At 50.3% G+C, this 139,580-nt stretch overlaps 6 protein-coding genes across 20 annotated transcripts in view; all 6 read right to left on the reverse strand.

The window, feature by feature from the left end:
- CBLC (Cbl proto-oncogene C) overlaps positions 1-9,927 on the reverse strand; it is a 15,222-nt gene extending 5,295 nt beyond the window's left edge. Inside the window, exons 1-8 of one of the 6 annotated variants that reach the window (XM_032485856.1) lie at positions 9,252-9,917; positions 6,978-7,124; positions 6,622-6,778; positions 6,243-6,364; positions 5,166-5,303; positions 2,430-2,517; positions 1,606-1,737; positions 179-340 (exon numbers count right to left, since the gene is read on the reverse strand). In XM_032485856.1, the coding sequence (XP_032341747.1) occupies positions 179-340; positions 1,606-1,737; positions 2,430-2,517; positions 5,166-5,303; positions 6,243-6,364; positions 6,622-6,778; positions 6,978-7,124; positions 9,252-9,601 (1,296 nt within the window). In that variant the 5' untranslated portion in view covers positions 9,602-9,917. Of the gene's footprint in view, positions 1-178; positions 341-1,605; positions 1,738-2,429; positions 2,518-5,165; positions 5,304-6,242; positions 6,365-6,621; positions 6,779-6,977; positions 7,125-9,251 lie in introns of all 6 variants that reach the window. The other 5 variants (XM_032485859.1, XM_032485857.1, XM_032485855.1 and 2 more) reach the window with 5 other exon arrangements.
- A 9,509-nt stretch (positions 9,928-19,436) lies between these two features.
- On the reverse strand, positions 19,437-29,028 carry BCL3 (BCL3 transcription coactivator). Its single transcript, XM_032485861.1, has 9 exons — positions 28,528-29,028; positions 26,709-26,862; positions 22,392-22,500; positions 21,957-22,161; positions 21,761-21,849; positions 21,472-21,549; positions 20,638-20,805; positions 20,166-20,283; positions 19,437-20,052 (listed from the first exon to the last, which is right to left on the reverse strand). The coding sequence occupies exons 1-9, from the start codon at positions 28,781-28,783 to the stop codon at positions 19,865-19,867; spliced, it is 1,365 nt and encodes a 454-aa protein (XP_032341752.1). The 5' UTR covers positions 28,784-29,028; the 3' UTR covers positions 19,437-19,864.
- Positions 29,029-52,473: 23,445 nt separating this feature from the next.
- On the reverse strand, positions 52,474-60,272 carry CEACAM16 (CEA cell adhesion molecule 16, tectorial membrane component). Its single transcript, XM_032488173.1, has 6 exons — positions 60,164-60,272; positions 58,585-58,929; positions 57,998-58,273; positions 56,765-57,046; positions 54,320-54,646; positions 52,474-52,696 (listed from the first exon to the last, which is right to left on the reverse strand). Exons 1-6 carry the CDS (start codon positions 60,198-60,200, stop codon positions 52,686-52,688), a joined length of 1,278 nt encoding a protein of 425 aa, XP_032344064.1. The 5' UTR covers positions 60,201-60,272; the 3' UTR covers positions 52,474-52,685.
- An 11,246-nt stretch (positions 60,273-71,518) lies between these two features.
- CEACAM19 (CEA cell adhesion molecule 19) lies at positions 71,519-89,789 on the reverse strand. 6 transcript variants are annotated; one of them, XR_004322312.1, is made up of 7 exons: positions 89,364-89,785; positions 88,393-88,761; positions 77,176-77,326; positions 76,375-76,421; positions 75,303-75,689; positions 74,607-74,896; positions 71,519-73,889 (listed from the first exon to the last, which is right to left on the reverse strand). XR_004322312.1 is itself a non-coding variant. In XM_032485868.1 (7 exons), the coding sequence occupies exons 1-7, from the start codon at positions 89,416-89,418 to the stop codon at positions 73,821-73,823; spliced, it is 831 nt and encodes a 276-aa protein (XP_032341759.1). In that variant the 5' UTR covers positions 89,419-89,789; the 3' UTR covers positions 71,524-73,820. The 6 variants fall into 6 exon arrangements, 3 of the variants coding, with proteins under 3 accessions (XP_032341759.1, XP_032341758.1, XP_032341757.1); XR_004322311.1 differs by having other exon boundaries at positions 71,523-73,889; positions 74,607-74,660; XM_032485868.1 differs by having other exon boundaries at positions 71,524-73,889; positions 74,607-74,660; positions 75,303-75,391; positions 76,378-76,421; positions 89,364-89,789.
- Positions 89,790-95,978: 6,189 nt separating this feature from the next.
- On the reverse strand, positions 95,979-112,324 carry PVR (PVR cell adhesion molecule). 5 transcript variants are annotated; one of them, XR_004322310.1, is made up of 9 exons: positions 112,014-112,323; positions 109,190-109,549; positions 107,047-107,352; positions 105,631-105,748; positions 102,827-102,975; positions 101,644-101,766; positions 99,849-99,880; positions 97,819-97,947; positions 95,979-97,421 (listed from the first exon to the last, which is right to left on the reverse strand). XR_004322310.1 is itself a non-coding variant. In XM_032485864.1 (8 exons), the coding sequence occupies exons 1-8, from the start codon at positions 112,090-112,092 to the stop codon at positions 97,353-97,355; spliced, it is 1,236 nt and encodes a 411-aa protein (XP_032341755.1). In that variant the 5' UTR covers positions 112,093-112,324; the 3' UTR covers positions 95,979-97,352. The 5 variants fall into 5 exon arrangements, 3 of the variants coding, with proteins under 3 accessions (XP_032341755.1, XP_032341754.1, XP_032341756.1); XR_004322309.1 differs by having other exon boundaries at positions 95,979-97,424; XM_032485864.1 differs by lacking the exon at positions 97,819-97,947 and having other exon boundaries at positions 112,014-112,324.
- A 12,925-nt stretch (positions 112,325-125,249) lies between these two features.
- Positions 125,250-137,974, reverse strand: IGSF23 (immunoglobulin superfamily member 23). The gene is made up of 4 exons (XM_006175065.3): positions 137,622-137,974; positions 130,967-131,290; positions 127,979-128,248; positions 125,250-125,749 (listed from the first exon to the last, which is right to left on the reverse strand). The coding sequence occupies exons 1-4, from the start codon at positions 137,683-137,685 to the stop codon at positions 125,598-125,600; spliced, it is 810 nt and encodes a 269-aa protein (XP_006175127.1). The 5' UTR covers positions 137,686-137,974; the 3' UTR covers positions 125,250-125,597.
- Between the last annotated feature and the right edge of the window lie 1,606 nt (positions 137,975-139,580).

Raw genomic sequence — 139,580 nt, forward strand, 5'->3', positions numbered from 1 at the left:
GCCGCGACCCCAAGGGAAGCAAAGGTCTAGGCCCCTAAGACCCTGGAATCCTGTCACCAGCCCCCTCCTCTCCTAGGCCCCAGGATCCAGGCCCCCAGCCTCTCCTCCCTCAGGCCCCAGGCCCCTCTTCCCTCAGACCCAGGAATTCCAGTTCCAGCTCCTGCCTGGCCGTGCTTACCTGCTCCAGCTCCTCCTCCCCATCTTCCCCATCACTGCTGTCCCCTGAGTCCTCAGCAGCGGCACTGGTGTCCTCTGGCCTCCCTTGGGATTGATGGATACTCACAGCCTCTTGGCCCTTAATCTCGCAGCGGCAGAAGGGGCAGGTCTGGCTGTCTGATTGCTGGGGGAGATGGGCAGGGAAAGTGTCAGGGTCTCTCTGTTTCCCACCACGTGCCCTGGGACTACATCCCCAACAGAATGATGGGGGGAGAACAGCTAGAGGGAGGGAAATTGAAAGAGAGAGGAGGAGCTATGAAGAGAGGGCGATGGAGAGAGAGATGTAGGATGGGAAGGAGGAACTGGACCAGAGCCCGAGGTCAGGAGGAGCTGAGGGAGGCAGGGTGCATTGTGGTCTCAGCCCCTCAGTAGTGATGCTGTGGGCTAGGAATGTCTGAGGCCAGTGTCTGGCTGGACCAGCCCTTTGGTTCTTATTATGACTGCAGAGCTCCCCTCAGCATCAACCATTAGGGAACTTTAAAGAGCGAGATGAATTACTCACAGGTCCTGGAGGCTGCAGGAGGTCTCTACCTCAGAGAGTGGGTGGAGAGAGAGGGAGGGAGGGGGGCAGACCTGAGGCTCTGCCTTTATTAGGGGCTGAGCGGGGTGCCTAGGTTTTCTGAGGTTTACTCTTTATTGGCCAATTTAAAGCAGAAGAGCCAGAATCAGGATACGGGAGGTGAGAAACGGGGCCACTCAAATGGTCAGTTATCCAAAGTTTTCTAAAGGGACACTGCAGGGGAGAGGGTGTAGCTCAGGGATAGAGCACATGCTTAGCCTGCACGAGGTCCTGGGTTCAATCCCCGGTACTTCTATTAAAGGGAAACTTCAGGGGTGAGTGCGGCCTGGTCCCTTATCTAGTTGTTCTGCTAGTCGCTGTGTCATTGAGATGGGTATCTTTGATGTGGATGCTCCACAACCAACAACTTAATGTCAAACACTTACATTACAATTGAAAAGCTTAGTACCCGGCACCTGTACTCCACAGGGGCTCCCTTTACCCTGAGGCTTCTCCAGCCCAAGCCTTAGCTTTGTAGGCCTGGATCCTCCCTTGGGAGGTTACTCCCATCAGCTCATCTCCTGAGAAGGCAGCTAAGGCTCAGAGAGGTGAAGCCACTGGCCCCAGATCACCCAGCAAGGAAATGCAATTGACTAGGAATGCCTGAGGCTGTATTAATTGGAACCAGCCGCACAGACACCCCCTCCCACACCGGGGCCAACGTCATGGCATTTTCAACTAACAGTGTTAGTGCAGGAGAAGCTGAGGTGACAGATGCAGAGCGAGCCTCTGCTTTCCCTGGGCCTCAGTTTCCCCATGTAATGAGTGAGGCATCCGGGCGAGCGTCTGGGGGCTTTTACTGCAGGGCGCGGGGACCGGGTCAGACCTACCTGCCAGGCAGCCAGACAGCGGCCACAGAGCAGGTGCCCGCACGGCTCAATCTTCACGTCCTTGTTGCTCTCGGCACAGATCTTGCAGAGCTCAAACGTGGAGTCCATGGCCCAGTACAGCTGCAGCTGCTCCTGGCGGGTGAGACGGGGATGCCGGGAAGGAGTGCTGATGTCAACCACTGGGATACAAGTCGGGTCACAAAGTCCCAAACCTCTGCACCAGCCCTGGACGCTCTCCCAAGTTCAAGGCCAGGTGCCCAACTGCCTCCTACTTGGGCTCTTCTTATGGACTCGTTCTTGGGGGTGGTCTACACTCAGGGATGCCAGATTCAGCCAATAAACATACTGGATGCCCTGTTCCATTTGATTTTCAGATTAAATGATGAATACATTTTTAGTATAAGTGTATCCCAAATATTGCACGGGATATAATTGTACTAAAAAAAAAAACCCGTATTTGTCATTGCTCTCACTGCGGGATGGCTGGAAGGCCAGGAACTGGCCCAGGGGCTGCCCCCAGTGAATGCGCAAAGTGCATTAGCTGCTCCGGTGAGCTCAGCAGTATCATTTCCTGGTTTAATCCCCACAAAAACCCCTGGGTAGGAGGCAGGAGGAGCTGTGTTTTCCAGAGGAGGAACAGAGAGGCTCTGAGAGGCCAAGTGATATACTTCAGGTCACGTGGCCATCAAGCCAGCACAAAACTCCCAGCCTCCAGGAGTCCAGGGCTGAACTTCCGATGGAGAGGATTCCTGAGCCACGGTGAGGTGAGGCGGCGGGTGGGGGGTGGCGTGGGCAGGGGTTAGGGGCCCAGGCCTGGGCCTCACCTCTGACACGTGGATGCGCTGATAGGTTTCCATCTGGTAGAGTTCAGTCAGGTCTGGGTTGTGGTTCTTCCCATCTGGGTAGAGGTAGCTGGGTGGGGGAGGCAAGAGAGGGTTGCCGAGGGGCCATCCCGCATTCACTGCCCGGCCACAGAGCATCTGCCCCAAACACACTGCTGGCCTGGGGCTATTTTCCCTCCCTTCTCCTCACAGTGGGACTTTCTAGGGCAAGCTGTGTCCCCTCAGACCCCAGGTCAAGCCACGTCCCCTCAGAACCCTCCAGGGTAGGCCACATCCTCTCAGATCCCCATAGAAAGGCACACTAAGCGACTCCAGCCTGGAAACTCAGACCAGGTGAATGAGAACCCAGAACCTCAGAACCTCAGGCCCAGCACTCCCCACCCTGGAACTTCACCAGTTCCAGAGTCTTCAGGCCCCAACGTAAAAAAGCATCTTAGTCACAGATTGCTGGAGTGACCAAGTCCTAGAGTCTGAGGCCCATAGGGCTGGAAGGACCTCCTAGTCCATCTACACTACTTCATGCTTTACAGAGGGTGACGGGGCTCAGTGTGCCAGAAAGGCGATGCCCAAGGCCACACTAGAGAGGCCGGGAGGGGCACGGAACCAGGGCTGTGGGCCAGGTCTGAGCGCCAGGCTCCAAGCAGCCCAGAGAAAGGCTCTGCGCACTCAGGGCCTCCCATCCAGGTTGTAACTACACCCCGAGATCAACTCAGGGTCACAAGTCCCCCAAGGCCAGTGGCTCTACCTGGGCCCTGGTGCAGCTCTCCCACAAACACACTGTGTGACCAGGGCCGGGCAACTCTACCTCTCTGGCCTCAAGTTTCCTATTCTGTAAAATGGACATAATAGTGCCTTGGGCAAAGATGGGTGGTGAGGATTTAACAAGACAGCGCTCAGAAGACAAGCAGTACTCGTCCCCACACAGAAATACCCAGGAAGAGGGGAGCTGCTGTGATCAGCGTTAGACCCAGAAAGATGTCTTGCTGTGTGGTAGAAAGAACTTAGTGTCCCCTCCCCTCCTCTGGATTTTTCCACTGATAAAATATTGGGGGAGGTTGTAACACACAGGGCAGGGGGGCTAAACCAGTTTGTTGGTGTTTGCACTTATTTTAACTCTGGAATCCTCCGATGAAATCTGACCTGGAACTCAGCACATAATAATGCGTTAGAAGGGGGAAGGCATAGCTCAGTGGTAGAGGACGTGCTTAGCAATGCTCAAGGTCCTGGGTTCAATCTCCAGTACCTCCATGAAAAAAAAAAATGAAATTAAAATAAATAAATAAACCTAATTATCTTGCCCCCAAACAAACAAACAAAAAAATGCTTTAGAGCCTGAATTCTGGGCCTGGCTGCCTGGCTTCAAATCCCAGTTTATTAGCTAAGGAGCTGTGTGACCTGGACCCGTATCTCTGTCTCTCTGTGCCTCAATTTCCTTGTGTGTGTGTATGTATACGTATATATTTACATACACACACACAATAGATATTCATTACTCGTGGATTCCGTGGTTGCAAATGTGCCTACTTGCTAAAATGTATTTGTAACCTCCGAATCAATCCTTGGGCACCTTCCGCGATGTATTTGTAACCGCAGAATCAATTCTTGGGCACCTTCCGCACTCATTCACCACCAGGCATGCTCCCAGCTGAGGGTGAACAAGGCAACATTTGGCTTTCTCCTTTGAGCTCTCACACTGTAAACGTGTCCTTTTCACAGTCTATTCAGTGTCCCGTTTTCCACATTTTAATGCTTTTTCTTGGTGATTTCACTAATTTAAATGCCCCCCACCCCAAGCGAAGTGCTGAAGTTCAGTCTCATGTCCTAAGCTCAAGAAGGCTGGGATGTGACTGATGGAGAAAATTCGGGGGTGAGACAGACGAGCTTCATTCAGGCATGAGTTACAGTGCTGTTGGCCGTGAGTTCCATGTGAATGAATCAACGTTATGTGTTAAATTAGGTGTCTTTAAACAGAAACACACAGAAATCTTTTTTGGAACGACTGATTGACCAAAACGTGACCAGAATCTTGCAGGAAACTGCACCTGTATTTCCCCTAGGAGCCATGGCTTAGGATTTCCTAACTCGGTGTTTGTTGCACGTTTGTACAATAGAACTACCATGAATAATGAGAAATAATGAGAATCAACTGCTTATCTATCTCTGTCTATCTATCCAGCATCTGTTTCATAGCACATCATATAGATATGTCTGCTAGCTAAGAAGGCTCTGGTTAAAGGTCCAGTGTGAGATTCAGGAACCTCATCTGCCTTTTTTCCCCCTCCCCTCCTACCCAAGGCAGCTTCCGAAAGAGGGGCCCCGGGGCAGCCCAGATTACAGATTGAAAACCCCAGTCTAGCTTTTTGCCCAGTTCTTCTCCTGCTCTAACTGGTCTAGATTCTAGAACAGGATATGGCTATCTAGAAGCAAAGGCCCTTGAGTGCAAATCCAAGGAAGGTGGCCACTGGGGTTGTGCCCAACTTCCACACACAGCTCCGAGCTGCCGCTAGCCCAATATGGCAGCTTTGTGGGAACTAGGAAAGGTTCCCCTTCCTCTGGATCCTTGTCTGCCACCTGCTGGAACACTGGAGTATTGCAAATTTATGTTTGCTCTGTGAACCCTTTGCCCTCTGTCGTCGTGATCTAGGGCAGTGCTCAATAGGCATGAGCTTTTGCAGTGTGTTCTGCTGACACCCTCCCCCTGCTAGGATGATGACTCACAAGCCTTCCTTTTGTCCTTCCAGGAGTGCCTGGAACAGGGGTTTGTTGAGAGGGATGGTCTGCAGGATACTGCCATCTGAGCTCACATATCCGATGGCCCACTGTCCCAGGCGAGTGCAACTAGGCCGGAAGATATAGCTGGAGGAAGAGGTAGGAAGGGATGGGGTTAGGGAGTGGTCACTGCTGTCCCTTCTGGAACCTCCCGGCCCCTTACCCTAGTGCGGATCCAGGCGTTTAAGTCCTCAATCCCTTGTAACCCAGCTTCCTCCTTTTTAGGCTAGATCCCCATCCGCCACCATAGGGAACACCTGCTGTTTTTACCTGCTTGGCTCCTCCTCCACCTTCTCTGGGGTTTAGACAACACTGATTCTGTCTTGGCCAACCAGTGCATTTCAGGACCCTGATCATAGTGGTGGGAGTCAACTCTGGAAATTTTGCTGAAAGTATCAGGAGCAAGGCACCCACATTCTATAGGGGTTGCTAAACTGGCAGAGTGTAGGGCTGGGGCTTCTAGAAACCATTTACCACCATGAGGAAAGACTATATTTGAAAATGAGGCTAACACGGAGGAAGCCAGGGAAAAACAGGAACCAATTTCTGATAATAGCACTTGGGCACCTGGATCCAGCTGTGCCTGAAACTTGCACCTGGTCTTTTCAATTGTGGGGATTAATTAATTCCTCTTTCCCTTTACACCAGTTTGAAGTGCAACTTCCAGCAGGTGAAGTCCAGCAGGTCGGGAGGTCACATACAAAATATTTAACAGCTGGTACAGCATGGGCTCTGAGCTGTCAGAAACACATCTTGTCCTGGGGCAGGGTCTTCAGGGCCCCCCTACCAGACCAGGTATTGTCCCTTTAGCTGCTGGACTGTGGGAAGGTCTAGGTGGTCCTGGGAGAACCCAGACTGCAGAGGTAAGAGGCATTAGCATCTTACCTCTGAGCTCTCGACTCTTTGGGGTCCTATGTACTGTGGCCCTTACTTTCTGAAGGATGTCTGGGCTTCCATCGCCCCAGCCCAAGACCCAGACCCCTGCACCTCCTGCAGCCTCCTTCTCCTGAGGCCGGGTCCTTTTACCTGCCTGGCTTGTCTCTGCAGGCCTGTAGACGTGCTCGGACTTCGTCATATGTGAGGAAGGCCATGTAGCCCGGGTGGTTGACTGCCAGCAGCTGCCAGTTCTTGAGGAGTGTTGGCCATGGCTAGGGTGGGGCAGCACTTGGGTGAGGGAGGGGCTGAGGAAGCAGCCCTCACCCCTAGTGCCTCCCACTACCTCACTCACACCCATGATAGGCCTCAGGAATATCTCTGACACAGAAGATTCTAGACTCTTCCTTCTCCAGGACCCAGGAGTCCAGGTCCCTAGCCCCTCCTCCCTCGGATCTAGGAGTCTGGGCTCCCAGCCTCTCCTTCCCCCAGGACCCAAGAGTCTAAGCTTCCAGCTTTGGCCTCCCCTGACCTGAAAGAGTCTGGTGAAGACGTCAAACTCGAAGATGGACACATGACCGCTGCAGGTGAGGTCGATGGTGGAGCGCAAGGCCAGAGCGGTGGAGCCTGGCTCCACGGGGTGGCAGATACACAGGAGTGCCTCAAACTCAGCCCAGGGCAGCACACACCTAGATGGAGGGGGTGGGGGAACGAAGCTGAAGCTTCTGGGAGCCTAGGATGGGAGCACCTTCTAGGAAGGAAACAACTGGGAGCCTGGACTCCTGGGTCTGAGGGAAGAGGGGCTCAGGGCCTGGACTCCTGGGTCCCTGGGCAGGGGCAGGATGAGGCTCCAGCTGCTGAGGGGCCCTAGGGGTAGTGCTCACTCACCGGGCTCCGCAGTGCTTCCTCCAGAAAGTGTGGGCTGGGATCTTGGTGAGCTGGTACGTGTTTCCACAGTACTTTCCTCCGGGGAAGAGCGCGCTCAGCTCCTCATGCATATGGCTGAAGATGAGGGCCAGCTTGGCCAGCTGTCGCCTGTGGGGATGGGCTCTGAGGATCTGGGCTGGACCTTGGGGCTCCCACTGACTCCTGCACCCTCGGTGGGGAACACCCACAGGGACGAGGCCCCCAGAATCTCCCTAAGGCGTCAGTGCAGGGTAAAAGTCAATTCCCAAACTGCTTGTTGCAGTCCTAATGTCTCCCCTCTCGGAACCTTGGTTTCCCCATCTGTGAAGGAAAGGGAGGTACTGCCCTTCTTCCAATGCCTAAGGCATCCTCCAGCAGACAAATCCCAGTCTCTGCCTGAAGCCTGGGGTTGGGGCTGGAGGAGAAGCCTTGCCTAGTCAGACATGGGGACCACTAGGGCTGGGGCCATTTAGGGTGGTCTGAGTGTAGGTCACGCTTGGAGACTCCCTCTTGGTTTTAGCAGCTCTGGATGGTGGGCTCCTGAGCTTTTTCCTGCTGGCTGCCTCCCAGAGGGACTGCTCAGAATTTGGCGAGCAGCAGAGGGTAGCTCGGACACTGAGCTGTGTGGTTTTTGGCAAGTTCCTTTTTTTCCCCCCAAGCCTCAGTTTCCTCAACTAGTGAAATGGGCATACATACAGGGTAAGTACAGCCCCTGCGTCACTGGGGGAGTGATGAGGATTCTTACACATCTTCTAAGCACATAAAATGCCTAGCACAGTGTGGCATACAGGAGCACTCAGGGCATGTTAACTACTATTACTGTTTTATTTTGTGTTAATAGTCTCCTTGGGCTAGGTCTGTAGGATTCCTGAGACCTTTTATAGGGCCACCCTTGACAGTTTCTAAGCACCCTCCCTTCCCAGAGTCTATAATGGAATCACTATTCACATGTGACTGGTCCAAACTGAGATGCGCTCTAAGTATGAAATAGACACCAGATTTCCAAAACAGAGCAAAAGGGAAAACAAAATGTGAACTATCTCGTTAATCATCGCCTTATATTGATTATATTGAGGTGATAATATTTTGGATATAGTGAGTTAAAGAAAATGTTACTAAAATTCATTTCACCTGTTTAAAAAAACTCTTTGTAATATGTCTACTGGAAAATGGAAAGCTACTTGTTTGGCTTGCATTAGATTTTAGTGGAGTTTTCTGGTCTAGAATTTCCTTCAAAGAGTTGCTAGCATCCTGAAACTCTGTAACCTCCACTAAGACACTCATTGAGCCCCTAAGCTTCCTAGTTTCTAGAACCCACTGAATCTAGAACAGTGATTCTCAGCAGAATTATACCACCCTCCTAAGGAGCTTCTGGAAATTTCCTTGACATAGCAGTTAGGGTGTGAAGGCTGGATTATAGGGACAATCCCCTCCAGCAAGATTTGCCCACATCTCACTCAATTTTCCAGTGTCCCACCAGACATTCGTGAAGGTGGAAAACCCATTTGTAATGATCTGAGCCTAGAACCCAATTCTGCTTTACACAAGTATTTTTTTGCACACTTAAAATTGATTCTGAATTTTACAGAAATCCAACTATCCTATGTATCAAGGGAAGTCAGTTTGTTTCAGCAACATAGTGATTTCTCTCTACAGGTCCAAGTGTCTGACTAGTCCGTTCTGCCTTCCAGAGCAATGGTAATTGTGCCTTGGCATTTTCATTCAAAATATAGATAAATTTATTATGAAGAACGTTCCTTTGATCACTCCCTTATAATACAGTTTGGGTCTTATAATTTTTTTAAGGAATTATGAGGAGGTAGGTTATTGACTCTGTGAATTTCATCTCAGGATGGATTTAAGGAAACCCTACAAAATATTTGCTGTAAAGAAGGGGTGTGGGGGCATGACACGGTTGACAGCTGCTGTTCCAGACAGGCCTTGGGAGGTTCCCGGCAGGGGCGCTGACTTTCTCCAGTGATTAGGATGCAGGAAGCACCCTGAGGTCCCCATGTTTCAGGATATGTGTCTAAATTCTCTGGGTGGGCCAGCCGGCTTCTTAGCCAAGAAGAGGGGGGAATGGGGGGCTGAGAGCCTAGGTGCCCAAGGAAGGAAAAATTTGGTGGCCTAGTTTTCCAGGTTCCTTTAGGAAGAAGGGACTGGGACTGGGACTCCTGGGTCCGAGGGCGGAGGGAGCTGCGAGCAGGACCTGGGCCTCGCTGGCGATCTCACCTTTGTCCCGGGGCAAAGGCTCACCTGAGTCTGGAGCCCTCCCGGAAGAGCTCGTCGGCGGCAGTCTTTCGGCCCCGGGGTGGCAGCAGTGCCACCACCTGCCGGCTCTTGGCCTCCAGGTTAGCAAGATAGACCGCGAGAAAGTCCACCGCACCACCGGGGCCCTCGGGGCCGCCCCCGCCGGCCGCCCTCTGTGCCTGCGCCACCTCGCGCAGCAGCTCCGCGGTGCGGGGCAGCAGGTCCCGCAGCGACGGGGGGCTGGAGGAGAGCCGGAGGTCCCGGCATTGCTCTTCCAGGCGCTGCAGGAGCTTCACCGCCCGGCCGAACGCGCGGGATTCTCCCCTTTGCCATCCCCGAAGGGCCGCCACAGCCATGGGTCCCTCGGCTGCCCGGGGAGGAACGGGTGCGGCCGGGAAAGGCGCGGCGCCGCCCAGCCCGGGGTGAGGGCGGGACGGGGCCGGAGAGGTGAGGGCGGGCCCTGGAGAATCGGGGAGGGGACTGCAAGCTACCTGTGTCTCCCAAGGGGGGCGGGGGCTGGGGGCTCTGACAACTGGGTTCCCTAGAGATGAGGTTCTAAAGTCTGATCCCCAAAGGAGAGCCGGGTAGTGTGGCTTCGGTGGGTGGAGACAGGACTTCCTGAGTGGGTGGAAATTGCAGGTAGGATGCCTGGGCCCCTTTTGGGAAGGGCTGAGGGCTGGGTCCCAAGCTTGCAGTGGATGAGGGATTGGGGGAAACCTGGGATTTTTGTTGGGGGCGCGGGTGGGGCTGGGAGTTTAGCGATCCTGGGTCGCGGCTGAAGATTAAAGGTCAGAGAGCTGAAAGGTCAGAGAGCTGAATTTTCTAGGAGAAATGTTAGGGGGATAGCGGGATCCCTTTGTCCCCGAGAAGGAACACAGCGTGCCCAGACCTCTGGGTCCCCTAAGAGCTGGAGTTGGGTGGAGAGTATCTGAGGGAGCAAGAATTTGGTGACGTAATTCCTGGGTCCTCAGGGCAGGGGCCTACGAGAAATCTGGCTGAAGCTGAGATAGATTTCCAAAGGGGACGGGGGTTTCTTGGTCCCCAGGGGATGAAGCGGGAAGATGGGGGTTCATGAATCCCAAGGCCCAAACACGGCTGGTCCTCGCAGGGCTGGAGGGGCGTGATTTTCTCCGCAAGCTTGGGCTACTTGTAGCATCAACACAGCCCCGGCTGTGCGCTGCGCGGCCACTCGGGGGCGTTTGTGGACCGGAGCTTCCCTCCATCCCCAAGGCATCCAGGCCACGTCCCGGCCAGGAGACCTAGCCAAGTTCTGATTACAAATGTGCGCCTACTTAGAGAATGCTCTAATGTTCTAATCAGAGAATAATCGTAATAGCGAACATTTATTAAACACTCCCTGTGGGGCCCTGTGTGTCAGGCTTTACGTTTTCTCTCTGAATTCTGGGAAATAGGGTGAAAATTCATTGACCTGGCAGAAATTCAAGATTTTGACTATGTAAAGCGTTGATGAGGAGCTGATGCAAGCGTAAGTGGACAGATTTAGTTGGAGAGTAATTTAACAGCATCCATTAAAGCCTTGGCAGGGCGAGTCCACTGCCAGCTACATCCTTCAGAGCTGTGATTTGTACACACTTTTGCTCACATTGGGACATTATACACCTGAAATAATTTCACAGAGTAATCCTTACCCCGAGCATGTGCTCTAATATTTTCTGTTCCATTTAACGTCATTTCATTAAAGGGAAAATTGTGTTTGTAACCCACTAAATTGATTTCCCAACCCACTAATGGATCTTTTGGGGCAGGTTGAAAAATACTGCCCTAAGAACTCCAAGAGGCATGTTCAGGGATGTTAATTGCAACCTTGTCAGAAGTGGAGAAAACTGGAAACAAGGCAATCGTCCATCAGCAGGAGGAGGGATGAATAATACATTGTGGTCTACTCTCACAAAGGACTCCCACACAGCAGTTCCAATGAATGAACTGGACACACATACCAACAGCGTGAATCGTAAACACGTAATGATGAGTGTATTGTGTTGAATAGTGGCCCTCCCCCATTCATGTCCACTGGAACCTGTGAAGGTGGCCTTATTTAGAAATAGAGTTTTTGGAGTTAGCCAAGTTAAGGTGAGGTTGTACTGAATTAGGATGAGCCCTAAATCCAATATGACTGGAAATTTGGACACAGAAACAGGTATGCCCACAGGGAGAAAGCTATGTGATGATGGAAGCAGAGATGAGTGATGCATCTGTAAGCCAAGGAATGCCACAGATTGCTGGCAAACGCTGGAAGCTAGGAAGAGGCAAGGAAGGACCCTCCCCTAGAGCCTTCAAAGAGAGAAAGCCCTGCCAACATGTTGACTTGAGGCTCCCAGTCCCCAGAATTGTGAGAGAATAAATTTATTGGCTTAAGCCATTCAGTTTGTGGTCCTCTGTTAATGGCAGCAACAGGAAACTAATACAATGAGTTTTTTTTTTTTTGAAACGCTACTGCAGAAGGATTAGTACAACACAATGTTATTTATACAGAGTTAGAAAATCTGCAAAACAGGTGCTCTATATTATTTATTATATCACATTGTATGTCATAGTCATATGAAACCATGAGTGGTAATGCAGGAATGCAGCATTGAATGCAGTACATGAAGAAGGAGAAAGATGGACTTTGAGGATACAGTGGAACTACAACGATATTGTTAATGCTTTAATTTTAAAAATCTGGATCACACTGGAATTTGACACAACATTCTAAAATGACTATAACTCAATAAAAATGTTTTAAAAAATAAAAAACCTGGATCAAATATTGCAAACTGGTTAAGAATTCGTATAATTGCGTAGTGGATACAAAAGAAGTGGATGGTAAGAAAAGATACAGAAAAATCACTATCAGTTAGGGAAATGAAAATCAAAACCACAAGAAGATCTCACTTCATGCCTGCCAGGAAGGCTACAAAGAAAAAAAACAGACAATAATGAGTATTGGGGAGGCTGTGGAGAAGTTGGAACCCTCAGACACTGCTGTTGGGGGTGTAAAATGGTGCAGCTGCCTTGGAAAACAGTTTGGCACCTTCTCAAAATGTTGAAAATGTTAAACATAGAGTCACTGTATGACCCAGGAATTCCATGCCTATGTGTATATTTCACAGAGAATTCAAAACATATATCCCACACAAAGATTTGTGGAAACAATTTAAATGTCCCTCAAATGAAAATAGATAAATGGGTAAATTAAATGCAGTATGCCCATACAGTGGAATATTATTTGGCCATTAAAAGGAACACAGTACTAATACAGGTTACAGCGTGGATGAAACTCATAAACATTACGCTAAGTCAAATAAACCAATCACAAAGGACCACATATTATATGATTCAGTATCTATAAAACGTCCAGAATAGGCAAATCTATAGAGACAGAAAATATATTAGTTGTTGCCTAGGGCTGAAGGAAGGGGGAAATAGGAAGTGACTACTAATAGGTGTGGGGTTTCTTTTGTGGGGGGTGAAGAAATGTTTTTAAATTGATTATGGTAATACCTAAATAGACATTTCTCCAAAGAAGACATCCAGATGGCCAACAAGCACGTGAAAAGATCCTCAACATCACTAATTGTCAGAGAAATGCAAATCAAAGCTACCATGAGATATCACCTCACAGCAGTCAGAATGGCCATCATTAAAAAGTCCACAAGCCATAAATGCTGGAGAGGGTGTGGAGAAAAAGGAACCCTTCTACATTGTTGATGGGAATGTAAATTGGGGCAGCCACTATAGAAAACAGTATGGAGATTCCTCAGAAAGCTAAAAATAGACTTACCATACGATCCAGCAATCCTACTCCTGGGCATATATCTGGAGGAAAATATAATTTGAAAGGACACATGTACCTCAATGTTCATAGTAGCACTACTTACAATAGCCAAGACATGGAAGCAACCTAAATGTCCATTGACAGATGACTGGATAAAGAAGATGTGGTATATTTATACAATGGAATACTACTCAGCCATAAAAAAGAATAAAATAATGCCATTTGCAGCAACATGGATGGACCTGGAGATTGTCATTCCAAGTGAAGCAAGTCAGAAATCACAACATTGATTGTGGTGATGATTGCACAACTCTTTGAATTTACTGAAACCATTGATTTGTACTCTTCAGTTGAATTGTAGGCTATATATATTTCAATAAAACTGTTTAAAAAAGTGGAGGCCAGACCCCACAAGAGGGTGCTCTAAGCACAGACTTATCTCCTCCCTTAGGAACGGCTTCTCAGTCTCCGCCTGCCGACTCTGGCCACACCTCCGAGAATCTGGCCATGCCCCTAGGTTCTGACCACACCCCCAGGATATGGCTTGCCCCTCATCCAGGCCATGCCTCTGAAACTTTGGCCACACCCCCAACACTCTGGTCACACCCCTAGATCTTAACCACACCCTAAAACCCAGGTCACACCCCAAGGCAGAGTCTGAAGCCGCAAATTCACCCTCCTGATTCCCCAAACTCAGCACAGAGACACCCACAGACTTAGATACTCTTAGAAACACAGAGCCTGAAAACCATAGACCTTTAAACCATGACTTTTAATTTGCAAGCATTCTTTTCTTTCTTGAAATAATTTTAAACTTACGAAAAAGTTGCGAGAATAGGGCAAAGGCTTCTTGTATACCCTTCACTCAGGTTCCCCAATTGCTAACACTTTGTCAGTTTGCTTTACCATTTGCTCTCCTCCGTTCCCCGAACCATTTGGGAGTAAGTTTCAGACATTATACCTCTTCGGCCCTAAACACTCAGGTGTGTATTTCCACATTTAAGGACATTCTCTTACACAGTCACAGTAAGGTTATCGAAAACAGGACGTTTAACAGTTATACAATACAAGCATCTAACGGTGCAGTCTATATTCAAGTTGCCATTTGTCCCCAAACTATCTTTTTTAGCAAACCACGTTTCCCAGTCCAGGATCCAAGCCGAGATCACATGTTGCATTTAGTTTTGTTGTCTTTTTAGTCTCCTTCAGTCTGGGACAACTGCTCAGCCTTTTATGACATTGACATTTTTGAACACAGCAAGCCAGTTTTTAGTTCTTTTGTAAGATGTCTAGATTAGGGTTTGCCTAATGTTTCCTTGTTGTTCAGATTCTGGTGGCCGGAATATTATAAAAGTGATGCTGGATTCTTCTTGGTGCATTGTATCAGAAGGTACATGATGTTAGTCATCCCATTATTGGTGCCGAATTCCATCGCTTGGTTAAGGTGAATCATGGAATCCCGGACTCATTGACCCTTCAGTGTCAGTGTCTTCCCTTTCTGGCCCTCAGTTTCCCTTTTTGTAAAATGGAGGTGTCTCTTACATGAGGGTCTGCTAACAGCTAACCAGAAGATATATTCTGTTTAGTTCTTGTGCTCTTAAAATCATTTTAGGGGAGCAGCACCATTTAAGATTTGGCAGATTTCACACATACACTTGGAAGAGAGATTCTCTGACTGAGCTTCTGGGTTTACCCAGGGTGGTGATAACAAGTGAAACTTTGCAGCAGGGGCTGGGGCCCTGGAGAAATGCATGGAAAGTATGACCTCTGGCCCTAGAACACTAGGACTTTCACAGATGAGGAGAACAGTCTTGGTGGCAGTGGCTGAGAGAGGGCTGGGGGACTGGAGTCCCTATATATGGCCCTCCCCACCTCTCTCCTTGGAGTCTGCCTTTCTTCGGGGGGAGGGGGAGGGGTGTGGAAGGACACGTGCCCAGTCCCAAGGTCAGGAGGCTGAGAGGGGATTTCCATGTGTGGAGAAGCCAGATCCTTTGTTTTAGAGAAGTAACTTACCAAGGTCAGTGCCGGGTTCAGTTTTTGAACCCGAGGATAGTTTCTCACACACATGGAGGCACATCACCCACAGCCTGGACCCACAGGTATGAGGAAACTCCCAGGACACACTCCAGTGGGGCTGGCATCTCCACTCTCATCAAATCCCCATCAACCCACCAACCCTGAGAGCGGGCTATTATTCCCATTTTACAGATGAGGAAACGGAGGCTCAGGGCTGTGAAGTCTCATGATCAAGGTCACAGAGCTAGGACTTGAGCCCAGTTCTGAGTCCAGGGCCTGTGCCCTCAGTGACCCACCCACCTGTTCACCTACCCCCATTCCAGTAGCCCATACACATGCACACACACACACACACTTAAAATAAGAGACACAACCACACACAGCCTTCCTTTCAGGCAAGGGCCCAGCAAATATGAGCATGGATTTTGGAGGCAGCAGACCCGGTCTTGGATAGGCAGCTTGTTCTGTCTGAGTCTCAGTATTCTTGTCTGGAATATGGGCATCATCATGGTCAATACACGGCTGCTCAGATTTGTTTCTGTTCACACTCCACAAATCTGCACTGTGTGACAGGGGACCAGACAGCCACAAAGGATCACAGATGCCATAATGCAGCAGGGGGTGGGCAGGGCTCACCCATTCTACTGTCACTTCTCGGAGTCTGCTCTGTGCTGGCTGCTGTGAGTGCTTGGTACCCAGAGCTCACCATCTGCCCGCGACCTTACTGGTGTGGTGGTACTGTCACATGGGAAGTTTGCACACACAGCTGCTTACAGGGCCCAACAGTCACCTTCTGTAGTGGGCTGAGTGGTGGCCTCCCACGAAGATATGAAACCATTCCAACCCCCTAGGACCTGTGCATGTGATCTTATTTGGAAAAAGGGTCTTTGCAGATGCAGATAAGGTGAGGATCTCGAAGTGAGATGATTCTGGATTATCTGGGTGGGCCCTAAACCTTAAGACAATTGTCATTATAAGAGAGATGACAAGACACAGACACACAGAGATGGAGATGGAGGCAGAGATGGAAGGGATGCAGCCACAAGTCAAGGAGTGCCAGAGCCACCAGAAGCTGGAAGAGGCAAGGAAGGGTCTGCCCTGAGAGCCTTTGGAGAGAGTGCAGCCCTGCTGACACCTTGATTTTGGACTTCTGGCCTCCAGAGCTGTCAGAGAATAAATTTCTGTTTTAAGCCACCTAGTTCATGGTCATCTGTCACAGCCCTAAGAAACGAATACAGCTTCCAAATGAGGCAGCAGTAGGGCCACCGTAGCCCAGAGGCAGGGGCAGGAACACTGGCACATGGTCACAAAAACACACAAAGACACATGGCCACCTGGGTCAGGACGGTCAAATGATTATGGGCCACCCAGTCAGAGCTGACCCAGAAGTGCATGTGTGGATGTGTGTGCATGCATGTATGTGTCCACACATATACACACAGCTATTGCTGGAGCCCAACAGTGTCTCTCAGTGTAACTGAGCAGGACTCTATTGTCATCGGTGGCCATCTGATATCTGTAACAGTGTTTGTAACTGCCTAACTGTATAATGGTTTAAAGGGTTTTTCTCATCCTCTTGCTGACCAAGTTGGGCTGGAGAGGAGGGAGGTTTGGGTGATCCACCCCACTCCCTTGTGGTTCTGGGTACAGGGGTAATGCTCAGTGCTCTGCTTTTGCCCCCAGTGCCCTCCTCCTGACTCCAGTGCCCTCCTCTTGACCCCTTGTGGTTTCCTGGTATCCTGTTGTTTGAGCTGCAGGCTGAGGCCTGCAGCAGGAGATCCCAGGCCTCAGTCTGCTTAAAAGGAGAAAAGTACTTATCAACCTGACTTTAAACTGCACAAGTTTTTCTCTAGAGCTCTTTTCCACAGAGCCCCTTCCTACGCATCCTTTGTTCTAGGCATAAGAATATTAAGAAAGTCCCAAACCTGGACGTGAACTTCATACCCAGCAGAGGGAAGGGGACCACAGCATCTACAAAAATAAGAACAACTTTGCAACAGTTTATCACCTTGTATGCAATCTCTATGAAAGATAGTTCTGCCTCTCAATTTCTTGAACTTTTACTATAAACCCTCTGCCTTCTCTCCCCAGCAGGCTCACAGTCATAGAAGTGTGATCCCACTGTGACCTCCTTTGACTGGCAAAGAAATAGAGCTGCCTTTTCTACTTCATGCAAAGCTCTGTCCTCGAGTCTCAATTCGGTAAGTGGGGTATGGAGACCATGTTTTGGCAACACAATGAAGACGTTGAGACAGTTGGCCCCACAGATAGAACATGTTATGAAGTCGTGGCAGCAGAAATGTTCACAATAGCCAAGACATACAAAGACCCAGAGGCCCATGGAGGACCCCCTAGATTGAAAAAAACAGCAATTACCATCACTCAGAAACATACAAACACATGGTCACTCAAGACCAATAGATAGGAATGTAGTTTGGTGCAGCCGCTATGGAAAACAGTATGGAGATTCCTTAAGAAGGAAGAAAAAACTAAAAATAGAGTTACCCTATGATCCAGCAATTCCCTTCCTGGGAATCTATCCAGAGGAAATTCAAATTCGAAAAGATACATGCACGCCAATGTTCACAGCAGCACTATTTACAAGACATGGAAACAACCTAAATGTCCATCAACAGTTGACTGGATAAAGAAGTTGTGGTATATTTATATAACGGAATATTACTCAGCCATAAAAAGAATAAAATACTGCCATTTATAGCAACATGGATGGACCTGAAGATCGTAATACTAAGTGAAGTAAGTCAGAAAGAAAAGTACCATATGATATCACTTATATGGGGAATCTAAAAAAAAAAAATGACGCAAATTAAATTATTTACAAAACAGAAACAAACTCACAGACATAGAAAACAAACTTATGGTTACCAGGGTGGAAAGGGAGTGGTGCAGAAGGTTAAAATGAGTTCGGGATTTGCAGATGCTAACTACTATATATAAAACAGATGAACAACAAGGTCCTACTATTTAGCACAGGGAACTCTTTTCAATACTTTCTAATAACCTATAATGAAAAAGAATATGAAAAGGAATATATATGTGTATAATGAATCACTATGCTGTACACCAGAAATTAACACAACATTGCAAACCAAAAATACTTCAATAGAAAGAAAAGACCAATAGAACGGGGCTAAGGTTGCCAGCTTCTCTGGAAGGACACCCTTTTCACCAAGGCTGGAGGCAGTGGGGGCTGACATCGGGTCCAGTCCTTCCTCAGGGGTCCCTGTTAGTCCTTGCTCCCCACCCCCACTGTACATCCATCTGCCCTTCTTGATGGGAAAATCCTTGTCACAAATCTCTCATCCACATACCTACCTCCTAGTAATGTTGCTTCTCTCATTGAAGTCCAGGGTCAGCTGCATTAAGGCTTCCAACAAATATCTACATCGTAATCTCTGGAATCTGTGAATGTGTGAAGTATCATATGGCAAAAGGGATTTGGCAGATAAGGATCCTGAGATGGGCAGATTATCCTGGATTATCTGGGTGGACCCAGGGGGATTATCACAAGGTCCTTCTAAGAGGGAGGCAGATCAGAATAGGAGATGTGCAGATGGAAGCAAGAAGTTGGAGAAATACCAGGAAGGGGCTACAAGCCAAGGAATGCAGGTAGCCTCTAGAAGCTGGATAAAGAAAGGGAACAGATTCTCCCCTGGAACTTCCAGAAGGAACCAGCTCTGCTGACACCTTAACTTTGGCCCAGTGAAGCTGATTTTGGAATTCTGACCTCCAGAACTATAAGAGGATGTATTTGTGTTGTTTTAAGCCACTCACTTTGTGGTGCTTTGTTACTGTGGCAACAAGAAATGAATGTAAACCCTGACTGATACATAAGAGACATGTCTAGAGAGTTAAAAATAAACCTGTATGTTGTGGGGGCCCTCGAGCCAGAGTAAAATGTTACACATCAAGTAAGGTAGTCACACAAAAACAATCACACTAGATGACCACAGGTCTCCCTCCGTGTTAGAAACACCCACGGATGCTACACACAAGGCAACCCAGAGACCCCGGAATCAACAGTTTACAGCAGGCACACAACAGTCAGCTGTGGTACCACAGGGACCCACAAACTGCTGCATCACTCAAAAGCACACCACTCACAGCCCACACCCAGAGCTCCCATGGAATCCAAGAGTCCCCAGAAAGATGTCACACATCACGTCATTCACAGAAAACAGTGGCACAGTGACACAGTGACAGACCACTTACAACCAAACACACCAGGAGCCCCAGAGGCACCCATACACGTCACTGTCAGTCTAAGACTCACAAGGTCATTCCTGGAGTCAGCTGGATACGGTGTCCAGGTGTGCACACACACAAATACGCTTCCTCCAGACCTCTGTATGAGAGAGGCCCAGCCAAGCCAGGGATATGGTACAAAAATAGTTTATTACAAAAGAAATTCAACCAAAATGCCTAATAATTTACATTGTTATCAGTGCCTGGCTACAGTCCATCTCTCCTCATCCAACTGGAGAGAGCACAAAGAAGAGTGGCTTTTCCTCGGTTCCACCATCTCTGGAAGAGGAGAAGGAAATGAACATTTGGGTGGAGTTCCAGACAGGAGACTGGTGCCTGAGAATAATGGGGGTCAGAGTCCTGGGCGCCAGAGATGAGTTGGGGGAATATCTGTGCTGAGAAGAGGGGGCTTATGGGTAAATACATGTGCCTTTGTGCAAATCCTGGTCCAGAAGATTGGGGGGGGGCAGAGTGAGATCTTCACAGTTTTCAGGAGGGCTGACCCCATTGGGCAGCAAGGTCCCTCCTCATGAGTCCGAGATCTGCCCCCCCATCCCTCTCAGCTGCCTCCTGGAGCTGGGGAAGGGGGCACCGGCTGGCCAGGGGCTCGGAGGACCCCAGAAAAGGGCAAGAAGGTAGGTGGAGATGAGGGAGGAAGGAAGAAACTGGGGGGAGCCATGGGGAATCCAGGGAGGTCTTTAGGGGGAGACTGGGAGGGCGAGGAGGGAGGTGATGCTGACAGAAGACCTGTGGGAAGAAAAGAGAGAGGAGGCGTGAGGGCAGTGAGACTGGATCCAGAGAGAAGGGGGCTGGGGGCCCCCACTCCTGGGTGCTGAGGGAGGAGGGGGCTGATTTCTCACCATTGGAGCTGACTCGGCTGCTGCTCTCCGGGGAGGTGGTGGTGCTCCGGTCAGAGGAAGGCTCAGGCTGGGATGCAGGAGCTGGCCGGGTGGCCTTCCCCCGCAGGATGTCGATGACCTGTAGGAGGATGGGGAGTCGTTACCAAGCCACCCTTGCCCACCCAGCACCGCCTTTCTCCACCTCCCCTAGCTCATGGGGTCTCCATGTTCAAATGGGCACTGCCTCTATCTCAGTATGTGAAGGCGGGCAGGTCCCTTCCCGTCTTTGTGCCTCAGTCTCTCCTCTGTCCAGAACTCACACCCACGCACTCAGGCTCACCCGCCCGCCTCCACGCCCTGCACGGACACGCACACGCAAACCGCCGCACCCCTGCATACAGTGCCCAGTCACATCCACGCTGACCGGCGCTCGGGCACAGACCCTTCCTCCGTGGCCCCCGCAACTCCCACCGCCACCAGCGCGCACGCTCACCCGGCGGCTGCGCGCCACCATCAGTGGCGTGTCGTTGTGGCAGTTCTTGAGGCCGCTGTCGGCGCCGCTGCGGACCAGCGTGCGCACGAGCGGGAGGAGCCCGCGGCCCGACGCCGAGTGCAGCGCCGAGCTGCCCGAGTACATCTGAGCGTTCACGTTGGCGCCGTGCTGCGGGCCGGGAGGGGCGGGTCAGGACCACCGCGGCAGCCTGACCGGGGCCAGGTCCGAGTGGAGGGGGCGGGGCCAGAGGGAGGGGCAGGGGCCGGGTGGGATCAGAGCCTGGGGCGGGGCCACATCAGGGTGGGGCGAGAGAAGGCTGGAAGCTGGACAGAGCGGGATGGGGGGCGGCGCTGAATCAACCCGTGCTGGACTCGGCAGCCTGGCCAAGGTAGGGTGAAGTCAGAGAAGGGAAGACTCCAGAGTATGGGCCTGATGGTGGTCACAGTCGAGGCAGAAGGACAGCGTGGAGACAGGGCCAAAGCCGGAAGGCAGGGTCAGTAAGACTCTCGCTGGGTGGGGGAGCTTGAGCCATTTGGACGGCGGAGGAGTAATGGGAGAAGGGCCTGGATAAGTTCGTAGCCGGTGTGTGTGTGTGTGTGTGTGTGTGTGTGTGTGTGTGTGTGTGTGTGTGTGTGTGTGTGTGTGTGTGAAAGAGAGAGAGAGAGATAAGTCATAGGGTTGACAAAGAGTCCTGGAAGGAAGGGTCGGGGCCGGAAGTATAGCAAGGGAGAAGACAGAATTGGAAGGGGTCAGTGAGTGGCAGGGATGGGGCGACAGCCTGTTGGTAACAGAGGAAAGAGTGGGCGAGAGGCCACGGGCATGGGCTGTACCCACCTGCAGCAGCAGCTGCACCATGCTAAGGCTGTTGTTTTCGACGGCGTGTATCAGTGGGGAGCGACCGCTTTTAATGTCCTGAGGCAGGGAAGGAAGGTTTTGAGCATCTCCTACTTGTGTCCAAACAGTGGGCGGGTTCGCATCGCAATCACTTAGTCTAGCATCTCAACCGGATGCATACTTCAAGCCCCACCCCACTCATCAGGGCGTTCTCCCACTGTAGCCCCTCCCCGTTGGCTCCGCCCCTCCCCGCTCCTATTGGCCCCACCCCCGACCCAAGCACGCTCACCACAGCGTCGATGTCCGCGCCATGCTCCAGCAGCAGCAGTACGGCTTCGTGGCACTCGGTATTCACGGCCACGTGCAAGGCAGTGAGCCCTGAAGGAGAGGGAGACTCAATTAAACCTGGGCGTGGGGCTCTGCGGCCTCAGAAGAACTCCACGGCTTGCCAGACAGCCCCACCTTGCACCCGGGTAGGTGCTCACCGTCGTAATTGCGGGCCTCCAGGTCCACGGTGCCTCCGGCCGCGCTGTCCAGCAGGGCCCGCAGGCAGGCCGGGCTGCGGTGCTCGCACGCCAGGTGGGCTGCCGTCTGGCCATGGCGGTCCAGTGCCATGGGACTGGCACCGGCCATCACCAGGAGCCGGACCACAGACGGCAGGGTGGTGATCACAGCCAGGTGTAGCGGTGTCTGGGGACGAGAGACTGTAAGGGACCCGTGCACTGCCCTGCCTCCCAGTCCTGCCTCCCCCAGAATTTCCGAGTCCTGACACCTAGCTATAGTCTTATTCCAGAACCAGAAATCTGGAGCGCCTCCTCCCTCAGATTCAACAGTCAGGGCCCCCAGCTCTTCTTCCCCTAGGACCCAGGAGTCCAGGTCTCCAGCCCCCTGTTCCATCAGATCCAGGTCCCCAGGCTCACCTGCCGTAGGTTATTGTAGATATCCAGGTCCCGGCCGCCATGCTGGAAGAGGTTGACTAGCCGATGCACAGCTGGCAAATTGCCCTGCACTACGGCAATGTGGAGTGGCCTGGGGGTGGAGGATCACGGGCATGAGGGGCTGGTCACCTCTCACACCCACAATCTTAGCAGTGCTCATTCCATTATGTGCAGGCTACTCTAGAAAAATCTCCAGAATCCAGCCTCTGCTCCCCACCCCTACTCCCTCTGTCTTGGTTCAGCCACCATCATCTCCCTCCTAGACTGTCCCCTCCTCCCTGGCCTCCCTGCTTCCACCCTGCCCTATGGCCTGTCCCTCACATAGCAGCTAGAGAGACCCTTGTGGAATCTAAGTCAGGTCATGCCCCTTTCTGCTCAGAACCCTCAGAGTAAAGGCCAAAGTCCTCGCTATGGCCCACAGGCCTTATGTGATCTTGTCTCTCATTCTTCAATTCCTTTATCTCTGTCCACTCTCCTCACTCAGCTGGGACCATTGACCTCCTTGCTGTTCCTCAAACATACCAAGCATGCTTGCCTCCCAGGGCTTTCACACTGGCTCTTCCCTTTGCCTGGAATAATCTTACCCCTCCCCCAGATCTGCAGGGTCAGCTCCCCTCATCTGGGCCTCAGTTAAAATGGTACAGTGACAGTGGCTTGCCCCTCTCCCTGTTTCATTTTCCCCCACATCATCACCTGACATTGTACACTTTACTTGTTTCCTGTCTAACTCTTCCCTGATAGAATGTCAACTCCACCAGGGTAGAGCATTTTGTCTGCTTCTGTCACTGCCCAGTGCTTAGGACAGTGGCTGGGGCTGAATAGGTGCTCCTCAAACACTCATGGAATAAATGAGTCCCTCTCAACGATCCTTGGCCATCCTTGAAGCTGGTGACCACATCCCCACCCCATTCCAGGCCATGAGTTTCTCATCTGTGACAGGAGTGGGGATGAACTCAAGGCCATCAAGGGCTCCCATCAGATGTGACTGCAGATCACGTTCAGCCTTCAACCCAAGAGTAGAGGAAGTTTTGCCCAGAAGGGAGGTGGGACAAATGGGGATGGGGGTCATTGTTTGGGAGGCTGGGCTGCACAACCTAGATACCCCCCCCCCCTTTTCCGGACTGAAGGACTCATTCCCTCACCTTCTGGGAAGGTTGTCAGCACTCTTTGTTAATTACTCTCTGCAGAAAAGAGCTGCTTGCCCAGGTCGTGGGGGTCAGGTGGGTGGGGGTAGATGTCATACAATGGCATCCAGTGACTGGTCAGTGTGGGCATAGAAGGTCTGGCCTTCTGGCCCCAACTCTGAAGGCCACTCCAGCTGCAAAACACTCCCTCTGGGATGGCTGAGGCCCTGGTGAAACTACACAGAAGCCTGACTGCTGCCCCTGCCAAGTCCAGCTTCCTCCACCCCTGCAGGCATTGATGTGGAGAACACTTTCCAATAAACTTCCTGCCACTTCCCAGGGCCCCCCACCTGGAAGAGTCATTTCAAAATGACGGCAATCTGGGATGACTGTACCGGGTCGGCAAGGGGATATTAGCACTAAGGGCACAAGGCTGAAGGTACATAGGCCCCACACCTTTCTTTAAAGTCCATTTACTGGAGCCACTACTTTCTCACCCACCACTGCTGGGGACCAACCAGAGCATGGCTCTGGCAGGTGAATAGCGGTTCTCCCATGCTGAGAAATCCTGCAGCCCAGGGGGCTCTGGGGAAACTAAGCAGGCCAGGGTTACCAACTGGGTGGCAAATCTCTCTAGCTGTGAGGCTAGGGCAAAGTCACATGGCCCTTCTGAGCCAGCCTCGGGTTTCTTCTCTGTAAAGCATAACCCATAATAACGCTTATCTCCCAGGAGGGGATTATGCAGATGAAACTCTGATTCTGGACCCAGATCCGTGAAAGACACATTTAAAAAGAAATCTTGGGGGAGGGGTCGCATCTGGGCGAGGGGCCCCTGGGATGGGCTCCCGCCCCTCCCAGCATCTCCCAGGACGCCCGGCCCGGGTCTCTCTCGGGGCGGGCGGGGTTAAGTGAGGGCAGAGGGAGAGAATGATTTCAGAGAAACCGTCCAGGCCTGAGTTCCCATAAACGCGCGGGCCGCAGGGGGTGGGGCGGGGCTGGAGGAAGTGGGGACGGGAGGGGCGGCCCAGCCCTCGGACTTCCAGTAACAGGTCTGCTGGGCGGGGCTCCGCTTCCTGCTCCCGGGGGAGGGAAGCCTGTCCTGCCGGGGATCTACCCCGGCCACCCTGGCACCCCAACTTCCATCCTCGAAAGGGGCGGAGAGGGAACCCAACTTAGAGACCTAGTTACCGTTGGGGGAAGGACTCCAAGTCCTCCAGCCAGGGGACGCCTCCTAGAATTCCACCCTTCGGGGCTTAGACTCCAGCTGGCTGCCTATCCCCCCAATCCGGGCATCCACTCCCAAGATCTCTTGGGACCCCAGGAATATAGTTCCCTAACTCTTTGCAGATACGAACTTCCCCATTCCCTCCGAGTAGATCCCTAATCTGCCCTGCACCCTCGTCCTACTCGGCTCAGAGGTCAAGGACTACACTACCCCCACCTCTATTCTCTGGGATTCAGAACACGTGCCCCCCTCTCTTGGAGACCCAGATGCCAGCTCCCCAGTGCCTGACCTCTTGGGGGTCCAAATGCCCTGATTCTTTCTCCCTTGAATCCCTGGAAGTCCAGCCTCCCAACTGTAGCTTTGCTGCTTTGGGGACCCAGACTTTGCGTGTCCCCCTCCCCCGCCCCCGCCAGGCCTGCGCCGGCTGCCCATTCCGGTAAAGTCTTGGGCCCCAGCGGAAGGGGTTAAGGTTAGAGGGAGAGCCGGGAGGGGGAGGCTGCCAGTGAGTGACGGGTGCTGACGTGGGGGAGGCAGAGCAGCTGGGCTGCGGTCAAGTTCTGCGGGAAGGGATTTCCCCCAACAGGCAGCTGAGGCAGAAGTGTTTGCTTTGGGGGAGAGGGGGGAGTAGGGGGTAGTGGGGGAGAGCGGCTGGGGTGTGGGGCTGCGGGCTGCTGTGCCAGGTCCCTCTCTGCACCCCTCTTTCACAGGCTGCAAACAAATCACCCCTGGGGACAGGTACAAATTAAATCTATTTCACAGATGACCCCAGAGGTACCCAGAGTGGGAGGGAACTAGCTTCGCTGAGTCCTTTATATATCTCACAGGCACTTTCTCCTGCTTTGGCTCACAAGGCTGGCTCACAACCACCCTGGGAGCTCTGTTCGAACAAAATCCCCTCCCACATACCGAGTACCTACTGTGTGCCCGGTACTGTTCTATGCACTACATGTATGTCCATCATTGCTCTCAAGCCCAATTGTGATGATGAGCCCTGATCTCCAGCTAGGAGATATGAGCCTCAGGGATGGGAAGTCACCCAGGGGCCAGTGGTGGAGCCCCCATTTTCATTGCAGAAAAAGGCCTGTCCATCCCAGTCCCACCAAAACCATCCCCAGATCATCACCTTCTAGAAGTGATTGCATTTCTGCCTCACAGAGACCCCCACATACTCATGGTTCCTATTTTTATAGGAGGAGACTGAGGCAGAGAGGGGTGAGAAGTGGCCAGCTGAGATTCAAACTGAGGTGGATAGAATCATAAGAATCATGGCAGTCAAGTGTATTGAGGGCTAACTAGGTGCTGGGCCCGGGGCTAAACCCTCCGATGTAGGATTTCCCAGCGGTCCCAAACTGCAGGGGATCAAACCATGAGACTGGTGAAATCAATTTAAGGGATTGTCAGCCTAATTTAGTGGGCTATGACCAGGAAATGAGACTAGAATAGAAAAAACCCAAAGTAGACCCCATGTTGTAAGGGTGAGTCCTGTTTTGTTCTGTGCAATTTTTTTTTCAAGTTTATATGTGCATGTATGTCCTGGGCTTAATATAAAGTCATCACAACAACAATAATCTTAATTAATACTTATTGAGCACTTCCAATCTCCCAGGCTCAGTGCGAGGAGCTTATTATCATGTATAATTCATGTAAGAAATCAGTCAGTGAAATGTCTTTCTCATTTTCGGATTTTGATAAAAAATTGGAAATCCACTGCTTCAAAAAAAGCCCTAGGAAGTAAGTGCTCACAGGGTGCCCATTTTCCAGAAAAGGAAACTGAGGCTCAGAGAGGGAAAGGGCCTTGCTCAAAGTCACAGAGACAGCGGTGGAGACCGGATTCTAACTTGGGTCGAGATAACTTGAAAGCCGATGCTGAGGGCACCTGTCCTTCGGTGGGTGAGGTGGGGGGAAGATTGGCCCTACTAATCCCTCCATTAATGGGGGACTGTCACTCACGTGTCTCCATCCTCATCCGCACGGGTGGCCATGGCGATGTCAGCCGACAGGGGGTGTTCCATGGAGCACATCATGGGGTACAGGGGTGTAGGCAGGTTCAGCAGAGGAAAGGGGGAACCCATGGTCGGAGTCGGGTACAGGGACAGTAAAGGTCCTGGGCAGAGAAAGGACATGTCTGAGGCCAAGCCCATAGATCTTCAAACCCACCTGCCACCTCCAGGCTTTTGCTCCTGCCAGGCACCTGCGCTTTTCCCAGGTCCCCTTTGCATCTCACACTGAGTCCTCAACACGCATGACAAACTCCTCTCCCACATCCCTCCCCTGGGCTCCCGAAGCTTCCCCCTCAGCCCTGGTCACTCTCAATATCACTTATTTTCACTTGTGTCTGACTCCCAGCTCCTCCTAGGCAAAGAGTCCCTTAAGGACTGAACCCCTATCATCACCCAGCAGGGGGACCCCAGGGTCTGTTTGCTGAGTGAATTTGTGGCTGAGGGACATAAGGATGGATGAAGCACTAGGTGTAGGGTGTGGGGTAGATGTGAACAGAGTTTGCAGAGTGGGGAGTGGTGCTGGGAGCCTGTTCAGATCAAACTGTTGGAAGGGACCGTGGTAGCAGGCAAATCCACATCCACCCATCACACAAATGGGGAAAACTGAGGCCCAGGTTCTCACTCAAGGAATGGGAAAGGAGGCAGTGACAGGCCTTGGGATGCACAGCTCAAAGCTGTGCTCTGAGGGGGTGGAAGGTGCAGGAACTGGGCAAAGGTCTGGAGGTACTAGGCATGGGGTCTCTGCAGCTCTGGAGGTTACTCTGGGATGCTGAGGTCAGCACAGCTGTGAGAGGGGATGCTTCTTCCTGGAGATCAGGGATGGAGACAGGATGGGGAAAATGGTGTTTGGCGTTCTCTGTCATCTCCTGATCCTTGGAGGCTCCCATTATTGAACTCTCAAGTTTCCTGGTTTTTGTATGTCCCATACCGGGCCTTGGTGCCCTGGGACCTTCTTCCCAGAGACTCCCTAAATCCTCTTTTTCTGGCCCTAAATCCTTGATTCCCAGAACTCCCCAGTCCTGCCCCCAATTCTTAGAATCCTCAGTCCCCAAGCCACCTGACCCCAGCAGAGACACTGATCACTTGCAAGCACACATAACTAGGTGCTCAAAACCCCAGATCTCTGTCCCACTGGCTCCTTAGGACTCCTAGTATCTGGATCTGTTTCTTTGGATCCTTGTGACCCCAGATATTGGGGTGCTCAGAACTCCAACTATGTTCTCCTAATTCCAATGTCTCCCAATATCTTGGTTCTTGAGATTTTTGACATCCTAGGATCCTTAATATCTGTCTCCTTAGAACCCCAGCCTGTTTCCTGACTCCCTTTGACCCCACATATCTGGATGCCAAGAACTCCAGTTTCTCGTGTCCAAGTGCTGATTTCTCATAACTCTAGATATCTGGGTTCTTAAGAGTTTATAATTCTGTGTTCCTGGGACTTGATTCCCTGAGACTGGGCACTGTCTCCTGGTTCTGGATACATGGCACTCGGACCCCGGGCTGTATCCCTCAGGGCCTCCTGACACCCAGCTTCTTAGAGCAAGGATATGTGTGTCCCAAGGTCTGCTCCCTGATGCTCTCGTATCTGTACTCCTGGGACCCCAGGTTCTGCCCCACTAAGGAACCCCGTATCTGCGTTCTTGGGACCTTGGCTTCCGTCCCCTCAGCTGCGTGAGACCCCTATATCACGTCGGAGCTCTGCCCCTGGATCTGGGGACCCTATGCCCTGCCTGCCCCCCAACCGGCCCGGACCCGCGGAAGCCACTCACCCTGGTAGTAAACTGCCTCTGGACGGGCCAGGCCGTGGGGGGGCGCGGGCACAGCGGGAGTGTCGGAGCCAGCGCGGAGGGGATCCGGGGGGACCACTGGGCCCGCGGCGCCGCGGGGGGCGGCGGGCTCCGGAGAGGGCGCGCGCAGGGGGCGCTTGCGGAGCGGCAGCGCGGCGCCGGGGGGTCCGGCGGCCTTGGGCCTGGTGCGCAGGTCCACGGGCCCCTCGTCCATGGTCCCCGCGGGGCATCGGGGCATGGGGCCGCCGGGGACGGCGGCCGAGCGGGCGGCCGGAGCGCGGCTCGGCTCGGCGGCACGGGAGGGTGGTTGCGCCGAGCGCCGGGACTTCCCCTGCCGCCGGCTGAACTGAAGGGACTTTTGTCGGCCCGGGCGGTGCCGGCCGCCCGCCTCCCCGCCCCCGGCCCCCCCGGGGCCACCCGTCCGCCCCAGGGGTTTCCTGGACCCGCCGCTGCTCCTGCCGTCCTGCGGCGCCGCCCGCCGAGCGCCCCGCCCGCGCCTCGCCCCGCGCCCGCCCCCTCCCGGCCCCGCAGCGCCCGGGGCGGCTGGGCCTCGGCGGGAGGAGGGGGTGGGGTGGGTAGGGGGCGGGGTCGGAGGTTGCGGGGTCCCCACCCCTGCGGCTGCAGGCCTCAGTTTCCGTCTCTGTTTTTGTCTTTCTGGCTATAGGTCTCTATCTCTGTATTTCCCAGTCTGCAACTGTCTCTGACTCTTGGGTTTGGAGAGATGTCTCTTTATCTCTGTGTTGCTCTCTGTTCTGTCTCTGTCTCTGTCTTCTCTTCGCGTCCCTCGCCATCTCTCTGTCTCATGAGTGTTGTCTGCTTCTCAGCCTCTCCCCCAGGGAGACAATTCCATGAGGCGCTGGGGTCTCAAGGACGCGGGTTCGATTCCCGATTCCCGATTCCCACTTCTCGCTGGGTGACCTTGACCGGGCACTTCTCTTCCCTGAGCCGTTTCCTCCTTTATGGGAACGAAAAGACGCACCTAGGGCAAGGACTACCCTCGGCAGGCGCCCAGGCACTGTCTCTCCGCCCCCCTGACACCATCTCTGCCTCCTCCATGTGCCTCCTTAGCGGTGGGTTTGAATTTCGCTGGGGGTGGGGTGCGGTGGGAAGTGCACAGAGAAACACTGAATGTGTCTCTCTCCGCGAGGTCCCTGCACCCAGCCGGAGCCGCCGGGCACTAGGTGGGTGCTCCGGGAATCCTCGATGCACAGAAAGAGACGTGGCAAAAGAGGCAGAGAGGTCGTGAGAGACCAAGGGAGAGACGGGCAGATAGCAAGAGACGCAGGGACACAAGACCAGTGTCACAGCGACCAAACCCGGGCCCAGGAGGCGAGGGCAGTCTGGCTCCCCTTCTGCACCACATCCCACTCCCATCCCGGGCGGAGTTGGTGGGTGGGGAACAGGCCAGGCCGGTTGGGGGCATGACTCAGAGGCCCGCTGGAGCTGGGGGGCGGGGGACGGCAAAGGCGGGCCTCTCCCGCGTCCCCTCCCCTGCAGCCCTTCTCCCCGCCCCGGGGAGGGGCCTGGGCCTCGCGGGGCTTTCCCGGATTTCCCTGGAGGCGGGACCGTTGCTGGGGTTGAGTCCCGGTCACCGAGTTACGGGAGGCGGAGCAGGAGGCTTTGGGACCTAGCGGGGGCAGAGGAAGGGGGGCTGCACTCCGGCTCTGTTCAGGCGGCACGCAAGAGTCTCCCTGGTTCTCTCCATGTGTCTCCCTATGTCTCTGCAATTCTGTCCCTCTGTCCCTGGCCTCCCTCTGTCTCCAGCCCCACCCTGTCTCTTTGTTTCCCAATCTCTGCGTCTCTGTCTCCTCGGCAGCGTCTCTCTGGGACCCTGAAATTGGGTGTGGGGCCCCGGTTCCCAGGAAGGGACTTTGCCCCAGACTGGGGCTCCACCCGGTGGATCGTTAAACGGGATGTGAGGAGCAGCTGTGGGCAGACTCAGGCCTCAGCCCTTCCCCCGTCTCTCTACCTCTCTGGCTCTCCCCCTGGGTCCCCTGTAATGGGTGAGCATCTGCGGGCAAGACCTGGTTTCAAGTCCCACTTCCACCCCTTGCTGACGGTGGACCTCAGACAAGTTGTCTCTCTTAAAACTCAGTTTGTTCTTCTGGAAAATAGGGCTGATGTCAAGCCCTGACCCTAGAGTTGTGTGGGCTACAAGGGAAGAGGTGAAGGAATTAGGTTGGAAAGTCTGGGTCCCACTGCCCCCCCCACCCAACCCTGGCCTCTGGTGACTCTCAAACACAGGGGAGGGACAGGATGTAGAATACTACCCCTGCACAGAGGGAAAGTCAGCCTCAGGGGAGCAGGGCTTGCCCAGGTGATGACACTAGGAGATAGTGTTGGCAGGACACCCACCCACCCCGGGCTCCCTTGTGGCAGGTGGCGTGATGGCTCTCGGCCCAGGCAGGACTGGAAAGGGGGATGACTGTGCTTGGTCCAAAGAGGGGTTGGAGGGGCTGAGGGAGAGGGTGCTGGTTCTGAGTCTGAGGATGGATGAGGGATAAGAGTCTGAGGGAAGAGGATCTTCAGGAGGAAGACAGATCTGAGACAGAAGTAGGTGGTCTAGGGAAGGGGAGAGAGTCTGAGGGAGGAGGTGAGAGTCTGAGGGAGGAAATGAGGGTCTGAGGGAGGAAGTGAGGTCTGAGGGAAAGGGAGAAGGTCTGAGGAACTCTAAGAAAGACCAAGTGAGGGCAGTGGCTCTGAGGGAGGAGGAGAGAGTTGGGGGAAACGGAAGGGTCTGAGGGAAGGGGAGATTTGAAGAGCATCTAAGAGGGGAGGCAAATTCTGAGGGAGGAGGACATTGGAGGGAGCAGACCTGAGGGTCTGAGGGAGGAGGAGCAGTTGGAGGAGGGCCTCCGTGGGCCGGAGGGAAGAGCGGCATGCTTGGGGAACCTGCAGAGACTCAGGGGAAGGAAGAAAAGGGAGGCTGGAGTCAGCCCCGCCCCGCAGCTGTCTCTAATTTCCCAGAATCTTCTGCTGCTCAGGAAAGTCCCAGCTCCCACCGCCGCCTCCCTCCAGTGTCGGGAACGGAGGATGCGGAACCAGGATGGCTCCCCCTCCTTTTCCCTTTGCTCCCTGCACCCTAGGCGGGGAGGACTAGGGTCTCCCCTCCCTGGGCTTTGAAATCTGGAGGCCCCCCGCCGCCAGTAGGGGCAGTCCCTGGATGAGTCCCAGAAACTTCCCAGAGAAGGCCCGAAAGTCCTATTTGGTGTCTAACCACTTTCCCTCATGCAGGCGACCCTTTGTACCTGTTCAGTTCTCCTGCGTCCTACTGCTTCTTCTCCCCTTGTCCTTCCCCGAACCTCCCTGGGGAAGGAAGGATCACAATTGTACCTGCTAGAGGTCCGAAGAGAGAAATGAAGTCCTAGCTAGAAAGCTGCAGGTCTGGGGCAGCTTTCTTGCCTTGGGGGCCTCAGTTTCCCCTTCAAAGAAGAGAAGATTGGGCTGGTCGGGCCCTATGTTCCTATTGACTTAATTCCTGGGCTTGTCCTGTTGGCTTCTGACTGAGGCCAGGATACAAGTCCTGTCTCCTGCTTTCATTAGTTATGTGAGTTCCAGGCAGTTAGCTTTCTCATTTATAAGACAGACTAACTCAACAAAATACACTTCCATTCTACAGGTTCTGAACTACAGAAAGTGCCTAATATGATGTAGCTGCTATTATTATTCTTCCTGTTATAACCTGGCATAGGAATAATAATTATTATCAATTAACCCATAATTTCAACAGCAGGATCCATTTCTTTGAGGAAATTAACATCCAGCATACTGGGCTTAGAGACATGGGTTGGAGCCCTGGCTCTGCCATGTGTTGGCTGTGTGACCTTGGATAGGTGGCTGCCCCTCTCTGTGCCTTTCTATGACTTCATGGTTGAGGGTAGTAACAGCTTCTGCCTCCCAGGATTGCTGAGCAGATGAAGTGAGCCCAGGTGTGCAGAATGAACAGCTGAATGAATGAATGACTTCTATTCTTGTGTCCATGTTGCCTGCCTTCACCCAGCAGGCCGGACCTTTCTTGTCATCGTGTTCCACCCAGCGATCAGTCAAGATGGCCCAGTCCTCCTGGCTGAGCTCCCACTGGGAATTGGCCCATTTCATTCTCTTGACACCTTGTGAGGAAAAGTCAACGAAAATCGCTATTTTTACAGAGAAAGAAACAGGCACAGAGAAGTCACTTCTTAGGATCACACGGTGAGAGATTGGGGGAGTGAAGATTGTAAGCAGGTCTCTGTGACCCCAGCTTGGCTGCTGTACCCGCTGCCCTGCGTGGGGTGGTCATTAGTCCCAGAGGCCCAAGGCCTTCTGTCTCAGCTCTAATTCCAATTACTCCCTGGGAAGGAGTCGTTTAGATGGGGAAACTCAGGCACAGGAAGGCAAGGTCACGTGCCCAAGGGTCTACACTCTTTCCCCAGGGCTATTCTGCTGCCTCCTGGCACAGGGAAGTTTGAGCAGACAAGAGAGAAGTTCGCTTTGCAGCAGGAGGAAATAGAGTTAGATTTAAGAGTCTCGGGGAGAGCAAGTGAATTTTGCAGATAGAGGGAAACAGAGACAGTGACCCTAGATGGAAAAGGACTTGCCCGAGGTCACACAGACTGGCGTCTGGGCTCTGGGTTGAAAGTCCTCCCTGGGTCTGCACACAGCTCTGCCCTCTGAGGCTCCACCCCACCCCCAGGGGTGAATGCAGGCCAGCTTCCTGGAGCACAGCCTGCGCCTCCTGGTTCCTCCCCACCCTGGGGCCTTGGCAGCTGCTGGAACCCCTGGCACCAGGCAGGATCAGCGTATCTGGGGCCTAGGCCAAGACTTAATCTTCCTCTTTCTCCCTGTTGCTGCGTCTGCACGCTCGCCGCTGAGTCAGAGGATTACCACATCGTCTCCAGGCGGGCTTCGAGACTGGACACCCTCCCCCCTGCACTCCTCCCCCCAACTCACTGCCTTGATCAGACAGGGGAGATGGGAGGAGTTCGGGGATATCAGCATCTGCCCTGGGCGGCTGCAGGGGGTGGTGGCTCTGGGAAGGTCAGGTGGAGGGCAGAGGGGTCCCAGCGAGGTGATGATGGTAGACAGCCAGGCATTACAGTGCTAGGCCTTAGTGGAAATGGGGCTCATCTGTAAATGAGGCTCACTGTCTAACTGGGTTCAAGCTTGAGCTCAGCCACTTACCAGCTATGTGACCCTGGGCAAGTGACTTACCCTCTCTGAGCCTCAGTTTCCTCATTTATAAAATGGGGGCAGAACCAGTGCATGCCTCACAGGGTTGTGGCGAAGGTCAAATGAGTTCACACCTGTTGGCACAGGCCGACATGGAGTAAGTAATCAGTACGTGGAAGCTGTGATTTTCAAATTTGCTATTAATACTGAGTATGGGAGTGTTGCCACAGAGGCACACTGCTTGGATCCCCTTTGAAGAAAGGACTTGTGACCCAGCTGCCAGGCGTGTAGGTGGCTGACAGCCTCAACTGTTGGCTTCTTCAAGGGCTGCCTCAGTGTGTCAGTCGGGGGCAAAGCCCCCTGGGCAGCCTCCAGCCATTGACAGAGCCCAGCAGGATGGGGCGGGGGGGCGGTCTGGCTGTTTCCGGCTACTGTGGGATTCCTCTAATGCAATCTTTGCTTCAGGGGCTCCCTTTTGGGCTGGCATCGTGGCCTGATGGTTCTCTTGCCCAATCCTGCCCTCCCTTCCCTTTCTCACATAAACCTTTTGCCCTCCTACCTCTCAGTGTCTGCTTTCTGGAGGACCACATCCATGACAAGGCACTTGGGAGTCAGACAACTGAGTGGGAGTATCGGCTCTGCCTGAGTGGATTTGGAGTCGCATCTGATCTCTCTGGGCCTCAGTTTCCCCCTCTGAGTCATGAGGATGATAACATGACAGCTGAAAGGATCCGGTGAGTCAGCTACAGCGCCTTAGGAACTGTTGCCTACGTCTTCCTTATCCAGAAAGCTGAGACAAGTCGAATCTGGGTCTACCTTCCACTTTGCCAGTTCCCAGCCATGTGGCTGCTGCCAAGTGCTTTGCCCTCTGAACCTGGTCTGTAAAGAGGGGATGGGCCCCTCCCTTCCCGGGTAGGGCACTGGCGAGGTCAGGCATGGGGAGCCCCGCTGAGCCCAGCTCACTGGATGCTCAGTAGCCAGGTGGTGTCACCATTGTGAGTGCCATGACAGGGGAGGTGAGCAGGGGTCTGCATGGCGGGCATGTTTGACCCCCGTTGAGGTCCTGCTCCCAGGCTGACAAATAAAGGGAAGCCCCAGGGCTGGGAAAGTGTGGTGTCTCCTGGAGAAGTTCCCTGATTCTAGGATACACCGTGGAGGTGGGAAGGGGGAGGCCTCTGCCCTGCTCATTCTGTCAACCAGAGAAGGGGAAGGGTGTGCAAGAAAGAGGGCCGGGCGGGGAGGGCAGGTGCTGGTTGCGGGGACTGCCTCCCTCAGCAGACTAGAGCTCCCCAAGTGGGGGAGGAAGGCCACCACCACCAGACTGGGAGGTCCCTGAGGTGGGGACACATTCCGCATCAGTGCAGGAGTTCCTTTGCAGGTTTGCCTTGGGTCCTTCCTCCTCCATCAGATCAGACTCTCCCTGAGAATGAGTGTGACTTCGCGGATTAGATATCTCTACGTGCAGGCAATGCCTCCTCTCTCAGACTTGGAACTCCCTTGGGTGGTGGCTGGGCACGCCTCTTGTTAGACTAGGAGCTCCTGATTGAGGAGGCAGTGTGCTTCCATCATCTGTCTCGTACATGGTTCTCAATGGAGGGGGACAAGTTTGCCTCCCTCCCAGGGGACGTTTGGATGAGTATTAGACCAGAGCTTCCTGAAGAAGGTGGGCATGCCTCCACCATCATGCTAAAGCTCCCTGAGGGTGAGTCTGAGTCCTGAGCTTGAATCGGCCATCGTACTAAGAGTGCTTAGTGAGCTTAAGTCTTGTCCCCAGTATTAAAGTATAAGCTATGAATTACCCAGGAGGAAGTTGTGGCCTGCCTCTCCCATCAGCCTAGCCACTCCCTGAGATGGTGTGAGCCTCCCTCAATGAACTGGGGCCCCCCTTCCCAAGCCCACCTCCCCAGGGCAGAGCGCAGAGCCCATCCCAGAGGAAGGGACAGCACCTTCCCTGAAAATCTAGCCTTTTCCCTGGAAGTCGGTGCCTCCCCAGCCTGAGGCCACAACCTCCCCTGCAGCCACTAAGGCTTAAAAACACAGATGCAAAACCAGGTCATGCCAGGCCCTTCCTCATTTGAGCTGGGGCCACAGTGGACTCACCTTCCCTGTCCCAAACCACTGTCCTGGCCGGGGCTACCCCTGCCCTGCCAGACTTTCCCATGGCAGACATGTCACCACTGCCCCGCCTGGTGGAATCAGGTCGCCAGCTGGAAGCAAATCTCCACACGGCAGCGTCCCAGCTGCACAACCCCAGGCAGGCTCAGTTTCTCCATCTGAAAGTGTGGGGCTGGCGCCAGGCCTCTGTGAGTTTGCACTGGCTATGGGCCGGCTGGTGAGAGGGGGTGTCCAGAGGAGCTGTCACCATCAGGCTCTGTGGGAGGTGGGGGTGGGAGTTGGCTGTGGCATCTCCTTGGGGACATCACCCACCTCTCAACTTGTCACTTCGGCCTCCTGTGGTCACATAGCCGCGGAACATTGGCTCACTTCTGGGAAAAATCAAATCATTATCGTGAGTTTAAGATCCCAAATTCTCTTCTGTGGGTTCCCACCGCACCCTCCTGCCTCCGGGCTCAGGAATTTTGCCCCCCCTGGAGAACCAAGTCATCTGAGGAGCAATGAAGAGATGGTGGAATCATGGGATGTAAAATAATACATATTTCTAAATTAGGAAATATGATGTGGAGAAATGCATAAAATGCAATGTTCCACTTCACGAACGATTATAAAGGGAGCAGTTAGGTTCAGAAATGGTTCTGCTGAGTCCTCAGAAGCCCCTTCAGGCCTCTTCCAAATCACAACTCTCTCCCTCCCTCAAGGTAACCCATATTCTTTTATGTTTTTATTGCTTTCCTTTTACTCCCTATGAATACACACCTGACCACTACAGTTTTCTTTCTTTCTGGAGGGGGAAGTATGTATGTATGTATGTATGTATGTATTTTAACAGAGGTGCTGGGGATCGAACCCAGGACCTCGTGCATGCTAAGCATGTGCTCTACCACTGAGCTATGCCCTTCCCCTCCTTCAATTTTTAATAAAGAGGATCTTTCAGTGCAACCTCTTGAATCCGGCTCCTTGCATTTTGCGTTTTATGTCTGTGAGGTTCATGCATGTTCTTACATCTGTTGGAGTGCCTTCATTTCCGTGACTTTGTGTCTATCATTCTCTGGCCTGGAAAACTATAATTTCTTCATCCGTTCTCCTGTTGGTGGGCATGTGAGCGGTCTCTCAATTCTGACTCTTTGGACGATGCTCTGTGCATCCCCTGGTGCCTCTAAGCCCACGCACTTTTCTGCGTTATCCAAGAGTGGTAGGGTTGGGTTGCAGCGGTCCAGCTGTGTAAAGATACAGCCACACGGCTTTGCTCTGATTTTCACTCCCATCTACTTTGCTGCTTTGAGTTCTACCTGCCCCACATCTTTGTTGGCACTGGATCTGGTCAGACTTTTGAAATACGAGTCATCCTGGTGTGTGTGTGTGTGTGTGTGTGTGTGTGTGTGTATCTTCTGGTGGTTATAATTTGCAATTCCTTGCTCAGGAATGAAGTTGAGCACCCTTTCCTGTATCCACTGTCCACTGGAATCCAAGCACAACATAATCTTCAAGACAAAAAGCTCTAGAAACTTAGAATCTTAGTGGCAAAGAATTTTAGAGTCCCAGACTTTAAGGAACTAGACATTCCAGAATCCTGTGCCTCAGTTTCCTTGTTTGTGTCACAGGGATTATTCAAGTCTCTGACTCAGAGGATTGGGGACAGGATTCAAGGAGTTACATGCACACTGAGAACTGAGCCCGGTGCATAGTGAGCGCACTGTAAATGTGATTTCCCCACAGGCAGGAATTTCATCCATCTTGTTCTTTTCTGTGTCCTTGAAACCTCCAACAGGATGGAAGCTCAATAAATATTTCCTGAATGGATCTTAGCCTCAAAGGATCAAAGAAACTTGCAATTGTGGAACCTCAGGAGCAAAGGCTAACAGAATTTAAGAGATGAAGACTTATCAGGCCAGAGAGTCTTAGATTTGCCAAGGATGCGTTTTTATCACGTGTAGTTCCTAAGACTGACTGTTCAAGTTTTAGAAATGAGGACATTCCATTGGTGGAGGCTTCCTAGCTCTTGGGAGTGTCTCATGTGGGACTGAAAAGACAAAACCTCTGTCTTCTCACCCTGCTTGTTACCCCTACTTCTCATATCCATCACCTCCCTCCTCACCCTCCCGGCCTCTTCCCGGCTCATCCTCCCTGCGCAAGTGAATGGATCTTAAGTAAGCTGTTCCCACCTAGGGTGCTAGGGTGTCAGCCAGAGAAAGTCCAGGCTCCTGCCATGCGGCCTTGAGCCAGGCACCACCTCCCTCTGCCTTATCTCCCCCTGCCCTGCCCCCACCCACACCCCTGCTTTTAGCCGAGGCCTCTCCCCCAACCCTCCTGCCCACACATGCCCCTTTAACTTCAGCCTCAAAAACCCGTCTCTTCCATTGAGATCCAGACCAGGACACACAGGAGGGGTTCAAACTACATATCATGTCTCAGCTTTGGCAGCCTGTCCTCCAGGAAGTCCTCCCTGATTTCTTTCCGTAGGCTGGGTCAGGTGCCCCTCTCTGGATTCCCCAACTCGAAGCCCCAACCATTCGGAGATGTCGCTGTCTGGAGGCAGCTCAATCTCCCCTACGTGTGAGCCTGTGAGGGCAGGCTGGGGCTGTGCTCATCCAAACACTCCCTGGAACAGCTGAGATATCAGGGAACAGGTCCATCAGCTCCACCTGACTATTGAAAGAGGCTGTCTTACAATGCTCTGAATTGTGCACCCAGGATGCCATTCCTCTGGGGCCCTGGGATGGCTGTCTTCGCTTTTCTAGGTCAACAGGTGTGCCCAGTGGTTCAAAGGGACTCAGGTAAGGTCCGATGGTGCTCAGCCTAGGACCTGCCCTCCTGAGACACAGTAGCCATTGTCAGCAGCTCAGCTCTCATGTCCCCAGTTCTACCCTAAAGTCTCATAAAGCCTTTCTGTTTTATTTGTAAATATTTCTTGCATGTACCCATGTACCTGTGTACCCACTGTGAGACCCCAGACTTCAGGACCCATCTCCCCAACTCCCCACTCCTTCCCCTGAGGCACAGAGAGGTTAGGGGCTTTGCCTAAGGTCACACAGCCATGGAAGGGCCGGGGGAAATAGGCTTTTTAAAATCAACTTTATTGAGACGTAATTTACATACAGCAGAATGCACTCAGTGTACGGGGTGCAAGGGATGAGTTCTGATAAAAGTTTACAGTCATATCATCACACTCGAGATATAGAACACTTCCATCACCCCCAAACTACCCCCGTGCCCCTCCAGTCAAACCCTCCCTCCATCCCCAATCCCTGGCAGCCACTGATCTGTTTTTTATCCCTGTTGTTTTTGCTTTTCCAGAATATCACATAAATGGTATCATACATTATGCAGCTTTTAAGAAAAATTCATTAAAAAATTTGAATACAGTCAAATTTACTCTTTTCGGTGTCCTGTTCTATAAGCTTTGTGCCATGCGTGCAGCAAGGTAGCCACCACCAGAATCAAAATGCAGATTTTTCCATTACCCCCAAAACCCCCTGCTGCTGGCCCTCTGTGGTCACACCCTCCCCAGTCCCGCCCCCACAACCACTGATCTGCTTTCTGTCCCTACTGAGTGGCCTTTTTCAGAAAGTCTTATAAATAGAATAACAGAGATTTGTGAGTCTAGCCTCTCACTTAGCTTAACTCATCTGAGATTCATCCACGTGGTCGTGTGCATCAGAAGCGTGCTGCATTTCATGACCATGTGTGGATGGACCACAGTTAGCTTATCCATCTACCAGCTGAAGAACACCTGGGTCATTTCCAGCTCTTGCCCATTCTGAAGAGAGTGGCTATAAACACACGTGTACAGGTTTACGTGTGACCCTAGGTTCGCTTTTCTCTTGGGTAAATACCCAAGGATTGAAATTGCCGGGTTGTGCCTGGGAAGTGTATATTTCACCTCTGGGGAGATTGGCAAACTGTTTTCCAAAGTGGCTGCTCTGCTCTGCAGGCTCACCAGCAGCTCAGGAGAGTTCTGATTGCAGAAATAGGATGTGAGTCTGGGTTTGTGAGACAGGGCTGAGCTCTTGGTCACCAAGCCACAGGGCTCCTGTAAATGATTGCAACAAAAGGTCTTTCCCCTTTGGTCACACCATGCAGTTGCTTAAAAAAAAAAAAAAAAAAGAGGAGGCAGTTCTGGGCTGATGTGGTGTGATCTCCTAGACAAATTGCTAGAAGGAAAGTCCAGAACAGGATGAATGTGTGCATTTGCGGAAAGAGGGGAGGGGAAAGAAATATGTGTACATATTTTCTGATCCATTCATAGACTATCTCTGGAATAAACACAAGAAGCTGGTAAGAGCGGAAACTGGGAGGTGGGAACAGGACTAGGGAGGGGTTGGAGCAGAGGTCAAGTAGATAGGCCACATCTCAATTCTATTTTGTGCTTTTTGGATTTTGAAACTTGTGAATGTCTTACTGGTTCAAAATAGACACATACATTCCATCCACTCCACCGACAGGTATTTCAGGCCTGGCTCTGGTGGTAAACAAATAAGATCTGATCACTGGGGAGTTGTGTCCTGAGACATTGTCAATAAGACAAGGAAAATGTAGACAATGTCAAGTATTCGCTATGGAGAAAAATAAAACTGGCAAGTGACTGGGGGTAGGGTGGGGTGGGAGAGTGGGGAGTGGTTTAAAGTGTTTTTAAAATCAGGAGGCCCTCATCAGGAGTGACATTTGGGCAAAGATGTGAAAGAGGGGAGAGAAGAAGCCATCTGGACATCAGTGGGAAGAGTGTTCCAGGCTGAGGGAACAGCAAGCGCAAAGGCCCTGAGGTGGATTATACTGGCTGTTTGAGGCTGGTTGCTGGAGTAGAGTGAGCAGTGGGGAAAGTGGAAGAGAGATTGGGAAGATGAGAGCCCAAGGACAAGGGAGGGTGGGACAGATTGTTTGGGTCTTGTGGGCCACTGCCAAGACTTTGGTTTTACTCAGAGGGAGATGGGGGCCATGGGAAGGTTCTGAGCAGGGGAGAGATGTGACCTGACTTAAGATTTAACAGAGTCTCTCTGGCTGCAAGGGTTTCCCTTTGCAGGCAGGGCAGGGACAGGGGCAGGGAGCCCAGTGAGGAGGAGACCACAGAGGTCCTGGGCCATAGGTGATATGGTGGTGGCTGCGTCAGGTTGGGTGCAGCTGTGAAGAGGAGAAGTGGCTGGATTCAGAAGCTAGTTTGAAGGTGGATACCCTGATCTGTCTTACTTCTGCCTGTGTTGGGGGGCGGCCAAGAAGCCCAGGGAACCAGGACGGGGAGGAGTGAGAGGACCAGGCTTGGTTTGCGGAGATCAGAGAAAACATCCTTGGGGCCCTGATGTTTTAGCTGAGACCTAAAGCAGCTGAGGAAGTATTTGAAGGAGGCCAGTGCCAAGATCTTTTAGCAAAACAGACAGGAGGATGGACCCAGGCAGGGGTCAGGCCACATGGTGCCCAGTAGGCCTGGAGCCCTGGAACAGCCCTTGGGTTTTCTCCTGAGAGCACTGGGGAGCCACAGCAGGTTCTGAGCAGGGGTCAGGGTTGAGTTTTGGAAAGACCCCTTTGACTGTGCAGGGAGACCAGCTTTGCCTCGAGCCAGCAGGTGGCTTGGGTGGGGAGGGTAGGTGAGGGAGGGGTGACGAGCATCCATTCCAGAGATTTAGGAGTTAACTTCCTAGGAAAGGGAGATGGTGGGGTTTGTGCTGACTTCTGGGGTCAATGTCAGCTAGCATCCTAGGGGTTTCTCACACCTGAACTCAGTGAATCTTCACAACCACCCAGAGAAGTATCCCCTTTTCACAGCTGGGGAAACTGAGGCTTGGAGAGGCTGCAAAGTTCCCAGTCCAGGGTCACACAATTGGGAACTGGAGCATGGAGATTTGAACCCACAACCATTTCCCTAAGAAAGGCCAGGATGCAGCCCTGTCCATCTCCTACCCTCCCAGCTGCCCTCCAGCAGTGGCCTCAGGCAGGGTTAGGCCACCACCCTTCCCTCCCTCCCTGCCCAGAGCCCCAAGCCCAGTTCTGGACTTTATCCCCAGCCACCGCCCAGGTCAATAAAAGTCAGGCAAGCAGTGCAGAGGCCAGCAGGCAAAATTCCCCTACTCCCAGTGCCAGGGGAGTTACCCAGGGTGCGGAGGGCAGAAGGCAGGTGCGGAGAAAGGGGCCGAGGGGGAAGGGGAGCATCTGCAGTTCCGCGGTGCTGCCTCGTTGCCATGTGCCTCAGTTTCCCTCTCGGTAAAATGGTTGGGGCTCCTTCCAGGGACACAAGAAGGACCCTCAGGCATCTTCCCTTCTGGTCGGACTGGGAGACAAAGGTTTCCTCAGTCTGATGGGGGAGACAAGGAGCTCCACCCTGATGGAGACAATAAAGAGCTCTCACTAAGTCTGATGAGGGAGACAGGATTTCCCAAACAGGATAAAGATAAGTCCCAGCTCCCTGGATAGAGAGCAGGTGTCTAGTCTGCATTTCCAGTCTGCTGGGGGAGGTTAGGAGGGCCCATTCTGATGTGTGATATGGTTAGTTTCTAGTCTGAGGGAGGAGGCAGGTAGCCCTAGCCGCAGTCTGAAGGGGGAGGTAGAAATTCCTCCTTGACGCCCCCTCATCCTGCCCCACTCTCTGTGCTCCCCAGGGGGAAACAAGATGCTCCAGCCTGAGCTTCCAGTGTGATGAGAGAAAATGTTTGCTCCAGCTCAGCCTGCTCTTTCCTGAGCCTCCAGAGTCCAAGCAGCACCTGAATGCTTGAAATGCCACTGTTAGTCAGCTCCAGCTCTGGAGGGGGCCAAGACCAAGGGCCAGGGAGGCAAAGGATTTGGGGGATCCAAGGGCAATTCTGCGGGGCTCTGGGCCTGACGTCTTTTGTGAGCTCAGATCTGGATGGTGAGGTACTGGCGCCACCTAGTGGCATCTATGGACCAGGCCTCCCATCCAGAGCTGGAGGAAAGCTGAGGCCCCCGAGGACGTGAACCCCTAGGTGCAAGTCCCTCCCGCCCCCCGAAAAAAAGAAACCCATCTGTAATTCTGTGGCTTCACTGTGCTCATCCTCCAGGTGTTCTGGGGGGAGGGGTCTTTCTGACCTATAAGTCTGCTCCTGCCTCTCTGCTCACAACTTCTCCATGGCTCCCCAGTGCCTGAGAAGGAAGCCCGCACGTGGGCCCCGAGGCTGGCCTCTCTAGCCTCTCCCAGACATCCCTGTGCTTCAGCTGAACATGAGTAGATTTTTGAGCATGTCAGACTCAGAAACTACCTTCAGGCCTTTGCACAGGCTGTTCCTTTTGCCTGGAACACCCTTCCCTGCCTCTTCCCCAGCATCTCTTGTACTCCTCCTTCAGACCTTGGAGTAGATGCCTCCTCCTCCAGGAGCCCCTCCTTGACCTCCCCAAGTCAGGGTTACAGTCTTATGGGGAGTGCTATGTCCCTACAGGGCCTGACACTAGCTACATACTCCAGGGAATGTTTGTTTGAATAAATGAATGAATGCCAGGCTGGAGAGTTTGCCAGGGCAGCCAGAGGAGAGTTTAATCAGAGGAGGGACAAGGTCAGATTTAGAAGCTTCCAGGTTTCCTCTTAATCCTGAGCCTTTGTATATGCTGTTCCTTCTTCCTGGAACATTTGCACGTATTAACTCCCGCTCATCTTCTAGGTCTCAGTGGGCCGCCCCTTCCTCCAGGAAGCACTTCCTGACCCCCTGGGTCAGGCATTCCCCAACCTGGCCTCCTGGGCTCCCCCGATCTCATCCCTGACCAATGCTGGGTTGTCACTGTCTGTGACAAGTCTGTCTCCCCTATTGGGTCCTGGGAGGACGGGACTGGGTTCTGTTCATCCACTGTCTTCCTGCAGAGCTTATAATAGAGACATCCTTTTGTCAAGATCTGGGCTTCAATCTCGACTCCCCCATTTGCAGCGTGTCTTGGGTGAGCTCAGGGCCCTCCTGGAGCTCCAGTTTTCTCGTGAGAAATGTGAAAAGAATGGGTAGTTCTTCCTCCAGCCTCCCAGGGACATCGAGGAGACAAGACCCTGGGTCCTGAACTGACCGTGTGCCGGGTGACTGTGGGTGACCCACTTCCCCTTTTGGGGCCCATCTGGCTATATGAATGGGTGGCAGAGGCCCCATCCTGCCGGGACATTTCAGGAGGCCGGCGCGGGGCTTCCCAAGGCGGGAGGGTCAGGGACAGGCAGAGGGAAGAGGTGTCTGCTGGGTTAGGGGAAAACCAGCCTTCCCCATCATAAAACGGATGATGGGAGGGAAACAAACAAGGCCGGCTCCACCCGGGCATGAGGGGAAGTTGGGGGAGAGGATAAGGGGCCCCTGGAGGTGGGTAAAAACCACAGTCCACAGCTTGTGCCAGCTTCCCTCCCAGAGCCTGTATGCCATGGGGTCCAGGCTGTCTGCCCTGTCACTGGCCCCACCTCCAATCCTGCTCTGCCTGCAGCCTTCCAGCCTCACAAATGGCAGCTCCATCCTGCACATGCTCGGGGAAGAGCTTAGAGACCCCTCTACTTCTGTCTTCCCTCACACTGAATCCAGCCCATCAGCGAATGCTGTTGGCTCCACCTTCAAAGTCCATCCCCACCTCCACGGCCACCATCCCGGTCCAGCTGCTGCCACTGCTGTTGCCTCCTCACTGGGTTCCCTGCTCTTCTGTCTCCCTCCAATGGTCTCTTCCAGCAGGGGGCCAGAGGGATCCTGTTAAGACCTGAGTCGGGGCCTGTCCAGCCTCTGCTCAGACCCCTCCTGTGGCTCCCACCTCACTTGAGGTAATGGCCAAGTCCTTACTGCAGCCTACAAGGCCCTGCACGCCCCTGTTTGCCCTCTGCCTTCACCGTCTCCACTTCCCCCACACTTGCTCCACTCCCATCACCCTAGCTCGAATCCGCTTTCCTGCCTCCGGGCCTTTGTACATCCTGTGCCTTCTGTTTGCAGTGTCTCCTCCCCACCAACTGTCCACCCAGCTCCTCTGATCTTTCAGGTCTCACATTGTGAGAGGCCGACTAATGCTCCCCCAGAGATATCCATGTCGGAATCCCTGGGACCTGCGAATGTTACCTTATATAATGAAAAGGACTTCACAGAGGTGGTGAAATTCAGGATCTTGAGATGGAGAGATCATCCTGCGTGATCTGAGTGGGCCCTAAATGTTATCACAAGTATCCTTATAAGAAGGAAGCAGAGAAAGATTTGCTACAGAAGACACAGTGCTGTGACAATAGAAGCAGAGACGTGGGGTGCAACCACAGGCGAGGGACGCCGGCAACCACCAGAAGCTGGAAGAGGCAAGGAACGAATTTTTCCCTGGAGCCTCCAGAAGGAACCAGGCCCGTGGACACATCGGTTTTAGGCCTGTAAGATGCATAAGATGCACTTCTGCCTGCCAGAACTGTAAGAGAATGCACTTCTGCTGTTTTAAGCCACTGAGTTTGTAGCAATTTGTTTCGGCAGTCACAGGAAACACACACGCCTGAAATGTCACCCCTCCGGGAGGCTGCTTCGGAGCCTCCGCCTACATTACATACAAGAACCCACGCTTTTCCATCAGAGCATTATGACACTTTGTGATGACTTTGTCATGACCTGTTAACACCTGTCTTCCAGTCTGGGCTGTGAGCTCCGTGAGGCCAGGATCCCAGATGTCTCATTCAGTATGTGTTCCTGTGACCTTACGCAGGACCTGCTGAGGGTCTAGGCTCAACAGATATTTCCGTTCAAATTCATTCATCCATCCACTTATCAAGTATTTATCAAGTACCCAGTGTTTGCCTGGCACCGTTCTTGGAATTGGGGGATGCAGACAGTGACTCTGCCCTTGTGTCTCCCCTGGTTATGAACCGAATGCTTGTGTCTCCCTTAAATTCACATGTGGAAGCCCTAACCTCCCCCCGCCACTGTGCACCAGTACGTGGAGATGGGGCCTCTACGGAAGTGCTTAAAGGTGGGGCCCCAAGCTGAAAGGATTAGTGTCCTTCTAAGAAGAGACCCGACAGCTTGCCCCCCCTCTCTCCCCCCGAGCTCACAAAGAGCACTGGGCAAGACGGATGTGCCTGCAAGCCACAGGAGAGGCCTCGGACTGAAACCCGCCTGCTGGCACCTTGCTCTTGGACTTCCCAGCATTTTGAACTGTGAGAAATAAATTTCTGTTGTTCAATCCATCCCATCCGTGGTATTTTGTTACGGCAGCCCAAGCTGACTCAGATACCCTCTAGCATTTGCTATTTCTCGGTTGTTTTTCCCCTCATTCCACACTGCTTTACTTATCATGGCAGTGGTGGTTTAAAAATCTGTCCACAACTTCTTTGAGGATCCTCCCCTCAGAGGTGAAGCGAATCCCCCTCCCCTTGAATATGGCTGGATGTAGCGATTTGCTTCTAGTCTGTAGAATACAGCGGAAGTGAAGGTGTGTGATTTCTGAGACCACTGTGGCTTCCTTCTTGCCCTGCCAGTGGGATCACCAGCTGCCTTATCATGAACTTTCTACAGAGAGGCCTGGGTGGCAAGGGACAGAGGCCGCCAGCCAACAGCCACGTGAGTGAGCTAGGAAGTGGATCCTCCAACCCCCAGCCAAACCTTCAGATGACTGTGACCCAGCCAACCTCTTAACTGTACCCTCACAGGAGACCCTGAGCCAGAACAATCCAACCAAGTTACTCTTGGATTCTTGACTCACAGAAACTGTGAGATAATACAGCTGCTGATTGTTGGGGGAATTTGTTATGCAGCAGTAGATAACTGATACAATCACTCTATGGTGTGTTTTGTTATCTGGTAGGGCAAACTTCCTGATCATTACTATGGCTATTTATTGAGCACCTACTGAGCGCAAAGCACTGATTTAAGTAATAGACAAGAGATAAATGTCCTGCCTCATGGATCTCACAGTCTGGTGGAAAAGACAGATAATGAACAAGTGAAGAACAAAATACATAATATGAAGTGGAGTGTGTGTGTCATAAATGCTCTGAAGAACAAAGCTAGATAAAATTAGGTGTTCTGGGTGGGGGTATGTATCCCTCTGAGGTGGTGATATGTGAGCAGAGATCTGAATGGAATGATTCAGATATCCATGGTGAGAACATTCCTGGCAGAGGGAATGGCCAGTGCAAAGGCCCTGAGGCAGGAGTTGTGTGGCTTGGTCAAACAATAGCCAAGAGGCCAGTGTGGCCAGACTGGAGTGAGAGAAAAGGAGAGGAGGAGGGGCTATAGACTGTGATCTGAAGAGGAGATAATTCCAGATATGTGACCTCACCTCTGGGGCCTCTATTTCTTCTTCTGAGGAATGGGTACCTGATACCTGCTTCTGAAGGTCACTGTGGGAACTCAGGGAGATTCTGCCTGTGGTTAGCAGCACTGGTGAGGCCCTTTGGCTGCCCTTGTCCTGTGCAACCTTGAGGGGCTGGGACAACCTCTCTGGACTCTTCACTGTGTGTCAGGACAGGCTGGAGTTCACCAGACTCCCTGCTGGGTTTTGGTTCCCAAGGTCTGGCCTTGGCATCCTGGTGCCAGGCACCCCCCTCTTCTCTCCTCCCCTCCCTGCTTCTCACCCACCTCCTTCTTCCCCTCTCATCCTCCTCCTCCCTCACCTCCTCCCTATTCCATCCTCATCCCTCCTTCCCCTCTCCCTCCTCTTTCTCCTTCTCCTCCCTCTCTCTCACCCTCCTCCTTTCTATCCTGAATCAACATTCTGGCCCGGGGAGAAAAACAGGGCAGGCTTCCTTCCTCACCCTGGCAGGGCTCCAGAGACTGACTGGGCTATTGTGTGTTTTGGCCTCAAGGTCATTCCTGCCCCGAAACTGCCCTCCCCACTGCAGAAAGTTTACTTGGGAAAAGGCATTTTGGGTGAGGAGGGGATGAATGGGGATGGGGAGAGGGGCAGAGGCAGTGCTGGAGGTCTGGCCTGGCTCCCACCATGGCTAGAAGAATCTGAGGGCCCAAGAGGACCCCAAGCACCCTCCGGGCTTTGTGGGGGGACACGGGGAGCCGTTATCAACTCCTTGGGGCAGAAGAGGGCCCCAGTCTCAATCTTTGGTCTGCAAACCTGCCCTGTGATCCTGGGCCAATTCCTGGCCCCACCCCTTCCTGGCTGGCTGACTTTGGGCAAGTTGCCTCCTACTCTTTGTGCCTCACTTTCCTTTTTTTGTCAAACAGTCCCTGCATCTGTGTCCCCCAATGTCTCAGCTGACAAAAATCACCCAGGCTCTTTATTTTTAAATAATCCAGCTTCCAGCTTCCTTTCTCTGGAGACACAGTTTCCCTGGGCCCAGGCAGGAACCTGGGAGGTATATTTTTAATAAACAGCTAGGAGACTGTGGAGATGTGGCCCCATTTCAAAGGGAGGCCTGAGGAGCAGGCTAGGGAATCAGCTGCTGAGCGCACGTGGCACGGGCACCTGTGATGATCAGTGTCGGGATCTGGAAAGCTCGTACACGTGGACTAGGTTTCTTATAGGCTGTTTTCAGGTGATGACAATTTTCAAGAACAGCCTGTATTACATAAAATGAGGGAAACCTGTGCCACAGGATTAAGTCCCCAAGGAAGAAGGCATTATGGAAAAACGGTGATTTGGGGCTTTTTCATCTGCCTGTTGCTCAAACCTAACATCTTCATGGTTAAAAAGTGCTTACGGTAGGGAGGGTAGAGCAGCGTGCTCAGCATATATGAGGTCCTGGGTTCAATCCCCAGTCCTGCTATTAAAATAAGTAAACCTCACTACTCCCCAAAACAACAAACAAAAAATACTTCTATATATAAATAATATACTTTAAATAGATTTATTTACAAAATATTTATAATATTATATATTATTAAAATATAATATTTTTATAATAAATAAACCTAATTACTTCCTCCCAAAAAACCCCAACGAAAACAAAGAAAGAACCAAAAAAAAAAGTGCTTATGTTAACTAGATTCTTTCCTTGTATGGACTCATTTAATCTCTTAGTCCTAATTCTTTTTATTGTATCAGAAGTCTTATTTTTTACCGGGTTCTTACGAGGTTTTTATCGCTCAAGCCTTCCTCCCATACCTGAATTAGGCAGGTGCTGGCCTCCAACAGGTATTCGTCCTCTAAATCCACTAGAAGTTCCACTTCTTAATACTTCCATCCTACTGGCTTCTGGAGTATCTATTACCTGGGCTCACCATAGCAGGAGGAGGCGGGCACTGTCATTATGCCTGTTTTGTGGGGGAGGAAGAGCCGGGCTGCCTGGAGTCCCACAGCGAAGGCGGCCAGCTCAGCTCTGTCGGGCTCCGAGGCTGCGCCCTTGCCCGGCAGCCCTGCTGAGGAGTGAAGGGGACTCGTCAGCTGGCGTGTCCACCCGGCAGCCGTGGGGACCGTGGGACCTGGAGCGAGGTTTTTGGCTCTCTGTGCCTCAGTTTCCTCACCTGTAAAATGGAAGAGCTGCCAGTAACCACTCAGAAGGGCTGTTGTAGGGATTCACTGAGATAGAGCACACAAAAGGACAACACTGATGCTCGGGATAGAGGAGCCATGATTATTGTATGATTGTGTTCCTCTTTTTTCCTTTTTCTTAAAAAAAATGTTCGTTTCTTGTTGTTACTCTTTCTTGGACTCTTAAAGAAGGGGACTGGACTGTCTGGAGGATTCAGTCCAGGAGCCCAAAGAGACCTAGGGGGATAGGAGACTTGGTCTTGGGGACATCTGAGCCTCCACATCCTGAGGACACGGGATCTGGCTTGACCTAGAAAACTGAGCTGCCCCCCCTCCTGTGGCCCCTCCCCCTGGCCTCATTCTGCATTGCACAAAGCAAACCCCAGGTGGACACAACCCCAGTCTTTCCCGAATCCTTGCTACTGTGGCTGGAGCTTTTTCTCTTTGGGCTTAGGTGAGAAAGGTCATTTTGTCCAGCTTAGTAGGTAGGAGATTCAAGGTCTGTCATGGCAAAGCCTGCCAGCTGCCCACCTGGGATCCATCCTTCCCGTCTTCTTTGAGAGCAGGACCCTGATGTTCTTTGGTGCAGCAATATACCCAGGGAAAAGACTACATGTCCCAGCTGCCCTTGCAGCTAGGCTGGTCACATGACTAAGAGCTGGCCAATCAGATGCAAGTGGAAATTGTAGTAGTTGGGATTTGGGGAAGGGTTCCTTAAGAAGGGCACAGTCCATAATCTGGCATGGGGCTATTTTTACCCTTTGTTTCCTTCTTTCTGCTTCCTGCCTGGAACATAAATGAGGCAGCTGCAGCTCCAGCAGCCATCTTGGACCATGAGGTGATCAGGAGAATGGAAGTCCCCAGCTAAGAATAACGGAGCAGAAAGATAGAAAGAGCTGTGTCCCTAATGGCACTGTGGAGCCACCATTTCAGCTCTGAACAATCTACTTATGGTCACTTTTTATGTGAGAGAGAAATACTCTTCTATCCATGTAAGCTACTTTTATATATATATTATATATATACACCAGTTTCTCTTTTATCTTATATATTAATGTCCTTTCTCTTTGCTGTTTGTGTTACATTATTTCCAGTCTTTCTTACCAGCTATTGATGAAAAATTCTAACTGATAGGTATGTCACTGACTCTTATGTGAACTTGGAGGTGTGGCAAGAACTTCGATGCTTTTTCTCATTTGGGGCTGGTTAGTGTTGTTGGGGTTAAGAGTATAGGTTCAAATCCATCCTCACTTTCTAGCTGTGCCATTGCCTGGAAACCTCATCTTGGAGATCACGGATTTAGCTAATAGCCTTCAAACTCCATGGAGCTCTCTTAGTGCTCAGTTTGGTAGGACAGAGTCAGTGGACAGAACTTTTAGCTCCCTCCTTCCTTCATTAGCCAGAACTGGTCACGTGGCCACCTGTTGCTGTAAAGCAGTCTGGGAAAGTGAGTACCTGACATTTTCAGCTGCTTTTATGGGAGGCAGTGCCTGCCATCATGAAAGAGGAGAGGGGAATGGTTGCTGGGGAGCTAACCACATTCTCTTCTCTCTCTCTCTCTGAGAGAGGAGAGAGAGAAAGAGAGAGAGGGAGAGAGCGAGCATCTACCCTGGGACAGACCCTTCACTTTAATCAAAACAGTTTCTCTTTAATTTTATATATTAGTCTCTGCTGTTTCTTGTTATATGTGCAAACAGTTTGTCCATTTCACTGATATTTTCAAAGAATCAGCTTTAGGTTTTATTGACTCACTCAATGTTTTATTTTCTATTTTATCCATTTCTGCTTTTATCTTTCTTAATTCCTTACCTTTTCCCCTTTGGTTTATTTTGGGGACTTTCCCCCTCATTTCTTGAGTAGAAACTTACTTTGCTCACTTTCAAGCTCTTTTTTTTTTTAATAATCTCAATGCATTTAAGTATTTAAGGCTTTCATTCTGCCGCCAAGTGCGGCTTTGGCCGTATCCCACGGTTTCATTATATAATGTTTTTACTGTCATTTGATTCTGGTTAGTATTTTGCATTTTAAGTGTCCCTGTAATCCAAGTATTATTTAAATTCAAGGGTTTCCGGGGGCAGGGGTATAGCTTAGTGCTAGAGCAGGTGCTTAGCATGCACAAGGTCCTGAGTGCAATCCCCAGTACCTCCATTAAATAAATGAATAAACAAACCTAATTACCTCTCGCCCCAAATTAAGAAACAAACAAGAAAGAAATTTTTAAAAAGGATTTCCCCCACTAAATGTTTAGAAATTTGGGGTGGGGAACAGGCTCTAGCTTTTGAATTGTTATATACTTTTATTGCATTGCATTTTAAATAAGATATTGACCTACCATGTAAGCTTGCACTTGAAGAAACGGCTCTGAGGCTAACAAAATGGTTTGGAAAACTCTAGCCTATCCTAAGTCCACACCTTTTTTACTGATGGACAAATCGAGGGTCTAGTGAACCCACAGCAAATGTAGGATTCCAACCCAGATTTTATAACCCTCATTCTGGGTATCTTTCACCACTCACCATCTTAGCTCAACATAGCCATCCCCAGAAATGCTCTGGCCTGAAAGTTTTGGAGAAATCTCTCTACTAGTCCTTTCCATCCCTGCCCAAACCTCTCTTTCCACCCCAAGCCTGGAGTCTGCTATCTCCACTTCTAACACCAAGAGTCTCTCGCCAGTGGGTCATCTTGAGTGGGTGGGGGCCTGCGGCTCAGACTCCACTAGTGGGAGGAGTTAGAAGACACACTCTCTCTGCTTCCTGCTCCCCTGTTCTCCACCCCTCACCCCTACCCCTGCCCCATTTGCATTCATTTATTCATAGGGGATTTTTGTATTTAGAGGAGAAGGGAGATATTTTAGGGCCGTGCAGGTGATGTGTGAGAGATACGAGGGGTGGGGGGGAAATCCCAGGACAATGGAGGACACAAAAGGGCATCTTTGGTTAAATGGATGAAGGCCAGAAGGTGCTGGAACTCTTCTTGAGAAATGTGGTCATTCCCTGTCCTGTGCACAAGCAGCTTGGCATCAGGCCCTGGATTAAGGAGCAGGGTGCAGTGTAGGAGAGGGCATGTCCGGCCACTGTTTGGTGCCAGAGGAGGGACGTTCTTTGCCCCACTAGGAAGCAGGACCCTCAGATATAACCTGGGGAGATGTGGGAAGGCCTGAGGCCCTGATATCAAGCAGTGGGAGCTTGGAGCCCTCGGATTTGAGTATCCCTGTAGATATATGCATCCCGACTGAGAATAATCTTGGGTGGGAAAAGCAGCAAGTGTGGCCACCAGGAAATGGCAAGGTTGGCGGTGGCGGAAGGATAGGCTGACACATACGTGTGTTAACCAGGACGTTTATGAACTCTGTGGCTCTCTGACAGCTCAGTGAAGGAGTAGGGCCCTGGTGGCTCTAACTCTAGGGTGGAAACAGGAGAACAGTGGACCATGGTCCGGCATCCTTGCTGGAAGCAAGAGGTCCTCCGCTCAGGAGGAGGCGACGAGGAGGGTGGCACAAAGCGCCCGTCTCTCTGGAGGTCTCCAGGGCCACGACGCTACTCCAGGTCTGTGCGGAAGGATGGGCACAGGGGCGGAGGAGACTGTCAGGGAGGTAGGAGGCCAGGCCCCCGGCGCCCCCGTGCCTCCCGCTGCCCTGCCCGCCCCAGCCTCCCGGCGGCCCCGCCCACCCCCGCGCTCAGCCTGTGCCATGCTCAGGTTCAGGAAGGTGGCGCTGGTCCCGGTGCGAGGAAGGGAGGTTGACTGTGAGAAGAGAGACAGGGTGAAGAGGAATTCCGGGGCTCCATCGGGGGTGGCCTGCTGCCGCCGACAAGCATTCTCCCTCCAACACGGACCCAGAAAACCAGGGTTTGAGTGAGTGGATGAAGGAGGGTACCAGGGGTGCTTCGCAGTGATTGAGTCCCTGATCCTGGAAGCTTCAAGTCTGAGGCAGGAGGTCACTATCCTTGACTCAGGGACATGGCTTCTTGGACTGCCTGGGGGAAGCGAGACTGCAGACTGGGGAATGACCTAGCCCACAGTGTCTGATAGCTCCTGGTCAAATGGGTGAAACTTGACCCTGCCTCAGGGACATTGCCTCTCAGAGCTCTGGGAATGCTCAGTGTGATGGGAGAAATATGGTCCCTGACTCTGGGAGCTCCTGGCCTGATGGAGGAGACATGGTCCCTGGCTCTGGGAGCTCCCAGCCTGATGGAGGAGACATGGTCCCTGGCTCTGGGAGCTCCCAGCCTGATGGAGGAGACATGGTCCCTGGCTCTGGGAGCTCCCAGTCTGATGGAGACATGGTCCTTGGCTCTGGGAGCTCCCAGTCTGATAGAAGTGACATGGTCCCCAACTCTGGGAACCCCTAGTTTGGTGAGCAAGACATGGTCTTCAACATTTGTTAATTCCCAGTCTGATGGAGGAGACATTGTTCCTGACTCCTGGGAGCTCCCAGTCTGATGGGGAGACACGGTCCCTAACATCTGGGAGCTCCCAGTCTGATGGAGGAGACATTCTTCCTAACCATTGGGAATTTCCAGTCTGATAGAGGAGACATAATTCCTACGACCTAGAAACCTCCATCCTAATGGAAATCACCCTTATTTCAGTGTGAGAGATGTATTTTACCTTCTAGGGGTAGAAATTCTGTTCTCACTCTTACTATAATGCAAAGGACAAAACAGGACCCTCATTGTCCGGGATGACAGTCTGAAGAGGGAGGCATGGTCCACCCTCACTCTGCACCTCTAGTCTGATGGGAGAGGTAAGCCTCCATCATTAAACCATCCTCCCAGCATGGTGGTAGAGGCAATAGCTCCTGTGTTTTAGGGGCCACCAATCTGCAGGAAAAAGGATACCCTATCCTCAGGCTACGTCCCATGTTTTAAAACCTTTGGTCTGGTATGCCTCTGCCAGGAGCGAAGAAGGCACAGAAGCCCTGCTTAGTGCCCCCAGTCTGATAGAGGGAGCCTCGCTACCCCTGGTCTAGGTTATCAGTTTGACAGAAGAGGCGAGAGCTCCACTGGGGAGTCCCAGGTCAGATGGAGGAGGCAAAGGCCCCTTCCTTCCGTCTGATGGTGAGGCATATCCATCCTTGACTTCTCTCCCCAGACTCACGGAGGAGGCAAAGGCCTCTTCTGGGAGCCCCTGTCTGAAAAGAGGTGCCCCCCGCCCCCTCCTGCACACTCACGGGCCACCTGCAGCTCCACTTCCAGAGTCTCAGTCTTGCCCTGCAGTGTGACGGTCTTGAGTGTGTAGCGGCCGGCGTCTGTGAGGTTCAGCTTCTGCACCAGCAGCGAGCAGTTGGGAAAGCCCACCTCCCGGCCTGTGTGCGCGGGGCCTGCAATCCAGTTCCCCGACGGCAGTTGGCTGAGCAGCCGGTTGGGCTCGGAGGCAGGCCCGCGGTACCAGGCGTAGACCAGCAGGTCCTTGGGGTAGCCCGGTACGGTCAGTGTCACGTCCTGGCCCTCCATCGGCCTGCTCGGCACGGGCACGATCATCGTGGCCACTACTGCCGCTGGGGAGAGAGCCGGAGGGGCTGGGTCAGCTGGGCCAGCACAGGGCACAGCATCCCCTGCCCACCCCCAGCCAGCTCACCTATGCCTCCCCCACTGGCTGGTGCTCCCCGTGTGGGGTGCTGGGAGGCAGACAGAGGAAGCAGGTGGCGTGTGGTAGTGGAGGCAGAGTTTGTGTCCCAGCAATGCCCGCTGCCAGGGAGCTGTGTCTTCCCCCATCAGACTGGGAGGCCTCAGTGGGTGGGGGCCGTCTCTCCCCCACTAGACTAGGAATTTCCAGCCTTTGGGGGGATATCTCTCTATTAAACTGGAAGACCCTAGAGGGGTGGGTCATGTCTCCTCCATCAAACTGGAAACTCCCAAAGTATAGGGGCCATGTCTCCCCCATCAGATTGGAAATTCTCAGAATATGGGGGCCGTGTCTCCCCCATCAGATATTTGGGAGCTGTGTACTCCAGGTTGTGTCTCTTCTGTCAGACCGAGAGACCTCAGAATATGGGGGCTATAATTCCCCATCAGACGGAAAGATTCCAGAGGGTGGGAGGCCATGTCTCCTCCATCAGACTGGAAATTTCAGATTATTGGGCTGGGTCTTTCCAATCAGGCTGGGGACCTCAGAAGTTGAATGGGAACATGTCTATTCCATGAGACTGGAAATTCCTAGAAAGTGGGGGCCTCTACTCCCCCATCAGATTGGGAGTACCTCCAAAGTGGGAACTGTCTCCCCCATCAGACTAGGAATTCTCAAAAAAAAGGGCCATGTCTCCTCAAGACCATGTCTCCCCTATCAGAATACAAAATCGTCTCAAGTGTGGACTGTGTCTCCTCCATCTGACTGGAAGCTCACTGAGGGTGGCTGTCCTGTCTCCTTCATCACTGCTTGGATGGAGTATGAGGCACTGACTCTTCTCTCTGACTGGTAGCTCCTTGATAGGGAGGCCCTGCTTCCCTGTTTCAAGACCATCTCTCCAAGGGCAGAGCCCATGTCTCCTCCATCAGATCAGAGTCTCTCCCAGTGGGGAAAGGGTGGTGTCGCCCTTTCCTCTGTCTCTCCCCTGGCACCTGCCACAGGGTTGCTGACAGTTCAGGAGGCTCTTGGGGATGCTGTACCCATTCCCTGCACATACCTGCACACCTCGGACACCCCCCATCTTGACCTGCACAGACAGGGCTCTGGGCAGCGCCTGAGGTCATCTGGTCCACCCCCCTGTGTCTTGCCAAGACCGGCTGCCAAGGCTCAGGTTGGGTGGGGCAGGAGGTACACTTACCTCTAGGGATGCCATTTCTGCTTTGGGTGAAAGAGTATCCACCCTTTGGATGAGACCCAGCCTGTTAGTAGGAGGGAGGGTGGAGGCGGGGGAGGACTGTTCCCACTGTCCCTCAGGGGACGGTGGCCACTTGGGAAGGAACCAAGGCGGAATGAATGAGGCCCTAATGTTCAAAGCCACCATCCCCAGGGGAGGAGAAAATGTCCCCTGAGGCTCCTGATGGCTCTGAGAACACCAGCTGTGTCTGCACTACCCCCACCACCAGGTTGTTTAAGGACAGAGGCCAGACAGTGCCTCCCTCGCTGTGTTTTTCCATTTGCCAACAATTGGCTGTGATTGTCCGGAAGCGGATGCACGTGTGCCCATGTGCGCATGCGCTCCTCGGCATCTGGGCCGGATAACGGGGTAATCTAGTTGGCTGCGCGGAGGTGCCGCTGTCTGGGTGGCAGCTAGTGGGCCAGGCCTGGAGCAGCTGTGGCGGACTGCATTGAGAACAGGGGCGCCCCTGTGACGGGATGGCCGAATGTTTTTCCATTCTGCCGCTGCACAGCGTGGGCTATGTGGCCCGTTTCTCCCTTTGCCAACCCCTCAAGGAAGACAGTCTGATTTGTCATTTGCGTTCTAAGTGGCAAAGCACGAAGGACTGCCTCCTTTTGTCACCTGCATGAAGAGGGTCCATCTGATGTGCCACTTTGTTACTTGGCCAGTGAATGGGTTGGAAATCTCTCGCTTTCCCATCCTCTCTTGGGGAAATGGCGGCCTCATGGTGGGCGGAGAAGCCAAACCTTCACAATCTAACTGGGCTTCCACCGCGGGGGTCGGGGCGGGTGGTCAGGCTGGGGGTTGACTCACCGGAGAGCTTGACCACCACTGAGGCGGATCCAGAAAGCAGGGTCTTGGGGTTCTTAGCAATACACGTGTATGTGCCCTCCTGGGCTGCCGTCATGCTGCTGATGTTGAGGTGGTCCTGACCGTCGTTCTTCAAGGCCCGCCCGTTGAAGGCCCACACGTACTCGGGCTCTGGGCAGGACCGGGACACGCACCACAGCGTGAGGGAGGTGTTGAAGTCGACTTTGATGGTGCAGCCCGTGCGGGTGGTGGAATCCTGGAGGATGGCCACGCGTTCTGGGCCGACTGTGAGGGCGGGAGGGAGAGAAATGGGGCAGTAGAGGGGCAGGGCAGTCGAGGTGGGCACCCCTGGCTTTCTTTCCACCAGGCTGGGCCCCTGGGAATATCTGGGCCTAGCAGAGGGGAAAAAAAAAGTTACAGTCCTGCATGAATCTCTAACTTGCGCTAAGATCTTGAGAATCACTTTCTCAGGGATCTTGGTTTTTCTCTTCTGTAAAAAGAGGATGTTGGGCCAGACAGAATTTCAAGATAACGTTTGAAATCTATGGCTACATTAAAAAAAAAAAAAAAAAAAAAGAAGAAGAAGTCTAACTGATTGGTTTCTGATAAGCCATTCTAAGAGTCTAGAATTCTAGGGCTCCAAGAGCAGATGTTTCTAAGTTATTAGGCTTCTAAGATTCTAGAAATCTATGTTTCTGAGATTCTAGGATTGGGTGGCTCTACGGTTTTAGAATTAGATTCTCAGAGTCTAAGAATCTCTGCTTCTAGAGTTTGCAGGATTCTCAGAGTCTAGAATTCAGTGCTTCTTAAATCTAGGTTTCCCTGGTTGTAGGATTCTAAGTTCTAAGTTTTTCTACATCACTCATGTACCTCAGTGATTTCTTTTCTTTGGAGTCCACACTGCATATCTGCTGTCCCTGGGGATGACTCCACGCTTTGGTTATGTTTTTTAAAGTTTTGTTTCCACTCCCATCCCACCACTCACTTCCCGCCTCCCTTTCAAACCCAATCAGTTCGGTGTCCTTTCCTTGGAGTATTGATTATTTAATTTCAAAGGTGGTCTTTAGTCCTTAGGAGATGGAGCAAGTGCATTGTAAGGGGGAACCCCTGGTTTCTAATCCTGCTGGCCTACTGACTCACTGTGTGCCCTTGGGTGCCCTTTCCAGGCCTCAGTTTCCCCATCTAGGCGGTTGGGACACTGGGTATCTCGGATGGGGCCGGGCCAGGAGGACTCACAGTACACAGTCAGGTTGATGGGCTCGCTGCGGCTGACACTGACTGGGTTCCAGACCTCACACTGGTAGGCTCCAGCCTCCTCCCTGCGGACGCCATGTCGGGTCAGCACCCGGCCATCGGGGGACAGGCCAAGACGGATGGTGATAGGCAGGGCCTCGCCATTGAAGAACCAGCGGACCTCAGCGGGGCTGGGGCTGCTGCACGTCAGGTACAGGGTGTCTCGGCGCTCCACCAATGCAGTGCTGTTGGCTGTAACCACGGGCGGGGCCAGGATCTCTGTGGAGCAAGAGACAGAGGGGGAGGGGGCCGGGCACCACCTGCTCTGGGGGCCTCCTTCTCCCCAGGCAAGGAGCATGATAGGATCCTGGCGGTGCCCTTGAACCTCCAGCCAGGACAGACAAGGAACAGGAAGGGAGGCAGATTTAATCCTGGAAGCCATCCTGAAGGATGTGAGCATTTTAATGTTATTTTAGGTCTTTTTGTTTGATGGTTTTAATATTTTTTAGAGTTTTTTTTTTTTAAAGCAGGATTGGGAAGGAGACGGGGAGGCCCAGCTGGGGTTGAGGGGGCTCCAGGGGGTGTCTCACCATAGACCTGCAAGTGTCCGTAGCCCACCTCCGTCTGAAACTGCCTGTTGAGAGTCTGCAGGATGTAGGTGCCCGAGTGTCTGGGCAGGACGCCCTGGATGTCCAGGCCGCCGTCGGGGCGCACAGCCTCCCGCCCCGTGTGGGCCGGGCCGGGGGTCTCATCACCCGTGCTTACGATGTAGCTGGCCACCAGGTAAGACAGGCTGAGCGTGGGCCCCGCGTACCAGTTGTAGGCAAGGAGGTCCCCCGAAAGCCCTTGGACAGCCAGTGTGATGTTGTCCCCCTCGGATGGCTTGGCAGGCTGGGGGGTGATGGTGATCTCAGCTCCCACGCTTAGGAACGCGGCTGAGGAAGATGAGCCAGAGGGGTCAGATGAGGCAGGCTGGGACCGCTCCCCACATTTGATGGAGGAGGAGACATAGGCTCCTGCCGCATGTGTTGTTGCCACACGTGTTCCTGCTATGCAGTAAGTGCTGAATAAGTGTTAGCCAGGTGCAGGGGCTCAGTCCTGGGGAGATGGGTCTGTTCTGAGGACTGAACTGGATGGGCCATGCTAAGGATCTAGTATAAGGCTGGGCACACGGCAATCTCATAGCACACGCTCACAGCCTCCAGGAGCTTTTGGGTGCGTCCAGAGGGTTTTCCTTCTGTGAGAGTCATCATCAGGCCTACACTTATGAGATCAGGCTGCCTCACCCAGCCCCTGGGCCTGGACTCCCAGTCCAGTGCTCTTACTCTGCCTCCCCAGGCTCGGCCACAGCAGAAAGTTGGGACGTGATGAATACACCCCACCCTTTCTGTTCTCAACTCAACAGATAAGCCTCAAACCCATCTAGCTGGTTGAGTCTGCCTGGGTTGGAGTTGTATGTGGTTTCCTGGAGTGGGGAGCCGGGGCACCTCTTATGTAAGACGTATTTACATGCCCAGCCTGGTTTCCGGTACTTTCCATGCTGTTAGAGCATGGCTAGGAGTAAGGGCTCTGGGTCTGGCTCTTAGCCCTGCTGTTTTCTGGCTGTGTGACCTGTGACCAGTGACTTCACCTCTCTGAGCCTCAGGTTTCTGGTCTATGAAGTGGGGGTCACGAGTGGACCACCTTTGTAAGGTGGTTATGAATACATGGAAAGCATTTAGAACAGCTCCCAGTATCCAGTAAATGCTAGTAAACCCTGCTTGTAATGACCTTCAAGTGACCCTGGGAGTTAGGCCCATCTCCTAGATGAGGAAACTGAGGTTTAGAACTGTCCAAACCATATCCCCAGGCCCCAGGAGGAGCAGAGCTGCTGGTTCCAACTCACTCTAGTTCAGGCTTCCATAGCTCAAGTAAGAGTTTGCCCCAAGAATGCTCACACCCAAGCCTTAGAAATCTCCAAAATCCACCCCGAAAACCTCTCCGGGTGATGGTCCTTCCCGGCCTTCCCCTCGCTGGTGACCCTTGGAGGAGCAAACCACACCTGCATGATGCAGAGCAGTCCTCCCTACCCAGCATGCTGGATTTCCAGCTCACACCTTCCCTCCCCAGGCCGGGCATCCCCTCCTTTCCCCGTGGGGGCCGAATTCTGGGGGTGCCATCCTTGCTCACCACTGAGGAAGAGCCAGCTGTACCCGGTCAGCACCATCTTTCACCCCAGTCCGGCTCCTGGGGATAGTGGCGTTGGCGGCCCGGTGCTCCGAGGCCCTTCCTGATTGGGGTTTGGCTCCGTCTGGTGCCGGATCAGGGAGGGTTCGGTGATTTGGAGCTGGGGGGGGGGGGAGATCACCTGAATTTGGAAGGATCGAGTCACCGAGGATCTGGGGCCCCGTTTGGGTACCAGAGTGGGTGTGGCAGGCACGGGCCAGGGGTCACGACCTGGTCAGGCCTCCTGGGGCGCTGCCTAACCTTCTTTGTGCCGAGGGCCCAGATTTGGTACCAGGAGAAGAACCAGGTCGCCAGGGAGGAGGGAGGAGGGGCAAGGGAAGATTTTAGGGCAGTTCTTAACCATGACCCAGGCCTTGGCTTCCCTGGTGAGCTTAGGGGTCACTGAGCAATAAAACCCATCAGCAGTGATTGCCCGTTTCCCAGTCCCAACGCCAAGGGTGACCTTCATGTGTCATCTCTGTGGCTGCCCTGTGATGTGGGCACTGTCAGAACCCCCAGTGGCAGATGAGGAAACTGAGGCACCAGGAAAGGACTCTGACTTACCGATTCCTGCAAGGCGGGGGGAGAGGTCTGAATCCTGCCGTTTCCAAAGCTACACAGAAGGGAAGGAGGCTGGGTGCCTCCACACTTTCTTTGGGGCCCTGCTTCATTTTGACCTCCTGCACAGGGCTGAGAAATTCAGTTTGTCTTCGCCTCTTGAGGCCTCGTTTTTGCCTATCTGTCAAATGGGTGTATGTGGAGACATTGGGGCCAGAGAGAGCCCAGTGTTGACCTGGGATCTGCACTTACTAGAAGTGGGGCTAGGGGCAGCCCCTTCCTGAGTTTCCGTTTACTGTGGAAAAACAGGGAGGATGTAGCCCTGACTCTGGTTGTTGAGAACAGTGAGATGCTACATGTCAGGAACTCTGCCAGCACCTGGCAGAGTCTGGGTCCCAAATACGAGGTGTGGTTGCTGTTACTGGACCTGGTTCCACTGTTCCTGGCCTCCATGACCCTGGGCAAGTTATGGAGCCTGCCAGGCCTTGGTTTCCTCATCTGTAAAATGGGAGTGATGCTTGTACCCATCTCATGGGGTTGTAAGGATCAAATGAGTGAACTTGTATGAAGTACTTACGATGATGGCAGACATGGAGCAAAAACGCAATAAATCACTCATTCATTTATGCTACAAATATTTAATGAGCAGAGACTGCCTGCCAGGCGCTGTTCTAGTGGCTGGTGGGTAAAATCCCTCTCTTCATCGTGCTGACAATTGTGGGATTAACACATAAACAGAAAATCTATTCCATGTTGATGGAGATAAGTGCTCAGGAGAAAAACAAAGCTGAGAAGGGGGCTTGTAATTTTGAAATTGGGGGCAGAGGAGGGGCTGAGGGAGGATGTCTCTGGGAAGGTGACCTTGGGCAGGAGCCATGGGGGATCTAGGAAGGGTGTTCCTAACAAATGTGTTATTATCAACATCTTGGTGGCTTCTGGGTCCTGGTCTCTCTGAGGCCCCAGCATCCAGCTTCTGGGCAGGGGGCCATACCTGCAGCTCACCTGTCCTGGTTTGCTCCTCCAGCACCGTGTCCTGAGCTGCCCTGGCAGGGGCAGGGCGGGGCTCTGACATGGGGGGTGGTGCTAGGTGAGAGGGGTGGGGGTGGCCAGATGCGTTGTGGGTGACCTGGCTCCTTCTGCTCCCCCCATCCCTCCTGCAACCTCACCTTACCCTTCTCTGTCCTGGCCCAGCCCTCTCCCCTGAGCCCTGGGAACTTGTCCCAGTGTCATTCAGAATGCCTCCCCCGGATGTCCCTGGGAACCTCTCCCTCACCCCGTCCCAAACTGACCTCGGCATCTTCCCCCCGACCTGCTCCTCCTCCTCCTTGTCCTTTTATCAGGGATGGCGCCACTGTCCACCTGTCACTGGGACAGAGAGACTGGGTCTCGTCCTTGATGTCCAATTCCCCCCCCCAACCCCTCACACCACACCCTCTCATGCCTGCCTCTTAAATATCTCTTCCTTGTGTGCCTTTGTCTCTGTCCCTGGGTCCATGTCCTCCCACCCCCCCACCCCCCTTTCCCCACAGCTCCTTGTCTGGCTTCCCCTCCTCAACTCCTCCCTGATCTCTGGCCTTGGTTTGGCCCCATCTTGGTACTCAGAACCTGCTATGACTCCTTGGCATCCTCAGGAGAAAACCCAACTCCTCATGGTGGCCCACTGGGCCGTGCATGGCCTGGCCCTGCCCATTTGACCAGCCTCATGGAACATCCCTTCCTTCTGGAAACTCTCTGTTCCAGTTATTCTGCCTCACTTGCCCTCTCTCCACCCAGCATATCCTTGTTTCCCTCTGCTCTATTTCATTGCCTATTCAACAACTCCTCCTCTTCCAGGAAGCCCTCCTGGACTCTCAGACAGGGTTAGATATGCCCTTGATCCCCAGTCCTCACCCTGACCACGCTGGGTCCTCACTCTCAGAGGGTGGGTCTGTTTCTTCAACAGGACTATGAGTTGTGGGAGGGCAGGACCACAGCTGCTTTGGTTGCCACTGTGTCCCCAGCACCACCCAGCACGGGATCGGGTGCAGAGCAGAGGATCAGAGAGTGTCTGTGGAACCGGACACCGGGTGTGGATGACACAGAGAGGAGTCTCCAGGGAGGCCTGGGTTTCTGATAACTTGCCGTCTGGCCGAGGAGTGAGAAGAGGCTGTGGCTCTGAGAGTCTTGAGGCAGGTCCTGGCTTTTGTCCTACTCCACCAGGGCTCCCTACCTCCCCCAGCATCACCCGACCCTTCCTGATCTGCTCCCAGCCCCTACCTCTCTGGCCCTGCCTCTGGTGCCTCCAGACATGAGCCCAGAATTTTGGTCCAATTGAGCACTGAAGTTTCTTGAGCACCTACTACGTGCCAGGCCCAGAACTGGGCAGGAAGTAGACCGGGCAGTCCTGGACAGGACCCTTTCTTTGCTTGTCTGGGAAGCAGGTGGTGGGTGATCATGACCCTGACCTCCCTGGAATTCCTCCAAGGGTGAGGGAGAGCAGGTGGGTGGAGAGTTCAGTGCTGGGCCTGTCCCAGAGTGGGAACTGGGTACATGGTTCCATTGTTCATTAACTTTTCAGCAACCGTTTATTGAGCATCTGTTACGTACCAGGCACTGTGCTAGGCTCCAGGTTACAGCCCCATACAGGAAAGACAAAAGCCCTTGCTCCAGAGAGCTGACTTTTTTTGTCTGGGGAGATAGTCAACTGACAAATACAAACAGGTACAATATTATATCAGGTGGAGATAATGCTGTGGAGAAAAAGAAAGCAGGGTTGGAGGTGTCTGGGGCACTGGCTTATAAAGCACAGAGAGAAGATGTTTTAGGAGGCTACATTGCCATACTGAATCTGGGGGGAAAGCATTCCAGGGAGGGGGAACCATAAGTGCAAAGGCCCTGAGGCAGGAGTGTTTTGGTGAGTGTGAGGTCATTGTAGCTGGAGCAGAGTCAGTGAGGGCAGAGAGGGAATAGGGTAAATTATTCAGGGCTTTGTGGGTCACAGGAGGACTTTGGCTTTTACTCTGAGATGGGAGCCCTGGGATGGATGTAAACAGAGGAGGGATGGGAGTTGACTTAGGTGTCAATAGGATCTTCTGGCTGCGTGTGGGGAACAGACTGTGCGGGGGGTGATGGCAGATGCTGAGAGGCAAGGAGGTGACTGTAATAGTCTGTGCTGTCCAATCTGGTAGCCACTACCACTAGCTTATCTGAATTGAGATGAGCTATGAGTAAAGAGTACACACCAAAGTGGTGATCATTTTGTAATATATACAAATATTGAATCACTATGTTGTGCACCTGGAGCTAACATACATTGTAGATCAATTACACTTCAACTAAGAAAAGGAAGGGCACATAATCACAGTATCCTAACAGGTTCTGCAGTGAACAATATTTACATTGTTGTAATGATGCAAACACTTTGTTTTGAGTTTCCTTGTATATACAATGGAATACTACTCAGCCATCAAAAGGAATGAAATAATGCCACTTCCAGCAACATGGCTGGACCTAGAGATTATCATATTAAGTGAAGTAAGTCAGAGAGAGAAAGACAAATATCATATGGTATCACTTATACATGGAATCTAAAAATTGATACAAATGAACTTATATACAAATACTCATTATTGATATAATTAAAATTATGATAAAATTTTGGGGAGAGGATGAGGAAGGAGAGGTGGAGGTATTAATTAAATTTTATCTCTTATAACATCTATACATTTTAAAATGTTTTTCTTTTCTTTTTATTGTATCTCTATGAGATAATAAATTTAACTAACCCTGTTGTGATAATCATTTCACAACAGATGTAAATCAAACCATTAGGCTGTACACCATAAACCTATACAGTGCTGTATGTCGGTGATTTGTTAATAAAACCGAGAAAAAACCCCCAGAATCTGAAGGTGAAAAGAAAAAAACCCACACACTAAATACTGAAGATTTATTGCAGACCGAAAAAAAACAAAAGAATGTAAAGTAGATCATTCACTTTTTATACTGAGTCCATGTTAAAATGATAACATTTTGCCTACGCTGGGTAAAATAAATTCATTTCACCTGTTTCTTTTTTTTTAACTGCAGGTACTGGGATGGAACCCAGGACCACGTGCGTGCTAAGCATGCGCTCTACCACTGAGCTATTACCTTCCCCCTTCATCTATTTCTTTTTACTTTTCTTCATGTGATACCGGAACATTTTAAGGTGTATATGTGGCTTGCATCATGTCTATTGGATGGCTCTGGATCAGGCAGAGGGTGGTTATGCCTGGACCAGGAAGGGGCGAAGCTGTCGGATTGTTGATATATTTTACTAATGATACACTATTCACTTGACGTTGTGGGCTTTTCCTGTTATCTCATCCGGGACCACCCTCCCTCCCTGAGAACCCATTTTGCAGATAAGGAAACTGAGACTTGGGGCCGCAGCCTTAGGAGGTTGGAATGGGTAGGTCTTGAACTCTGCACAGCCAGCTGGTGACAAGGTTCTCTGACCTTGTTTTGTCAACTCTCTCCCCCCAACCCGGCTCTCTTATCTCACCAGCCTCATTGTTTGTTCCCTAGGGAGCCAGAGGCCATTTGGGCCTCCTTCTGTCTCCCCGCTGAGACCCCGCCCATCACTGACGTCATCGATATTCGTGAGATGGAATGAGTGGTCGGTTCTCCCGTGGCAGGACCCTTGTCCTGTCCCCCTGGGCAGAGCCCTAGAAGCTGAGAGGTTGGCTAGAGCTGCTCATTTAACTTGGCTGAAGCAGGCTTCTGACCTCCCGGCCCCCCTTTTCTCCTCCCCTTATCTGTCCAGGGCGAGGCTGAGGTGCTGCAATATTTACTCATGGATCTGACTTCAGGGTGTGGCTTCCTGTGCCCGCCTGGCAACTCTGGGCTTGGTCCTGGTGGGGGCGGGGGCGGGGGCATTGGGGGGAGGCTGTTCTATCCCACGTCCCCCACTTGATTCCTCACCCTCAAAAGAACACCGGGGCTACCCTGCAGAAGGGGACAGTGGGTTGGAGGTCAAGCCTCAGACCTTTGAGTAGGCTGTTCCCTTTGCCTGGGTACCTGTCCCTCCCCAACCCCTTGCCCCCTCTCCCCTCCTTCACCCGGGGTTTTCCAAGTCTTTTAATCATTTAACAAATATTTGTTAAACACTGACTATCTGCCGGGCTGTGCTGGGGATACAGGCAACATCACTTCCCTTGTGGGACTAAATCCTATTGGAGGGAGATGTGCAATAATTAAAAGACTGATAGAGCGTATCTTGTCGGGTGGAGATAAGTGCTATAAAAATATTCAATAGGGGGAGAGGTTGGGGAGTGGCAGGGGCAGCTCTTTTGGTAGGGAGGGTGGAGAGGGCCTTTCTGACGAGGTGACGTTTGAGCAGAGACCTGAAGGAGGTGACCCGGGGGACTGTGACTATCTAGGGGAAGAGAGTTTTTGGCAGGTCTCAGCAAGTGCAAAGGCCCTGAGGCAGGAGGGTCCTGGATGAGTGTGAGGATAGGGAGGAGGTTTGGTGTGGCTAGAGCTGTGTGAGGGAGGGGGATCATGGGAAGAGGTGGTTATACAAAGAGCAGGGGACCCAGAAAATGGACCTTTGTACACCAGACGGCAGGTTAAAGATGAGTCGGGTGATGGTAAGTCCCAGCTTGGGGTAAGAGAGCCAATGAGAGGCAGAAGGGAAGACTCTAAGTGTGGGGTGAGGGGCTGCAGGGGTCTGGTTTGGTATGTGTGAGGGGCTGGGCTTTTCTGGAAGGCAGTTCAAGGCAGGAAGTGAAAGGCAGAGTTAGGGAGGTGAAGGGGAGCAGAGAGGGTGCCAGGGTTCTTTGGGGACCCCATAAGGGCTATGAGGACCTGGGAAAAGGGAACCCAGCTAGGTGTCCTTCCTTTCTGGGCCTCATGTCTCCCATCTGTAATGTGGGAAGGAGTTGGACTTGTATTTAGACTTATGGTCAAAAACAATTTTAAAAGTATTTATTTTCTATTTTCTTTAATTAATTAATTATTTTTTTTGGGGGGGGGTAATTAGTTTTTTAAAAGGATTTATTTATTTTTAATGGAGGCACTGGGGACTGAACCCAGGACCTCGTGCATGCTAGGCATGTGCTCTGCCACTGAGCTGTACCCTCCCCTTCTAAAAACTTTTTTATTCTGGAAAACTTCCAAGTTTTATAGACTCCTCAAAAACAGAGGAGAACAGAACAACATCCTTCCCCCTACAGCCATCTCCCACCTTGGGTCAATCTTGTCTCCTTTCCCCCACCCAAAACCCTTTCCCATTTTATTTGAAAGCAAATTCCAGTCATGGGATCATTTTATTCATAGATACTTCAGCCTGTATCTCTAAAAGATAAGGACTTGCTAAAAAGAAACAAACAAACAAACATACTCACAGTGTCATTATTTCATGTAAAAAGTTAAAATGAATAATGAAGACCTCTTTAGTATCTTCAAATACCCAGTCAGTGTCCAAATTTCCAATCACCTCCTAAATAGTAGACTCTTTTTACCAGCTTCACTGGGGGCATCATTTCCATCCCATAAAATTCACCTTGTGCAGCCATCCCCCAAATCTTGTTTTAGGACACTTTCATCACCCCCAAGAGTTTCCTTGTGTCGAGATACAAAAACGATTCCATATTTTGAAATGTTTGTTCCATCAGTGGAACAATTTCCTCAACTAAATTCTTCCACGGAACACCAGGGTGTCCAGCAGATAAAAATACCTTGGTCTTGACTCATCCCCCCACCCCCAGGTATGGGAACAAAGTCTGCACCCCCATCAAAGGTATGGAGGGTGATACTTCTGAGACCAGGCTACCTATGCCACCTGACCCCGGCCGGACCCTTTCAGAGAGCAATGCCCTTTGGCACACAGAGCGGTTGAGTTTGGGAGAGAAGGGTTTTCCCCATGAATCATAATCCCTCTTGGTCACGGCCCAACATACTTCCTTCCCCCAAGCAGCCACTTCCTCATTTGTCAAACAAGGAGCCACAGCCCTGAGAATCAGAGGTGCCTGTGGACTCATGGGAAGTTGGTAGTGGTGGGCAGTGACCCCTGGTGGGCAGAGCTTGGGTGGGGAGAGCCAAGGAGCCTGGGGGTTCCCAGTTCCAGCCAAGGACGTTGGTCTCTTCCTAATTGGGCCGAACACTGAACCCAGTGCCTGAAATTCCACCATCTGAGAATGATACCTCCTTTGGATTGAGCAGTGCCCTCTCCTCAGACCCCTCTGCTTGGACAAACAGACCCCTGACATTTTAGTAGGTGGGGATTACATCTTAGTCCTTCATTTCAGACTGAAACATGCAGAGGATAAAGCTTGGGTGTTAGAAAGATTTGGGTTCCATTCCCAGTTTGTCTCTTAACAACCTGCGTGACCTGATCTTTCTCAGCCTCGGTATCTGCGTCTGTAAAATAGGGATAATCAAAGCTCTTGCCTCACAAAATCGTTCTGAGGATAAAATGAGCAATAAGTAAAGCACTCAGCACCGTGTATGGTGTTCAGTAAACGTTCAGTAAATGTGTATTATTAATTATTATTACATTTGCTTCCATATTGCCTCCCCTACTAGACTTTGAGTTCCCTGAGAGTAGAGGCTAGTCTGGTTTATTTTCATGTCTCTGGTGCCCAGTTCATTCAATAGAGCTTGGTGTACAGTAGTTGCTCAATTAACACTTGTCAATGAGGAATGGAGATGCTGGGTACAGAAAGGGAAGGATACAGACCATGAGAATCCACACCTGTTCATTTATTCCACACACATTCCTGGAGCCCCTGCTCTGTGCCTGCCCTGGGCTGGGTGGTGCTGGGACCCATCAAGTGGCTGAGGCCGCCCTGGCTGTGCCTACACCTGCAACCAGGGTCTCCAGCTGCCTTCTGCCAACATGCTGAACTGAACGCAAGACTGTGCCCTGAGCTCATAGTCCAGTGGGGGAGATGAACCCATCTCCAGCCAGTGATGACCCAGAGTTGGCAGGGTTGGGGTGGATATGAACTCAGAATGAGGACCTGACCCAGCTTGGGAGTGAGGGAGGACTTCCTGGAGGAAGAGGTGTCTAAGTTGAGACTGGAGGATGAATAGGAGTGGGGCAGCTAGAGTGGAGTGGTGTGGCTGCAGGCATACTCCAGGCAGAGGGAAGAGAATGTGCAGGGTTCTGGAAGGAATTCAGTGTCTTGGACCATAGACCACAGGGTAGGGGTTAGGGGCAGGGGTCTTAGAGGTGAGGCTGAGAGACCCCCAGGAGCCAGACCTCACAGGCAGTTGAATGATTTGGCCAGGATGGGTCCCAGCAGGGAGGGACAGCTGTCGAGTCTGGGCTTTAGAAAGATTCCCCTGGGCTGTTTTCTGTTGGGAGGATGGGACGGGGTGGGAGGAGACCAGGTAGGAGGTTGGGGAGGCACAGGGAGAAACAGGATGGTCTGGCCCAGGGCTGCACTGTAGAGAGCAGGGAAATCCCAGCTCAGGAGACTAGGGGACTGGTTCAGGAGCCTGCCCCAGAGAAATTGAGGGAAGGAGGCGCCCATGTTTCAGCACCAGGGTAGCTGGGTGGACTCTGGGCGCCCAGAAGGTTAAAGTCAGGGCTGGAAACTGAGGGTGGGTGGACGCAGGGGCACCACGCGGCGGGGCGCTCGGCTGTGGGACTGTGCGGTCCTCTGCTGCCCCCTGCTGGCTCCGTGGTGACCCCTGTCCTGCATGCAAGTCTAACTAGAGTGGATCCAGTAATTCCATACCTAACCAGTGACAGATGACATTTCCTGGGCGATCGTGCTGCAGGGTGCACTCACGTTCACTGTCCCCAAGACTACACTCCCAACCTCGGTCCCCAGCTGCCTTCTGCCAACACGCTGAACTGAACACAAGACTGTCCTCCCAAATCTCTCTCTTCCTCCCAAACCCCTTCCTTCCTTCTTTCCTTCCTTCCTTCCTACCTTCCGTCCTTCCTTCCTTTCTAAAAACAGTGTTATTGAGATACAGTGCACATACCATACAATTCACTCCTTTAAAGTGCACAACTCAATGTTTTTCGTATGTTCATAGGGTTATGCAATCATCATCACAACAATCTTAGAACACTTCCACCACCTCCCAAAGAAACCCTGTCCCCATTAGGAGTCACTACCCATGCCCCCCTCCCTCCCAGCCCCTGGCAAACATTAATCTGCTTTCTGTCCCTATGGACTTGCCTATTCTGGACAGTTCACATGAGTGGAATCGTACAGTATGCAGTCTTTCGTGTTTGGCTTCTTTCACTCAGCATAACGTCCTCAAGGTTCCATGTTGTAACATGAATTAATATTTTATTCCTTTTTAATGCCCAAACAATATTTCATGGTATGGATAGGTTGTACTTTGTTTATCCATTCATCTGCTGAGGGACATTTGGGTTGTTTTCACTTTTTGACTATTTTGAATAGTCAAATGCTTCTCTAACATTTGTGTGCAAGTTTTTATTTTATTTTATATATTTTTTGCTATCATCAAACATGGAGGTGCTGGGAATTGAACCCAGGACCTCGTGTATGCTAAGCACATGCTCTACCACTGAGCTATACCCACTCCTGGGTACAAGCTTTTGTGTGAACGTATGTTGTCATTTCTTGCAAACCTGGCCCTCTTGCAGTGTGAACGTCACCACTACTCCTTAAACCTCGTAGGCAAAGCAGGCACCTGGGGGTTCCCCCACTCTGGTACCCCAGCTTCCTCAGCACCTGTTCGGTTCTCCCTCAGAACATCATCCCCCCTGGACATTCGATGCTGTTTGTTGTCAGCTCTCCAAGGTCAGGGATCTCTGTGTGTTTTGTTCACGACTACCTCCTCAGAGCCTCAAACAGCTGCACACAACAGGTGATCAATAAATGTTTGTTGAATTGATGAATAAAAAAAAATTCCCCCAGTCCACCCCCACCACTGTGGTCCAGCACTTGTTGAATGAATGAATGAGTCATTGATTGAATAGATAGGGGAGGGCAGGCCTGCCTGGGAATTTCTCTCAGGAAACTATGTGGTTGAGAGTGTGGGCTCAGGTGTGAATCCTGAAGGTGCATTGACTGTACATATTTTGGTTCTCCCTATTCTGGGCACGTGGTAGGAATGCACCTGCCCAGTGCTCTTGACATTGGATTGTGCCGTGTGACTTGCTTTGGCCAATGAACTTAGAGTAGGAGTGTCACTTCCTGGTGGAAGCCCTTAAAAGCCAGTGCGTGTCTTGCTAGGTGCCCTCCCTTTCCCTGTACAGTGGCTGGCCCTGTCATCCTGGTTCCTGAATGGGGAGATGTGAAGCAGAGCTCTCCTGACCCTCGCCACACCTGCCTGCCTGACAGGAACACGTAGCATGAGCAAAAAAATGAACCTGTGGGTGTTCTGAGCCATGGAGATTGTAGGGTTGCTTGTTACTGCCGCATAATCTAGGTCATCCTGACTGCAACACTGGCATAAAGTCACATTGGAGGTTAGGGCTTCAACATGAGTTTTGGGGGACACAAGTCATTGTATAACAAAGCTAGTTCCAAGTGAGCTAGAAGGCGTACAGTCAGGCTCAGAGAACTTACTCTGGAAAACATTGTCATCTTGGATGTATTAGGATTTAGAAGGAGCTGGATGTAACAGAACCCCTAAGTAACGGTGGCTTAAACAAAAGGGTAACTATCTAACCTGGCATGGTGGCTCCATCCATATCACTGTCCTTCAGGCTCCCTCTAACTTGGCTTTGGGCTGTCTTTGTCCATGTGACCCCAGATAGTTCCCATCACATCTTTTCTTGAGCCTAAGGGAAAGTGAACCGAGAAGAAAGGGTATCTTTCCCTTTAAGAAAATGACCCGAGGAGTGTGTATATCACTGCTGCTCATATCCCATTATTCTGGAATTAGTCACATGGCCACACCTAGCTGCAAGGGAAGCTGGGGAATGTAGTTTTTATGCTTGACAGCCATATACTTGGTTAAAAACCCTATTTCTGGGGAAAAGGAGATCACAGATATTGGCATTTGATAAGCAGTTGCTGGTATAGAGGAGAGGAAGGCAGGCATCTGGGTTCTTCTCATCTGGGGTTGGGATAAATTGAGTCCCTCACACCCTACACCCTAGCAGCCAGTGCCTGGCTGAGTTCTACCCGTGTGTTGACCTGGTTAACCTCAGCAAGCAGGTGGTCAGAGGCCCAGGCATTGGGTGTCCTGAGAAGTCTGAGGCTGGAGAAGTCCCTCACAGGGAGTATTTGCATATTGAGTCAGCGGGAGAGGCAACTTCCCTTCCTGTGAATTCTTCCTCCTCTTCTACATTAATTTCCCGTGGCTGCTGAAACAAAATGCCACCAATATTGTGGCTTCAAATGACACAAATTTATTATCTCATAGCTCTGGAGGTCACAAGTCCAAAGTGGGTCTCCCTGGGCCCAAATCAAGGTGTCAGCAGGGCAGAGTTGCTTTCTGGAGCTTCTAGGAGAGGATCTGTTTTCTTGCCTTTTCTGACTTCTAAAGGCTTCTGCTCATGGCCCCTTTCAATTTTCAAAGCCAGCAAGGACCACTGGAATTTTTCTCCCATCGGGTCACTCTGACTTTGGGCTGCCTTGGTTTTCAGCCCCTTCCTCCATCTTCCAAGTGTGTCACTCTTCCAATCTCTGCTTCCTTCCTCATCACAGCTCCTCCTCTGACAGTTGCTCCTCTGTGTGCCTCTTAGAAAGACCCTTCTTAAGACATTCAGTGCCCTCCAGGGTAATCCAGCATAATCTCCCCATCTCAGGATCCTTAACTTAATCACACCTGCAAAACTCTTTTTGCTATATAAAATCCTCTGTACCATTCACAGAGGATTTTGCGATATAAGGTAGACAACTTGGAGGGGCCATTATCCAGTTCTTAATTTTTTTTTTTTTTTTAGCTTCCAGAGCAAAAGCCACAGTCTTTGCAATGCCTTACATGCCCTGCATGCTCTGCACCTCCCCATCTCCCTGACCTCACCTCCCACCCTCTCCCCCTTCCTTACTCTGTGCCCATCCCAGGATGATTCCTACCTCAGGGCCTTTGCACTTGCTGTTCCTCCTGCCTGAAATGCTCTCCCTCCAGATCCCTCTGGCTCCCTGCTTCTCTTCCTTCAGGTCTTTGTTCACTGTTACCTTCTGGGCGAGGAGGCCTCCTTTGGCTCTTTATTTAAAACCTTAGTCCCTCAATTCTCCCAACCCCCTTCTGTCTTTATTTCCCCAGTGCACTTGTCAGCACCCAACACAGCATGTATGTTATTTATTTATATTTTCTGGCTCTCTCTCCGTTGCCAGAGTGTCCTTCTAGGAGACCAGGAAGGTTTGTTTATTTTGATCCTTGCTGGAGCAGCAGGGTCTAGAACAGGGCACAGCCCACAGCTTATTCATTGTGGAGTGAATGAATAAATTAGAGGGTGAGAGATCAAGCCCACATTTAGGACAGGATTGGGTTGAGGGTAGAACAGGGAGCAGCTGTCCCAAGGGACTTGGTGTCAGGGGAAGTGGCCAGAAGGTGGCCACAGGTTTTGAGAGACTGAATTTTGAGTGGGGCTGGATCTGCCTGAGCAGGGAAGGGATCTGGGGGCCACAGCAACTGGCCAGGACTGTCATCTGGGGACACAGGCCCGTGAGACCAGGCCTGGCTGCCACGTGCCTTGTCCTCTGGGGCATGTGTGGTGGTGGTGGGTGCTGCCTTGTGCCCAGGGGAAGGGGCTCCAAAGGCAACCAGCAGAGCTGGGGTGGAGTGTTGTGGGCTGATAGTAGGAAGCCCTCTTGTGAGGTCTGGCTGGAGGTCGGCCTGAGATGACCCTCTTCACCCCCAAATATCCAGATGGGGGACTTTGGGGTGAGGGATGCAAGAACCTACTTTCCCCAGGCCAGGTTGCTGGAGGGCCAGAGTTGAGGCCAGGCTGTACACGCAGAGGGTGAGCGGGATGCTGGGCCCTTCACTCCCCTGCCCCCTGCCCAGGACACCTGTTTGATGCTGTGCTGAGTCTTTGGCTGAGTCCACCTCACCAGCCTCACAGCCCTGATGGCCCGGTCCTTCTGGGTCTCTGATGTGGCTTTTCTGTGGGCCCAAGGCTCCCGAGGAGGGGCGAGGGAAAGCCACTGGCCTAGCCTGGGACCCCTTCAGGAGTTGGCACCAGCTGGCAGTACGGGGCAGGGTCAGGGTTCAGCAGGTCCTGGGGGGAGGGGAGAGGAGACAGAGGGAGGGGGTGTTGTTGGGGTGAAGAGCTGGGGGGAGACAGAGAGGAACCAGGTGGAGACTGAGAAACATGGGGAGAAACACACACATGGGGAATGCAGGACTGAGATGGAAAGACAGAGAGAGATACAGAGAGATGTGGAGGTACCCAAGAGCCAGGAAAAGGGGTAGACACGAAGCAACAGAGATCAAAAGACAGGAGGGACAGAGAAGAGGAGGGACAATGAAAGAGAGACAGAAACAAAGATATGGGAAAGAGTACAGAGCAAGAGAGAGACAGACAGACACACCCTGAGAAGGGTAGAGAGACACACACAGGAAATGTGAGACGGGACAGTCAGGGGCACTGAGAAGAGGCAGAGATCTGGGGGCAGACAGGAAGGGATGAAGACGGGCTGAGACCCAGGCCCACGAATGGGCCCCCGTGCTGGGGTCCCTGCTCGAGCCCTGGCCAGGCAAGGCCCTTCCCCTCTCTGGGCTTCGTTTCCTCTGTGCAAATTCACTGCCTTGGAATCCTTTTCTGAAGGAGGAAACTGCCATCCCCAGAGGGGACAGGACTCATCCAGGGTCCCTCCTCAAGGCTGTGATGCGCTTTCCAGAGAGCGACAGCCCTCTCCCACCAAGCCCGGTTACCATGACCCCTCCCCACCCTCACGGGGTCCCCAACACCCACTCCTGCCTCCCAGCTCCACACCTGATAGTGGTGGCTCTCTGGCTCCAGCGGTGGGAGTTGGGGCAGCGGTGGCAGCTGTGAAGGAAGAACACGGTGAGCCAGGCCCCGGGCACCCCAACACCCCCACTTTTGCCCTTTGATGTAGGGACAGACCTGGATTCCAAGTCCCTGCCGCCCCTCCCTGACCGTGAGCCCTCTGGGTGAAGGGAATGAACCTTCTGCGCCTCAGTGTTCTCCTCTGAGAAACGGGCATCACGGGGGGCCGTCCAGGGGCCAGACCATCACCCATTAACGAGCCTTCCTGTTGACACCTGTGGTTGTAAGCTTTTAGTCTTAACTTTTATGTCCCTCTTCTTATTGAATTCTTCTTTTTGATCAACCTTTCCCACCTGATTGTAAAGGGAATATCTGCTCAGTGTGGAAAATAAGGACACTTACAGGGGGAAAATAAAATCCACCCACCAGCCTACGCGCCCAAAGACACATGCTGTTTATGTTGTGCTGTTTCCTTCCAGTCTCTTTTGCTTATGATTTTTAAAATGGGGAGCAGCCGAGAGAGAGAGACAGAAAGACAGACAGACAGACAGACAGAGACACACACAGAGAGAGAGAAGCAGTTCCCAAAATGTGTGTGAAGCACCGCAGGGCACTGCAGCCAACTCGGAGGGGAGGCACCAGGTCAGAAGTAGGCTTTAGGGGACAGGGGTGGGGGCTCACCATGGTGGCATTTGTGGGCCTCGTGTCACTGAGAGGGGACACCAGGAGGACTGGAGTTGGCATCGCTTCATAGATGTTGTTGTCACCAGGAGCAGAAGACAAGGGGAGCAACGGCTGACAGGTGGCCCTCAGGTCCGCGCTAGCTGCTGCTGCCATTTATTTACTCATTCAACTACCATTTGTGTTAAGCCCTCTTCTTGCCTGGCCTTATGCTGGGGACACAGCAGTGACTGAGGCAGTGCTGGCCTTGTCCTCCAGTCCAGTGGGGGAGACAGACCCATCCCCAGACAGGGATGATTCAGAATGGGCAGGGCTGGAGTGGGATGAGCCCACAGGACTCCTGGAGAGGAGACCAGGAGGGCTTCCTGGAGGTGGGGACATCTGAGACTGGAAAGAGAAGTGAGAGTTATTTAAAGGCAGGAGAGCGTGCATACAGAGGCCTAGCAGTGAGAGAGCTGGCTGTATTTGAGGAACTATGTTCTGTCTGGATTTTGTATATATGTTTCTTTGTACCAGTTTGTTTTAAGGATGGAAACATTACATAGGACAGATGAAGCCAGGGAAGACAGTGCGACCAGTTTACAATGGGTCTGAAGAGCCATATTAAGGAGCCTGAACTTTGTCCTAAGGATACTGGGGAGCCATAGAGGGTGTCCCTCCATAGAGGAGGGACAGGGTCAGAGTTCTAAAAGGACCTTGCCCAGCAATAGGGTGGAGGTCAGCCTGGAGTTTGGGAGGAAAGCGAGGAGTTGAGCGTGGGGATCTGGGAGATGGAGCTTGGGTTGAGTTGTGACCTGTTGGTAGACAGGAGCCACTGGTGTGGCTGGGTGAGTGTGGCGGTGACTGGGGTTGGGAGTGCTGGGCACTGAGAAGAAGAGGAAAAGCAGGTTTGGGGTGAGCACTCATGCGCTCAGAATCTGTGGGCTGAGTCTAGGGGAGTCCCAGCAAGGGCTGGGTGGGGCAAATGATTGGAGGTCCCAGCGTGGGGACCACAAGGGGGTTTTTGGCTTGGAGGATGAAAGGGAGGGGCTGTGAGGAGAGCCGGGTAGCGAGACCAGGACCTCTGTCTTACCAGCGTGATGACTGGAACCCACTTCCGGTTTCTCTGTGGCCGTCATCCTGGGGACATATGGAGAGAATGACATTAGGATAGAAAGATGCGCAGGTGGGTGGGGAGAGACTCAGAGAAGCTGGAAAGCCCATCAGGCCCCAGAGAGAGAGATGGTCCTTGCTTCACAATGAGCCAGGGCAAGACCTGCCCCCACCCTAGCCTCTTCTCCCATAATCCCCAGCCACACAGCCCTTCCTCAAGTTTCCTTGGCTGCCACCTTCTGCCAACAAGCAACGCTTCCCTAATGTCCCCATTTACACAGACCACCTAAACATCCTGCTCCATCTACCTGTTTCATGATTTCCTTAGTATTCTTCTTAAGATTGGCTCGTTTGAATACCCTTACTTAAAAGGTATACTTGACCTCATTACTGCAAATTTGTTAATTTGCTACACACTGACCATGGGCTGGGCACTGTTGAAGGCCTTAGGGACACAGCTGGGAACAAAACTGACAAAGACCCCTGGCCTCTTGGGTCCCTTGAGAGGTGTATGAAGGAGGTTCTGGACAGAATTGAGCCCCTGAGCCAGCCATACCTGAAACTCATGTTATATAGGACAAAACATTTTCTATTTTTTGATAAGCCAGTTTAAAGGTAGGGTCTCTGTCACTTGCAATCCAGAATTCCGTCTAATACAGGACAGGAAGATCCTGTTCCCCGTAGTGGTTCTGAGATTTGATGAGATTTGATGAGTTGGATGATGTGATTTGCGGGGGAGGGAGACAGAAGGGAAGGAGAGAGAGGCCTGGGGTTCCTGTACCTGTGGCTCTGGGCTCTCCAGCCTCTTGTCACCAGGAGATAGGCAATGCTGCCAACGCAGAGAGACCCGATGGCCAGAGAGCCAATGATGATGGCGGCCACGATCCCAGCACTCACTGGCAGGTTTGTAATGGGCAGCTCCTTAGGCTTTTCTGAGGGATATGAGCGAGAGAGAGAGAGGACTGTGTGATGTCTTGGGAAGGCCTCCCTGCCACCCTCCCTGCTGTATCACTGACTATTCACAGAGCACTGATGTGCAATCTCATCTTCCCAGCCCAGAGCTTTCTCCTGCTTTTCAGATCTGAGTTAGCCAACTGTCTGATTCCACCGCATGTGAAACTCAACATGTCCCGGCTGGAACACCTTGGCTTTCCTCACCTCAAAACCTCTGCTTCCCTAGGATTTTCTATCATCCTCAGCCCATCCAAAACCTATCTCCTGACACACTCCCTCACCCTCACCCTCACCCTCACCCTACCAACCTGCTTTTTTTTGCCTCTGTTGATGAGATCTCTATCTCTCTAGGAAAAGGATGGGATTCTGGGCTGTGTTTTGTGGGGGACATAGGGGACTTAACTCATCGATGTGCCAGATTTGGGGTCAAGCCTACCTGACTTCTGGCCCCCACCACAAGGACCTCTAGCCTTTAATCTCAAGCTGGATGCTTGTTATATCCTAGTCCTTGGCAGCTAAGCTTGTAGACTCTGAGGTTGAAATGCTGGGGTTTAAGTCCCTGCTGCCTACAGGCTGTGTGAACTTGGGCAAATTACTCAACCTCTCTGTGCCTCTTCTCATCTGTGAAATTGGGATAATAAGAATACCTGACTTTCTCACAAGGTTGTTGTGACAACTGGATGAGTTTACAACACACACACCCACGCACATACAAGCACACACAGAGTTCTCTCAATTATCCAAACAAAGTAGGTTTGGTGCCATTTTACATATGAGGAAACTGAGGCACAGAGCAATGAACTAACCTTCTCGAGGGCTCAGTAAGGGCAGTGCTGGGATCACACCCAGGCCATGTGAGCTCCTAATGAATGCTGTGTGTGCCTGTGTCCTGAGAGCCCTTGAAGGGTGGGAATGAGCTATTTCAGAGCAGAGAGTGCAGTAAAGACTGTTATCTCCAAATGGACTAGAGTCTGCATTTGATAGATAGATAGATAGATAGATAGATAGATAGATAGATAGATAGATAGATAGATAGGCAGGCAGACAGACAGATAGGCAGGCAGACAGATAGACAGATAGATAGATAGAGATAGAGATAGATATTTGTATAATCACAGTAATGAGTATTTTACCTATTTCATCCATCTCCCTAAACTGTTTATATGTTCAAAGTATCCAAAACCCATTTTGAAATTTAATCTTGTCACTAGGAGGAAGGGCAGAGCTTATATCCAGACTTATCTGGCATGTGGGCATATTCAAAGTTGTCCCCACAGCCCAGGGAGGTGGTTAAATTAGGCTCATTCTGCAGATGTGCAAACCAAGGCCCAGACGGGTTGCATTTGGGTGGAGAATGGAAGGTCGTCCCTCTTCCAGATACTATACTAGCAACTTCTGCACCTTCTACTTAATTGAATCCCCACAACAGCAAGTGGAAATTCAGTGGCTTCTGTGAGCAGCTTAGGAGGAGGGGCAGGGCTGTGTCAGCTAACTCAGGGAGCCTCCTAGTCTCTGTCCACTCCCTCTCCCTTGTTGCCCAGTCTTCTTGCAACATCTGGAGCCCCTTCTCCCCAAATCTGCATGTTCTGGCCCATGCTGCCCCGTATACCCACCCATCCTCATCACCCACGTCTCCCTCCCTCACTCGCGGGGCTGCCTGGCCTTTCCCCATGTTGTTCGCTCTGCCTAGCAGGCTTTTCTCCCCCACGCTATATATAGCTCCTGCTCGTTCTTCTGTGTCTAGTTCCTTCTGGAAGCCTTCTCTGACAACCTGGGCCAAGGAGACTCCTGATAGACTTCTCCTTTATGGATTACTTAATTATGCAATTAGTTGATTAGTGTTGCTAGAGTGGGCACGTGGGCGTCTCCCCAGTACCTACCTGCTCTGCGCGATTGAGCCCACCCCCAGTTCTGGGTGGGGCTCTTAGTAGCCTATTCCAATCTGTATAGCCCCACCCCTTGTCACAGTGATTGGATCAGAGATGGCGGCTATCCAGACCTAAGCCAATCAGAGCTCTGCATTCCTTTGGCCTTAGTGATTGGTTCAGATTGGTCCAATCAGAGTGAAGTGAAGGACTGTGGTTCAGAGTTACGGAAGAAGAGATCCCTTGTTCTGGAAGCAACCGAGAGGAGTTGTGAGGCCTGTGAACGTGAAGACTGGAGTCATTTTGCTACCACGAAGGCGCTATCCGTTTCCTTCCTTGGAAAGAAAACCCTGAGCTTTCGCTGGGCAGAAACCTGCCCCTAATTAAGAAGTTTTCCAGCCTCCTTTGCAGTGTCATGCAGTGCACAGCTCATTCACACATGCCTTAACACTGTATTGACCGAAGCACAACATTGCTGCCGTGTTCAAACCTGGTGACCTTATTTTAACTTGATTACCTCTATAAAAACGCTATTTCCAAATAAGGGCCCATTCTGAGGTACTGGGGGCTAGGACTCAACATGTCTTTTTGAGGGGACATAATTCAACATACAGCACCTCCTAAACCTGGCTCCCTGCCATCCTGGAGACTCTTTGAGCTGCTCAGATTCCTTTAATTTGTTCCCTTTCTGCTTTAATCAGCCAGAAGCAGTTTCTGTTGCTGGAGCAGAAACCTTTCCTGATTCACATGATTTTTGCAGTTTGTTATATTTCCTGCCTTTTATTACAGACCGTGAGCTTGTAGAGAGGGCATCTGTGAATCACTGTATTTTCCAACGTTGATTGCAATCGTATGCTCTTCTGTGATATGACTTCACCATCCTGCTATCCAGCAGAAGGTCTAACCTCCCTCTCTTGCATCTGGGCCAACCTTAGTGATTCACTTGTAATTGAAAGAATGCAGTGTCAGCGACAGTGTGTGACTTCCAAGGAAGAAGCTATAGAGTTTCTGCCTTGGTCTTTTGGAACATTTGCTCTCCACATGCTCTCCTCCATAAACCCTGAACCCAGCCACCACGTTGTGAGGAAGCCCAAGCAGTCACGTTGGTGAGAACATGTTACGATAATCTGGTTGACAGCCCCAGCTGAGGTCCCAGCTAACAGCCAGCACGAGCTGTCAGACATGTGAGTGAAGTCACATCTAGGTGATTCTAGTTTCCAGCATTTGAGCCAAGCTCAGCCTCTTGAAATGATTGTTGTTCTATACCATTGAGTTTGTTCCACAGCAAGAAGTAACTAGGACAGAGCTCTGAATTCTGTTTCTTCCTCTAAGACTGAGTTTTCTTTTGGCTTTTCTTTTCATCAGCCTCTGGGACCATGTGCACTCAAGTTCTATGAACAAAGAATCATCTGGGCCTTTTTCTTTGGAGCAAATTTATCCATGTTGGTCTTTGACTAGGTAAAATCACATCTAAAAAGTGTTTTGACACTGCTATATATAAAATAAACAACAAGGACTTACTGTATAGCACAGGGAACTATATTCAGTATCTTTTAATAACCTATAATTGGAAAGAATCTGAAAAGAATATACATATGTATGAATGTATATACAACTGAATCACTTTGTTGTATACCTGAAACTAACACAATATTGTAAATCAACTCTACTTCAATAAAAATAAATAAGTGAATAAATAAAACACTTTGAAAGACCAGTATACAAATGGACAGTGGCCAGATCATCTCTAAAAACAGGATTCTGACTTACAAGTTGCAGCAAGCTGCCTACAAAAACAGCCCTCTTATAAACAGTCCAGGAAGCCAGCATGCTTTAAGTCAGACTCACAGGAAGCCAGATTGCTGTCTCTAGTGACAATGCAGGAATAACTGCATTACAATAACTTCTGTAATAATCAGCTCCAAATAGCCAGGACTTGATTAAAAACTAACAGCCTCTCTAATTTCTGTCCCTGCTTCTAACTTAGGACCAACCAGAGAAAGCTAAACACGCACCCTGATCACCTAGGATATCCTGCTTCTAATTAGCCTGCTTATAGCTTTTTCTCTGCCTCCAACAAGGACACACCTGAAGCCTTCCCTGTTTTCCATTCTAAAGCTTTCTCACCCTTCTGCCTGCCTTTGAGTCTCTGCAAGAGATAATGGCTGACTCCCCTGCTACAGCATGTTTTGAATTGATACACTTGGTTGTTCTTTGTTTATTTCTACAGCTTCAAAAGCAGCAGCTTCCCATGGACTTGTCAAGCCAGCCCTGGTAAGGATCCCATGGTGGGCGGTGTTGTGGTTCTGCCCTTCTTACAGACATGAAAATAGAGGTTCTGAGAGGTTTGGCCATTTGACTAGAAGTCTTATTGTCACCCACGCTCTGCAGCCCAGGTCCTAGGTGCAGAGGCTGTTTTTTTTAACCATCAGGCTAGTTGTGTTTTATCAACAGGGATGCCACAGAGGCCCTCAACAAAACCAGTCTGAACCGGCTAGGTTCACGGTGGCTGGCTTTCCTTGCCTTGATTTATCTCTGTGTTTCCCTACCAGCCCCTGAGAGCTGAAGGACACTGGCCCAGATTTATCCTGTGTTCGTTTCAAAGGCACTTAGTATTTGACACAGATGTTTTGCAGCTGTGCTTTAAGAGATAGACAGTGGTCAACGGCTCAGAATCGCCTGTATCTTGACCACAGGAACGTGCCTGTGTAGATGAGACCTGATGGTGTCCCAGAGTTACGTTGGCCTCATTACCACGCTAAGATCTCTGCCCGAGGTGGGGGGCGGGGCGGACTGCACCCTGCTAGGCGCAATTCGGGCCCTGGGCAAAGGAGCGTAGACTGCGCATGCCCGGCGGCTCCAGAAAGTCTCCTCCCCCTTCTAGAGCCCGGATGACCTGTCTGCCTCCTAACCCTTAAAACCCCGTTACTCGCCTCCTTTCGGAGAGAAGGGGTTTGTAGAACGTGAAATCCGCTTCTCCATTCTCTGGCCTTCCTCAACCCTGTCTTGCTTGCATCAAATTCAGTTTCATCCTTGGCAGCGCAGACCTGCGGGAAAGGACTCCCAGACCAAGCCAGGGGCGCTCCGAGTAAGCTTGGGCCCTCGGGGTGGGCCTTGCGTCTGATTTCTTAGCCGCAGTGCGGTGAGTACTTGACACCAGGGTCAGGCTTGGTGGCGAGGCAGAATCAAGTCCTAGTTTAGAGTGTGGCCTCTGGTTAAACGCCTCCGTCTTTTTGCCTCCATTTGTGACCCCGGGCGCCTCTTGTTTCTGTCAGCCTCTTTGTGACGCTGCGGCTGAAAGGTTCTGAAGGTCCAAAGAGTTTCTGCAGTTTTATGACCACTGTTTCTCAGGCTGTGAGGGTTGTGGTAGGTTCTAGGCCACCAAGAAGGTAACAGCTTTTTCGCACCAATTCTGACTTTCAGGGGCCGACTCTCCAGGGAGCTTGGTGCTTCTTTCCTCTCACGTGTTTTAGTAGTGGCAGAGCTTTAAAACAGAGGCCTGGTGAGTGTTGCCAAAGGCAGACTGCCGTGGACCCCCTGGGCTGCCCGAACACGCCCGTGAGAGGTGACCCCAGGCAGAACACTGGTGGTGGCAGAGAATCTGATCTCAACAGATGCTGCTGAAATAAATGCTAGAGTCTAAGGATTGTTGCCTCGTGTCCCAGCCCAGACTGAGGCAGGGAGAGGCTGGTAGGAAAGGCCAATGAACTTGGTTTTTCTCTTTCTCTTCTTTCAGTAAAAGTATAGAAGATTTCATCAAGAAGAGGGAAAAAGCAAGCTGTAATGGTACAAAATGTTACTGCTTATAGAAGCTTCCAGCACATGAGGGTAAAAGGTCTCTTTTATGAAGTGTGGCAATAAATACTCTAGCGTCCCGACCAGAGAGCTAGGTAATGAGAGAAAAAAAAATGTGGGCTCTGGAGTCAAGCAGCCTGGGTTCAAGTCCAGCATCTGCTGCTCCGTAGATGAGTTACCTGGACGAGTTACTTAAACTATGTCTCAGTTTTCCCATCTGTCTAATGGGGATCATCACAGCCTTGGCAGGGAGGATGCAGAGGATAAATGTGTCTGCACTTGGTGAGTTGAGGGGAGTTGGGTAATTTAACCACTATGGGTGTCAGAGAGCCCGAAGGTTTTGAGGAGCCTGTGTAGGGTTGCTTGAAGGCCCCAAATCCTCATGACTAGATTTACAGGAACAACAGACACCAGCTGTAAATGACTGTGATCCCTGCACTGTGCTTTCGAGCCCAGTAACTGCTGCTTACTGGTTGTGGGACCTTGGACAACTGACTTCCCCTCTCTGAGCCTCGGTGTCCTCATCTGTAAAATGGGGGCAGCCACAGTACCTACAAGTCCAGGGCCTTTTCTTGTGTCTCTGTGAATCATTGGCCTCTGGAGTCCTGCCAGAGACTCACTTTCTTCCGCTCCTTTTTAGTCACGCAGTATCATGTGACCCAGGCTCCCTGATCAGAGGCATCCCTGTGAGCCTTGGCTTCTGACTTGCAGAAGTCAGAGACGCAGACACCATGTGGGGCCTTTGATGGTGAGGACAGAGCCAGCCCACCCACCAGCATAGAAACTTTAATAAGGCAGAGATCTTTGTACTTTCCATCTGTAAACTCAGTGCTTGGCACACAGCAGGTATTCAATAGATGTTTGTTGATTGAATGAATGAATGCAGTTTTTCAGGGCTACCCAGGCATGGTTTTTGGGCCCAAGGCTGATGTTGTGGGCAATGGTTTGTCTGGCAGGAGCAGTTCCGGTGATCATACCTTGTTCCTGGTTCCCAGCCTCGTGGAGGTCCTGTTCCTTTTTTTTTTTTTTTTGTCATCTTTTTAAAAAATTTTTATTTCTATTTATTTATTTATTTGTTTATTTTGTTGTTGTTGTTTGGGGGGAGGTAATTAGGTTTTTATTTTTAGAGGAGGTACTGAAGATTGAACCCAGGACCTCATGCATGTTAAGCATTTGCTCTACCATTTGACCTATACCCTCCCCCTACTTATTTTTTTATTAATTTTTAATTTTAATAGGTTTAAAAATTTTACGGTTGATTTACAACATTGTGTTATTGTTATTATGGGTTATTACAGGCATTGAATATAGTTCCCTGGGCTGTACAGTAAATCCTTGTTGTTTATTTTATATGTAGCGGTGTGTATCTGTTAATCCCAAACCCCTAACTTATCTCTTCCCCTCCCCTTTCCCCTTTGGTAAGCATAAGTTTGTTTTATATGTCTATGAGTCTATTTTGTAAATAAGTTGATTTTTAATATTTTTTTAGACGTTTATTAAACATCTTTCTGCCCATGCTAGCCGGGGTTGGCTTCTGTTACAGCCAAATCCCCTGATGATTAAAAGAGATCAAGTATGTGAGTTACCTGGGACGCAGGAAGTGCTGTCAGTCATTTCCAGTCCCCACCTAGGTCGGGGGCTAAATTTGGGGCACAGCTGCCTTCAAATATAAATCCCCTGGCACAAGGAGACTAGCAGCCAACCCCATCCCCAATTCCGTCTTTTCCTCTGCTCTTCCTTTTCCACTGAGCTGAACCGCCTTGCTTCCCTGCCTGCTGTGCTCAGCTCTCTGGAAGCCAAGGTTGTTCCTAGCCCCTTTAGCTTGCTGATCTCCATGGGGACCTCTCAGTGCTTCCCTGGGAGTCCCCGTGGAAGAGGCAGGTGGCAAGGGGCCAGGGCCATGGACTCGGACCCAGCTGGAGCCTTGGCCCCTCCCTTTCCCAGCGGCATGCTGTTGAGCCCTCTCTGGGCTTCAGTTTATCCTCCTGTAAAATGGGGATCATCCCAAGGCTACCTTTTGTGGGGATGGAATCAGGTGAGGCTGGCAGAGCGCTTAGCTGGAAGTGCCTGATGTGTAGTAAGTGCTCCATAGATGGGAGATGGCATCGAAAGTATTTTTCAAGTGGCTTAATGTGTGCTAAGCCCTGCTCTAGGCACCGGGGGAGTAATGGCGAACAAAATGGTGATAAGTCTATATTGTGACTATTACCAGGGATGGCAGTTGGTGATTCCTTGCTCATCTTCCCAGCCCTTAACTCCAGCCCCAGCTCCCCATCTTGTTGGTGGTACTTGATCCTACCCCCCTCAGAAAAGGGGTAGACCCTTGACCCAAGAGGAAGCAAATCACAGGCCAGGCCAGGCCAACCAGCTTCTCTCTCCATCTCTCTCTCTCCAGCTCCTGTTCTTTCTATCTCTGCATTTTGGAAGAGGAGATTTAGAATATGCAAAGAAACCTGGGCTGGCACCCTGTTTAGTGTCCTGGTGGGACTCCCCGGTCATGGAGAGGAGGGTAGAGCCCATGAACAGAGATGATACCAGAGATGGTGCCCCCTGGAGGAAGAGGGAGCACTTGCTTTCCCGACAAAGCTTCCTTTCCCACCAGGGACAGGGCTTCCCCACCATTCATTCATTCAACAGTGTGTCTGGCCCTGTTCTAAGCTCCAGAGAGACAGCTGGGAACCCAGGCCTCCTAGAACTGACATCTCAGGGGCCACTTCGGGTTCCACCAGGCACCCCAACTCTGAGCCAGGTAGAGAGAGCTTATGTCTTTACAACCTGAGCCTTGGTTCAAATCTGTCCTGCAGTGCTGGCCTCGTAGGATGCCCCCCTTCACTGTCCTGCCTCGGTCATGCTGGCCTCCTGCCAGCTCAGTTCATGAGCCCTACAGCTTCTTACCACAGGCTCTTTGCACAGGCTTAGCCCTCTGCCCAAATATCTCCCAAAGCTCCTTCCCCTTCTACTTAGAACTGTTGTCATCATTCAAGCTTTGTTGAAGGGTTACCTTTCCAGGCAACCTCCCTGATTGTGTTTGTGTGTGTGTGATTATGTAGCTAATATCTGTCTCCATCACTGGGCTATGAGTCCTGAGAGGGCAAGGCCAGGGCTGCCTTGGTCATCACTGTGTCTCTGGCACTGCCCGATACAGGCTGGACACAGAGGAGACCTTGAGGAGGCAGCACTTGGAGAGTGCTGAAGGATGAGTGAATAAGCAATTTAGATTCTGCTGAGGCAGCTGTGGGCCTGATTCATGAGGCCCTGCACTCGAATCCCAACTCTGCTGCTGATTTGATGATTAGCTGCCTGATGTTTGAGAGGTGCCTTAAATTGTCTGAACCTCAGGTTACTCCTGGATAAAACAGAGTTTCAGGCTACACTGTGCCTCGTGGACAGGTTAGGCTGTGAATCAGATCACTCCCCTGCTTAAACCCTCTGGTGGATTCTTGTCAATCTCTCCACGGCCTATGAGCCTGGCCCCGTCTCCCTCTTAGACCTCGCCTCCTAACACCCTACTTGCTCAGTGTCTTATAGCCCTGTGTCCTTCTGTCTATGCTTTGAATGTACCAAGCTGGCCTCGGGGCCTTTGCATTTGCTGTTCCCTCTGCCAGGAACTCTGTCCTCTGAAATCTACAGGGATCTTTTCCCTCCCTTTGCTCAAATGTCAATTCTTCAATGAGGCCCATCCCTGATCACATCTTCCTATTTAATTAAAAAAAATTTAACTGGACAAGTCATAACCTTTCTGGGCCTCAGTTTCCTTACCTGTAAATTGGGTCTTATAATAATGCCTACTTCACAGGGCTGCAATGATGATGAAATGACCCATTATATGTAAAACTGGCATGTAATGAGCCCTAAAGAGTGTTAGCTATCACTATTGTTGTTCAACTCTCTGCTTGAAATGTGATCTTTTTGTTTGTTTTTGGGGGGGGGGAGATAATTAGGTTCATGTATTTATTATTTTTTAATGGAGGTACTGGGGATTGAAGCCCGGACCTCATGCATGCTAAGCACGCACTCTGCCACTCCCCTGCTGAAATTTGATCTTAAATTATTATTTACATGTTCATTCTAAGCATCCCACATTGGAATGAAGGGAGGGGAATTTTTTCTCTTTCTCTGCTTTGAGAGGAAGTGGTTAAGCTCCCAGATGCTGGCCTTGGGACTTCATGGGATTAAATGCCAGCTCTACTGCTTTGTGTGCCTCAGTTTCCCCATCTGTAAAATGGACACAACAATGGTGCCCACCTCATGGAATTTTGTTTTGAAAGTTTTCATTCACTCATTTGTTTATTCAACAAACATTAACTGAGAACCCATTATGTCCCACCTACTGTGGTAGATGGATGACAAAAGGATGAGTATGTTCTATTTCTGTCACTTTGAATAATTACTATTCTAGTGAGACAAGTTTGTAGAGTGATAAATTAGAACATGTTGTGACAATCAAAAAGGTGAGAGGATGAGCAGAGTCCTGCAAGAGCACAGATGATGATTAAAAAAACTAATCCCTACCTTCATTCCAATGTACGATGCTGAGAGTGAACATGTAAATAATAAATTAAGATCATATTTTGGGGGGAGGGTATAGCTCAGCAGAGTGCATGCTTAGCATGCACAAGGTCCTGGGTTCAATCCCCAGTACCTCCATTAAAAATTATAAAGAAATAGATCTGCCAGGGAAGGTTAAGTTATCCCCCCCACCAGCTTATTGGGATATAATTGGCATATAACATTTCACGGAGTTTTCTATTTTTTAAGATACAAATAAGTTAATATAGGGCAGTAGTTCTCAACCAAGGGTAACATTTGACCTTGTCTAGAGACATTTGTGGTTGTCACGACTGAAAGGGTGCTACTGGCATCTAGGGGCTAGAGGCCGGGGAGGGTGCTCAGTATCCTACAGTGCACAGAACAGGTCCCTACTGCAAAGAACTAGCCCAGGGCAAGCATTTAGAACAGTGTTCCCATAACAAGTGTCCAAGAAATGTTAGCTGTTGCTACTGTCCACCACCATCTGGTACTTTGCCCAGAGTGGATTCATCAATAAATACTTTACTTATGAACATATATCCTTTAAGACCAGGCATACAGTGGGTGCTCAATAGATTTTTCATGAATTAATGCATGTAAGGAGTCAGTGAGATGGTGCATTCTCCACGCTCTGGCTCTGGGTCTGGCACAAAGTAAGCATTCAGTAGATACTTATTAGTTAATGCACAGGAGTATTAAATGATATCTCCAGGCCTGGCACACAGTCAAATGCTCAACCAATATGTATTGCATGGATGAATGAGAGGACCAAATGTTTGCCCAGAGCTTGGCATGTGGTAGCTGCTCAGGGTGCATCAGCCTCCCCACTTCCTCCTTCAGTGCCCAACACTCACCGGCCACCTGGACCTCAGTCTTGGCCCGCATAGTCCAGGCAGGGTTGATGGTGACAGCTACTTGGTAGGTGCCGCTATCTGTGGGTTGGGCATGACACAGCAGCATGGAGCCGTTGGGGAAGCCGATGATGTCTCGCTGCTTCATGGCACTGCCATCCCTCTGGGGCTTCAGTAGCCCTGGGATGTAGGTGAATAGCATCGTACCACCATAGGTCTCCTCCCCCAGGTACCAGTTGAAGTCCTGGAAGGTGTCTGGGATGCCCTGGACAGACAGGAGAAGGTCCTGGTTCGTTTGAGGCTGTTCTGGAATCTTCTGGATGCGGAGGGCTGCCCAGGAGCCTGGGGGGACCCAGAGGGCCAGGATTGAGACTGTGGGGTTACAGGGGAGGCCTGAAATCAGAAGTGTTGGGCAGGGACATCTCCTGCATTCTCTCCTCCCTATAGGTTCTCAACTCGGGGCTCTGTGTGCTATTCATTGGAAACAGTGCTGGGATTGACTAGTGATGTCTGCCCTCGGTGCAGGAGTGGGAACTCAGACATGAGTGCCACAGATTTGCCATCCCATTGGTCCAGAAGGTTTTCTGCTCTGAGATGCTGTGTGACCTGCCTTTAAACACATGGACTCTGAATTAACTTATTCATTTAACCAATACTTTTAAAAACCAATATATTATTTATGCTACAATACCAATTTTATATGTCTAAAATTCCCTAGATTTCTAGGCACTGGGGACTCAGTAGGGAATCAAATATAGATAAATTCCAGCCCTCATGGTCCTGACATTCTAGAAAATTCCATAGAGAAAATGGGGATGAGATTATGATTCTGCTGCCCCTCCCTCCCATCTTACCCTAATAATTTCATCTTCCCTGACAATCTTTCCCTTGGAACAATCTTCCAAGAGGAAACCTCAGCCCCTGGGCTAAGTACCACTTCTCCCCTCAGCCCTAGAGGTATGTTTCCTCCTTACCTGAGAGAAGGAGGCTCTTTGAGAAGTCTTGCTGGGCTCCAGCAGGAATCTCCATCTTGGTGTCCTGTGGAGATGCCAAGGGGCCACCTACTGGATACTGAGGGGGCCAGAGGGCTGGGCCCAGGCTTTCAGAAGTGGGCCAGCTCAGTAGGGGTCCCGGGGGTGCCTGTGAGACCTGGCCGAGGCTGCCCCAGCCCAGCACCCCTTTCCTACAGGCTCTGGAGTCTTCACCTGTGCTCTCTGGGATGGACGTGGAGACACTGGTTGAACCAGTTTCCCAGGGTGACTGGGAAACTTTCTGGGGCTTCTCAGGACTCCTCCCTTGACCTCTTTTAATCTCTCTTTCCCACTGAGTGTGAGTAGCAGTAGGAACAGCAATAATTTTAACAACAGTCACAGCAGCCTCTGGTTGAGCAGCCCCCAGGCCAGGCAGGTAGGTAGGCGTCTCACCCAACTACCTCATCCCACATCCATGCATAACTCTTCCCATTTCGCTGATGAGGAAACGGAGGCTCAAGGAGAGAGGCATGTCTACCAGTAGGTGGAGACTTGGCCTGTGGCTGGCTCACCCTACAGCTCTTAGCATAGTTTTTCCAAAACATCCCTCCATTTGTTCATTCCAACATGCACTCCCTCCCTGTGCCTGGCCCTGTGCTGGGTGGTACTAAGGATACGGCGATGGTTGAGACAGCTTCTTCTCTGCCCTCAGTCCACAGTGCAGCTCACAATTCTGTGAGTGTAGGGGACAGACCCATCCCCAGACAACGATAACCCAGAATGATCAGCGCTGGGATGGAGGAGTCCAGGGGCCTGGGAGATGTGGCACTCAGCCTGAGGGAATGTGGCACTCAGCCTGAGGGGCAGGGAGGACTTCCTGGAGGAGGGACTCTGGTCACAGTTGAGACCTGGAGTAGGAGGAGGAATGAGGTGGGGTGGAGTAGGGTGAGGTGTACCAGGCAGTGTCAATAGCACAGGCAGGGGCGTGGAGGCTGAGACAGATATCAGGGTTCACTGAGGAGGCTGCAGAACCCTGGACGAATGGAAGGTCAGGTGGGAGGATGTGAGTGTGCGGGGTGAGGCTGGAGAAGGAGGGAACACTTGTAATTTTGAGCTCTATTGGGACAAGGGCCTGGGTGATGGCAGGTCCAGGATTGAGCTCATACCATAGCCACTAGCCACATATGGCTATTTAAATATAAATTTGAAGTAATTAAACTTAAGTGCCTTAAAAAAAAAAAACTCAGTTACTTAAACTAGCCACTTTCAACGGAGCAGCAGCCCTGTGTGACTAGTGGCTGTCACATTTGACAGCGCAGATCTAAAACATTTCCATCACCATCACAGAAAGTGGACAGCGCACAACTAGGGGTCTGAGGTGGGCAGCGCCAGGTGAGATTTCAGCCTGCAGGAGGAGAGAACACCAAGTCGGGGTGCCAAACATCAGTAGCAGTTTCTATGTGTGCGTGTGTATGTACTGGACACACATCAGATTGTCAGAAGTGCCAGCATCTTGCAGAGTCCCCAGGTTGGGATGAGAAGGAAATCTTGACTTTGAATCATCTTGACAACTGCAGACACCAGCGCAGGCCTGCTGTGAGTGGGTGAGCCCGGCTCTCAGCCCAGCTCTGTCATCATTTGGGATCTTGGGCAAATGAATTCACTTCTTGGGGCTTCGGCTTCCTCTGAAGGATGGGACAAGCATCCCCACCTCACCGGACTGTTGGGAGGAGCAAGATGCTGCATGAGGAGCCAACAAATGCCCGTTACTGACTTGTCTTTGGACTTGCCCTACCTCCCAGATTCATGACCCTGCTCAAGGGAAGTGCATTTCCCTCAAGGTGTTCCCAGTCCCCTGCCTCCCAGTCTCCAACACCTGGCAGGTTTCAAGGTGGTATTCCCGGTGGTGTTCATCAGGGTCAGAATCCATCCAGGATCTACCCTCAGTCCTTCCTGCTGCAGTTTTAAGATTGCCTCTGTCTGTCTGCCTCGCAGAAGTTGATGCAAACCCAGCCATTATTTCCAAGTGGAGCTGCCTAGGGGAGAGAGCCCCAATCCTGGGCTTCAGCCAGATTGTCCAAACCGGCCTCATTCTGGTAGGAGTTCAGTATGGAGCAGAAGTGGAGTTTAGAGGTGAAAGGGATTCTGATAAATGTTCACTGCTAATCCCCAGGAGCAAAGGCTCCATACGCAGAGAGGCAGTGCCTACAGCAAAACCAGTCATTTTGGATTTTCCAGTTCCTGAAACTCCTCTCTCTTTCATAATGACTTCAACTCCTTTTGATAGCCCCCTCCCCTGGAATAAAGTCTGCCTTATGCTTTAACTGGTGTCATTAAGTAATTTTTTTCTTTAACAGTTAGAATATTATTTTATTTTTTAACAGTTTACCCATCCTTGACTTCATGAATTTGATTGGTTCTGAAAAACTGCTAGTAAGAGCTGGGAGATGAAAATTTTTTTTCTATAAAAAATTTAAATGATTTTTTAATTGTAATAAAACCCACATAAAATTTACCGCTTTAAAGTGTACAATTCAGTGGCATTTAGTACATTCACAATGTTGGGCAACTGTCACTGCTATCTATTTCCAGAACTTTTTTTATTATGCCAAAATGAAACTTTGAACTCATTAAGCAGTCACTCCCCATTCCCCCTTCCCCCAGGCCCTGGCAACCATTAATGTCTTTCCTATCTCTATGGATTTGGCTGTATTAGATATTTCATATAAATGGAACCATGCAAGGTATGACCTTTTGTGTCTGGCTACTTTCTCTTCAAATAATGTTTCAAAGGATTCATTCATGTTACAGCATCAATCAATGCTTCATTCCGTTTCGTGGCTGGATAATATTCCACGCTGTGGATAGACCACAATTTGTTTATCCATTCGTCCATTGATGGACATTTTCATTGTTTCTCCTTTTCGGCTATTGTGACTAGTGCTGCTATGAGCATTCGAGTATAAGTATTTGTTTGAGTACCTGTTTTCAGTTCTTTGGGGGACCTGCCTAGGAGTGGAATTCCTCAGTCACTTCATTGTTTTTTAATAAATGAGATTTCAATAGCACAGGCGTCCTCATCCTGAGTAATCTGCAGCCCAGAGGTTTCTGGAATTTTGTAGCAACTCGAAGCTGGATGATATTGACTTGAGCCCCCCTCCCCTTACTCTGTGTAGAAGTGCTGCCAGGGTTGGGAAGTGCTTGTTCTAGCCTCTCCATCAGACCTCTCCTTCCCATTCTCCAGTGTGGATAACGGTGGTTTTCTTATGTGGAGTTTACACTACACTTAAAACAGGATTCTGGGGCCACTGTCTACTCTTGGCTCTGTGGAATCCACACATCCTTCTCCCCAAACAGGCCATTGCATCCACCACTGGTGGGAACGAGACCAGCACAACTTCTCTGCGGGACTGTTCATCAGTGTCTCTCACAGTGACAGGGCACTGCTCTTTTTTTTTTTTAACGAATGGAATTTATTTTCTATATTGGAGAAGTTGGTTAAAGGGTGCTTTTTTTTTTTTGGTGGGGGTAGGTAATTAGGTCTATTTAATTAACTGTTTAATGGAGGTACTGGGAATTGAATCTGGGACCTCATGCATACTGAGCATGTGCTCTACCACTTGAGCTATACCCTCCCCGCCAGGGTGCACTTTTTTTTTAATTGAGGTATAGTTGATTTACACTATCATGTTAGTTTCAAGTGTACGGCAAAGGGTTCTGTTATATATGTATATATGTTATTTTTCAAATTTTTTTCCATATAGGTTATTACAAGATACTGAGTATAGTTCGCTGTGCTACACAGTAGGTCCTTGTTGTTTATCTATTTTATATATAATAGTGTGTATCTGTTAATCCCAAACTCCTAATTTATCCCTCCCCCACCTTTCCCCTTTGGTAATCACAAATTTGTTTTCTATGTCTGAGAGTCTGTTTCTGTTTTATAAACAAGTTCATTTGTATCATTTTTTTTTAGATTGCACATATACGTGGTATCATATGATATTTGTCTCTCTCTGTCTGACTTACTTCACTTGGTATGATCATCTCTGTGTCCACCCAAGGGGCACTACCTTTGATCCAGTAATTTCACCTCCAGAGTATGTCCCAATACCCATGCTTAGTGACCACATGCAAGGTCATTCATTTACTACATCACTTCCCTAATAGTGAAAGGGTGCAAACAATGCAAATATCCATCCATAGGGGCCTGGTTGACAAAGTCCTGAACAGCCCCTGGGGAGGAGGACAGTGTGGCTATAAAAAGACTAAAGAGGCTCTCTCTGAATCTCCAGAAAACTTAGGTAATAAAAGCAAGGGGCAGAACAGTGTGTATGAGACATAACCTGTTGCAGAGGAAAATACATGTGTGTATCATCTGTGCGTAAATGAACTTACCATAAAAAATAAATAAATAAAATAAACTTACCAGAAAGTAGTGCCATGGTTACCTGCGGTGGAGCAGGGGCCCAGGGTAGGAGAGGCAGATAGAATAATGGGTCCCCAAAGATACCCAGGTCCTAATCCCTGGAACCTGTGAATATGTTTCTTTACATGGCAAATGAACTTTGCAGATGTGATTAAGTTAGAGACCTTGAGATGGGGAGTTTATCCTGCATTGTCTAGGGGGAGCCCTAAATGTCATCACAAGGGTCCTCATAAGGGAAGGAGGAAGGCAGGAAGGTCAAAGAAGGAAGAAGGTGATGTAATAATGGAGTGGGGAGGGGAATGGTGATGCAGTGCAGGACTGTAAGCCAAGGAACGCAGGCAGCCTCTAGAAGCTGGAAAGGCAAGGAAAGGGCCTCTCCCCTGGAGCCTCCAGAAGGAACCAGCCCTCCCCACACCTTGATCTTAACCCTCCGAGACTCATTTCAGACTTCTGACCTCCAGGACTGTAAACGAATAATTTTGTGTTTTTCAAGCTACTAAGTTTGTGGTAACACAACTCCCCCTCCCCAAAAGGTACAAGTCAAAGGTTTTTGATGTATCATGTTATTAATTTTTTAAAATTGAGGTAACAGAGATGACAAAAGATTTGCCATTTTAACCACTTTTAAGTGTACCATTTATTTATTAAATGATTCTTTTTTTTTTTTTTTGCAGGGGAGGTAATTAGGTCTATTTATTTTAATTTTGTTTTTTTTTAATGGAGGCACTGGGGATTGAACCCAGGACGTCGTGCTTGCTAAGCACACACTCTACCACTGAGCTATACCCTCCCTCTTTGAGTGTACAATTTTGTGGCGTTAATTCAAATGTGTAAAACTGGATATCCACATGCAAAAAAATGAAGTTGGACCCTTAACCTTATACCCTATATGCAAAATTAACTCAAAGTGGACCCCTGAGGTGCTTTTATAACTTTCAGTTTGGGGATTTTCTGTACAGGCAGAGCTCGTGTTATTGCTCTTTGTTTTATGGTGCTTTGCAGATATTGCATTTTTTACAAATTGAAGGTTTGTGGCAACCCCGGGTCGAACAGTTCTGTGCCATTTTTCCAACAGCATTTGTTCACTTCGTGTCTCTATGTCACACACTGGTAATTCTCGCAATATTTCAAGCTTTCTCTTTATTCTGTCTGGTATGGTGATCTGTGGCCAGTGATCTTTGATGTTGTGGGAAACAGTGGTGTCCAGTCAGAGATGTGGTGATGCGGGTTGGTAAAAGAATTTACAAAGATGAAGGAGGAGCTAGTAAGGGAGTTTATTAGGTTACACTGCTATAGGCAACAGTGGGCCACACAGACAAGAGGTGCCTGTGTGAGCACCGAGGGCTGGTTGTTGGGGTCTTTTATAAGGGTCATAAGGTGCCTGATGGGCTTGTGCACAAGTCTCTGATTGGTTGTAGGTGAGGTAAGAGGTTTAGGGTCCATGAAGGGCGGTGTGGTTTATGACTGATTGGGTGGGCTGAAACAAACCAGCCTGAGCATTACCTAGGGCTGTTAGTTTGTTAGTGGAAACATGCCCAGTAAAGAATGTACTTTGCCTGTTGAGGGATCACAGGCAGACATCTGAGAGCCCAGAAATGGGGGTTGTTGGACTTTGAAGGATGTCAGTTGGCCCCACAGATGTTATAACAGCTGTAAGTCTGCTGTTACTGTTGACTGTAAGTCATAAAAGATTATGACTCACTGAAGGCTCAGATGATGGTTAGCATTTTTTAGCAATAAAGCACTTTAAAGTTGATGTATGTACATTTTTTAGACATAATGCTGCTGTACACCTAATAGACTGCAGTATAGTGTAAACATCCCTTTTATATGCACTAGAAAATGAAAAAATGCATGACTTGCTTAATTGCGATATCCACTATGTTGCAACATCTTCTTTATTGTGATATTTGCTATATTGCAGTATTTGCTATATTGCTATAGTCTGGAACTGAACTGGCAATACCTGAGGTATGCCTGTATTTTCTAGTTAAATTAAAGAGAGAGAGAAAGAAAAATAAGGTGCGCACTCCCCTTGGTGTCTGAGAATTCTGGGGACTTATGTCCTTATGATCTTCTTGATTCAAGGTCTTGCCTTCGCACCTCTGGTTCCATCTCACCCAGTGACAGCCCACATGAAACTTGGTCTCTCCTCAGTTCCCACAAAAGACCCCCTTGCACACAGCCACTTGAGGTTAATAAATAAACTTTAATGAGGTGTTTGGGGGCTGGGGACGGTCAGGGGTTTATATCAGTCCAGAGAAAAGCTGAATCCTTCTCATCTCTCTTGCAGAGCAGCTCATGCCTTGCATTCTGGTTCAAGGTCTCTATCTCCCTAAGGTATCTTCTCCAACAGACAGTTCTCTCTGTAAGAGGAATTCTAGTGCCTGGCATCAAGACCATTTCAAAGTAAACAGGTCAGTTGTATCTGAGCAGCTCTGCGCCCTGGGTCCTGATCTGTGGGAAATGTTTCTTCTGTAGTTTCTGCTCCCTCGGTGTCTCTTCCTCCTTGTTTTGGAAACAACTTCTTGCTTTACCTTGATGGGTTGCCAGCATCTTGTCAATATTAGCACCCTGGCTACAGATGTTCTCCTGGGGCTGAGTCTTGGCAGAAGGTGCTTGGAGCAGACAGCCTCTAAGGTCATGACCACCAGTTGTGCTGGCTCCTTGGGCAGCCTCGGGCAGCTGGGCTCCAGCCTTTGGTTCTCTTCTGGTGATAACGGTCCGTCGCTATTTCTTGTAACTACAGACATTCCATATTATACAGAGATTTAGAAGTTCAAGACCAGAGGTCAGATTCTTATGAAAAAATCTTCAGTAGTTGGAGCATTCTGTGTGGTTCTACTATGCAGGAAAGGATTAAATTTGTTCAAAAAGATACCTAGCCCTTTGCCCTTGGCTCCTGGGAAGTAACCGCTAAGCTCTTGGAATGTGCTGGTTGATAGGAGTCTTTGTTGACCTGCGGCCGTGGGCCACACTGGATAGTCTATGCCAGCAGTGTACTTTGTGGTGGGGGCCTTGGGCCACAATATATTAGCCTGACCTATGTTGGTGCTAGAGACTAAAGTCAGCTATGTGGGTGGTCAGTTGTGTCTACATGATTGACCCCCAGTAAAAACCCTGGAAACCAAGGCTGAGATGAGCTATTCTGGTTGGCAATATTGTGTGTGTGTTGTCATACATCATCACTGGGAGAAGTAAGTGTTGTCCACATGACTCCACAGGGAGTGGACAACTGGAAGCTTGTGTCCGGTCTCTCCAAGACCCTTCCCTGCAAGCCTTTTCACATTGCTTACCTTAATCTCATACTTCCAGTGTAATAAACTGTAACTGAGTATCCATGAGTATAACAGCATTCCTGAGTTCTGTGAGTCCTTGTAGTGAATGATTCAACCTGAAGGTGGTCTTGGGGACCCCTGAACTTGCACGTAAGAAGGGACATTCTTGAGGTCTGGCTCGGGGAGGGTCTCTTTGGAGGGAGATTTCATCTATTGAGGCGGGGTCTGGCTGTGAGACCCACATCCTCACCAGCTGCAGTCTCTCTCCATTCGGTCCTGATGCTGTCACCTTGTGCTCTCTGTTGGCGGATCCTGGGGAGAGCTGTCTTTACTGTCCACAGTTGAATAGGAGACCTTCTAGAAGGAGGATATGCAAACTTTAGCCTCAGGTGCTTTTCAAACAAAAATCTTCTCCCTGAAGCCTAGCATGCAAAGAGCTGGAGGCATTAGTAACTGAAAACTTCCCCAACTTGGGAAAGGAAACAGTCACCCAAGTCCTGGAAGTGAGAGAGTTCCACACAGGATCAACCCAAAGAGGAACACACCAAAGCACACAATAATCAAATTGACAAAAATTAAGGATAAGGAGAAAATATGAAAATTAGCAAGAGAAAAGCAACAAATAACATAGACGAGAACTCTCATAAGGTTATCAGCTGATTTTTCAGCAGAAACTCTACAGGCCAGAAGGGAGTGGCAGGATGTATTTAAAGTGATGAAAAGAAAAAATTTACAACCAAGAATACTTTACCCAGCAAATTTCTCGTTCAGATTTGATGAAGAAATCAAAAACTTCACAGATAAACAAGAGCTAAAAGCATTCAGCACCACCAAACCAGCTTTACAACAAATGTTAAAGGAACTTCTCTAGTCATCAAAACTTAAGAAAAGAGAACAAAAAGAAGAAAGAGAAAAAAAGACTTAACAAAAGATTGTTTTGGCAATTTGGGGTCTTTTATGGTTCCATATAAATTTTGGAATTGTTTGTTCTAGTTCTGTGGAAAATGTGAGTATGTTGACAGGGGTTGCATTGGATCTGTAGATTGCTTTGGGTATTGTGGCCATTTTGATAATGTTGATTCTTACAATCCAAGAGCACAAGATATCTTTCCATTTCTTTGTATCATCTTCAATTTCTTTCATCAATGTTTTACGGTTTTCATTGTATAGGTAACCTCCTTGGTTAAGTTTATTTCTAGGTATTTAGTTGTTTTTGATGCAATGAAAATGTTTATACCTGTTATAAAATTCTGGTTTTTGAAGTGGAAATAAAAAGTGAATGAAGGGGTGCAAATGGCAAAATATCCTTTTTTATGGGTGAATTGTATTCCACTACATATGTATGCTGTGTCTTCTTTATCCATTCATCTATTATTGATGTGCACTTAGGATGCTTCCATATCTTGGCAATTATAAATAATGTTGCTGTTAAAAAAATAGTAGGGCTACTACAACTAATAAGTAGGTTTAGCTAGATCAAAGAATAAAGGTCAATATACAGATATCAATTTTATTTCTATATACCAGCAATGAATAATTAGTAATCGAAATTTTAAAATAGTACCATTTACAGTAGCATAAAGTTACTAAATCTTGGGGAAAATGTGTAAAATTTGTATGTAGAAAACTATAAAACATTGGTAAGAGAACTCAAAGAAGATCTAAATAAATATACCATGTTCATGGATTGCCAGATCCAAACATGTATGGGTTTAACACAATCCCAATCTTAACATGCATTTTTGTAGATATTGAGAAGCTTATTCCAATATCTATATGGAAAGACATAGAAACTAGAATTGCCTAAAAAGCAACTTTTTAAAAGAAGAAGGAACAAAGTTGGAGAACAAACACTAGCTGATTCCAAGACTTACAGTAGGGCTACATTGATCAAGGCAAGATGGTGTTAGCAAAAGAACAGACCCAGCTATTCCACTCCTAGGCATCTACCCAAGAGAAGTGAAAACATATGTCCACAAAAAAAACCCTGCACATTAATTTTATAGCAATTCATAATAGCAAAAAACTTGAAACAAACTAAATGTCCATCAACTGAGCAGCGAGTAAACAAACTAGTATATCTGATGCTACTCAGAAAAATACAAACACCAACTACTGATGGAGGCAGCCCAACATGGGGGAACCTCAGATGCATTATATGTGCTTATAGGATGTTTTAGGAAAAGCAAAACTGGAGGGATGGACTCCTGATCAGTGTTGGTGGATGCTGAGAGGGGAGTGAGAGAATTGACTAAAACGGGGCAGGAGGAAATTTGGGGGTGGTGAGAATGTTCTGTATTATGACCGTGGTGCGGATGTGGTCTATATAAACTGTTACATGTGTATAAAAATTCATTAAAAGTGCACCTAAAGAGAAAAAAAAGAGCTGCAGGCCTGTTCCCTACCCTCTGGGAGCCAGGGCAGCACTTCTCCAGGTGGTGTCATGAGTGGGGAGGGAAGGGGTGCCTGTGAAAATGCAGATCTCCAGGCTTCAGTGCGGACCCACCAGACCAGACTCTCAGGCGGCAGGGCACAGGAACCTGCATTTTCTCAAACCTTACAGGGGCTATGGCAGGAAGGGTTGGGAACTGCTGCTCAAGGCATTTGGAGAAGAGATCAAGGACCTGACATGTGAGGCCATTCAGGCTTTTGGTTAAGTGCTGCAGGTGCCTAGATATGCCTGGCTTTGCCTTGGGAAAGCCCACAGTGATTAATCTGAGGTTCATGGAGACCCCACTTCCTACACACACACACCCGCCTCAGCCCCACCACCACACTTACGCCATTAGCAGAGGGGCTGCGCCGTTTGTGACCTGGGGAAGCAGGAGGAGAAGTGGTCAGGAATTAATGACAGTGCAGGAGAGCATGGGAAGAAGATGTGTGGGTGGCTGTGTCCCTTGAATTCTAAGTCCCAGCTCTGCTATTGATATGGGGGAGTCACTTCCCAAAATGGTTTCTATATTTCTAAAACACACCTGGGGTATACGCTTCATGTAGTTCTTCATTCAGTTATTAGGTATAAGTCAATATTTACAGAGCACAGGCTCTGGAACCAGATGGAAGGGTTCAGATTCCTGTTCTGTCCTTAAGGAGCTGGGTGACCATGGGCAATTGACTTAACCTCTCTGGGCTTCAGTTTCCTCAACCATCAAACAGGGATTTATTCAGTAAATAGTGAATGTCTGCTTTGTGCCAGGGGCATCCTAGGTGCTAGGGATATAGCTGTTGAACAGACAAAAATCCCTGCTCTCATGGTACTTACATATTAAGCATCATAGACACCGCAGGAGTGGCGGTAGTAATCACAGCTATGCGTACGCCCCGCGTGTGGCTTACAGAGTGCAACCACTGCACTGAGGGCTTTGCCTGTATCATCAGGTACAGTTACTCCATTTCACAGATGAGGAAACTCGAGTCAGAGAGAGTAAGTCATTTGCTCATGGTGACACCATAAAGCAGTAGAGTGTGGGCCCAGACATAGGCAGTCTGGCTCTGGACATGACGCATTCAGCAAACACTTCCTCAAATATCTCTTTCATGCCTGTCCTGGTGGGTGGTGCTGGGGACACAGCCATGATTGTGATGGTTCTAGCCCTGCCCTCCTGGGGCTCACAGTCCACTGGAGAGACACACGAGTCCCTGCACAGTGATATCCCTGAGTGGGCAAGGCTGGGGTGGGGGAGCCTAGAGCTGGTGCTTGGCTTATTTCAAGGAAGAATATGGAGGGCCTCCTGGAGGAGGGGGCCTCCCACTGGGATGTGGGGAGGTAATTTTATTTAGTGATTGAGGGAACAAAGCTTTCTAGCCAACAGAACTGCCATCTACTCCTGACATTCCACTTGTGTGTCACTTGGCAGGTAACTTCACCCTTCTGAGCAAACATTTCCTCATCTGTAAGTTGGGCTCACAGCGGGACTCTCTTTGCAAGGTGGTTGTGGATATTCAAGGGGGCTGTGCAGAGAAAGTCCTTGGCACAGAGAAAGTGCTCAGCAAAATATAGTTCTTTTGATTACAGAATTAGCTGCAGGAGTTTGTCAGAGGGAGCCATGGGGAGGGTGCTCCAGGCAGGGGAACAGCCTTGCAAAGTCCTTGAGGTGAGAGCATGAGGTCCTTTTTGAGCCAGGGATCGAGGTGCCGGTTCCTGCCACCCCCTCTTTTTCCATGAGAGCAGCTAGGGGGTCACTCCTGAGCAAGGGAGATAGAGGAAAGCTGGGGGTGGGTGGGAGTGCAGTTAAGTGTTACTCCGCCCTCCATCCTTCTGGCAGGGGCTCCTGTGTCACTGAATTAAAAGTTAAAGTCCTTACTCTGGTCTTCGAGGCCCTACAGGATCTGCTCTCACTCCTGAAATATTTGTAAAATGAGTCAACAATCCAATGACTAAAACGCCCTGGTCTCAATGTCCTCGCCTGTCAAATGGGGGAACTTCATGGTACTGAGGTGAGGATTCAGTGAGAGGCTGCCACGTGGACGGCTTAGCGCAGAGCCTGGCACATAGTATGGGCTCAATTATGGCGGCTGTGGTGATGTTCATTTACAGCAGAGAGGCGGAGGGTGTGCCAGGAAGGAGGGGACTCACAGAGGCTTCTGCGTAGCCGGAGATAAACGAACAGGGACAAGGCCAGACCAACCAGGATTCCCAGAGTCAGGAGGATAATTTTCCAAGAGGATAAGCCCGAATGTGGTTGCTCCCTAGGAAGTCCTGCAGGAAAAGGAAGCAGAGATTTAAATTGAGAGACTTCTGGGGTTTTCACCTGACCCCAAAACATTACTCCTCATTTTTAAAGGAAGCTACCACTCTGCTTCCCTTAGTCTATATGGTTCAGGTGGATTTGACCCCATCCTCTGGTTCCTAGGATGGGACTTTGACCTGGGCCCGGCCTGTCAGAGCATTCCATTCTCCCCGGCTGCGGTGATTGGTTCATAGCGGGGTCTGTGACCCAAGTTGAGCCAGTGAGAGCCAGCCCTGAGACTGTGGCTAGAGCTATTGAAAGTGGTGTATTCTTTCCCTTGGGATTACTGAATTGGGCTGAGAGCTGAGGACCATCTCACCTTCCTGAGGGGAGAGCCTTCCAGAGAATGAAGTCAGCATAGATAAAAGCACAGACAAGAGAGGTAAAGAAAAGTTCCTGGGTTACACAGTTGGAGCACCTGGATCTAACCATACTTGGAGGCACATTTTCAATAAAGTCTCATTTTTTGTTCTGGAATTGGGTAGTCCTGATGGCTGTAAAACCTTGAAAATATACTAAGAAAAAAAGTGTACATGTTCAAAGGATGAATTTTATTATTTATATATTATATTAAAATATAATACTACTGAAGGGTAATAATACTCAAATATGGTGGTGAAGGAAATGATGGAGAAAAATTTTTTTTAAATCTCATTTTTGCTTGACTATTTTGAGTTGTGCTTCTAGCAATTCTAAGTGGTAGGGTTCTGCCTGGTACACTTGGAAAGCCTTCCTGAGTCCCAGTGAAAGGGGCATCACCCAACTACCCCAGCAAGGTTTGCAGAGCGGCTGAGTCCCGGTGGCGGTACAGTGGTTCCCATGGCACAGATGTTGAGTTAACAGAGAGTAAAGCTGGTCCCGTTGGACCTTCCATGAGGGAGCTTAGGGGAAGGATGGGAGTCAGAGAGCATTCTTGTGGCTGAGGGACTCCCTTACCAGGGACCACTTCTAAACTCTTCCCCCAGAGAGAATCCTCCCGTGATTTCCTTCTATGGTCCCTCTGCTCTCCCCACCCAGGAGGTGCCTCACCTCTGACCAGGACTGTCAGTTCTGCCTGGCCCGTCCCCAGGGCGTTGGTGACAAGGCAGATGAAAGTCGTGTTGATGGATTCATCCACAGTATGGATCAGGAGCTGGGTGTCCTGGGCCACAGCAGAGGGTGGCAGGGGTCCCGTGGACCTGGGAGAGACACATGGGTGAGGAAGTGGCCTCTGGTGGAGGCCTAGAGTGACAGGTGATTGAGCACTTACTGTATGCTGGGAACACAGAAACCCTCATGACATCTGTGATAGCCCCTGAGAGCAAGCCTGGAGTTCCCCTGACTCTTCTGCTCACACTCATGTCCAGCCTATCAGCAGATCCTGTCTGCCCCACCTTCAAAATCTATCCAGAATCCAACTGGATATACAGAATCCTGATCAGAGGCCTGAAGGAGGCAAGGGTAAGAGTGAGCAGTGTGGGAACTGGTGGGAAGAGCATTCCGGGCATAGGGAACAGCATATACGAAGACCCTGGGATGGGAACATAATTGAAGTGTTTGAGGATCCACAAGGAGGCCACTGTGGATCTAGAGGTGAGAGCAAAGGACCGCAGCCACCACCCAGGGCTGTGCCCCCTACTCCTGGTCCACTGCGGCCACCTTCTCATGGGGTTCCCTATTTCTACCCCCACCCCACCCCACTCTGTCCCCCATTTTGCAGCCTGAGAGATCTTATCAGAACTAAGTCAGCTCAAGTCCCTCCTCTATCCAAAGTCCTCCTGTATAATCTCACTCAGAATAAAGCAAAAGTCCTTACCATGGGTATAGGTCCCATACACGCTGGTCCCCTGATGCCACTGATCACACTGTCTGTTACTCTCCCCTTTGCTCTTAACTATCCACGGTGGCCAACTGTAGATCCTCAAACACTCCAGTTATGCTCCCATCCCAGGGTCTTCGCATGTTCTGTTCCCTGTGTCTGGAATGCTCTTCCCACCAGTACCACACTGTTCACCCTCACCTCCTTCAGGCCTCTGCTCAGATGTCACCTTTGTGACACCTTCCTGGGCCACTCTATTTCAACTGCAGTGACCCCCCTCCTCATCCCCCTCCCCCTGCTTTATCTTTCCCATGGGCTTTATCTACCTTTATCTACCGTCCTTGACAACATTATCTTGTTTATTGTTTCTCTCCTTCACCCAAATGGGAGCTCCAAGAGGGGAAGGAGTTTGCTCTATTTTATTTACCAAGATATGTGGGTCAACAGCGTCTGGCCCACAGCCGTCAGGAAACACTGGCGTAAGGGATGGAGGAGACAGAGGCACGGATTTGGGCATTTGGCAGAGCGGGCATGGAAACCCCGCCGTGTGGCTTGTAAGCCTGAACTTTGGTGCTTTGGGGCAGGAAAATAAAGGCTGGCTGTCAACACCAGTTGGAAACCTTTGGCCAGCAGTTCCTTTCACCATCAAGACCCTACTGTGGGTATCCGTGGAGGTGGACAGACACGGTTGGTCGCCAACATGACATCTGCATAGTTGAAAATGGGAAAGCGCCTCTATCCCCACTTGGGATTGGTTAAGTCATTGAAGGCATCACCTAGGATGGAATCCCAGCAGCATGAAGGAGGGGTTGTGGGTATTTTGAAACATGAAAGATAAAGACTGTTTGATGGATGGACAGAGGGATGAACCGATGGGCAGGAATGTGATAAAAACAACTAACAGGAAAATATTAATGGGAGAATCCACGTGTGGGTTTTTGAGTGTTCGCTGGACAATTCTTACAACTTTTCTGTATGTTTGAAAAATCTCCTGATAAAATGTTGGGGAAAATGGATCTACAGGCTTTGACATGGAAAGATGTTCACAAGACAGAGAAGTTTCAAAATTGTACATACAGCACAAATTTTGTGTAGAAACATTGAGGGAAAAAAAAAGACAGGAAGGACATATTACAAGGGGTCACAGAGGCTATTCCTGGAGGTGGCTGGGTACGCTTGACCTTTGGTGTTGTTTTCTTCTTTTTGCAATAACCATATTGTCTAAAGTTTCCACAATGCTTGCCAGTTATTTTTGTAGTGAGGAAAAAGGCCCAATAAAAATTATATAAAAACAATTTACCCCTTTGCCTGTATCTTCCCTCACTTAAAAAAAATGCTTTTTATTTTTTTAAACTTTTTTTAGGGAGGAAGTAATAAAGTTTATTTATTAACGGAGGTACTGGGGATTAAACCCAGGACCTCATGCGTGCTAAGCACACACTCTACCACTGAACTATACCCTCCCCCTCTTCCCTCACTCTTAATCCCAGCCTCCGCATGAATTTGAGGAAATCTTCTGATTGCTCCGCCTCTCAATTTCCTCATCCAGAGAATAGGGACAGAGAATTGTTTCGTCAGCAAGGACAGAGCAGGTTACACGAGGTAGCTGGGGAGGTGGCCCAGCCCAGGGGTTAAGAGGTTTGGGTTTGGATCCAGGCGCTGATTGGAGTCACCTCTGCACCTCCGTGGCTATGTGCCCCGGCCAATGACGGCAGCTGCTGGGGCCCAGCTGGTCTTTAACCCGACATGGCGATAGTGTGGATTGTGCCCAGAATATGGGGATTGTGCGGGCTGAGGCTAAGTACTTGGCACACAGCTGGTATGTCATCTCATCTGGACTAAACCACCTCGTAAACTCTGTGCATACGAGACAGAAATTTTCCTGGGGGCCCCAAGTTGACTTCTTGCTCTCCTTACTTTCCTGCCTACACCCCTCCTCCCTCAGACCTAGGAGTCCAGGTCCCCCACCCCCTCATTTCTCAGGATCCCGGGGATCTGGGTCCCCAGCCCCTCCCTCTTCCGACCCAGGACTCACGTGCTCCAGTTATAGCCCGTGGGCTCTGGTTTGCTGCGGACATCACAGTGCAGGGTGGCCCCATGGAGGCCAAGGTACCAGTTGTCATCATAGCCAGAGATGGAAACCTCAGGGGAATCTGGGGGAGACAGACACGTAGGCTCAGAGACAGGGAGCCTTCACATTATTCAGCCTAAAGATATTTGGAATTCATGTCACAACTGGAAAAGGCCTCATTGGGTTTCGGGAAGGGCCCAAGATGGAGAGGCCTGGAAGGGGTCTGGGGCAGTGGGTTCCCTCTGAGAATAGAAGCCTGGGGAGTCCTCAGGAGGGTGAGAGGTGGTGAGGCACAGGGAGGGCATCTCAGGACCTGCTTCTCTCTACTCCTTTTCCTGGGTAAAGCCAGGTCCTGGCGTGCCTTGGACCTCCTGGGCGCTCAGAATGCACAGGAGCATGTTCAAGGCTCTGACAAGTCCTGCAGGAAAGAATCCTGGATGACGTTGTTTCAGCCTGCTGCTTATCCAACCCAAAAGTGAGCGACAGAGAAGACTTCAAAATCCCCAGGAGGAAGGCCAGTGAGACAGAATGTGTGTGTTTGTGTGTGGGGGAGTCAGTAGAGATCCCCTCCTCTCTCAGACCCAGTGGCAATGTTGAGGGGGTCCGGTGTAGACAGTGCCTGAGGGAATCAGTGCAGCAACTGCCTGGGAGGGTCTATTCAGTACAGACAACGATGGGGGCACAGACCCTAGACCAGCCAGTATAGACCACATTGGGGCAGAGGGGAATGGAGACTACACTGGGGGGACAGTTCTCCAAGGGAGCCAGTGTAGACAGTGTTGCAGGTCAGTGTGAGAGACATCCTAGGAGAACCCGTGTAGAAAATGTGGGGTATCAGTGTAGCGTGGTCAGGGGAACCACTTTAGGCAACGGGGGGAACAGTGACAACTCCCCACAGCTGATGGCCTAACTGGTGTAGACAATGGAGGCAGTGCTTTCTGGGACCCAGGGAAGCCAGTGTAGACAAAGGTAAGGCAGTATAGAAAATGAACAAGGGAGTCGGTGTAGACCATGGGGAAGTGTGCAGCCATGTGGACACGGTCAGTGTGGACAGTTGCCCAGGGAGGCAGATGTAGGCACTGTGTGTAGATTGGGCTCAAGGAAACCAGTGTGGGGCGTTGGTGGAGATAGTGGCCAGGAGAGCCAGGTAGACAACCCGGGCAGGAGTGTGGACTGTGGCCTTAGATGTTGGTTTAGGCAATGAAGGACAGTGTTGTTTGTGGCCCAGGAGAGCCGGTGTAGATGGTGTAGGGGGTGTAGACGATAGTCAGGGGAAGCTAGTGTGGATGATGGGGTAATGTTGAAAGTGGCCCGGGGAGTCAGTGTAGACGGTGGCAGGAGGAGGGTGGGGGCGGGGTCCCTCCTCCAGGGCACACTCACAGGGCATGCTGAGGGTCACAGGCAGCAACACCGGCTCCTCCAGGCTCTCATGCTCCACTCTGCATGTGACGTTCTTGCCATCCATCTGGCTCGAAGGTGTTAAGGTTAAGAGGCTGATGACGGTGAAGGTGCCGGGCAGGGGCCCTGGCACCTGGCTCTTATTTGCCTTCCCGTCCAGGTGCGAGGACCAGGAGATGTGGGCAGGCGGGCGACCCCCCGTGGAGACACAGCTGGCCACAGGCACAGGCTCTGGGCCGAGTGGGCTGAGTGGGACCTCCTGGGTCTCGGCCTTGTTCTGGGGTTTGGCTGGGGATAGGAGTGAAAGAGATGGGTCACTCCTTGCCTGAAGTCACTTAAACATCTCAGCAGCAGAGGAGGGTGGACAATTGAGGGTACAGAATGGCCAGGTTCAAATCTCAGCTCTTGGGTTGGGGAGGGTGTAGCTCAGTGGTAGAGCGCATGCCTAGCACACATAAGGTCCTGGGTTCAATCCTCAGTACCTCCATTAAAAATAAATAAACAAAAACCTAATTACCCCCCCCCAATAAATACAAATAAAAAATGTGAAACTATACATATATATATTAGGGTGGCCTTGGGCAAGTCAGTTTCCTTGTCTGTCCACTGGGGATGATGATAGAGTTATTGGTGATGAGAAAATGCAGGTAAAGCTCTTAAAACGGTCCTTGGCACATAATAAATGCCCAATATATATATATATATATTTATTATTGGTAATTGAATCCATTGGCTGGTTCTGTGATGGGCAGTGTTGAGGACCCAGCAATGACCGAGACAGCCTCATCCTTGCCTTCCTGGGGTGGGCGGTCCAAGGGGAAGAGAGACTTCCCCAGACAGTGATGACTCTGAGTGAGCAAGGCTGGGATGGGGGAGCCCAGAAGGGGTGCCTGAATCTGGGGGTGGTATGTAGGTGGTTGCAGAGGGCTTCTTGGAAGAGAGGAGGGCTGAGCTGTGCCCTGGAGTTTCAGAGGGAAAATGACTGGCCCAAAGTTACATGGCTGTAAGCGGCAGAGCTGGGCTTTTACACGAGGTCTATCTGACTCCAAAACTACCTTGACTGTTTCTTAATCATCATTTTGGTGATTCCCTGACCTGGGGCTTCACTTGGTTCCTTTCTCATCAGTACCTGAGTTATTGTTACTGAAGATTTCTCTTTAACTTGACTCACTGGTTCTGTTTTACCCTCATCCTAAACCATCAGTCCTAAAGTCCCAAGTTTTCTGAAATGATGAGATTTGCCTTTGTCTGGGTACTGTATGCCAGGCATTGTTCCAGGTACTTAACCTTTCATGAGTCATTCATACAAGGCTTGGAACAGTTCCTGGCATCTAAGTGAAAAGGTAATGTCAGCTCTTATTCATCGTCAGAGTGAGCTCCCTTTCACAGCTGAGGAAACTGAAGAACAATTGTACTCAATTGCCAAGAGGAAAGCCTGACTCCCTGGTGCTCAGGAAAATGACCGCAGGATTCCATGACAATGCCCAAGGGCAATTGGCCCCACGGGGAAAGCCCTCCACTACTGGGTATCAGAATCCCCGCCTCCCAGTCTATTTCAACTCTTCCTCCCGGAAGGGAGTAGTCACTAGCTCACATGGGCTTCTGTTCTAAGCAATTCACCTGATAAACTCCCAGGACCCTCAGGATAGCTTTCTGAAGGCAGCAGTATTTTTACTAAGCCTATTTTACAGATGAGGAAAGGAGGTTCTGAGAGGAAACCACTTGCCCAGGCTGGTAGTGGCTAGCTGGGGTCCAAACCCAGGTCCCTGGGCTTCCTAGACCCCTCCCTGTCCCCCCACCCCATACTCGCATCAGCCCCCACCTTCCCCCACACAGCATCCCCAGCCTCTCCATCCCCTCTGCTCTCAGTCTCCCAAGATCTTACTCCCCATGATCGCTACTCTCTTCTGGTCCTCCAGCCCCTCCCCTTTCTAACCTCCCCCTCTGCATCCCCCCCCCCCCCGCCCCCTATCATTGCCCTACATCCTTTTGTGCCCGCAGAATCGCTGCTCTGGAGGGAATCTCACTCCCTCCCGGCTCTCCCCACCCTGTGCTTACCTCTCTACGTACTGCACCCCACCCCACCCCACCCCCTTCCCTTTCGTCCCCAGTCATCCCGGCTCACCCAGCACCCGGAGCCAGGTTCGGGCGCTCCTGTCGCCTTGAGGGAACGTGGCGAACTGGCAGGTGTAGTTGGCCTCATCCTCTGCGCCCAACCCCCGCAAGGCCAGCGATGCGTCCCGTAGCTCCTCTCCTGGCTTGGCGGCCACAAACTCCAACCGCCCGGGCTCGGGGAAACTGGGGCCCTGGGTAGGGTGGAAGACCGCCACGCTGCGGATGGCCTCCGTCGGCTTCTGCCGGGTCCAAGTCACCTGAGTCACTGTCACTTTATCCTCCATGAGCTGTAATTTGCATGGCAGCTTCACGGTGTCGCCCAGGAAGCCGTGCACCTGGGCAGGGGCCAGTACACTGACCACCTCAGTCTCTGTGGGGAAACATGGGGCGGGTCACACCCGGGTGTCCCTGATCTGAATGGGGAGGGGCGACCAGGAGGTCGCTCGCCTGGGGCCTGGAGCCCCTTGGTTGGGAGCATGTAGGGGGGTGCGGTGGGAATCATTCTGGATCTGGGCAGCAGCAAGGGTTAGCGGGGCTGGACTGGGTTTGCAACCAGGCCCACGCCCCTTCGAAGGGCTGTTATTACTGTATTTCCTCTATGTCAGCATCATCATTTAAAATATTGTGGTCAATATTGTGGTTAAAAAACTTAAAATTGCCATTTAAATAATTTAAAAGTGCCATCTTGCAGTGGCAGTAAGTACATTCATGATGTTGTGCAACCATCATCACTTTCTAGTTACAAAACTTTTTTCATCACCCTAGAGACATCGATTTTAAGAGGCACTGGGGATTCTGTCATTTACAGCACGACTCACTGTCAGTGGTTACAGCATCTCTGATTTAGAGGTCTGAAAATGGGAAGAAACTCTAGGTCTCAGAGTCCATGAAATATGGTATTATGATTACTCTCCGTGGCCTGGAGGTAGGAAAATATTTGTAGGGGATCTTGGCACAAGAAGGGAGGTGATGATAGCCCTAGGGTTTTGAATCCCTTCCGGATTTCTGCTGTGAGGCTTCAGGCAGATTACTTAACCTCTCTGATTCTTTTTTCCAGTTTGTAAAATGGGACTAGTAACAGTAAACATTCACAAGTTGCTTACATATATCAGGGACTGTTCTGAGTGCTTCTCATGTCTCCCAGCATTTAGTCCTTAAATAGCTCCTCGAGGCAAACACTATGGTCAGCCCAACTTTAGAGAGGGGGGAAACAAGTCTTTTAATGCAGGTCATATACAGTGGGCAAGTGGAAGAGGTGGGATTTGAACCTAGGGTACTCCTGACCTCTAATCCACCAGACTTCATATGAAAATCTTTCTTCCTAGGGCTCCAACATATAATAGGTCCTCAATACTCGTTGGCTTTTCTTGATATTGATAAACACAGTGCTATGCATTCTTATAAATAATAATAAGGATGAGGAGGAGGTGAGAAGGAATTAAGTTCTTTCAATCTTGGTCCTGCTACTCACTCACTAGCTGTGACCTTTGTGCCAGTGGTTTCACTCCTCTGAGCCTCAGTCTCCTCATCTGTAAAGTGGGAGTGGTTATAACTTGACAGGGTGTTGTGAGGACTAAAGGATGAAATTTCTGGAAGGCATATGCCCAGCACGCTATAAAGACCAGTATCGTAAGTATTGTTACGAAGAAGAGGAGGCTGGGAGGTAGTGGGCAGGGGTGCTAGGAGCTTGCTGTGTGGAAGAAGGGCATGGTCTGGACTCAAGGGGATTGTGGGGTGGTGAGCATGCCAGTCTGGGTTCGGATGCCAGCTCCACCATTGATGTGCTGTGCTGCTCAGAGCAAGTGAGTCTCCTCTGATGGCAAGGCCACTATGAGGATGAAATTGGGTGAAGTGACCTTTCTCTGGGCTTGTTCCCTGTGTAATAGCCAGGTCCAAGCTCCTAATGTGTGCCAGGCGCTGGGCTGCTCCCTTAAGCAAGGCTGTCTCCAACCCTCTTCACGGTCCATGGGGCACACACTAGTATTTTCATCCCCGTTGGATCGAGGGGCAAGTGAACTTTGGAAGGTCAAACTACTTGCCTAGGCTGACCAGCAAGCAAGGGGCAGAGCATGGGACCTTTGGGAAATGATGACACGAAGGAGTCTACACTCAATACTACTGTTGTTCACATGAATGGTCATTATCATCATTACTGTCTTCTGGAGTGCATTGACCTAGTTCAGCATCATCCCAAGACACAGTCTTACAAGGTAGGTAGGATTCCACCCCGACCCCGAGACCCCCAACACACACTTTGTGGAAACAGAGCGCTTAGGTCACTTTCCTGAGCTCACACAGGTATTAAATGTCAAAAGCTATTTTGAACCCGGGGCCGTCTGACATCAGAGCTGTATTCCCAATACTTGGAACGCTGCCCCACACATAGTAGGTACTTAATAAACGTGTGTGTGATGAATGCATGCACGAATGCACGGCCACGTCCTTAGAGCCACACATTTGGGGTCAAAGGGGAACGGGGTTCTGTGCCGCTGCCCCTCTTTCCCCCAACCAGCAATCTCTCTCACCGGCAGCGGGCTGTTGGCAGCCGAGGAGAAGGGTTTGCGAGTAGTGAGCAGGGTGAGCAGGTTCGCCAGGTGCCGTGCCAGGGCACAGCACACCCACTTTATTTTACCCTGAGGCTGACCGAAGTCTGGCTGCTTTTCCGGGAAGCTCGCTGAAGGGTCCGACTCCGGCCCGGCATCCGTCCATCCCTGGGGCGGAGCGGTTCGGGGAGGACGGCGCTCTCAGCCTCGGGGAACGCAGGGACCGAGTGCCCGGGCTGGTGAAGAGGGAGGAGGGGAGCAGGGGCAGCCCGGCCGCGCGGGGTCACTCACCGGCTACCGTGGGCGACCAGGACAGAGACAACAGGGATACCAGCAGCCGTGGCCAAGCTAAGCGAACGGCTTGAGCCATGCTGGGCGCGCCGCCTTCTCCACTAACCCGGCGTCCGCTCGCTGTGGCCGCGCCGCCGCCGGCGGCCCTGATTCCGCCGCTCCTGCCCGGGAATCGCGGCCGCGCTCCGCCGCCGCGGCCTGGGGGCGGGGAGGGGAGGTTCGACTTCTTCCCTCCGCAGACTGGCTTAGAGGAAGACCTGGGCGCCCTGTCCCCGCCCAGCTCCTGGTGCGCCGGCTGAGTCCCTCCCTCCGCGCCTGCGCTGACACTTGTCATCGAATTCCGGTGACAGTCCTAGGAGGTGGATACTGATAGCACGAAGCTTCTGATTTGGAGATCCCACGTGACAGGCGAGGAAACTGAGGCAGGCAGAGAGGTTCCGCGAACTTTCTAAAGTTCGCGTTGGCGAGTGACAAAGCAGAGATTCAAGCCTATATTCGGGGCAGTTCCTGAGTTCCTAACCACCAGGACTAAACCCCCTGGATTCATATTAGGCAAATCGCTGCTCTTCTTGGGGCCTCAGTTTCTCACCTGAGAAATGGACAGGATAATAGAGCTCACCTCACAGGAAGGTTTGTAGGGTTTAAAGCAGCAACTGCTTAGTTCAGTTCCTGGTACATAATTTGTACTCAGTAAACAGCAGCTATCACAAAACAGCTGTTAGTGCTGCTTTACAGAAATCATCAAATAATAATGTTGATGAGAATGACGGCTCATTCATTTATTTTCACTCAACAGATATTTATTGAACCAGGCAGTATTCTAGGCACAGGAGATGCTGCAGAGAATAACATAGACAAAAATCCCTGCCTTCACGAAGCCCACCTTCTACTGGTGGGAAACAAACCATTAACACATCAATACACAGAGTACCATCATGTCTGGAGGTGATAATGGTTATGGATGGAGCAATGTATAGAAGGGAGAGAAATGAGAGAGGGACCAAGATAGAGACAGAAGATGAGAGACAGAGAAGGGACTGGGGGGACAGGACAGTCAGTGAGATGGGAGAGAACTGAGAGGTCAGAGAGAGACTCAGAGAGCCATCTACTCAGACATAGAGCTTGGGAGACTTCCTGGTCCCCACCTGGCCTGCTAGTGACTCTGACCCTTGTTCTGTGACATCCTTATATCCTTTGAGAAAATTCCCTCTGGGCTTTGGCCAGTTTGAGGGGTTCTGTTTCCTGCTGCCCTCTCTGTCTTGGCACAGCCGTGGGTGAGTGCGTGGCTCTGATGCTTGGTGTTTTTCACTCTGGATGTATGTGGGTGAGTTTCTGAATGGAACTGTTGAGGCTGGTCTCTGGGAAATCTCTGAATTTTCTCTCTGACACTCTTTTTCTGGGCCGCTGAGTTATTTCCGAATTGGGAATCTGTGGCAGTTTCTGTGTTCCTCCCCTGGAACATGATGTCACCTTCGGGAATTCCCCTCCTCCCAGGGCTCCTGGCTATGGCTACTGTGGTTTCAGCTGCCTCCTCCCCTCGCCAGTGTTTGGACTTGAGATTTAGGGCTCACTTCACCCCATATTCTGTCTCTTCCCCACCAGGCATCTGACTTCTTGGTGACAGGAATGGGGCCTCTGTCTGAAAACAAACAATGAGAGCCTTGGTCCTGAACAATTCTGTGCAATGGGAATGATATAGGTTCTGTTATTGAAGCTCAAAAGTGGGGTCAAGGCAGGGCTGACGGGTAGGGATAGGGCAAAAGTTAGGGATGAAGTCAAAGATGGGATCAAGAAAAGGGCAGGTCTCAGGGATAGGGCTTGGGTGTGGTGAGGGTCAGTAGGAGGGAGAGGGCCTTTGGTGGCTGGTATTCCCAGGGTAAAAAACCTTTGAGTCAGTAAATACTTGGGAAGGCCAAAAGGTCCAGGCTGTCAAAATTGCTGAATTAAATAAAATGTCTTATTGCAGGTCTGGATGAGGCTGGATGAGGATGTGCTGGAGGGAGATTAGTGCCAGTTGGAAAGGGTGGATTGAGTCAAGGAGCTGTCTGGTTCCCCTGACAGCCTCTCCCCTGGCCACTCCCCACCTCTGAGCCCTGAGGGGCGGTCTGGGGTTTCACTGAAGCCACCCACCTCTGGTTCCCACAGCTCCCGGGGTTCTCTCCCCATGGCCCTTTGCTCTTTGTATTCATTCAATCAGTGCATGTTTATTAAACACCCACTGTGTGCTTTGCCCTGTCCTATGCACTGAAGATACAGCAGTGAGCAAGAGATAAAATTCCTGCCCTCCTGGAGGTCCCATGCTGGATGGGACTTGGGTGGAGAAAGATAATTTTTTAAAAAATGTAGACAGGTACTATACATACCAGGGAATGGTAAAAGCTGTGAAGAAAAATAAGACACAGTAAGGAGACAAGGAAGAATTTCTTCAATATTCCTCCTTTGTGGCTGCCCAACACTTTTTTGGGGGGGGGGTAACTAGATTTATTTATTTATTTACTACTACGATTATTGTTTTTTAATGGAGATACTGGGGATTGAACCCAGGACCTTGTGAATGCTAAGCACGTGCTCTACCAGTGAGCTATATCCTCCCCACCCACCGTGGCTGCCCAACACTTCTGACTCTCCCTTTTCTAGCTTCTTCTATGTATTCTTCCTTCCCAAGTCAGAAACAAAAGAACCTTCACAGCTTTGTGCTTCTTGAAGCAGGTGTGAGCCTGCGCACTAGGTGTCATCAGTTGACTTGCATTTGGAGGGGACCACGTGAGCCTGTTCTAAGCAGATGTTTTAAGGCTGTGGCCTGGCTCATCCATTGTTCTTCTTCTTTTTTTGGTGGGGGGGGGTAACTAGGTTTGTTTATTTATTTATTTATAATGGAGGTACTGGGGATTGAACCCAGGACCTTGTGCATGCTAAGCATGTGCTCTACCACTTGACCTAAATCCTCCCCACTGTTGTTCTTCTTTGGTTCCCATAACTGCCTGTACCAGATGGGGCTGCTCCTTCAGCCATGATCGTAGGACAAAGAAGATGTGTGAAGGAGAGCCACAGCTGACCTGCTGTCAACGTGTAACATGAATGAGGAGTTGATGATTCAAAGCACCAGGATTTGGGGGTTGTTTGTTATTGCAGCAAAATCCAGTGAAAGCTGACTGATAGAAAAATCCTCTCTGAGATGGGGAGTTGAAACCTAAATGAAGTCAGCCCGGCAATTGCCTGGGGATAATTCAGGCCCAGGAAAAAAGCAAGTGCAAAAGCCCTGAGGCACAAACCTGCTTACTGACTTGACAAAGGGGAAGGTGTGGCTAGAGTGGGAAGAGTGATGGGGGTATAAGGAATAGTTTGGAGAGGTAGGAAGGGGTCGAATATTATTGGACCAAGTGGCCCATGGTAAGATGTTTACATTTTATGGAGATGGGAAGACTTTCGAGGGTTTTGAGCTGCTGTGATCAGACTTGTGTTTTAATGGGATCCCTCTGGCTGCCATGTTGGGGACAGGCTGTAAGGGGTTGAGTGTTGGAGCCAGTGGGGAAGTGACTGCAGTGGTCCAGGTGGGAGATGATGGAGGCTCACCGCTGGGTGATGGTGGGGTTGGAGAGAACAAGCGGTTGGATTCTAATGTATTTTGAAGGTAGAGACCCAGGGATTTGCCAGCAAATTGGATGCGGGGCATGAGGGAAACCTCTCTTTCTCACCGAGGACCCCAAGGTCCTGACCTGGCGGAAGGAGGAGGTGCCTTTGACTGAAATGGGGACGAGGTCAGAAGTTGTAGGTTTGGAAGGAAAAGCAAGTGTGGTTTTTGGACATAAATGCTTGCTTCTGTGCGTCTCCCTGTCAAGATTCTAAATTCCTTGAGGGTTGGGACCAGTTCTGGACATTTTTCTTTACACAAGTGCCGAAATATCTATTGAAAGAATAAATAAGTGAATGGATGTCTCCAACGGGCCTGTTACAATTCCTTGGGGCTCATCCCATGAATGCCTTGGTTTTCTAACTTCTGCATCCAGGAGAATCACCTGGAAGCTTGTATCATCAAGCAATGGGGGAAATATTTCCTTCTTCTTCTCTCTCACATTGAAAACAATAAATAGTAGCATCATTATGCCTTTTTCTGCTGTTTACTCAACCATGTATCTCAGTGATCTTTCGATAAAAGGACATAACAAGCTGTCTCATGCATTCGTTTGCTTATTCATAGCCATGGATCATTCCTTTGGATGAACACTGTGAAAATTTTGAACGTGTCTTCAGCGGATAGCCGTTTCAAATGTTTCCAACTGTTAGCATTGGCAATCTGTCCTTCTCTGAGTAACCACATCCACACCATTTCACACGTGTGTGACAGTATTAGTTCCATAGGTTCCTAGAAGTGAATTTGCTGGGTCAAAGGTCACGCGTATTTGTGGTCTTGGAGGATAGTGCCAAATTGTCATTCAGTGCTCTCTTGTCAGCAAAGTCGGAGATTGGTGGGGTTTCCTACCCAGGGTGGCTCATGGTAGTGAACTGAAGCTTTTACAATTTCAGATGTGAAGGTTTGTTGCAAAGGGTTTGATGTAGGAACCTGGAGGCTGGGCAGGAGGGTGGGGAGAGAAAGAGAGGGAGGGAGGGGGAGAGAGAGAAAGGAAGAAAGAAGAGGGGAGGGGGAGAGAGATGGAGGCTGAGAACGGTGAGGTGGGGGCTCCTGAGTGTGACTCCCTTGGTTCAAATTCCATCTTCACCAACTAACAGCTGGTGGTTCTATGCAACCTGTATGATTCTCTTGCCTCCTTTTTCTCACCTGTAAAATAGAGGATCATGAAAACATGAGGTGATGGTTAAATCGGTTATTTAGAAATGAGTTATATGGCTAAAAATGTTGTTTATTTTGCTGCTCAACAAACAGCAGATATTATTTCTGGTGTCCTGGGGCTTGTAGCACCTTGCTGTGCACCCTGACCAGGAGGCATGTGGGCAGCAGAGAGCCGTAGGGTTGTTTTTTCTAATTGAAGTATAATTGATTTACAGTGTTGTGTTGAGCCGCAGAGTTTTGTGCAGGGCAAAGACCTCATGGCAGCTAAATCTCATGTTCCTCACGTGGAAAACAGTGATGAAAACCCCTGTCCTGCCCTCTTTGTGGTGCGGTCGTGGACTGGACAGAGCATGGGGTGGTGGGGTTGGTGAGGGCAGAGCTTTTACCTTCTGTACTCTGAGGCTGGGTGGGAGAAAGCTGGCAGAGAAAGCCCCAAATAACAGCCACCTGCCTGTCCTTCCCCGAGAGCTACCAGAGGGGGCATGTCCTCTCTCTCACCTCCCACTAGCGCCCCCCTACAACCCTCATATCTTTTGGGGTGTAGTGGTGCCTCACAATGGTTGTTCCCCTCGGTTCTCCCCTTCCAGATCCTGCAGTCCTCTCACCGCCCAAGGAAGGAAATGAAACCCGCCCCCTCCCAGCCTACTTCTACCCACTGTGAGTCATCAGAGCCACACCCTTCAGCACATCCCTGTCATTTGCAGGAAAGAGTCCAGGTTCTGGAGTCCTGCGTGACCTGGCCCCTGATGAAAGTCTGCTGTCTCTTCCTCTCCCCCTTTACACGTCAGCCCTGCGGAAACCCTTGTAGTCCTAAAAAGATCATGTTTGCTCACCTTCAGGCTGGAACATTTTCCCTCTGTTCTTCACTGGCTACTCCCACTTTAGGTCATGGCTGAGCCATCCCCTTCTCCAGGAAGCCTGCCAGGAACCTCCCCGCCCCAGGCTGGGCAAATCCCTCCTCTGGTCTCCCAGAGCCCCCTGAGTCCCACTGTCCCAGCCCTGCCCACTCTGATGTGTCACTCTTTAGGGATAGATTTGTGTCACCCACTGGGCTTTAAGTTCCACAGAGGCAGATCCCAGGGCTGTGCAACTCACAGCTAGGCAGTGACAATTCAACTTCCTCATCTGTGAAATGGAGCTAATAATAGCATCCACTTTCCAGGGTTTGGGGAAATAAACGGAAAGGATGCATTAAAGCCCTTGAGCGCAGTGTCTGGTAAATATCACCTTCAGGAGATGTGGCTGCTCGTGTTCATCATCTCAGTGTGTTCTCCAGGACAGCTAGCCCCTCTGCAGGATGCCCTCCTGATCCCCCAGGCTGGATCAGGAGTCCCTTCTGGGCTCCCATGTCCCAGCCCTGACTACTCTGGGTTGTCACTATCTGGGGGTGCTTCTGTCTCTCCCACTGGACTGTGAGCCCTGGGAGGGCAGGGTGTGGCTCTCACAGCCACCTTTGGGTTCCCAGTACTGCCCAGCACAGGGCTCCACACAGCCCAGGTGCCAGAGAAAGGTGTGTTGAATGAGTGAATGTATGAATGAATGAATGGCTTTAGTGATTATTTGTTCTCTGTTATATGTCTTTTATTCCTCCTTCCCACTCTAGCATATACAATTATGTTTTCTAGAAATACTGGAATTTAGAGAAAAGTGTGTGTGTGTGTGTGTTTGTCTCTGTGTGTGTGAGAGAGAGAGAGAGAGTTTGAGAGACGGAAAAGGTTGGGTTGGGTGGAAAGAGGGGTGGGCTGAGGACTTGGGCAAAGAATGGGCTGGATTTTGGAGGTTGAATCTGTAAACTCTGTGAAAGCAGAGACCAAGTCTGTCTTGTTCATGGCAATATCTCCAGCATCTAGCATGGATCCCGACACAGAAGGTGCTCAATAAATATTTCTTGAGTGAATGAATGAGCCAGGCATTGTTAAAATAGCTATGGAACCTTGCTGTGCCTCTGTAATTGTGAATCACAGTGTATTCTGAGTAGGCGTTGAACTGGGAGTAAGTTCTTTGGGTCCCCCTTAGAGTAGAACACCTGGCTGAAGCGCAGGGGAAGCAATCACGGGGCTACTGACTCCACCATCTTCAGACATCAATAATTGATGCAGGCACTCCTTCCTGGCAAGCATGCCAGCAGGCATTAACAGTCGATGGGGAGGGTGGGAGGAGGATAATGGCTCAGTGATAGAGTGTGTGCTTAGCACTCATGAGGTCCTACGTTCAATCCCCAGTACTTCCATTAAAAAAAAAATGGATACAGGTATTCCTTCTTGGGGGCATGGGTGGTTTCCCAGAATTCTTAATATAGATCTTGGCCCACTGCCAGTCTATCAAAAATGGTAGTTGAGACATTCACCTCATGCTCCAATATGGCTGCTCGGTTCCAGCGATCACGTTCCCATTCCTGCCAGCAGGAAAGGATGCTCCCTCACCTTAAGGACATGTTCTGTAAGTCACACGTAACACTTCTCACATTTTATTGACAGTGTAATTTTTTTTTCCCCTTGGACATCATGTACCCAGCTAAAATTGAGGATTCTGTTACTATGGAGAGAGAAGAGAATGAATTCTGGGGCTCTGAGGGCAATCTCTACCACAGCTGCTGACGAGGTTGGGCTATTCTACTGAGGCCAGATGACTATTCACCCCACCCTGGGGTTAGGGTAGAGGCCTCAGGATGCCTGACCCAGTTTTTCTGAGACAGAGAAAAAGTGAAAGGAGTTTGAGTTAAGTTATTCCAGTTAAACTCCAGCTTGGAGAAAGGTTTGGAATTCAGTCAGTGCTTTCATTTCTGAGCCTTTGAGTTTTCCTAGTTGTGTGGTTTTGGTCTCTTATTCATTCAACAAACATTTATTGAGCACATGCTGTACAACAGATACAAGTCTGGCATTCATGGAGCTGAGAGTCTAATAGATGAGATAAATGTTAAATAATCACACCAATAAATATTTAATGACACAATGTGGTAAGTGCTATAAAGCAGAACAGTACGATGAGAGAGTTCACCCCAGGGATTGAATTTATAACAGGAGTGGTCAGGAGATCTCTTTGAGGAAATGTGCACAGTTTATTTTTAGTGGAGGGAGGAACGTCACAGTACTCTCAGCTGTTCCAAAGCGCAAGAAGTATTGCTGCAGCCGTGGCCAGAGGACAGCTGGAGGCTGGCTGGTGGCCGAGCAGTGGCTGTAGTGTCACGTCTGAGAAGCAGATAGACTAGGAGCTGCAGGAACCAGCTCTCTCCATCACCACCCCGGCAGCAAACGACTAACTTCTCCTTTGACAATGGAGGGAAGTGGGAAGAAGAAGTGGTAGGGCAGGATACCTCAGGTGGGTGAGGAGCCAGTTAGACAGTAGGGACTTCTGAGCAAATCTGGACCCTTGGACAGGCCAGGTCTAGGATCCCAGAACTGCCATAGAGTCAGTGATCTACACATATGGATGTCAGGGGATTGATTTATTTATTTTAACATTGGGAGTAAGAGTTGCACTGTCTGATATAATAGCCTTTAGCCACAGGTGGCTAGATAAATTAAAATTAATTAAAAATAAAGAAAATTTAAAAATTCAGTTCCTCAGTTACACTATCTCCATTTCCAGGGCTCAGCAGCCACCTGTGTTGGACAATACTGTATTGGTCAGTGCAGATACAGACATTACCATCACCACAGAGAGTTCTATTGGACAGCGCTGGTCTAAGGCACAGGATTTGGAATTGAGTAGACTTGAGTTGGCATCTCATGTGGCTGTGTGACCTTGGACAAATCACTTGCCCTCTCTGAGCCTCACTTTTATCTTATGTACATGAGCACAGTGACATTTCCCCGACATAGGAGGTGGGAAGCCCATGAGAGGATGAGAAGGAGGCTCCAGCTCCAGGAAGGGAGCAACAGAGCAGTGGAGTGATTGGAAACAGGGATTTCAGAGCCAGGGAGCATGGCTTGGAGACCAGCCCCACCGTGTGCTGTGGTGATGACCCTGTCATACCCTGTCTGAGACTCACTTGCTTTGTCTGTAAAATGGGGGTGGTTCTCCTTTCCTCAATGGGTACAGTGAGGATGATGTAACACGTAAGAAATCTAGTGTAGAGGGTGGCACATGGACAGCCCTCAATAGACAAGATTTGAACTCAGGTCTGCTACTATTATTGCTAATTGTAGTAATATGGTAGGTGGCTTTGTGTTGACACGGTTGTGTGTCACAGAAGCACTGAATGTCCCTCAAATGTTAGCTATATCCACACAGGAGCACTATTCATACTCATTTTAAGCAGATGAGTCTCAGAGAGGGTAAGTGACTCGCCTAGGGTCACACCAGTACCCTTTGCCTACCATCTGTCAGGATTCTCCAGTGAAAGAAAGTGTTGGATCTTATTTACAAATGCATCATGGATTTCTGAGGGTTGAGACCCTTCACCCACTTCTCTGCATTTGGAAGGTGTTTTTTTTTTTTTCTCTGAAAAGGAGCAAAAATAAGCTGCATGTGTAGAAGACATATTTTGGAGTATCTGCCCAGTTTATAAACCAAAACCTCTCCCCCCCCTTTTTTTTCTGAGTACTGAGTCTCCATAGACAAGGAGCTGGAGCTCTGATTGTACAGAACATCTCTTACCCTTACCCCAGCTACAGTGATAGGGCCTGTATTGACACCTGTCCCAAGTGAGCCAATCAGATACCTTCTCCAGGGGGTTCAGAAATCAGGCAAAGGGATGCTGGCTAAGTTGGGCTGTTCCTCTGAACATGAGCATTGGGGATTTAGAAGCTATGGGATGGTGCCTTTCTCCATGTGGACCAAGAAGCATTGAGTGCCCATTTGCAGAGAGACACAGAGAACTGTGAATTCTATGTTCCTGGAGAAGAGGTTTACAAAGGCTGAGGGGTCGGGGACTGAGAGAGGCAGTGAGCAACTGCCCTGGTTCCAGCAGCTCTTCTGCTTTCTGAAAACACGCTCGAGGCTTTGGTGGCAGATTACAAGAATAGCCACAGATTTTTCTCTTCCCATCAAGGATGAGGTCATTTCCCTACCCCTCACCATGTGACTTGCTTTGGCCAGTAGAATGTGGCATAAGTGATATGTGCCTGTTCTTAACCTTGGCCCTAAGAGGCATTGCAGTTCTGCTCTCATTCTTGGAATCCTGCCTCTGTCTTGTGAGTATGCCTGGGTTTGCCTGCTAGGGAATGAGAGATGACATAGAAGAGTGGCTAGTTGACACAGCTGAGGCTATCCTAGTCCAGACAGCCCCTAGGCAACCTGCCAACTGACCAAAGATGCATAAGTGAGCCTGGCAGAGACCAGAAGAACTGCCCAGCTGACCCTGGCCCACACTGATAACCTGTAGAATTGTATGCTAAATAAATGGCTGTTGTTTCAAGCCACTAACTTTTGGGGATAGTTTGTTACACAGCACGTGCTAACTGATAAAGCCTTCAATTCCTGGAACTCTTCCTGGGTCCTTATATTAAATTCCTTAAATTTCTAAATTCCCTGTGTTTTTTCTTGAGCGACTTCAGTGAATTTCTTTTGCTTGTAGCCCAAGAGTTTCAAGAAATATAGACTGCTTGTTTATGTGGCTCCCAGGGACTTGGTGAGATGAGCAGATGGGGTATTGGTAGATGGCAAGAGGAGATGAGAGCAGTCCCTGGGGTTTTCAACAAGATGGGGACATCCCAGAGACAAATGATCCGGAAGCCAGGAGGAAGGAGCTCCCAGGAACTTCCTCTTGTCCCCAGCCCCGGGATTCTCCCCACCCCACTGCCTGTTCCTGGTATTACCTCTTGGGCTGATAGACAAGTGCCCACACTTCAGATGCACATTGTTTTTTTGTTTTGTTTTGTTTTGTTTTTTTGCTACCCAACATATCCTGTCATGTAATAGCAGAGAGTAGTTCTAGTAATGCTTGAATTATTAAAAATGGTACTATAACCTCTACCTTCTCTTGGAGCTGTGTTTATGAGACTTCATGCTTTTGTGATTTATCCATATTTGTTCCATTACTGTGTAGTATCTCTCTGTGGAACCCACTGTGAGAAAATACAATAAATTTGATTGAAAAACAATTTGGGAGCATCAATAAAAGCTGAAGATACACATATTCTATAACTGAAATTCCACTCTAATTATCCACTGAACAGAAATGTTCACAATGGGTTCCACAAAATGTATATTTTGAAACAGGATATTGTAAAACAGCTGTCAGTATTTTTGAGTACACACAAAAATTCATGGTTAAGATCTGCTTGCAATTATCTCCTTTTGTCTAGAGTCATTTATTTGTTTTTTAGTTTTAGTCAATTTATTTAAACTGAAAAAAAAAACCCAAAATGGTTCAACCATTTCTTCGTCTGCCACACCTACAAGGAAGAGAGAAAAATAACAACAATAGCAATAATAATAGTAATAATAATAAAATGTGGCCAACGTTCATTGAAGGCTCACCATGTGCCAAGCATTATTTACAATATTTTACTTTTACCATATTAGTTAATCCACATACCTACCCTTTGAGGTAGGTGTTACATTACCATTATCCCTGTTCTACAGATGGGGCACAGAGCCATTAAAGGATTCACCCGAAGTCCCACAAGGTAGCATATGGCAGAGCTGGGATAAGCCAAAGGAGCCAGGCCTTAACTGCAAACCACGGGGAGGGTCAAGACAGCCATGCTTGTCCTCGGGACCTCACCTCCAAGGTCACAGCTGATTGGACAAGGCTGGTTCCTTCTGGACGACGTCAGCATCGGTCTATCCTAACAGGTGTTGGCCAAGGTGGCGGGAGGACAGGAAGGGATCCCTCCTGCCACTCATAGAGGTAGGGACTCCAGGTAGTCTGGGTGAGGATTTTCACACCAGCCTGATTTCTCACCTTTCTCTTCTAAGAACCTAACTTTAGAGTTGTCTCTGGGTCTGATACAAGATCAGCTCTTTGTCAGCGTCATGTCCTTGATGAGTTGATGGATTTCTCTGAGATTTAGTTCTACTCATGTGGAAAATGAGCACAAGAACAGTCCCCATCCATGAGAGTTGTTGTGACTTGTCTGAGGGCATGGGAAATTGGAGCCACAGTGACAAAGGTGATGTGGGTGATTCAGGCAGCAGCCTGGCCCTCCCCTATTCCCCAACTCTAAAGGTTCCATACAACACTCACGGACTGGAGACCTGGCCCCAGGCCCTCCCAGCTGGTCCACGAGGCCTTTCCAAACCATTTCAACATGCAGATTTCTCTTCCTCAGTACATAAGCTACCAAGGCTTGTATTGTCAATGGTGGAGAAGAAGCACTGAGGGTTAGGGGCTAGAACCAAGAGTGAGGCAGGGTTCAGGGTTCGAACCCCTCTTAAACTGTGGGGTCTGGAGCCAGTCCCTTCTCTCTGAGTCTTAGTTTCCTCTTTGACACAAAATGAGATCTTCACTCCTACTCCACCCCACCTCCTGCCGAGCTCTTGTGGAGATTAAATAATGTTTAATAAGCACATACTAGGCGCTCAATCCACAGTAGGATAGTACAGTATTATCATCCTCTTGTGGAGATTAAATAATGTTTAGTAAGCACATACTAGGCACTTAATCCACAGTAGGATAGTACAGTATTATTGTAATAGTTAATTTAATCTAAGATTAAAATGAAAATCAGATGTAAGTGAGATTCCATCCCTCCTCTTTCCTAAATCCTCCATGGCTCCTGTCTCACTCAGAACAAAAGCCAGGTCCTTACATGGCTAACAAGACCTTATGCTGTCTGGTGCCCCACCACTCCTGCCCCCTCTCCACCCCTGTTTCCTTCTCTGATTCCATGTCCTATTTCTCTTCCCATTCCTCATGCCACATTGGCCTCTTGGCTGTTTCTTGAACATGCCAGTCAGATCCCACCTCAGGGCCTTTGCACTTGCTGTTCCCTCTGCTGGGTATGCCCTTCCCCCAGATCCACTGGCTTCTTCCTTCCTTTCCTTTGCTTAATGTCTTTGCTCCCATGTCACTTTCTCAGGGAGGACTTCACTAGCTTAGTTAAATTGTGTCCCAACCCCACACTCCCTGTGCTCCTTCCCAAACTTACCCCGCTCCTTAGCACTCACCATCAGCAACATACTATTGATGCTTTACTTGGTCATCACGTGTACCATTGGCATATCAACTAGACTGCAAGTTCAGGAGGGCAGGGACTTTCCTCTGTTTATTCCCATGGTATCCCCAGTGCCTGGCACATGGTAGGGACTCAACAGTTATGTGTAAAAGGGATGAATAGGGCTCTGACCATATCCCTGGCCCTGCTATAAAGGCTTTAGAAATATTACCTTGTTTAATCTAAACAACGGCTCTCTGAGGCAGGGGCCGTTATCATCACCCTGACTCTGCAGGTGGGCAAACTGAGGCACAGAGAGAGGAAGTGACTTGCCCATGGCTTCACTGTGGGTAAGTGACAGAGCTGTAATTTGAACCCAGGTCCAGGTGGGAAGGTATAGCTCAGTGGTATAATGCCTGCTTAGCATGCACGAGGTCCTGGGTTCAATCTCGTACCTCCATTAAAAAAATTAAAAAAAAAAAAAAGAAAACACCTAATACCCTGTCCCCTCCCCCAAAAGAGATGGCCCTAGCTCCAGAACCCTCTCCTGTCTCTTTGTTCCCCAGAGGCCACTTTGAGAATGGATGATGGCACATCAGGGGTCAGCGTCATCCTTTCTGTTTTTGTCATCCTTTCTGGATGAGCTAAAAGCTCCTTGGGATGAGGCTGTTGGTCTGGCTTCAGTCTCGCTGCAGGGCAAGTTCTGTGCCTTGTGGGGGCTGAGTGGATGGGAATGAGGGACGGAAAGTACCTTCACTTCTGGATTAAGGTGAAAACTATGCTTCCGATCAGTAACACGATCCCCACAAATGCAGCCACGATGAGGGCGATGGCAGATCCTCCTGACAGGGAGAGAGTGGGGTCCGGCCGGACAGGCGCGGGGTCTGTGGGATCCACATTGGCTTCTGGGGACCGAGAGAAGGAGAGACTAGGGAAGCCACCCTCCTTCCATACCCCATCCCAGCTCCTGCCATTCCACCTCTTCCCATCCTCTGGGTCTCCACCCCAGCTTCTCCCTGTTCTCCTGCCCCAGTCTCTCCCCACCCATCTCCCCACCACACAGAAGCCAGAGGGGTCTTTTTAAAGTTCAAACTTGATCCTGTTCCTTCCCTGCTCAGAACCTTGCTATGGCTCCCCAGGACTTCACCTTGGCCTTTGAGTCCTTGATGCCTGGCCAGCCTCAGCTATCTCCACCCTCCACCTTTATAACGAAGCCCCACTGGATCCTCCTCAATTTTCTTTCTTTTTTAAAGTTGAAGTAGAGCCGATTTACAGGGTTGTGTTAATTTCTGGTATATAGCATAGTGATTCAGTTATATATGCATATATATATATATTCCTTTTCATATTCTTTTTCTTTATAGGCTATTAGAAGGTATTGAATATAGTTCCCTGTGCTAGACAGTAGGTCCTTGTTGTTTATCTATTTACATATAGTAGTTGGTATCCACAAATCCCGAACTCCCAATTTATCCTTCCCCACCCCCTTGGATTCCACTCAATTGTCTGAGCTCAGCCCCTCTCTCTCCTACTTCCAGGCCTTTGTCTGGAATGCCCCTGGAGTGCCATTTATGCCATTTTCTCCCCCTTGGGCTGGATAATTCCTGTGTATTCTAGAATCAGCTCAGATGTCCCCTCTTCCAGGGAGCCCTTTCTGATTCACTTGCTGAGTTGGATACCCCCTTGGGTCCCACAGACTTTTGAGCTCCCCCAGCCCAGCCTTGCGCACTCTGGTCATTACCATTTGTGGACAGGTCTGTCCCCTACTGGACTGGGAGTTCTGTGAAGGCAGGGCCAGGGCTGTCTCTGTCACCAGATGTCCTCAGCACTGCCCAGCATGGACCAGTCATATAATAGGTGCTCAAAAAACATTTTCTGACCAGTTGATGAGTGAGGAAAGGGGTCTTAGAAGTATTGTCATTCTCAGTAAACATATCAGGGTCACCAGATACTCTGAGATTTAAATTTTTATCTCCCAGTAAATCACTGCAAAACCAAATCCTGAAGCTTCCACTGAACCCTAGCTGGGGAGAGGAGGCAACTTTTCGGAATGCAGCCAAGCCATGCCCCTTTCCATGCTCTGGGCCTTTGCTTATGCATTCCCTGCTCTCTAGATCCCTCCCCATCTTCTCTACTGGCCAGCAACTCTGCATCCTTCCAGCTTGCTCCATGCTGCTCATCCTCCATGGATAGAAACATCAAATATAATATGCATAACAGCTGCTATTTAAAGGTGTTATGCCAGCCTCACCCATATACTGTTTCAGTTTCTTGTAGCAATCTTGCAGAGGTCTACACAACCACCTCTGTTAGACACAGGAGGAAGCTGAGGCTCAGAGAAGGGACATCACTTGTTCTAGGTCACCCAGCCAACAAGGCATAGGGGCAGGAATTGAACCCCACTTTGGCTCCCAAACCACTTTTCTTATCCCAACAACTGGCTGTTCTTGTTACTGCCACCCGAGCCTCCAAACACACTACTGCACATGGTAAGAGGCACAAATGAATAATAATATAGATAATGCTAATCACAGCAGTGATGCTTGTCCATCCTTACTGAGCACTCACTAGTGTTCAGTAGTGCTAAGCGCTCTTATTTTAAGCTGTTCACCTGCTTATCTCATTGAATGCTCACAACTACACTTTGGAGTGGGCACAATTATCTTCCCAATTTTACATATGAGGAAACTGAGGCACAGAGATGTCAAGGTACTGGTCTAAAGTCACACAGCCAGGAAGTGGTAGAGCCAGAATTCAAATTCCAAAGCCCATGCTCGGAACCACTCGTTATATTATCACTTTCATTTTTCTCTCCCACATATGCTGAGACTCAGAGAGGTGACGGGGCTTCTCAGGTTCACAGAGCCAGCAAATGGTTGGATCCAGGACCCAGGCAGCAGCCTCCAGATCCTGCCCTGAGCTTTCATTAGAGTTCATGTCTTTGGGTCTCAGCCTCCCATCTGTAAAATGGGCTAATGATCCTCACTCTGCCAGGCAGATGAAAGAATGGGGTGCCTTCTTGGCTATAAAGGGCCTCAGAGGGGACTGCTCATAGAAGTGGCTCAACGGAATCAGGAAAGCTGGCCACTGACCAGCAAGGGTGCAGGGGTCTGGGGTGACGGTGGGAGACTCACGTGGCAGTGAGATAGTCACGGGCCTGGAGAAATACACTGCCTGGCTATTCTCAGCGAAGCATACGTAGGTGCCCAGATCCTCTAAGGACAACCTCTGAATAATTAGCTTCTCCCCGGTCCCACGAGGCTTCCCATTGAAGCTCCATCGTAGCACAGGCTCAGGGTTGACGGAAGCCACCCACTGCAGGATCACTGAGTAGTTGAGGTCACTGTAGATGACACCGTTTGTATTCCCTGGGAATGTCAGCAGCAACACCCCGTCCAAGTTGGCTGTGCAAACAAGGAGCAAGGTCATGTGGGTGGAGGCCACTCACAGAGACTGAGCACTTCTTCAGTTCACCACAGAGGCATTCATTCATTCATTCATTCATGAATGAATGTGCTTGGAGTGCCTGCTCTGTGCCCAGTGTTGCTCCAGACACTGGGGGTAGCAGAGCTGTTGGCGTCCTCACCCTCAGCACTTCCAACTGCCAACACTGCACCTGTTGCCCCACGGCTGCCATGGAGGCAGCGGATCAGAGAGCTGGGAAGTGGACACGCCCATGCCCTCTACACTGCTCTGCTCTCAGTTTCTCACGCTCACCAAGTCCTCTTACCCCTCCAGCCCTGTCCACACTGTTCTTGCTGTCTGGAACAACCTTTCTCATCATCTTTACTGGCTAACCTCCCTTCAGATAGCATTTGAAATGCCACTTCTGCAGAGAAGCTTTCTTTGGCTCTGCCCTTGAGATTATTCCTTTCACGTCTCTCTCCCCCGCCAACTGGGAATTCCATGGTGGGAGGAACCAACTCTGTGTCATTCACTGCTGAGTTCCTCCTTCTCCAAGAAGCCCTCCCAGGCAATCCAGAGGGAGCCAGGCGCCCTCTGGGCTCCCATAGCCAGCTGGCTCGTCCCAGCCCTGCCCACTCTGAGACATCCCTGTCTGGGGATGCATCATTTTCCCCACTGGATGCTGAGCCCAGGAGGGGAAGGCCAGACCAGGGCTGTCTCAGCCAGGTTGTGTCTCCACCACTGCCCACCACAGGGCCAGGTACAGGGTCAGGGTGGTGGTTTGTTGAATTAATAGATAGTAATGGGGTCATGCCCACCTCAAGCCTTCCCCTGAAGCCCCAGCTCCCTAACCCATATCACTGCTTCTAGGGACCAAACACCTTTTCTTCACACCCCATCATTCACCCACTGTGGAGCTGGGAGCCCACAGGCATGCTGGGACACAGAGACAAGTTGGGGAGTAGGCTGACCAGCAGGTGGCTTGCCTGACTGATCTAGAAGCCAAATGCACTGTGGTTGGAAGGAACCATTGGCTAAGCTTGATGTACACTTGGCTTAAACTTGGGATGGAGGGAGTGGGTGAGACCCCCAAGGGCATCCTCAGATAGAAACTTGTGGCAGAAACTTCTGGCTATCTCCCTCCATCTCTTCTCCCCTTCTTCCTTTAGTTTCAGAATCCCACCTTTCAGCTGGGTATATGATTGCCCAGGATAAAGACTACATTTTCAGCTTCTCTTAAAGCTAAGTATGACCATGTGACTAGTTCCCAGCCAATGAGATGTGAGCAACCTCTGTGTTGGGCCTTAAAAGGAAGGCATCTTCACTCCCCTTCCCCTCCCCTGTAGTATTGGTTGGAGTGCAGATGTGATGAGAACCATCTTGGGTCCCACAAGCAAGACAAAACCTGCTGATGATGGAATAACGAGAAGGAGCCTGGGTCCTGATACCATGAAGCCACCATGTCATCCCTAAATGGTTTATGCCAGACTGCTACGTGAAAGCTAAATCTCCTTCTTGTTTAAGACACTGTTACTTTGGGTCTTTGTTAGAGCATCAATCTCTGAGTCTTATATGGTCTCCATTATGGGCTAAATTATGTCTTTCCCTTACCTTCTCCAAGATTCATATATTGAAGCACTAACCCCCAGAACCTCAGAAAGTGATAATATTTGACAATAGGGCATTTAAAGAGGTAATTAAGTTAAAATGAGGCCATGAGGGTGGACCCAAATACAATCTGACTGATGTTCTTATAAGAAGAGATTGGGACTCACAGGGAGACACCAGGGGTGACAAACAGAGGAGAGACCATATGAGGACACAGGGAGAAGGCAGTAATCTGCAAGCCAAGGAGAGAGGCCTCAGAAGAAACCAAACCTGCCGACACCTTGATCTTGACTTCCAGCCTCCAGAACCATGAGAAATAACTTTCTGGTTTTTAAACCTCCTGGCAGGTGGTCTCTTGTTGTGGCAGCCCTAGTAGACTAATACATCTCTAAACCACCGTCTAGGGAGGATGAGTCTGGTTAGCCTCAGGACTTTGTTTTTCCGGTTTAGGTGTGAAAGTTCAAGTCCAGAGCTGAATAGCTCATAAAAACAGAGGTGAGTTTGAAGGCTGCCACCAGAGACCCCTATCCTTCCCCAAGTGATAGTGAACAAATATTTAATGAAGATCTATTGAAAAGTGTGATAGGTGACAAAAATGGCCAAGCACATTGCAGCTCCTCTCATCAGGAGGTGAAGCTTATTTCCCTCCCGTTGGAGCTGGGCCAGTCATGTGACTCATTTTGGCCAAAACAATGTGGTGGAATTGATGGCACGCTAGTTCTGAGTCTGGGCCTCAGGAGGCCTTGCAGCTTTCGCTCTTGTTTCTCTTCCGTTGCTGAGTGAACAAGCCCGGGCTAGCCTGCTGGTGGATGAGAGGCCTCGTGGCCCATTTACCCCCATTGTCCCAGCTGCCAGCCAGGCCACTGCCAGACATGGGAAGGAGGCCACCCTGGACCAGTGCCCAGGTACTCACTCCCTAGCTGACCAGAGATACATAAGTGGGCTCAGCTAAAACTAGCTGAGACCAGAAGAACTGTCCAGCAGAATCATGAGCTAAAGAAGTGGTTGCTATTTTAAGTTTTGGGTTGGTCTGCTAGGGAGCACAGAATGGATCCTGATGGGCCCTGCTGACCAAGAACTCACCCCTCCTGCCATAGGGCCCCACTCACCCTTGACCTGTATCTGCTCCGTCACACTCCTGCGTCCCTTGCTCGTTTCCAGCACCATGGTGTAGCTGCCCGCGTCCTGAGTTGTCACATTTCTAATGACCAGGCTGCCTTGGGTGTCCAGTGTCTCCCGGCCAGTGTGGCCAGGCCCTGGGAGACCCTCAGGGGAGAAGATCATGGCTTCCGTCCGGGCCTCGTGCCCTCGAAACCAAGAAGTGGAGAGAACACCATCGAGGCTTCCGCGGACAGGCAGGTGGGCATCAGCTCCTTCCGTCAAGGGCGCCAGAGATGCAGAGGAAGGCAGCTCCAAGAATGCAAGCAGGGTGCCTTGGAGTGGGGAGCAAGGAGAGGAGAGAGCAGGCCAGCAATTGGGACCAAAGGCAAGATGCTGCCCCAGCAAGTAATCCTTCCTGACCTGGTGAGATTGAGTACCACCCAGAGTTGATGATGACAATGGTGATAATAATAATAATAAAATAGTGTAGAAATAAAAGAAATATTCCTTGAGCACCTGCAAGCCAGACATTGCCTAAGTGTTGGACATGTATTATCTCCCTTATTCCTACATCAGCCCCACAAAGTACTTATTATGCTGGATGTCATGCAGGTTCATCCTCCACCTTTTTCTGCTCCCTCAACGGCTGACTTCTCTGAGCTGAATCACTAGGGATCCCTTGCCTTGGGTTTCTGGTTGCCTTCTGCCAATGGAGGCATTGGTGAAAGGCAGGAGGACAGGAGCAAGTGACCTTGAGGGAACTGGTCCCATAGCTCCCTCCCTGCTCCATCAACACTGATTGGCGAGGTCCCTCTACTAAAGCTCCCGTTGGGTGCCCCCCTCCATATACCACTCTTTTTAGGCTTTGGTGTCTGCTCTTCCTCTTATAGCTTCCAGCCCAGGGGAAGTAACAGCTTCCCGCTGTTGCTAGCCGTTAGGTGCTGCACAGTTCCCTGTCTTCCATGGGTTACCCATGCCCTGCCTACACCTCTGCCAATAGCCCCCCTATTAAACCCCCCTCATTACTCCTTTTGAGTAAACCATCTGCTTCTTGCCTCAACTCTGTCTGATACAACTATTATACTCCTATTAGAGATGAGGAAAGGGAGGCTCAGAGAATTTAAGACATTTGTCCAGGATGTCTTAGGTGATAAACAACAGAGCTGTGATCCATGCCCAGGCAGTTGAAATTCTCAGCCACTAAACTGTACCATCCAGTGTGCCCCCATCCCCGTTTCTCTCACTTCCTCTAATTAAATTTCCATATTGCTTAGAGAATGAAGTTGAACCCTTGGAGTCTGGCCTCCAGACCCTATGCACTTGCCCACTCTTCTTTCTCTCACTGGAATGATCACCAATGCAGTAAAAACATCAACTTCAGTCAAAAAAGACTGAAAAAATTGACATCATAATAAAAAGGAACTTCTGCAAAGTTTAATAAAAACCCCAAGCACCCACAAAGTCTAAAAGACCATGACCTCCCAGGAAAAATTATTTGCAACTCATATCACAGACGAAGAGCCCATTTCACTAATACAGAAAGAGCTCCTAGATATCAGTAAGAAAAATATCACCATCCTAACAGAAAAATGTACAAAGGAGATGAGAAGGAGGTTCACAGAAAAGAAAATTCAAATGTCTCTTGACATAGGGAAAAACGTTCAGTTGTACTCATAGTAAGAGAAATGCAAATGAAAACAAACCAGGATTACGCTTTTCACCTATCAGGTTGGCAATGATCCAAAAGTCTGACGCCATGTGTGGGTGAGGCTGAGGGCAACAGGAAGCTCGCACACGGGGCTGGTACAACCCCGGGTGGAGGACAGTCTGGCAAAGTCTTTCAAGATGAAAAATCCCCATATCCTTTGACTTTGTAATCAAACATCAGGGAGAGTGTCCCACAGATACACTTTCCCAGTCTGAAATGACTAAGGTGCAGGGTTATTTGCCACACTATATCGATAATGGCAACTGCCCATCCATAAGGAACTGATTAAGTAAATGATGGTCCATTCACACAACGAAACAATACAGCTATGCCAAAGGATGAGGAAGAACTCAGGGAAAGGTCACTGAAGTAAGTAGTTAAGCTACAAATGCACACTGCTGAACAGTCTGTGTGGTATGCTACCTTTGCTGTAAAAATGGGAGAAAAGTAAATATGAATTTGCATTTTCTTGTAAACACATAAAGAATCTCTAGAAGGGTACATAAACATAGTGGTTATCTGTGTCTGGGGTGTGGGGAGGGAGGGGACGTGGAAAATGGGGTAGGTTGGTGGGGGGACAGACTTCTCTAAAGGCCTTTTAATATATCCTTGAGACTCGAGCCATGGGGATGTATAGCCCATTCAAAAATTAAGTAAAATTTGAATAAATGAAATAAGAGAGTATAAACTAGGTTCTTAATTATCTAAGACACACAAATGCACACATCCCAGAATGCAGGCTCCAGAGCTGGACTGCCAGCATGCAAGTCCCAAAACTTATTAGCTCTGGTGACTTTGGGAAAGTTACTTAACCTCTCTGAGCCTCAGTTTCCTTATCTATAAAATGAGAATAATAATGTCTCTGGTGATTTTCGTCTGGGGACGATTTTGCCCCCCACCCGGGGGACATTAGCAACATCTGGAAACTTTCAGGTTGTCACTACTTGGGATGGGGGTGCTCCTGGCATCTGGTGGGCAGAGGCCACGGAGGCTGCTAAACATCCCACAGTGCACAGGACAGCCCCCCACAACAAGGGCTCATCGGGTCCAACTTGCCGGTCGTGCCGATGCTCAGAAGCCCTGGTCTAATGCTTGTAAAGTGCTTAGACTAGTGCACTAACAAAGTGACTGTCGGATAAATGCTGGACATTATAGTTATCATCATTCTTATCATTCTTGCCTCCACACTCACAAGTACTGTAAATATGCCTTTTAAGATAAAAAAGCTATAGAATAAGTGGTTAAGTTTTAAGGGTCAGAAATAGCCACTGACAGAACAGATGTTAATACATCAGGTTTCTTCTGGGTAAATTAATAAGAAATAGTGGCGAGAGAGAATGCATCCCAGGGCAGGCGGCATCGTCAGCTACACATGCACTGAGCCCTGGGAGTGGGAGTGAGCGGTCTCAGAAGGCGGCTTCCAGCAATCAGCTGCTACTGTGTGCTGGCTGAGTGCCCGGGACTGCGCCAAACTCTCAACTGTTACCTCACAGATCCTCTCAGCAACTCTGAGGTTGGCACTAGTCTGTTTTACAGGCAGGGAAACTGAGGCACAGCCAGCACAAGTCTCAGAGCCACGGTCATAAGTGGATTGCTGGGAGTTGTCCCGCCGTAGGGCCTTCTGGGGGGCTCACTGCCTACCTCCCTCCTCCATTGATTTTTATCTCTGAGTCGGCAGCTAGTGTGACTTTTCTAACCCCCTGCTCGTAAACCTTCCATGGCTCCCTAGTGCCCTCAGTGCTCCTTTGCCTGGCATCCCCCTCCCTTTTTTTTTTTTTTTTTTTTTTTTTTTTTTTGCCTGGCACCCTTGCTACATCTCCAAGACCCTCTCACCACTCTTTCCTCATTCTCTGCATCAGTCAGACTCCGTGCAGCTGCTCTGGCCTCTGGGCCCCTGCCTGTGCTGTTCTCCCCACCTAGAATGCTGTTCCTCCCCAACTCTATATCCAGCTGTGATTCAAGCCCAGGCCCCCACCTCCCCTTCTGAAATCTTCCCTGACCCTCAAGTGTGCTTGGTAATAGATACTACGATGTTTCAGCAGGGAACTTCAGTGACTTGATGGGGTGATGGAAGCTCTTGCCAAAGTGACAGGAATAAAGTATTATACCCAAGAACCTGCTCAAGATTTTGCTCTTCTGTCTTGATGGAAAAGTTTGCTGTCTTATGCTTATGAAGCAAGAGCACAGGGATGCAATTGGCATAGCTGGTGTCCTATCTTTCTGAGGTCCTGTTTCGATTTTGACAGGTTTGAAAGGTTCCCCATCCCCATCCCCATCCACCACCTCCCCAGCTCCAGACCTGAGTCCTCTCGTCTGGGTCTCCCTCCCCCTACCCACTCCTGCCCCAGCCAGCGATGCTTGGTCAGTGCGATCTGGGGATGGGTCTGTCTTCCTTCTGGACTGTGAGCCCCAGGAGGGCAGGGCTGGGACTGTCTTGGTCACTGTTGTGTCTCTAGCACCACCCAGCACAGGCTGGGCACAGAACAGGCACTGGCAGGGGTTTGTTGAATAAGTGACCAGAGGGGGAGATCCCAGGTCATACAGTTCACATTCTGGGATTGAGTTCTGACTCGGACACAGCTGCAGGTACCTGGTGATTCAGGAGTGTCCTTAGGCATCTTGAGAAGGAAACCTCATATGTGAGCAATCCTCACTCTAGCCGGTGTAGAATCATGGTTTCATTTGCAGACTTTGAGGCCACTGGACGTGGGTTCATAAACCTGACTCTGCCACTTTTATTTCTGAGCTCTGACCCTCAGTTTTCCCACTCGTCATGGAGGGTGGATAGTAGCCAGTTCATAGGAGTGCCTGAGATCCAATGAGATCATGAATTTTCAGGGCCGAGGACGGTCTAACTTAAGTATTATATACATATATATTTAGGTATTTTACATATATATATATAGGTATTTATATATATGTAAACATATATAGCTTGTATATAAGGTAAACACAATATAATAATACCTTACCTATATAAAAATACCTATAAAGTATATATATAAATATATAAAGTGTATATATATATATGGAATTTCAGAGCTGGAAACATATAGATGATTCCAGAACTCTTTTTTTTTTCCTCAGGGGGAGGTAATTAGGTTTACTTATTTATTTATTTTATTGATGGAGGCACTGGGGATTGAACACAGGACCTTGTGCATGCTGGGCATGTATTCTACCACTGAGCTCTACCCTCCCCCTAGAACTCTTACTTGACAGGAGCATGGCTGTTTTATTTTATCTCTAACCTTCAATCAAGTGGGAAAAAGTCTCTATTCAAATTTTTCCTATTCGAGCCCAGGACATTCCCTGAATCACTATATATATTGATTATATATGTAAGCCAGCATGTGTAATATATACATATATATATCAGATTATACCAGATAGATATACCAGAATGTTAAACTTGACTCTCCCATTGTCTCAAAATTTCCCCAGAGGTTTCAGAGGCTGAGAACAAAACAGCAGATGACAAGAACCCTACATTCTCAATTGAGGTCTGGCTAATGGGTTGCCCATCCCCAGTTCCTCCAGCACCAGCCGCTCTGTGCTCACCAGGCTTTGGGACGGGAGACAAGAGCTCATGGAGAGGAGGAGGCGGCACAGAGTGAGGCTTTCTACAGGAGAGGTGAGGATGAACCGGGGGGTCCACCTGAGGGGTGGGGATAGGGGCTGAGGCTTTCCTCTGCACCCCCTGCCAAATGAAGATGGCTCCAAGGGAACCTCTTGGCCAGCTGGAGCTGTGCTCCCTGGAGTTTGTGGGAACTTAAACTGATAAGTCCCCAGGGGAGGGATGGAGAAGAGGCCCTTTGGGGTGGAGGAGAGAGAGGGCTGGGTTAACATGGCCCATACCTCCAGCTGTTGGTGGGACAACAAAGATGTTCACAAGTCTCCCATGAGCCAGTGTGGATGCCTCGGAAGGGAGCCAGCTGGAGGCCACCCTGGCAAAGACACCCCCGTTGGGAGAGGACTTGCTGGGTAGGTTCCCTCAACCATGCCTCAGCCACACAGGAGGCCATGTCTTCACCTTACAACTACAGCAGCCAAGTAGAAACTTTCCTGCCCCCTTCTAGCCCTCCTACCCTCTGCCCATGGCCTTGGGGGGCCGCAGACCTCAGCTCTGGGTGGGGAGAAAGGACACAGAGAGAGAAATAGGAATGAGGCCCACCACATCCCACCACGTCCTCACTGCAGTCTGAACCAGGCCTGAGCTGGGGAGGAGGCAAAGCCTTAAACTAGGTGGAGTTTGAGGTTTGGAAATGATACAGAACTGGCCTTTTCTAAGACCTGGAAATAGAGGCAATTTATTAACTATCTGAGAGGCAGATGTGTGTAATCTCTGGAAGGTGTGGTCTTGGAGGCCAGACCATCTGGGTTCCAATCTTCCTTCTGCTACTTCCAAGCTGTGTGGCCTGGGGAGGATATATAACCCCTCTGTGCCTCAGTTTCCCCCTCTATGAAATAGGGATCATACAGCCCTTGCCTCATGGGGTTGGGAATTAAATGTTACTACATGAAAGCACTTAGAACAGGCTGCCACATAGATGTATTCAGTCACAATGACCTCTCTATATTATGATTGTTATTATTATTACTGTTCTTATTATTAAAATTGTTATTAGATATGGATAGCTGGGGTGAGACGGGATGCTCTGGTAGAAAGTGGCTGAGGTGGGGTCCTGGATTCTGCTTCTGCCCTTGCCAGCTGCCTGCTCTTGGGCAGGTGACCCCGCCCCTATCTAAGCCTCATTTTCCTCCTTCTAAAAGGGGGGTCAATTGCACAGCCTCTTGGGAATTTCAAGAGATCTCGGGTGCCCATTCTGCATGGGTTTTAAACTGACCAGAGTCAGAGCTCCGAGTGGGAGCGTCTCTGATTTGGATAGAGACTCTCCCTGGGGATGTCCCTATCTTGTCCCCAGCCTGTAGGGTTACCCCTGTCTCTCACGCACCTGTTAGAAGCAGCCTCTTCCAGGCAGGGCTGTGGCCGGAGCCGGCGCCCAGAGGACACCTCATGCCGGGTCCTGTCCTGGTGGCGCGGAGGAGGTCGCCGGTAAGGAGTGGGGTCTCCCAGACCGCACAGTCAAGTACTCAGCCTTGGCCCCGCCCCCGCACGTGCCCCGAGCGTTTCCTGGCAACACCTGCGCTTCGTCCAGTCTCGGGTTCCAGCCTTGGGCTGGAAAGTCACCTCCAAGTGGTCACCCTTCTCTAGCACTGAGTTGATGGCTGTGGTGGGTGGGGAGCAGGCTAGGGTGGAGTCCCTGAAGAAGGGGCTCTGAGATTTCACTCCCCTCTCTCTCTCTGCTCCCACTCCCAGCCCCTCCAGACCTGGAGAATGATGAAGGTGGAGGGTGGGGCAGGCTTGTCCTGCCTCTGTAACCTCACGTCAGAGGAGAGGACCGACCAAAGGTCGTCAGGTAGGCGGTGCTGGCCTCTTGGCTTTGCTCCAGACTCTCTGACTATTGTTCTGAGCCTCAGTAAAATGGGGGTGTTAATAATAATGCCTGCCCTAGAGTCAGAGGGACCCATGGACATCAGGTTCCCAGCAAAGTGCCTGGCATATAGTAGGTACTCAATAAATGAACATAGCTATTAAAATAATGCAAATTATTATTGATAGCCGGGGTGTCTTGGGAGTCATATTCAGAAGCCTCTTGTTCATACTGTATCCTGAATTTGGGATTTTGGAAGGGTAAGGCACAAAAGTTCATTTCTCACATCCTTTTGATCCTCTAGACCCATTCTTTCCTTCTCTAATTAATAATTTTATTGCTTAAACTATAACTGATGTTCACTGAACACCTGCTGTGTGCCAGGCACAACACTAGCCTTTTATAGTTGCCTGATTGAATCCTCATAGGAGTCTTGAGGGGCTGGTATGATCATCCTTATTTTCCAGTGGTGCATGGAGGCTGAGTAATTCACCTGACATCTCTCAGCAATTCACCATGGCTTTTGTCAGGTCTTGGATCAAGCCACCTCAGGGCCTTAGCACTTGCTCTTCTTAGAGGTTTACCCCCGTCATCTCATGGCTGACTGCATCTCATTATTCCAGCCTCAAATCATATATCAGCTCCTTAAAAAGGCCTTCCCTAACACCTACTGTAAGTCAGGCCCCAGCTTCTTGCTAGCAAGACACACTGTTTAATTTTCTTTACAATATTTATTACTCTCTGAGATTATTTATTTCTTTGTTTGGTTGTTTATTTATCTGTCTCTACTCCCCTACACCCACCTCCTGAACTAGAATGTCAGATCCAGGAGGGAAGGGATTTTTGTCTGGCTCACCACTGTGTCTCCAGTGTCTAGAACCGTACCTGGCACATTATGGGTGAAAAAATTTCCTTTAGGGGATGCATGAAAGAATGAGTAAGTGGGTGAGCATAATATGAGTGTTGGAATTTGAACTCAGAAGTTCATGCTTTTCTCTCCCGGAGATGTCCAGGTTCTACCCCACCCTGGGGCAAAGTTTCCTCCATGAGTCTCTAAAGCAGTCATCATCAAGTGACTTGGTTATGTCTTTATTAGCATTAGCCATACTGCCTCTTTTATGATTTTTCTGAAGGCCTCTGTTAGGGGACATGGTAGGCCAGGGGATGACCAAAGGATGATAAGCAAATACTTGCAACATCATTAATAACCATCTGTGGATGAGGACTGTAGTTTCCGCTCCACCAGCATTCACTCTCTTTTATCTGGGTAACAGCATCTGGTGCCCTGGAGCTGAAGGGCCCAGGTCTTGCCAATCAGAGCACTTCATCCTCCAACCACAGTGATTGGGTAGAGACTGGACATGTGATCCAAGCCTGGCCAATGAGAGCATATCAATCCCATGCCGGGGTGATGTCTTGAGAGTTGGGCACATGACCTAAAGCAGGCCAAGGAGGAGCAAAATGAGGATTTTTATTGGA

This window comes from Camelus ferus, chromosome 9 (assembly GCF_009834535.1).
Source record: "Camelus ferus isolate YT-003-E chromosome 9, BCGSAC_Cfer_1.0, whole genome shotgun sequence".
NCBI lineage: Eukaryota > Metazoa > Chordata > Mammalia > Artiodactyla > Camelidae > Camelus > Camelus ferus.

What these genes read in the sequence shown, in the direction of transcription:
- BCL3 (XM_032485861.1), bottom strand. Translation starts at nt 28,783, where the DNA reads ATGCCCCGATGCCCCGCGGGGACCATGGACGAGGGGCCCGTGGACCTG. An exon ending in GCGCGGACATCGACGCTGTG is followed by an intron (nt 21,550 to 21,760) that starts GTGAGCGTGCTT and finishes TCCCTGCCTCAG; the next exon opens with GACATTAAAAGCGGTCGCTC. An exon ending in TGGTGCAGCTGCTGCTGCAG is followed by an intron (nt 20,806 to 21,471) that starts GTGGGTACAGCC and finishes CCCGGCCCGCAG; the next exon opens with CACGGCGCCAACGTGAACGC.
- CEACAM16 (XM_032488173.1), bottom strand. Translation starts at nt 60,200, where the DNA reads ATGGTGCTGACCGGGTACAGCTGGCTCTTCCTCAGTG. An exon ending in CGGACACTTGCAGGTCTATG is followed by an intron (nt 58,274 to 58,584) that starts GTGAGACACCCC and finishes CTTGCTCCACAG; the next exon opens with AGATCCTGGCCCCGCCCGTG. An exon ending in CATCAACCTGACTGTGTACT is followed by an intron (nt 57,047 to 57,997) that starts GTGAGTCCTCCT and finishes CCGCCCTCACAG; the next exon opens with TCGGCCCAGAACGCGTGGCC.
- CEACAM19 (XM_032485868.1), bottom strand. Translation starts at nt 89,418, where the DNA reads ATGGAGATTCCTGCTGGAGCCCAGCAAGACTTCTCAAAGAGCCTCCTT. An exon ending in AAAGAGCCTCCTTCTCTCAG is followed by an intron (nt 88,762 to 89,363) that starts GTAAGGAGGAAA and finishes GTAACCCCACAG; the next exon opens with TCTCAATCCTGGCCCTCTGG. An exon ending in AGTGGGTTCCAGTCATCACG is followed by an intron (nt 75,392 to 76,377) that starts CTGGTAAGACAG and finishes TGTCTTCTGCTC; the next exon opens with CTGGTGACAACAACATCTAT.
- PVR (XM_032485863.1), bottom strand. Translation starts at nt 112,092, where the DNA reads ATGGCTCAAGCCGTTCGCTTAGCTTGGCCACGGCTGCTGGTATCCCTG. An exon ending in CTGGTCGCCCACGGTAGCCG is followed by an intron (nt 109,550 to 112,013) that starts GTGAGTGACCCC and finishes GTTTCCCCACAG; the next exon opens with AGACTGAGGTGGTCAGTGTA. An exon ending in CCGGCTACGCAGAAGCCTCT is followed by an intron (nt 99,881 to 101,643) that starts GTGAGTCCCCTC and finishes CTGCTTCCCCAG; the next exon opens with GTCACAAACGGCGCAGCCCC.
- IGSF23 (XM_006175065.3), bottom strand. Translation starts at nt 137,685, where the DNA reads ATGAGGTGTCCTCTGGGCGCCGGCTCCGGCCACAGCCCTGCCTGGAAG. An exon ending in GAAGAGGCTGCTTCTAACAG is followed by an intron (nt 131,291 to 137,621) that starts GTGCGTGAGAGA and finishes CCCCACTCCAAG; the next exon opens with GCACCCTGCTTGCATTCTTG. An exon ending in CGTGACTATCTCACTGCCAC is followed by an intron (nt 125,750 to 127,978) that starts GTGAGTCTCCCA and finishes CTCGGTCCCCAG; the next exon opens with AAGCCAATGTGGATCCCACA.